The sequence below is a fragment of the Zalophus californianus genome, chromosome 9, assembly GCF_009762305.2.
Source record: "Zalophus californianus isolate mZalCal1 chromosome 9, mZalCal1.pri.v2, whole genome shotgun sequence".
In the NCBI taxonomy this organism is placed as follows: Eukaryota; Metazoa; Chordata; class Mammalia; order Carnivora; family Otariidae; genus Zalophus; species Zalophus californianus.
In genome coordinates this window covers 135,157,341-135,301,519 of record NC_045603.1, presented here as the reverse complement: position 1 = coordinate 135,301,519, position 144,179 = coordinate 135,157,341, and the positions used below count along the sequence as shown (strand labels likewise).

Below are 144,179 nucleotides of genomic sequence, written 5' to 3'. Positions count from 1 at the left end.
TTGTGTCTTCCTCAGTTTAGTTCATAAATGTCATAATTTTCAGTATACAGGTCTTTCACCTCCTTAGTTCAATTTATTCCTTAGTATTGTATTCTTTTTGATGGAATTGTAAATGGGATTGTTTTCTTAAGTTCTTTTTCTGATAGTTTGTTATTAGTGTATAGAAATGTAATAGATCTTTGTATATTGATTTTGTATCTTGCAACCCTACTGAATTTATTCTGACTGGTTTTTTTGGTAGAATCTTTAGGATATAATATGTCATCTGCAAATAGTGACAGTTTCCTCTCTTTCCAATTTGGGTGCCTTTACTTTTCTTGCCTGATTGTTCTGGCTAGAACTTTCAATACTATGTTGAATAAAAGTGGCAAGAGTAGGCATACTTATCTTCTTTCTGATCTTAGAGAAAAAGCTTTCAGCTTTTCACTATTGAGTGTGATGTTAGCTGTAGCCTTGTCACATGTGGCCTTCATTATGTTGAGGTATGTTCCTCCTATACTCACTTCATTACAAGTTTACAATGATCTTTCAAATCTATTTTAAGAATAGCTATGATATTAATTAAAAGTTCTATTAGCAAACATTTACTGATTACCTAATTTAAGGTAGGCAATTTTTAAACTAACCATTATATTTTTTAAATAAATATCATTTTATAAGATCATAATTTTTTTAATCTGATAAGACAGCTATTTGGAAAACAGTATATTAGGGACTCCCACACATCATGAACTGAGAGGTCTTAAAGAGTTAGATTGCCTGCCAGATAACTTTCTATGAATGGGCAATTAAATCAGTAAATAAAATAGCATGATAACATGGACTGTAAGAGAACTTCCCAGAAACAGATTTACTTACATGATGGAACCTGGTGTTCAATAGAAGAAGTATCCGTGGGAAAGAGGAACTCATTTAATAAATTATATTGAATCAAATGTCTATGTGAAGAAAGATTATTAAAATTTACTTCCTGCCTCACAACACACACAAAAATTAATTCCAGATGGATTAAAGATCCAAGTATAAAAAACAAAAATGTAACTATAACATAGAAGAAAACTGTCATAACATCAGGATAGGGAGGAATTTCTTAAGACACAAAAAGGACAAAGCATAAAGGAAAATATTGGTCAATTTACACTAAAATAAAAAGCTTTTGTATGACAGAAGACCCCATAAACAAGCGGAGAAGATAAACCACAAATAGAAAGAAGATAGTTGCAATCCATATAGTCAACAAAAGATTGATCTCTGGTATAATATGATGAAGTTCTACAAATGTGTGAGAAAAAGATAAACCAATAGAAAGAAAGTAAGCAAAGTGTATGTATGGGCAATTCACAGAGAAAGAAAATAAAACCTTTGATATGCCAGTGGGATGTCATTTTATATCCATTAGATTGGCAAAAAGTTTAAAGTCTGACAATAGGAAGGTTGGTGACAATGTGACAAAATATGAACTGTTACACATAACTAGTAGCAGGGCAAAATGACCTCACCACTTTAACTAAGCCTAGTAAATTCGAAGATGCATATACCTAAGGCTTATTTGGGAAACTCATGGTTTCAGCCTCTTGTCCCAGGATAGTTATTAGTAAGACTTCCTTTCATCTCCCAAGTGTTTTGGGGTCACACAATAAATTATATGGTCATTCTATATATACCATACATATACCTATACATATACCATGATGGTGCACTTCTGCCTCTCTCCCAAGCATGCTTAAGAGATGTGCAGAAATCTTCATGTGCACTGTTTGCAAGAGAAAAGTACAGAACCATCTAATTGTAATGTAAGAGAATGAATCAATTGTGTTATTTTATAAGGAAACAAACTACACTTACGTGTATCAACCTGAATAGATAACAAAAATATTTTTATTTTAAGAATTTATTTTTAATCTCTACACTCAACATGGGGCTCAACCTCACAAGCCTGAGATTAAGAGCCACAGGCTTTACTGACTGAGCCAGCCACAGACCCCAAAATTGTTTTTAAATTTTGAGACTAGAAAGGGGCAAGAGAATATTTGCAATATGATGCCATTGTATAAAACCATACTTTCATGTATGCCCCAAAAGAACAAGAATATGCAGAGGAATGATGACCCCTCCATTTCAAGATAATGTTTCCCCAGGGGAGAGGGGGAGTACTTTGTAAAATTTTAGTTCTAAGAAAGGAGGATTTTATTATATCTTAAATATAACAAAATATTAGCATCTGTTTAATCTTCATAAGTACATAAATGTCTATTATTTGTATTTTTGTATGTTTGAAATATTGCACAATTAAAAATAAACATCCTTTTCCCCAATTCTCACAAGAAACCTGCAAAGAACACTGAATGAAATGTTTTTAAATGCCATAAAAATAGAAAGTATAAAATGAAGTATTGACGTAAGTCCAGGCCAAACATATCTGTCCTATTAATAGTTAGAGGTCAAATTACTCAGATTCCAAAACAAAAGAAAAAGAAAAAAAACTGAGAGATTAAATCTAGAAAATATACTAAATAAATGATTGTTTTAACACATTATTAGCTGTAGAAAGCAAAGCAAAACAAAACAAAAACCACACACACACACACAAAAAAAACCCATCACAAATCGTAAAGCCAAAACAGACTGTGGTGTTGTGTTTGCTACTGAATCAAACATGGATTGATTTTTTACTATGTGCTAGATGCTTTACACATGCTGCTATTAATGCTCATAAAACCCTACATGGCAGGATTCTTACCTGTTGACTTTCCCAAGGTCACACATGGTAGGTGTCAGGCTGTGATTATAGCCTGGGTTGGTCTGGGTCCAAAGCCCTCACTGGGGTTTTTCCTATGAAGCTTCATTGAAGAGGTAACAAAATCAGTCAACTATAACATACACCAGACTATTCCCACCTCAGAATCACAGACATGCAAAATAAAACAAGAATGAACACATTTTTTATCCTAATGGAGGATAATTTAATCCTAATTAGTTTATTTCCTAATATTAAGTGAGAATATTTAATATTAAGTAAAAATTGAGGGAAACCTATTATGAAACCATAACTTTACAGTTCTGCTGGCAAATGTGTGAATTAGGAAACTTTTTTTTTTCTTTTAAGTAGGCTCCACGCCCAATGTGGGGCTTGAACTCACAACCAGGAGATCAAGCGTCACATGCTCTACCAACTGAGCCAGCCAGATGCCCTAAATTAGGAGACTTTTAAAAATTAACTTGGCATTACATATCAAGACAGTCTTTAGAAACCTCACACCCATTGTCTGATATCTGTCTGGGAGTCTATTAAAAAATAGTGAGTATAAAATAAATAAGATATTCACTATAGGATTATTAATTATAGTGAAAGTTGTAACATTTAAACAAAGTAATGGGTAAATGGTTAAGTGAATTATATATCTTTCAGAACACTAAGGGGTCTTTAAAAATGTTTGGAGCCAATATAAAATAACTTGAAAAATTATAAGGTTAGGTCAAAAAATCAAAACTAAAAATATGAAGATAATATGATTACACCTATATTTTTGAGTACTAGGTTCTAGGGGGAAAAAATCTCAGAAGTAAATAAACCAGACTATTAACAGTAATGGGTGAGGTAAGTTTTTTGAGGGGTTGATAGGTGTTCTTCCTACTGTCTCTGCTTTTCATGTTAACTATAAAACATACTATCTTCATGATTTTTAAAACCCATAACAGAGATTTTAAGTTTTATAACTCAGTAGGGTAAATCTACCTTTTCCTTTTTAAAATGTTAGCTCTCTTGTTCACTTATTCTTCCAAATGGGTAAGAGCTAGGGGTTTAGGGTAAGTAGTAAGATGATGGTGTCACCCAGGAAAAGGAGCACCCATATAAGCAAAGTTTACACCATGTCAGCTTGAGGCATCAGAGAGCCCCTGACAAAGATTGAAGGAGTGATTTTGCCTCCCTTTTTGCATAAGCAATAGAAACAAAAGCAGAGTAAAATGGATGTCAACGTGGCAGTCACGTAATGCTTTCAAAGACTCCTGCTTTAGGATGCCAAGGACAGGAATGATTTCATCCTTCTGAATTTATTTTTCTTAAGATTTTATTTATTTATTTATTTGATAGAGGGAGAGAGAGTGCACACGTGCATATGAGCAGGTGGGATTGGGACAGAGAGAGAGAGAGACAAGCAGACTCCCTGCTAAACGTGGAGCCTGATGTGGGGCTGGATCCCAGGACCCCGGGATCATGACCTGAGCCGAAGGCAAATGCTTAACTGACTGAGCCACCCAGGTACCACTCATCCTTCTGAATTTATCCTGATTCATCTTAGCTTGAAGCCTTATCTTCATGTTTTTGATGAATAAACATATACATCTTTTGATGAATAAACTTACATATACAATAAACATCTGATAACTCTCTACCGTCAAAAAGGGAGAACATGGGCGCCTGGGTGGCTCAGTTAGTTAAGTGTCTGTCTTCTGCTCAGGTCCTGATCCCAGGGTCCTGGGATTGAGCCCCTCATCAGGCTCCTTGCTCAGTGGGGAGCCTGCTTCTCCCTCTCCTGCTCCCCCTGCTTGTGCTCTCTCTCTCTCTCTCTCTCTCTGACAAATAAACAAAATCTTTAAAAAAAAGTAGAACATGCTCATGAAAGACAGCCATTAATTATTCATTTACTCAACAAATTCCTTTTGAGAGTCTTCTCAGAGCCAAATGCCATTCTCAAGGCTAAAGTACAAAACAGAGAAATCCCCGGTGGTCACAAAAGAGGAACTTCTCTCAGAAGTAAGGGCAAGAAACAGGGCAAAAGGGTGGGTTGCATTCTAAATGCGATGGGAAGGCTATGCAGGGTATTGAGCAAAAGAGTCTTTTGAAGACCAGGGGGTATTTTTATTGTATTTTCTCTCTGTAAATGGAAATACGACATATCTACCACATAGGCATGATTGATTGATAAGCATGCAAGATTGTAAAGTCTTGGCAATCTGGAAACTGTTCAAAATTCCTCCATTCAGACCAGTGTCTCCTTTTTACAGACAAAGAAACCAAGGCTCAGAGAACTTTTATGGCCCCCAAACCTCTCTTTGGACTAATGGGGAATCATATCTATGGTCACCTTTCTTTCCCATCATCACCAGGTTTTGTTTTTTCTGTGTTGGAAGTGGTAGGGTTGGGTTTGCTATTTATTTTCTATTTTCCCCCCATTAATTCTTTTTTCCTCTTTTCTTGCCTTCTTCTGGGTCAAAGACCTTCAAAAAAAATTCCATTTTGCCTCCTTTATTGATTTATTTTCCATACCTCCTTGCTTTATTTTTTGGAAGTTGCTCTAGGGTTTACATAATAATGTACAATAGACTTAAGACAGTCTCCCTGCAAAATATATTATAGCACTTTATAATTTAAGAAACCCGCAATAATATGCCACATTTTCTCCACACCCACCCTTTGCACTATACTCAAGTACTTTCCTTCTACGTGTGCTTTAAACCATGATACATTGTTAATTTTTTCTTAAACAATTTTTTAATGATAGCTTTATTGAGATATAATTTATACACCATAAAATTCATCTTTATAAAGTGTACAGTTTTCTTAGCATATGCAGATTTGTGAAACCATTAACATCCTCTAAGAATATTTTAATCACCCGAAGAAAAACTTGCTACCCATTAGCAGTCACTCCCCATTCCCACCCTAATCCCAGCACTGAGAATCTACTAAAGTACTTTCTATAGATTTGCCTACTCTTCAAATTGCACAGAAATGGAACTATAGAATATGTCTTCTGTGACTGGCATCTTTTGCTTAGAATAATGTTTTAAGTTTTTATTTTAATTCCAGTTAACATGCAGTGTCAAATTAGTTTCAGGTATACAGTATAGTGATTCAGCAATTCCATACATCACCCAGTGCTCATCACAACAGGTGCACTCCTTCATCCCCATCACCTGTTTTACCCATCACCCACCCACCTCCCCTTTGGTAACCAACAGTTTGTTCTCTATAGTTAAGAATATTATATGTATATAAAACACTTCTTTATCTATACATCCATACATCAGTCAATGGACCCTTGGGCTGTTTCCATAATTTGGATATTATAGATAATGCTGCTGTAAACATAGGGGTGCATGTATCCCTTTGAATTAGTATTTTGTATTCTTTGAGTAAATACCTAGTAGTATGATTACTGGATCATAGGGTAGTTCTATTTTTAACTTTTGAGGAACCTCCATACTGTTTTCCAGAGTGGTTGCACCAGTTTGCATTCCTACCAACAATGCACAGGATTCCTCCTTCTCCAGATCCTTGCCAACACCAGTTGTTTCTTGTGTTATTGATTTTAACCATTCTGACAGGTACGAGGTGATATCTCATTGTAGTTTTGATTTGCATTTACCTGATAATGAGTGATGCTGAACATTTTTTCATGTGTCTGTTGGCCATCTGGATGTCTTCTTTGAAGAAATGTCTGCTCATGTCTTCTGCCCATTTTCTAATTGGATTATCTGGGGTTTTTGGATTTTGAGTTGTATAAGGTCTTTATAGATTATGGACATAAACCCTTTATCAGATATGTCATTTGCAAATATCCTCTCCCATTCATAGTTTGTCTTTCAGGTTTTTTTTATTGTTTCCTTTGTTGTGCAGAAGCTTTTATTTCAATGGAGTCCCAAGAGTATATTTTTGCTTTTATTTACCTTGCCTCAGGAGACATTTCTAGAAACATGCTGCTACCACCAATGTCTGAGAAATTACTGCCTGTGCTGTCTTCTAGGACTTTTATGGTTTCAGGTCTCACACTTAGGTCTTTAATCTATTTTGAGTTTATTTTTGTGTATGGTATAAGAAAGTGGTCCAGTTTCATTCTTTTGCATGTAGCTGTCCAGTTTTCCCAGCACCATTTGAAGAGACTTTTTCCCATTGCTTATTCTTGCCTCCTTTATCAAAGAAAAACTGACTATATAACCATGGGCTTATTTCTGGGCTTATTCTGTTCCATTGATTTTTGTGCCAGGACCATTCTGCTTTGATTACTACAGCATTTTTTTTTAAGATTTTATTTATTTATTGGAGAGAGAGAGAGAGAGAGAAAGAGGAGGAGTAGGGAAGAGAGGGAAAAGCAGGCTCCCTGCTCAACACAGGGCTTGATCCCAGGACCCCAGGGTCATGACCTGAGCCAAAGGCAGATGGCCAACCAACTGAGTCATGCAGGCACCTTGCTTTTCTTTTTTAAGATTGCTTTGACTATTCCAGGTCATTTGAGGTTCCATACAAATTTTAGGATTATTTGTTCTAGTTCTATGAAAAATGCTGTTGGTATTTTGATAGGCATTACATTAAATCAGGAGATTTCTTTGGGTAGTAAGGACTTTTTAACGATATTGGTTCTCCCAATCCATAAGCATGGAATGTCTTTCCATTTGTTTGGGTCATCTTCAATTTCTTTCATCAGTGTTTTATAGTTTTCAGAGTACAGGTCTTTCACCTCTTTGGTTAAGTTTATTCCAGGGTATTTTATTATTTTTGGTGCATAGTAAATGGGAATGTGTTCTTAATTTCTCTTTCTGCAGCTTCATTATTACTGTATAGAAATGCAATGGATTTCTGTACATTGATTTTGTATTCTGGGACCTTACGGAATTCATTGATCAGTTCTAGTAGTTTTTTGGTGGAGTCTTTATGGCTTTCTACATATAGTATCATGTTATCTGAAAGTAGAGAAAGTTTTACCTCTTCCTTACCAATTTGGATGCCTTTATTCCTTTTTGTTGTCTGGTGTGGCTAGGACTTCCAATACTTTGTTGAATACAAGTGGTGAGAGTGGACATCCTTGTCTTGTTCCTGTTCTTGGGGAAAAGCTCTCAGTTTTTCACCATTTTGAGTATGATGTTACCTGTGGTGTATGTTCCCTCTAAATGTACTTTGTTGAGGGTTTTTGCCCTGTATGGATGTTGTACTTTGTCAAATGCTTTTCTGCATCTACTGAGATGATCGTATGGTTTTTATCCTTTCTCTTATTGATATGATTTATCACATTGATTAATTTGATTATACGAGCCACCCTTGCAGCCCAGGAATAAATCCCATTTGATCATGGCTAATGATTTTTTTAATGTATTGTTGGATTCAGTTTGCTAATGTATTTTGATTATTTTTGCATCTGTGTTCACCAGAGATACTGGCCTATAGTTCTCTCTCTCTCTCTCTCTCTCTCTCTCTGTCTTTTTGCTTTGTAGTGCCTTTATCAGGTTCTGGTATCAGGGTAATGCTGGCCTTGTAGAATGAATTTGGAAGCTTTTCTCCCTCTTCAATTTTTTGGAATATTTTGAGAAGAATAGGTATTAACTCTCCTTTAAATGTTTGGTAGAATTTACCTGTGAAGGCATCTGGTCCTGGACTTTTGTTTGTTGGGAGTTTTTTGATTACTGATTCAATTTCATTGGTGGTAATCAGTCTGTTCAAATTTTCTATTTCTTCCTGATTCAGTTTGGAGAGATTATATGTTTCTAGGAATCTATCCACTTTTTCTAGGGGCTTTTTTGGTATTTATTTTCTTATTAAGTTTTTAAATTCCAGGATAGTGAACATACAGTGTTATATTAGTTTCAGGTGTACAATATAGTGATTCAACAATTCTATATATTACTCAGTGCTCATCATGATAAGTGTATTCTCTAATACCCATCACCTATTTCACCCATCCCCCCACCCACATTTCTTCTAGGTTATCCAATTGGTTGGCATATAATTTTTCATAATATTCTCTTACAATCCTTTGTATCTGTGGTGTCAGTTGTAATTTCTCCTCTTTCATTTCTGATTTTGTTTATTCGAGTCCTCTCTTTTTCTTTCTTTTTGATGAGTCTGGCTAAAGTTTTACTAATTTTGTTGATCTTTTCAAAGCACCATTTCCTGGCTTTAATGATCTGTTCTATTGTAGAGTTTTGTTGTTTTTTTTGTTGTTGTTGTTTTTTATTCGTTTGTTTGTTTTTAGTTTCTATTTTGTTTCTACTCTAATCTTTATTGTTTCCTTCCTTCTCCTGGTTTGGGGTTTTGTTTGTTCTTATTTTTCCAGCTCCATTAGGTTTAAGATTTTGTTGTTTATTTGAAATTTTTCTTGCTTTTTTGAGGTAGGCCTATATTGCTATCAACTTCCCTCTTAGAACAGCTTTTGCTGCATTTCAACGATTTTGGACCATGTGTTTTCATTTTTATTTATCTCCATGTTAGACAAATATCCTGGAGAATGTTCTATGTGCACTAGAAAATAATGTGTATTCTGCTGCTTTAGGATGGAATGTTTTGAATATATCTGTTAGGGCCATCTGATTCAATGTGTCGTTCAAAGCCACTGTTCATTCTTGATTTTCTGTTTGGATGATCTGTCCATTGATGTAAGTGGGATGTTAAAACTCCCTTACTCTTATTATATTACTGTAGATTAGTTCCTTTATGTTTGTTATTAGCTGCTTCATGGATTTGGGTTCTCTGATGTTGGGTGCATAAATATTTACAATCCTTATATCTTCTTGTTGGATTGTTCCCTTTATGATTATATAGTCTCCCCCTTTTCCCCTTCTTATAGTCTTTGTTTTAAAGACTATTTTGTCTGATAGAAATATTGCTATCCCATATTTCTTTTCACATCCATTACATGATAAATGTTTCTCCATGCCTTCCCTTTCAATCTGCATGGGTCTTTAGGTCTAAAATGAGTCTCCTATAGGCAACATATAAATGCATCTTGCTTTTTATCCATTCTATCACCCTATGTCTTTTGATTGGAACATTTAGTCCATTTACAGTCAAAGTAATTATTGATAGGTATGTATTTATTGCCATTTTGTTACTTGTTTTGTGGTTGTTTTTGTAGTTCTTCTCTGTTAATTTCTTCTCTTGCTCTTTTCTCTCAGTTTGCTGGCTTTTATAAGTGATATACTTGGATTTCTTTCTCTTTATTCTTTGCTTATCTATTACCAGTTTTTGATTTGTAGTTACCACTAGGCTTACATATAACATCTTATGTATATAACAGTCTATATTAAGTTGAAAGTCATATTAAGTTGAACCCATTCTAAAAGTACTAAATTTTTACTTCTCTCCTCCCACATTTTAGGTATTTGGTGTCCTATTTTACATTTTATTTTGTGAATCCCTTGACTGACTTTTACAGATATACTTAATTTTGCTGCTTTTGTGCTTCCTACTTTTCTTACTCCTGCTTATAGTCTTTCCTTTCCACTCAAAGAGTCCCCTTAATCATTTCTTAAAGGTTGGGTTAGTGGTGAGGAACTTCTTTAACTTCTGTTTATCTGGGAAACTTTATCTCTGCCCCTATTCTAAGTGAAAGCCTTGCTGAATAGAGTAATCCTGGCTGCAGTTTTTTTCCCTTTCGGCACTTTGAATATATCGTGCAGCTTCCTTCTGGCGTGCAAAGTTTCTGCTGAAAAATCTGCTTATAGCCTTGTGCAGTTTCCCTTTTATGTAACTGTTTTCTTTTCTCTTGCTTTTTTTTTTAATTCTCTCCTTATCACTACTTTTTTGCCATTTTAATTACTTGTGTCTTGGTATAGACCTCCTTGGGTTGATTTTGTTGGGGGCTCCCTGTGCTTTTGGATCTGGATTTCTATTTCCTTCCCTAGATTGGGAAAGTTTTCAGCTATTCAAATAAAGTAGCTGCCTCCTTTCTTTCTTCCTCTTCTCGTATCCCCATAATGCTAATATGATTACACTTAATGGTGTCACTGAGTTCTCTTAATCTGTTTTCATTTTTAACTTTTCTTTTTTCTCTCTCCTGTTTAGCTTGATTACTTCCCATTAGTCTGTCTTCCAGGTCACTGGTCCATTCTTCTGTCCCTCTAGCACCTGTTCTGAGATTAGTAAACAAATCTCCCTCCTATATACCCCAGGGGGTTTTCAAACTGCTCTTTCTATGCTGTATCTCAGCAAGGCTATTTGTCGTGCTGTCTCTTTAAGGACAGGGACCCAGTTTCCTATCACTCTCTGGCTCTCTCAGAGTTGAGCCCACTGATTTTTAAAATTCCAGGTGTTAAGCCCCACTCATTCTAAGAACTCATGAAGTTAGGCCCTTTTGGTTTTCAAAGCCAAATATTAGGGGAATTCATCTTTCCAGTGCAGGTCCCCCATGCCTGGGGTCCCTGGTGTGGAGTCTGTTCCTCTCCCCTCTGTGCCCATGCTATCTCTCCTTCCTAAAGATAGTCAGGTGGGTCAATTTGGCTCCCAATTGCGTCCACCCTTCCTACCCTCTTTTATGTAGCCTCTTCTCTACATTTATCTGTGTAGAGTCTGTTCTTCCAGTGTTTGGGTCATTTTCTGGGTTATTTACACTGATGTGGGTGTTATCCAGGTGTACCCATGGGAGCAGATGAGCTTAGGATCCTTCTAACTGGCCATCTTCTGCATATAGCATCTTAAATTGACAGTTTTCAATTTCACTACTTTAAGGATATTCTTATGTTGTTTTATGACTTGAGTTATTCCTAATGAAATGTCATTTGCTATTATTATTTTTTCTAAGTATCAGATTTTTCCTTTTTTCTCTCTGGCTGCTTTTAAGATTTTCTCCTTATCATTGGTTTCTAACAACTTCATTGATGTGCCTGGATACGCTTTTGTTTGTAATTATCCTTTTTAGGATTGTTTTCAAACTTTGTGGGGCTATGGGTTTATATTTTTCATTAAATTTGAAAATGTTTTAACTGTTGTTTCCTTAAATATGTTCTACTCTCTCCTTTTTTCTAGAATTCTAATTATACATATTTTAGACTGATGAATATTTCACAAGACACTGGAATCTTATTTTTTTAGACTTTTTCTCTCTGTACTTAAATGTAGTTTCCATTACTATGTCTTTCATGTTCACTGATTTTTTTCTTCTACAATGTATAATCTTCTGTTAATTCCATCTAGTGAATTTTTCATCTTAGATATCAATTTTTTCAGTTCTAGAACTTCCACTTGGTTTCTAACATAGTGCCCCGTTCTCGTATTTCATGTTTTCTTTAATTTTTGAACATATTTATAGCAGCGGTTTAAAACTATCTGCCAAAGCCAATGTCTCTGTCATTTCTGAATGTTTCTATTGACTGATTTCTTTCTCCTCATTATAGGACACACTGTTTCTGCTCTGTTCTATGTCCAGTGGTTAGTGAAGGCAGAATATTATGACTTTTACATCATTGAGTGTTTGGGTTGTATTATTTTCAAAGAACATTGAATTTTGTTCCAGCAGGCAGTTAGTTTACTTGCAGATCAGTTTGATTCATTCACGTCTCCTCTTAACTTTGTTAGGACTTGTCTGCAGTACCTTTCCTTTAGGGATAGTTTATCCCTACTAAAGCATGGCTTTTATTAATTTCTATGGGATGCCCCTGGTGTTCAACAAGGTCTTTCCACTCTGGTGGATCAGAACTCAATGTTTCCCAAGCTTGTGTGAGCTCTGGTACTTGGTAGTTTTCTTTTTTTTTCTTTCTTTCTTTTTTTTAAGATTGATTTATTTATTTGAGAGAGTGAGGGGAGGGGCAAAAGGAGGGGAAGAGAGAGAATATCATGCAGACTACCTACTAAGGGCAGAGCCTGATGTGGGTCTCCATCCCAGGACCCTGAGATCATGACCTGAGCCAAAATCAAAAGTCAGCCAGTTAACAACTGAGCCACCCAGCCACCCCTGGTGCTTGGTAGTTCTATAGCTCCCATTAGTCTTTCTCTGGAAGTTGTTCTTCTCCTGACCTCTTAGACTCTTTCCCTATCTATGTGCAGTTTAGTATGCTGTCAGAGACGCAAAGGAATCCCTATAAAGATTTCTGGAATTCTCTGAGTACTTTCTCCTCCTGTGTGCTGTCCCCAAAATTCAAACCATGTTAGCCTCTTGAAGCTGAAATTTGTTTCCTCGGTTCAAGAATACCATAATTCTATGTGAGGTTCTCCTTCATGTCCAGGGTGCAATAAATGTATTCATTCAGAAAACGAGAACAATTATAGGACTCGCATTGTTCACTTTTTTCAGGAATTGAAGTCTTGAACGGTCTGTTGTCCAAAGTCTGAAATAGTTGTTTATTCATATATTTTCCCCAGTTTTCCAGAATTTTATAGTAGGAAGACTATACTGGTACCATTACTCCATCATAGTCAGAAAGAAAAATGCTGCTGTTGGTATTTTTAGCTTTAACTAGTATTAATGCACTGCTAAACTTGTTTTGTCTATAATTTGCCAATTCCTTATGCCACTGGATTATTTTGAAGCAAACACAAAGCAATATATTTAATCTTTAAATATTTTAGGACATATCTCTGAAATACAAGGAATTTTAAAATATAAACCCAATGCCATTATCCTCATCTAAAATATGTTAATTCTTTCATATTAAAACTCTAATTAGTATTCTAGTTTTCTATATTGTCTCCAAAAAATGTTTTACTATTTGTTTTAAGTGGAAAGTTAACAAGGTCAGTTACATTGCTGACATACTACTTAAGTCTCTCTTGAACTAGGTTTCCTCATCTTATTTTCCTTTTTGTAATGTACTTTAAAAAGAAACTAGTCCTTTTAACTATAGAATTTTCCACATTCTAGATTTTGCTGCTTACGTCTCTGTGGTGTCATTTAACAGGTTCCTCTGTTCTTTGTAGTTCCTATACACTGGAAGCTGGATCTATACTTCAGGTGTTCAGTTAGATCAGGTCTTTTGGTATGAATACTTCACAGATTGGAAAATTCCTATTGCATTAAATCAGGAAGTTTCTAATGTATGCATTTTCCTCTTTGTATGATAATTAATTTGATCAGTTGGTCTAGGAGTTTTCAGCCCGATCCATCCATTAAAATAAATAAAGAAAAAAAAACTTCTTTACCATATACCAACTGGTATGCTAAGAAATTAAATACACAATCATATTTGATTATTATATTACCTCTATGAGGTAGGTTCTCATACTATCTCCATTTCATAAATAAGAATACTTAAGGGGCGCCTGAGTGGCTCAGTGGGTTAAGTGTCTGCCTTTGGCTCAGGATCGAGCCTCACATCAGGCTCCCTGCTGGGAAGGGAGCCTGCTTCTCCCTCTCCCTCTGCCTGCTGCTCCCCCTGCTTGTACTCTCTCTGTCAAATAAATAAAATCTTAAATAAAAAAAAAAGAATACTTAAGCATAGAGAGCTTAAACTATCTGCTCAGCTGGTGAGTGCCAGAATTGAAACTTGAACTTAGCTAGTCTGTCTCCAGAGCTTTCACTAGGTTCACTAGGTTTGCTTCATTCTCACCAAGTCTTGGCAAAGGCTGACAATTTTTTTGTGTAAAAAGTCAGATGGTAAATACTTTAGGCTTTCTGAGATAATTACCATTGCAAAAACAACCCTGCTCTTGAAGTACAAAGGCATCCATACTCAATACAAAAACAAATGTGTGTAATGGAGTCCCAACAAAATTTTATTTTAAAAGGTAGCAAGCTAGATTTGGCCTGTGCACATAGTTTGCCAACTCCCACTTTATGACAGTAATTCTACTCTTTATAAATGCCATCTATGTTCTCATTTCATCTTTAGCCCTTAAAAGTTTTGCTCTTTCTTTTGATATTATAGCGTGTGCTCTTTTGGCTCAAATTGCTTTTGTATTGCTCTTGTTAATAAAAATCAATTTTAGTGCTCTTAAATTGGTTTGATGTTCTTATACTGGTTTGGAGTCATTACTATTGATAACAGGGTAGTGTCTCATCAAATCTTAACTGCAACAGAAACACCTGAAATGCCAATAAGAAAGATCAGTTCCTGAGTCTTACCTAGTTAAAAATAAGTACCCCAGAGTTGGGGTCCAGCATTTGCATTTCTTTCTCTATTTTTTTAAAGATTTTATTTATTTTAGAGAGAGAGAGCATGCAAGCAGGAGAAGGAGTAGAGGGAGAGGGAGAGAGAGAGAATCTCCAGCAGACTCCATGCTAAGCCCAGTTCATGGCTCGATCCCAGGACCCTGAGATTATGACCTGGCCTGAAACCAAGAGTCAGATGCTTAACTGACTAAGCCACCCAGGTGCCCCAGCAGCATTTGCATTTCTAATAAGCTCCACAAGTGTACTGTTTGGGTTCTCTGGGAAGCAGATTCTAAAATTAGTTAGGATTAGGAGTCTAAAATGTTTATTGAAGAGTGTTCCAGTTTGGGTCCTCTACAAAGCAGATACCAAGATGGGATAAATGTTCAAGAGAGTAGGGAAAATTCCATAAAAGATAAATGGGGTGAGCACAGGGATAGGCAGGGAGAACCTACAGATGTAGCTATAATTATGTCTAATAACTGAAAAAAAGATAAGGAAGATTTTAATATAAGGATTCTCAGGCAGCAGCTCAGGCCTGAAAAAGTCTTGGCCAGGCTGATGGAGAGTCCCTGAGCAAAAGTTACCCACTGTAAGAATCAGGTAGAAATGGGCCGGCACTAGTAACCCTGATGTACTCTGTAACTATCTGGGAGCATCCTGGAGGAAGCTTGAATGCCATGATGGGGTCCAATGGGTTGGCAGTTGGAGTCTATGAGCCAACTATGCTTCTACAGCAGGTTCTCTTGAAGGAGATCACTTCTATTGCTACCACAGTCTAACCCTTGCACCACACAGATCCATTTCTCAACACATATTTGGGGATCAGTTCCTCCATTGTTATCAGGGGTCGCTCAAGGGGAACTTAGAAAATTTATAGGATACACTGCAACCTCTGTCTGTGCAGTTAGTCTCATCTTTTTCCTCCTCCACTATCCCTTTTAAATGTCTGTCATCCTTCACTGTCCGCTATCATCTCAATAGGTCGTTATGGCTCCTTTGGTGATGTGACTCAAACCTTGATTCTTGAGTGGTCTGCATCCATAGTAATCATTTCATACATTGTTGAATTGCTGTGTTTGTTCATTCACAGTTATAATGGGGCATGGGAGGACCAAAACACACCCAATTGGCTCCTGGAGTAAAAGGTATTCCTGTGTGTAAAAACAGCCCTACCCCCTCCTGCTGATCAGTGTCAATTGCCACTGTCAAGATAATGACTCTTCTTCTCACCTGCTGTTCTCTGGCTATAAGAGGCCAAAATGTCGTGGTGGCAGCTTTAGCTTGCAATGTAGAGGGCACATGTTGAATCTCCTAATAGGAGTGTGCCTCTTTGGGGAGAGACAAGGAGATGGCAGAGTAAGAAGACCCTAGGCTCACCGCGTCTGATGAATACAACTAGATAACTATCAAACAATCCTAAATACCCCAGAAATCATCCGGAAGACTAGAAGAACAAACTCCACAACTAAAGAGAGAGAAGAGACCACATCAAAAAAGGTAGGAAGTATGGCAATGAGGCTTGGGAGAGAAAAGGATTCCTGGCTGCTGCAGAGGGAAGGGAGCCATGATTGCAGAGAACAGTGAGAGAGAGAGTGGAACACACAGGGGAATGCACAGAACATTTCCCCATAACCATTGGCTTGGAAAATGAGAAAGGCCAAATTTCATGAGTGAGGCTTAAAGCCTGGAGTTCTAAAGGTCAGCAAGCTTGGTGGGGCACAGATCCCAGAGGGTACTGTGATGCTCCTGGAGAGAAGGCAGGCAAACAACGCAGGGGCAGACAATGTGGAAACAGCAATCTGAAGAGCGCCCAGGGCACACAGCAGGGAGAGTATTTGTTCTTCTCTGAGCATGTACCTGAGAACAAAGAGAGACCCTCCTGGGAACGAAGGAGCTGGCTGCCACCATTCCCTCCCCACCCCCCAGCCCCTCAACATAAACACCTGTGGGAGGGAAGCAGCGCGGCACTGACACTAGCTGTTTAACTTGCTTACACCAAGCCCCACTCCCAGTGCTCTTGTGGGACTGTCCCTCTCAAGTCAAGCTTGCCTCAGTGCCAGTGCAGCAGACCCCTCCTCCAGAAGACCAGCACAAACCCCTGCCCACACCACAACTCCTGATCAGAGAGTTTTGCAGGCCCTCAGTTCTGGTGGAGGTAGTGACACATCTAACAAGCAGACCAAAACACACCTAGTTAAAACTCACCACATTCAGGCCAGGGACCAAAACACTGCCCACCATAGGCAAGGAGAGACTCTGCAGAAGACTGGACTGAAGGACTGAGCCGCCAGAACACAACAGCCGAGTGCACACAATACACACTGGAGATATTCCCTCAAGCACCAGACACTGAATACTATATGACCTCTTCTTCATAAGGCCATTGCTTTCAAGAGCAGGAGATGTGAATGGCTTTTCTAAAACAGAGAAGGCAGAGACAGACAAAATGAAAAGACAGAGGAATTTATCCCAAATGAAAGGACAAAATAAGGCTATAGCCAGACATCTAAGCAAAATAGATATATGTATGATTATGAGGATGAAAAGGTAAGCAGAGTCAGCTCTCAAAAATCCTTCTAAAGCATACAAAATAATTCTGACTCTTGTTAGGAAAATAATCGTAAGTAATATTAAGCAACTTCTTTCAAAGTCATTTCCAAATGAGAGTAACCAAAGAAAGAATATCTAGGGGCATCTGGGTGACTCAGTCAGTTAAGCATCCGACTTTTGATTTCAGCTCAGGTCATGATCTCAGGGTCGTGAGATTGAGCCCCAGGGCAGGCTCTGTGCTCAGTGGGGAGTCTGCTTGAGATTCTCTCTCTCCCTCTCCTCTGCTCCTCCCCCACTCCCACATGCTTTCTCTCTCTAAAATCTTTTTTTAAAAAAGATTTCATTTAAGCAGAAGAGTGAGCGAGAGAGAAAGCACGAGCGGGGGGAGGGGCAGAAGGAGAGGGAAAAGCAGACTTCCCACTGAGCAGGGAGCCCGATGCAGGACTCGGTCCCAGGACCCTGGGATCATGACCTGAGCCAAAGCAGACATTTAACCAACTGAGCCACACATGTGCCCCTAAAATAAATCTTAAAAAAAAAAAATCTAATATTATTCTTTCTGCAAATGCTAATTTTCACTGTTTTTACTTTATGATTTTTTTAGTGCTACCGTGTTTTTTTTTAGTGCTACTGTTTTTAAAGGTTTTGAGCTATGAATAATACAAATATCAGTTTATACACACATATACATTTATATTTGTAAGTATATTTATGATAATATGTATATCATGTATTATATATATTTGTACTTATAAATATATGTGTGTGTATAACTTTACATCAGAAAAGTGGCGAATGTGACCAGATTTTCCATTTCCTTTTGATAGCCTGGGACTTGAGAGCAGTGTAAAAAAAGTTATACACACACTATTTGCTTAATTTCTGAGAGAATTTTTATTATTTCTATTTTACTGTTTTAGGTTTAGTTTGCTCTTCTTTTGTGAGTCTCTTAAGGTGGAAGTTAGATTATTGATTTGAGATTTTATTTCTTAATATAGGCATTTACAGGTATAAATTTCCCTCTAAGTATTTCTTTAACTGCATCCCATAGGTTTTGGCATTTAGTGTCTTAATTTTCACTCTACTCAAAATATGTCTTTTAATTCCCTTTTGATATATTCTTAAATCCATTGGCTACTTAGGAGTGTATTAATTTCCACATTTTTATAAGTTTCCTAATTTTTTTTCTGGCTATTGATTGCTAATTTCATTCCACTGTGTTCAGAGAAACACATTAAATTTAATAAGTGTTTTATGACCGAATACATTGTCTATTCTGTAGAATGTTCCACATGCACTTGAGAAGAATCTATATGCTGTTGTTGAGTGTTCTACAAAAGTTCATTAGGTCTAGTTGGCTTGTAATGTTGTTCAAGTCTTCTACTTTTGTCTTTATTTATTCTATCCATTATCAAAAGTGGAGTATTGAGGTCTCCAACTATTATTGTCTATTTCTCCCTTCATTGCTGCAATTTTGGCTTCATGTATTTTATAGTTTTGTTATTAGGTCCAAATCTATTTATATATTTTCCTTAGAGATTGACCCTTTTATCATTATAAAATTTTCCTCTTTAGTTCTAGTAACTTTTGTTTTAAAGTATATTATCTTAATACAGCCATTTCAGCTTTCTTATGGATGCTATCTTCATGATATATCTGAATCCTTTTACTTTCAAAATATTTATATCTTTAAATCCAAAGTGCATCCAGACAGCTTATAGCTGGATCATTTTTAATCCATTTTACTGATCTCTGCATTTTGACTGGATTGTTTAATCCATTCTCATGTTATTATTGATACAGCTAGACATGTCTCACATTTTATTTTTTTGTTTTCTATGTCTCATGTCTTATAAGTTCTTCTGTTCCTCCTTTACTGCTTTAATTTGCATTAAGTGAATATTTTCTATTGTATAATTTTATTTCTTTAATTTTACTTGTTTTTTTAATGGTTGCTCTAGAGTTTGCCATATATATCTTATTAGAATCAGATCAGATTTATACTAGCTTAATTCCAATGATGTGTAGAAAAGCTGTGCCTATATAGCTCTAATCCTTTCTCCCCTCTTTTGTGGTATATTGTTATTAATGTTAAAGCCCAACAGTCTATTGTTATAATTATTACCTTACTATACATTGTCATTTCCTTAGCCAAATACAGCTTTGCTCCCACCTACCTCCTTCGAGTGTTTATTAGCAGAAATAGTATATTATTTCTGCCAGTAGAAATAGTATATATATGTGTATATATATTACATTTCTATATGTTATAAACCCAATAAATCCAATATTATATGCATATTATTTCATGGCTTTTAAAATTAATTAGAATAAAGGAGAAAATATGCACTTACACTTTTTTGTAACATTACATAATTAACTTTACCAGTGTTCTCTGTTTTTTCACATGGATTCATATTACCATCTGGGGTCACTTGGTTTCAGCCTGAAGAACTTCTTCATATTTTTTGTAAGGCAGATCTGCCTACAACATATTTCAGTTTTTGTTTACCTGGGACAGTCTTTTTTTTTTTTTTAAGACTTTATTTATTTGACAGAGAGAGACACAGAGAGAGAGGGAACACAAGTAGGGGGAGTGGGAGAGGGAGGAACAGGCTTCCCGCAGAGCAGGGAGCCCAATGCGGGGCTCTATCCTGGGACCCCGGGATCATGACTTGAGCTGAAGGCAGACACTTAACCGACTGAGCCACCCAGGCACCCCAACCTGAGACAGTCTTTTATTCACCTTCATTTTGATAGATGTACTGGATATGATTCTTGATTGACAGTTTTTTCCCTTGAGCACTTTGAATATATCATCCCACTGCCTTCTAGATTCCATGATCGCTGCTAAGTAAGTTTTTAATCTTATTGGGTGTCACTTTTAAGTGGCAAGTTCTTTTTCTACTGCTGCTTTCAAAATTTTGCTCGTCTTTGAGTTTCAGCATTGTTACTATGATGTGTACGTTTGCAAATCTCTTTGAATTCATCCCACTTGGAGTCCATTGAGCTTCCTGGATGTGTATATTATTGTTGTTTTACAAATGTGGGGAGTTTTCAACCACTGTTTCTTCAAATATTTTTTAATTATTTCTTTCTCTCTACTGGTCCTCCCATCACACATATATTGATGTTCTCCCACATTTCTGTGAGGTTTAACATTTTTCTCCATTCTTTTTCTCTGTTTTTCAGCTTACATAGTGTCTATTGATCTATCTTCAAATTTACTAATTCTTCCTCCAGTTCAAATCTGTTGTTGAGCCCATCTATTGTTTTTTATTTCCGTTATTGCACTTGTCAACTCCACATTTTCTTTTTTTTAAATTTTATTTATTTATTTGTTAGAGAGAGAGCACAAGCAGGGGGAGTAGCAGAGGCAGAGGGAGAAGCAGGCTCCCTGCCGAGCAGGGAGCCCAATGTGGGACTCAATCCCAGGTCCTCAGGATCATGACCTGAGCCGAAGGCAGACGCTTAACCAACTGAGTCACCCATGCTTCCCCAACTCCACATTTGGCTCTTTTAAAATAATTTCTCTTTATTGATATTCTCTATCTGACATGACATTGTCATATCTCTTCTATCAATTTTCCTTTAGTTTGTTGAACATATTTATAATGGCTACTTGAAGTCTCTCTTAAATCCAACAGTAGTCAATCTCATAGGAGTTTCTATTTGTTTTTTTTTCTCAGTGTCTAGGTCATACTTCCCTGTTTCTTTTCACACCTCATAATTTTTGGCTGAAAACTGCTACATTTTAGATAGTAAGTTTCCTCAGTTCTGTGTATTGGTCTTTCCTCCTCCTCCCTTTGGGTCTTGTTACTATTATTTGCTTATTTGTTTAGTGACTTGCTGGATTATTTTAGTGATATCTATGTCCCCATACACACAGTGTGAAGCTTCTGTTATTCCTTCTTAGGGAGGCATAACTTTGGGTATGCCAACAGTCATCCTGGAATGACAGTCATATTGGTAGAGCTATCTTCCTCTGAAATAGATATTCTTTTTTTTTAAAAGGTTTTATTTATTTGAGTGAGAGAGTGTATGTGAGCGAGAAAGAGAGAGCATGAGCAGGGAAGAGGGGCAGAGGGAGAAGCAGACGTCCTGCTGAGTGTGGAGCCCAATGCAGACTTGATCCCAGGACCCCAGGATCATAACCTGAGCCAAAGGCAGACGCCAAACCAACTGAGCCACCCAGGTGTTCCTGAAATAGATAATCTTAATAACTCTTATATTAATAGTAAAATAAAAATTGTACTTAAAGACATTTCTATAAAAAAAAAAAAAAACACAGACCCTGATGACTTCACTGGTTAATTCTATTAAACATTTTTTGCAAGAAATATTAGCAATTTTAATCAAAGTATTTTGGATGGAATTTAAAAGAGGAAGGAACACTTATCAACTAATTCTGTAAGGCTAGAGTTAAATGATAACAAAACTAAGATATTACAAGAAAAGTAAAATCTATAGACCAATATCCCTCATGAATGTAAATGCCAAAATTCTTAACAAAATATCTGCAATTCATGTCCAGTAATATATAAAAAGGATTAAATTGGCAGGAATTCAAGGTTGACTTAACATTTGAAAATCAATTAATGTAATTCACCAAATTAATAGACTATAAAACTATATAATCTCCAATAGATGCAGACAAATTCAGCACTTATTTGTGATAAAAGCTCTCAAAAATTAGGAATAGAAGGGAAAATCCTCAACCTAAAGAAGGACCTAAAACACAAAAGCCAGCATTATACTTAATGATCAAAAACTGAATGCCTTTCCTCTAAGATCAGTGATATATAAAGATGTTTGTTCTCACTTCTTCTGTTCATCACTGCATTAGAAGTATTAATGTAATAAGGAAAATACAGATTGGAAACAAAGTATTTTTATTTGCTGTCAGTATGTTGGTTTTAGAAAATCTTTTTTTTTTTTAATGATTCTATTTATTTTGACAGAGAGAGAGACACAGCGAGAGAGGGAACACAAGCAGGGGGAGTGGGAGAGGGAGAAGCGGGCTTCCCACTGAGCAAAGAGCTCGACATGGAGCTCGATCCCAGGACCCTGGGATCATGACCTGAGCCGAAGGCAGATGCCTAACAACTGAGCCACCCAGGCGCCCTGGTCTTAGAAAATCTTAAAGAATATACCTATACACACTAATAGCTATCAGATCTAATAAGTGAGTTCAGCAAGTTGCTGGTAAAAAGCTAATATGGAAAAATCAATTTTATTTCTATGTATCAGCAACAAGCCATTGTAAATTGAATTTTCAAATACCATCAAAAATATAAAGAGATAAATATAACAATTTGCATAATACCTGTACACTTTAAGCTTTAAATATTGCCCAGAGCAATTTTAAAAGACTTAAGTAGAGATATCATGTTCATGAATTTGAAGATGGAATATTAAGATGGCATTTCTCCCCAAATTGATATATATTTTCAACAGAAGCCCAAACAAAATCCTAGCAATTTTTTAGATAGAAAATAAGTTAATTCTAAAATTCATGTGAAAATTCAAAAGACTTAGAACATCCAAAACATATATGAAAAAGAACAAAGTTGGAGGTCATGCAAATTCAAACCATAACATACTCTCCAGAGTAACAAAAAAGCGTTGCCAAAAATGTAGGGCAACTAGAATTCTCGTACGTTGCTTGTGGGAATGTAACTTGGTAAAACCAATTTGCAAAAAATTTGACATTATCTATTGAAGTTGAACTTATGTCTTTTTTACTGCCACAATAATGCTGCATAATAAACCACCTCAAATTCAGTGGCTTAGGACAACAGCATTAATTCTCATGCTCATCAGTCTTCAGGAGGTCTGACATTCTGTGAATCTAAGGTGGGTTTATGCCACAGGTTAGATTCACATCTTCTCCACATATGTTTGTTCTGAAGGTCCAGGCTGAAGGGGCACAGCTATTTGAGACATGGTCTCCTTGTGCACAGCAACTGAACTCAAGAGTCAAATGATCTACATATGAATACTTAAGATTCCTGTTCCTATCATGTCTGCTAATATTCTATCAGCCAAAAATATTCACATGACCAACCAAGAGCAGTATCAGTGGAATAGAGAAGTAAATTTGGCCAACAGCAGAAGGGGGAGAGAATAAATCATTGCTGAAACAATTCCAAATTATCATGTCCAGTGTGGTATACACCCAATAGAAATGATGCACATGTGTACCAAGAGACATGAATAAGAATGTTCAGGCAGAATTTTTGTAATAGCCAAGAACTGGCAACAATCCAAATGTCTATCAACAGTACAATGGACAGTGCCTGGCTGGCTCAGTCAGTAGAGCATGCAACTCTTTTTCTTTTTCTTTTTTTTAAGATTTTATTTATTTATTTGAGGGGGGAGGGGCAGAGGGAGAAGCAGACTCTCCACCAAGCAGAGCCTGACACAGGGCTCGATCTCAGGACCCTGGGATTATGACCTGAGCTGAAGGCAGACACTTAGCCAAAGGAGCCACCCAGGCACCCCGAGCATGCAACTCTTATTCTCAGGGTCATGAGTTCAAGGCCCATGTTGGGCATGGTACCTACATTAAAAAACAAAAACAAACAAACAAAAAACATAGAATGGATAAAGAAAATGTGCTATAGTCACATCTACATATACAGCAATGAAAATGAAAAAGTACCCATGAAAACATGTCTCACTAACAATGTTACTCCAAAGAAACTAGGCACAAAATTATTCAATTTATATGAAATTCAAACCACAAGCAAAACTAAATGGTGAAGTTTAGGGATGCATGTTTAGGCAGCAAACCTAGTAAGAAAGTTAAGGGAGAGATTACCAAGGAAGTTAGATTTGTGGTTAGGTATCAGGGTAGGGAAAGTGGGTAGGTACTGATTGGGAGTTGACACACTTCTGGAGTTTTGGCAATGTTCTATTTCTTGACCATGGTAGTCATTTCGTGAATATTTGCTTTGTGATAAACCAGGGAGTTGTACATTTTGCTTTTGCGTGCTTCAAAAATAAGTAATATTTTGTTGTTTCTACACCCAACCCTCTTCAGTTTTTGAACACACCTAGTTTCACTTCTAGGGACTTTGCATTTGCTTTGCCTTCTGCTTGGAAAGCTCTTCCTCCACATCTTCCAAGGACTGGTTTGGTCTGCTTTTACTATTGAGATTTGACTTCAAATGTCCCTTATTCAGTGAGATCTGGCAGCTCTGTCTCTTTTGCCCCTGGCCTCCATCCTCCAACCCCATTCTCCAGCATTTCCAGCTTGCTTTTACAGCTGTATTGTTAAATGAAATTCTATTTTTATTGTCGTGGTGGTTTACTTGTTAGTGTTTGGTACCCATTTCTAGAGTAAGTTCTATTACATGCAGGGGGCTTGTCTGGCTTGTTCACAACTGTAACCCTACTGCTTACTTTAGTAGCTAGCCAGGGGAAACAGTAAAAGGTGCTACCGAATGAATAAATCCTCCATTCCCAGCATGTGGTACATGCGCGGTTCATGGTAAGTGTATGCAATACTTAATCTCTCATTTGTAGAATTAATGCCATATGTGGTCCCTTAGCTCTCTCTGCATAGATTGTAAATTTCTGGAGGTGTTTTCCTAGGGAATGAACACTTAAATACACGTATGAAAATGGAAAAAAAAAAATCAAAATGGAGTCAAGAAGCAGTGAAGGGTGCTCAGTAAGCACCAGTCCTGGAAGCTTACCTTATATACCCCGGCAGGAAGATTTTTCTCCTTGCTGGCAATAACCCAGCCAATGAGAAGCCACCACAACCCTAGACTCTGGCTCTCCTCCAGTGAATTTTCACAACCTCTCCCAACTTCCTCCTTTGTTCTATAAAAGGACACTTTGCCCCTCTTTAATTTGGGCTTGCCTGTGGATCAGTATACTCTGCACGTCTTGAACTACAGTTCCTCTGTTTATAAGCAAGCCTGGTAACATTACTAGCAGTTCTATTTTTAAGGTTAACACTCTTTTATTTTTAAAGAATTCACTAAAAAGATTTTATTAATGTCACTTTGGGCAAGACAAGTGTCACCACCGCACCTTCAGGAGATATAATGGGAGATAAACACCACAGCCCCGAGCGAGCCAGCTGCTAGAACCAACGCAGACACGTCACGGCAGCCGGACATCTTCCCCTGCACGTCTTCCGCATCCGGCCACGCACGAACCCCTGGAGACCCAGGCTTTACTTCGCCCCGCCCTCAGCTGAGCAAGCCAGACTCCATCCTCCAATCCCCGGGCGCGCTGCAGTCTTGCGCCTGCGCACAGGAGAGAAACGAGCGCCGCGTGGACGCCGGCCGCACTCCGCGCCGGCGCATTGGCTTCTCCTCAGTGATTGGCTCCCGCCGTTCGCCACGGTTCAGTTTTCACTTTCTCTTTCCCCCCCCGCCCCCCAACCTCTCCTTTTCCCGAGGCCAGAGGTTTTACTTCCGGTTTTCTGCCGCCGTACCTCAGATAATCGACATGTTCTCTCAGGCCGGGGCGCGTCTTGCGGAACGTTCCTTCCTATGACCCTGCGGGAGAAGAACGACTTTTGGCTTACAGGCGCGGTGGTGCCTGCGGGCTGGGAGCCTGGGCGCCAGGCCCGCGTGCCCAGCACCGGCGTCTCGGGGCCGCCGGGCACTGCCCGGGGGGCGCTGCGGGCGCTGCCGGCACCAGGGCGGAGAGGAAGCCCAGGCTGCGACGTGGAGTGTCCTGCGCGTCCCTGAAGAGTCGGTGCAGACAGCGCCGAGGGCTCCCGCTGGAGAGCCCGGGAGCGAAGAGTCGCGAAGGCGCCTCGAGGGCTCCCTGGTCCGGGAGAGGGCGGAGCGCGGCGGGTGACTACTAGGGTCCGGACGTACCTGTCACGTTTGGCCGCGGGGACCGAGAGGGAGGAAGTGCATGTGGGGAGAAGCGGACGCCCATAAGCATGAGGAAGAAATTGAACAGTAACCTCAAATCCTCGGGGGCGGCGGCCGCCCGGGAGACAGGTAAACCTTCCCCGCGGTGGGCGCTACTGCTTGTGCACCTGGAGGGAGGAAAGGAGCCGCCCCCGCCTCCGAGGCTGAGGGCGCGGCGTAGCTGCTTGGGCTTTTGTTGTCGTCTGCTGGGGGCTGCGCTGCTGTCATGCACCACATTGCTTAAGTTCCGAAGGACATTGCCTGCTTTCCTTGGATGGGGCGTGACTCACGCTCTCTTGCCTGTTCGCTGTGCTCTCGGGTGAAGGGGCGGGAGGGGGGCGGTGGTTTGCAGAGTCGTTTTTGCCGTGCTGCTGTTTGGATGAGTCGGCCTGTTTTTTTTTTTTTTTTTTAAAGATTTTATTTATTTATTTGAGAAGGAGAGAATGAGAGACAGAGAGCACAAGAGGGAAGAGGGTCAGAGGGAGAAGCAGGCCCCCCGCCGAGCAGGGAGCCCGATGCGGGACTCGGTCCCGGGACTCCAGGACCATGACCTGAGCCGAAGGCAGTCGCTTAACCAACTGAGCCACCCAGGCGCCCGAGTCGGCCTGTTTTAACCGGTGGCCATTCTCGGCGGTGCTAACGCTCCCCCCCGCCTTGATTTTGACACGTCCGTGTAGAGCCTCGGAACCCATCCTTGCCCCCCGAGGCAGGACGTCCAGAACTGTTGAGGCGTTGCCTTTGAGTTGCTTGTCAGAGCACAGCTTCACGCTCACGCAAGCCACAATGCGTACTTCCAGCGCTGCTCATGTGCGTCGGACTGGCTGTTAAGTAGCGTGTAAAGGCTTCTGTATGAAGTCTGCACCTCGGGGCTCCCGGTCGTGAATCGACGGCGGTGCGCGGCCTTTTCTCTTCTAAAGGAGTTCTGGAAGGAAAGGGTCTATCCCTGGGGAGGGTCATGTAGCAGAAAGCTCAAGTGGTGCCCAAGGAATGTCGTAGTTACGTTGGTCCATGCAGCCCAGCAGTTTATCTGAAGGTGGCACCCAGCAGCAGGTTGTAGGGGAACAGGGCAGGTTAGCCTCAAAACTTGAGGAAGACAGCTTCGAAAATCCTCTAGTTTCATTTAGTACTTGTCTATTTGAAATCCAAAAATGTAAATACACCTGTCTTACCTTTGTTTTCCCTGTAAGGCAGTTAGAAGTGGTAGGGTTTATGAGAGGATATTTATTGTAAACTGAAGTGTTGAGCGAGTGTATGATGTTACTCTAACATTAGCGATCAGAGGGCCCACGGTGTTTTCCTGAAGAAGCTTTAGAAGGGAAAAAGGGTGTGATACGTAAATTTATAGGATCCGAGATTGGTAGTGAGCCTACTCAGGAGATTTATTACAAAGCGGATACTCTTTTACAGTGTAAGAATATTTTCTGTTGAAAAACTGTCTTCCAGAACTGGAGAGCGCCATGCAGTGTGTTCAGCACAGCAGTAAATAACCCAGACGAGAGAGAAGTAAAAAGTGACAGAGTGTACATAATTCTTTTAGGGAAGACCAAGAACAGTGTTTAAAATGTGAGGTTTTCAGGACATTGACTCAAATGTAACCAGCTCTCTTTAAAAAGAACTGTATTATACTCCAAACATAGTTGCTTAAATGAATTAAAATCCCCAAAGTGCCTAAAAACTTGCCTGAGACAGTGTTTAACAAATGTAGTATGATATCTGCTTAGTATGATTAAGTAGGTACGGTATCTTTATCAAATGAGTCTTTCATTTTTGCTGGAAATTTATTTTCAAGTTTTCCCCTATAACAATGATAGTATTCCTGCAGAGTTGATTCTCTATGAGAATGCTGGATAATAATGCTGTGAAATTGTCCTCAAATATCATACCCTTTAATAAAATCCACTCTCAGACGGTATGCTTTATCTGCCTGTTAGCCAGCACTGGATGATAACAGTATTTCTTTAACATCTTACTAATTTTTCTAATAACTGAAAGTAACTTCTCATTTTAATTTTTATCTCCTGGGTGATAAAAAAAAAAAAAATCTTGGCTGGGTCATATCCTTTGCTTTTTTTTTTTTTAATTGGGTTCTGAACTCTTCTTTGACCCATTTACCTATTACCACACCGTTTTAATTATTGTACCTTTATAATATATCTTGTTACTTTCTTTTGAAAAAAGCTTTGGGCATTTTTTGCATTTTTCTTCCAGATGATGTTTAGAACCATCTTTCCAAGTTCTATAGAAAATCATGTTGGGATATTGTTTGTGATTGCATTGAATTTATAGATTAATTTGAGAAGAGACATTCTTTTGAGTTTTTCCTTCTAGGATAGTAGGTATGTCCCTTTGTTTCTTCTATTAAAGTTTTTGTTGTGAAGTATACCATTTATATGTACTGTTGTTGTTATGTTGTTGTTGTTGTTTTCAGTGTATCTGTGTACCTGGCTTAAAAGGACATCTAAGTACCTTAGAAGCTTTATTGTGTCCTCTCCCCAGAAGCAGTGTATTGCCGCCACCATCACCATGGTCATCCTGAATTTTGTGTTAATTATTCCCTTACCTTTCTGTATAGTTTTATCACATATATATATTTTTTAATCAACCCGTTTGTTTACTTTCACCTGTTTTTGAGCTTTATCTGTGAGTTACTTAAACATTATGTTTCTGAGATTCATCATTGTTGAAGCATGTGCCTGTAGTTCAGCATCTCAGAAACTGGTCTCATGACTCCCTTTATGATTTTAAAAACTACTGAGGACCCTAAAGATCTTTTGTTTATGGGAATTATGTCATTAGATACTAAAACTGATTCATTTAAAGTATGTTAGGTATGGCATTTATTGGTGTATTTATTGGTACCTCTAAAAAATAACGTGTTACATCTTAATATAAATAACATTTTAATGAAAAAACTTTTCCAAAAAAATTATTGACAAGGGGCATTGTTTTTACATTTTCACAAATATCTTTAATGACTCAGTTTCATGTCTGCTTCTTCAGTGTGTTGCAATATGTTGTTGGGTTGAAAGTATATGAAGAAAATCCGGACTCATCTGTGTATTTAGAAAAGGGAGGAATGTTTTTATAAACTTTTAAGATAGGTTTTGATGAATATCAAAGAAAAATAAAACTAACAGTTTTTTTTTTTATTTTTTAAAGATTTTACTTATTTATTTAATTGACAGAGGGAGAGACAGCAAGAGAGGGAACACAAGCAGGGGGAGTGGGAGAGGGAGAAGCGGGCTTCCTGCCGAGCAGGGAGCCCGATGCAGGGCTCGATCCCAGGACCCTGGGATCATGACCTGAGCCGAAGGCAGTCGCTTAACCAACTGAGCCAACCAGGCGCCCAAAACTAACAGTTTCTTTAAAGGTTAACTGCAGTGTAAAATTTGAAGCCATGTCAGTGAACTTCTCAAATTCTGTGACGTGAGAACCCATTGGTCTATCTTGCATTTTGAAGGGATCTTTCATCCACACATTGGTCATGCCGTAGATATTAATTCTCTGAGTTCTCTAGATCTCTCAGATGATGACACATTTCAGTAGAGATAAAAACTCACCTAAGCACCATCACCACTTGGGGAATCACTGCTATAATTCATTCATTTTCATTGAAGTATAATGGTCTACTCTAAGAATATATTATAATTGGATTATATAATTAGCTGTTTTATTCTTTATGAACAAACATCCTGGTTATTTCCAAGACGGGGCTGTTATAATTAGTGCTGCCAAAATGTTCTTGTTCATCCTCAAGTGCATATATATGATACTCTTGCTTGGGCATATTAGTAGTAGAATTGCTGGATCCATTGGGAAGATATGTGCATGTTCGATTTCATTAGATAATGTATAACTTTTCCCAGATGGTAGTTGTGATTTATACACCACTAATTTTGAATGAAACCTCTCATTGTCTCACATTCTCTCCATGTATGGCATTGTTCAGCTTTTTACTTTTTGCTGGTCTGGTGGAAATGATATGTGGCTTTCACCTGCATTTCTGTGATTACATAAAAGAAGTAAAACGTTTATTTTCTTCTGTGTAATGTTGAGTCATGTTTTTGCCACTTTTTCTGTTGGGTACTTGTTTTATTTATATGTATGAATTTTTAAAAAGTGTTATATATACAAGTTGAACTCTTCCTGTTGCTTAAAAAAATTACTAGAATAATTTATTTAAACAATTAAAAAATGTGCAAAGACCATACAAAGAAAAATCTTTTCTTTCCTGTATGTATCCAACTCATTCCCCAGTGTTTGTTTTTATATTCCTCTTAATCTGATTTGTGCTATGCTACGTTTTTTTCTCCATTTATCAGTATATCCAGGAATCAGTATATGCACACATATACATACATACAAATACAAATCAATATAAAGGTAGCATGCTTATTCTACAGCATAGGAAAACAATTTCTCATTGTGTGGCTGTACCAGTTTATTTAACTAGTCTGTAGTAGATAATTAGTTTCTGGTCTTTTGCTGTTAAAAATAATGGTGCATGGAGTAATTTTGTAGAGTTGTCATTTTGTATGTGAGCAGGTATTTCTAGTACTATTAATTCTAGAACTCTGATTACTGGGTTAAAGGTTAAATGCCTTTGAAATTTTGAGAAATATTGCCAAACTGCTTTTTCTTGGGATTTTGCATGGTTACTTGCAATATACTGCAGTGACTGTTTTCCTAAAGCCCCCCTCACAGTATGCATTGCTCAACTTGTGTGCTTTGGTAGTTTGATAAATCAGTTTACAGATAATTATGACTGAGTTTGAGCATCTTTTCGTATGTTTAGAGGCCTTTTTTTCTCCCTTTGTACTGTTCATATCCTTTGTCCATTTTTGTTCTTTATTGGGTTGTTGGACTGTAGGATTTTTTTTTTTAAGATTTTATTTATTTATTTGTCAGAGAGAGAGAACAAGCAGGGGGAAGAGCAGGCAGAGGGAGAAGCAGACTCCCTGCTGAGCGAGGAGCCTGATGCAGGACGCTGGGACTATGACCTGAGCCGAAGGCAGATGTTTAACCGACTGAGCCACCCAGGTGTTCCTGGACTGTAGGACTTCTTTACACACTCTGGGTACTAATCTTTTGATAGTTAAATGGGTTGCAAATACCTTTTCTCTCTCTCCATGGTGTTTTTTAATGAACAGAAGTTGTTAATTTTAAAGATTTTTCATTTCGTGTCTGTATATTTGGAATTGTTAATTATGGGTAGTTTGGAGCATAGATATAATTTAACTTTATTCTCATGTAGATAACCAGTTGCAGAGAATTTACCAGTGAATCCACTTAGGTCTGGAGTTTTTTTTGGTGGCAAATTTTTACTAGTGATTTAATCTTTTTTAGTGGTTACATGATTTAATCAAGATTTGAAAAAAAAATTGTCAGTATTGCTTAGATTTTTCTAGATCTCTGTTTTGTCTGAATTTTTAATAGTTATGGTTAACAGTGCCCTCTTGCTATCTTTAATGTGTGAAGCATGTGTAGTTGTCTTTTTTTCAGTTTTGATATTGAATATTTCTCCCTTCTATATTGTTAATTCATCTTGCTTATAGTTCATCAGTTATGGTTTGTGATTTTTATAATACATTTCTTTTTGTGTTTTTTAAATTCATTTATTTTGAAATAGCTGTAGACTCATGCACTTGTATGTTTTAGATGTCTCTTTTAAAGAGCATCTGTAGGAATTTTTTAATGCAGTTTTAAAGCATTTCAGCTGGGACATTTAGCCTGTTTACACTCACTGTAATTACTCTTATTTTGTGCTTTCTGTTTCCCCTGGCTATCTTATATTTCTTTCTGCTCCTGTTATTTTTTATTAATTTTTGTTTTTTAATTTTTTTTTAAGATTTTATTTGTTTATTTATCAGAGAGAACGTGAGCGCACAAACAGAGGGAGCGGCAGGCAGGGGGGTAGCAGGCTCCCTGCTGAGCAAGGAGCCTGATGTGGGACTGGATCCCAGGCCCCTGGGATCATGGCCTGAGCCAAAAGCAGACGCTTAACTGACTGAGCCACCCAAGCATCCCCCTTCTGTTATTTTTTTAAGTATTGATTTAATATCTTTATCATTCCATTTTCCCCATGTACTAATTTGGAAAATATGCTTTTTTCCCCCTTTTTTATAATTCTCTTAGAAATATGCATCCTTGACTTTTCAAAATCTAAAACAAACAAAAAACCCAATAGTTTCACCTTCCTCTTAGATGGTACAAGACCCTTAGAGGGACGCCTGGGTGGCTCAGTCACTAAGTGTCTGCTTTCGGCTCAGGTCATGATCCCAGGGTACTGGGATCGAGTCCCACATCCGGCTCCTTGCTCAGTGAGGAGCCTGCTTCTCCCTCTCCCTCTGCTGCTCCCCCTGCTTGTGCTCCCTCTCTCTCTCTCTCTCTCTGACAAATAAATAAAAATCTTTAAAAAAAAAGACCCTTAGAAGTTTAACCTCATTCAGTCCCTGCATGACTTGTATGTTATATGGTTTAATATTTTTAAATAATATTCTTACTGGACAGAAGGGGACCTGTTTAGAATTATTGTTGTGTTTTACAGTCAGTGCTTATTTACATTTCCCACATTTTTACTACTTTTCTCTATTGCTTTTATCTTTTAGAACATCAGACTAGGGCCATCTTCCTTCTGCTCAAAGCATGTCCTTTGGGATGGCTTTTTTGTTGTTGAAGGATTGCTTGATGATGAACTCTTTCCATTTTTGTTTACCTGAAAATATCTTTGTTTTACTGTCATTTATGGAAGATGTTTTGCTAAATATAGCAGTTTAGGTTGGCAGTTGTTGAGCACATTGCAGATCTCATCCCTCATTCCTTTGTCTTTTTCCATTGCCACTAAGAGGTCAACTGTGTCTCAGTTCTTTTTTCTCGGACTACTTTGGTATCTTTCTCTCTGTCTTTCGCTCTGTGCTTTTTCAATGCAGTGTATCTTTATCTTGCTGGGGATTGTTTGGCTTCTTAAATCTATAAACTGGAGGTATTGTGAAATGTGTTTATTAGCTGTTCATCAATCTTGAACTGTGAATTTCCATTTCTATTGATCTATCCATCTTAATGTTTAAATCAGTCTTTTATCATCTACGTAGTATGTATTTTTTCCTGTTTTTCTTTTTCTTTTTTTTTTTTTTGCTTTTCCCCTCACTTTGTTTCCCACAGCTCCACCAACAGATTGCGTTGCCAAACTTGTGGATTTGTGATAATCTGATTAAGTGAGAAGTGAAATTTGACAATAAAACTCTGGAACTAGTCTTTTGGGAGAAGGGGTAGGACTGTGACTGCTCTTTCAGTTTTTTTCATCATAATTGGTTTATTTAGATGTTTCTTCTGTTTAGATCAGTGTTGGCAATTTATATTTTTATAGTATTCAAATTAATTGGTATAAGTTGTGTATGATGTTTTATAATTTTAGGAATGTCTTCCCTGTATTTGTGGTTATAGTCTCCTTTTTGTTCTTTTTTTTTTTAAGATTTTATTTATTTATTTGACAGAGAGATGCAGCAAGAGAGGGAACACAAGCAGAGGGAGTGGGAGAGGGAGAAGCAGGCTTCCCGCGGAGCAGGGAGCCTGATGCGGGGCTCGATCCCAGGATTCTGGGATCGTGACCTGAGCCGAAGGCAGACACTTAACGACTGAGCCACCAAGGCGCCCCTTGTTCTGCTTTTTAATTTTTCTTTTTTGAATATATTTGCTAAAAGTTTATTTCATTCTAAAAGTAACAGGTTTTATTTTTATTGATTAACTCCATTGGCCTTTTGTTTTTGTTTTAAGTTTGGCTTCTCTTTTTAACACTACTTTTATCATAAGAAATGTGTCTGGAGCATACTTTGTTTTCCCTTAATAAGAGAAGGAGAATTGCAGAATTAAATCCGTTGCTTATATTCTGTATAAAGACTCACTACCTTCCTTAGCATGGTGAAATAGACCCTGTTTAGAACCTTTGAGTACATCTGCTCCCTCCCTGGTTAGAAGAATATTCAAGACCCTAACTTCTCAGATTAATTTGACCAGTTGAAGTACCTGCTTTACCCTGTGGTTATCCCCTACTTCTCTGTAAGCCACTGTTAGTGAACAGGCCTGTTCTTTTGCCCAGGACTTTCGGGATGGGATATTTCTAGGGGTGTGAGTGGTAAAAAAAAAAAAAAAAAAAAGTCACCTTTGTTATGGCATGGATTAGCTCACTTTCTCTTTCATCATCTGTAATCAAAATAATCCGAAGCAGGTTTTAAAATGTAATTGTCCCTGAGAAAAATTTATTCTTAGGATTTTCTTTTAAGAGGTACAAAACTACTTAACAGTGTCGTTGTAATAAAATACAGTAGTGAGTTTAATGCAGCCATCTCATTGCAGGCTGATAGTTTAATTTAAAGCACAAATTAGGGGTGCCTGGGTTGCTCATTTGGTTGAGGGTCTGCCTTCTGCTCAGGTCATGATCTCAGGGTCCTGGGATCAAGCCCCATGTCAGGCTCCCTACTTGGTGGGGAGTCTGCTTCTCCCTTTCCCTCTCCCTTTCCCCAGCTTGTGCTCCCTCTCTCCCTCTTTCTCTCTCAAATAAATAAAATCTTTTTAAAAAAGTAAAACACAAATTAGTAAATCCAGTTTGATAAAGAGCCAAAAAAAGGTCAGTTACTTTAATGACACCATATAAACTTTGAAATGGTTCCAATAAAGGGTGCATAACTTGAACATGGAAAGTATGGCCTCCAAAGAATTTATATAGCATAACAAGAGAAAATTTGGTAGATATAAGATTATAAGCATCTATTTGATATACAAAAATACTTTTTACTGTCAGGTTGGATTCTGAGGATGTTAAAACAATCTTCAGAAATTGAATATTAAATCCAGAAGTAAGTATGCCACAGTTAAATGAAAAAGTCATAGTACATGGGTATATCTCATTTTACATAATGGATATAATCCTCCAGAAATGTTTTTTAAAAAAGCAATTTCTCTCTCTTTGGATATACTAAACACTCAAAGTGAGTTTGCTATTTTAAATAGTTCATAATCAATTTACATGATTCTTTATGAATTTAAGTGAATTTTGTGAGTTAAGATTTTCCTGTATGTTTTCTATATGTACAACACAATAGTGGTAATGATTCTCTAGGATCTCCTGAGTAGGTTTTCCTCTAGCAAACGCAAATATGTTCAGGAAATGCAGGTGCATGTCTTCAGTAACTTCGTTAAAGCATGAGCCAAAAGTAAAGATGTCCTTGGGTCAGGCCAAATACTTCATGGCCCCCCAAAGTTTTATTTTTGGTAGGTTTTGTTAGGGCTGCCTGGCTTAGTGGGTGAGCACCCCCATCCTGACCACAGGTGCTGATAACAGCATCTCCTGGGGATCTATGGAGCACTCAAAATCATATTCAGTAGACCTTCTATTTTTGTAAATTATACAACAGAGCCCCATGAAACTGTAGCTGGTGAATTTATATGGATGATAATGGTAAAGCTTTATAGGGGCACTGATTTAGAATAATCGGGGATCATTGTAGTGAAAAGACGTGGATTTCAGATTACGTCTGGGATTTGCAATCAGTCATCATTACAGCATTACTGAGAGCCTGTGGGCAAGATCCTTGAAGAAATTGAAGCTTGGAGCACTCACTGTAAAATAACAAACACCTGAGGGGGAGGGTATTGGGATACATCAGAGAAAGGGGAAGACCAAGGGCACTCTGCTTGTTCCACCAGCCCTCAAACCAGGTTGCAGCTCCCACGAACCCCGTACCGGGTTCTGTGGCTGGGGTTCTGGGGTCTGCGCCTGCTCTCCGCCGGCTCGCGGTTGGCGGCCCTCGTTGACTTTTAAAAGGTGCCGCCCCGCGCAACCCTGGCCACCGCACTGGCCTTCGCTGGCGGGAGGGGGCCGACGGGCCGGCTGGGCAGAGGTGCAGCCCCCTCCCCCATGCACCATGAGGTGAGGAGGGAGGGGCTGGCCGCCACCCGCAGCTCTGCTCCCCACTGCTGCCAGGGCGCCCCACCTGGCCAGCGGGCTGTCTTCCTTAGCGCCGGGTGCAGACGAGACTGGGAGAAGGGACAGATTAGGTGTCTAACCTTCAGAGCACTTCAGAGAGTGAGACTTCAGTGGGGCCACCAAGACAGGTTGGATGGTACTTACAGGTTTACCGAACTCCTGTGCTCCTAACTCCTCACCGGATTCTCTGAGTACGGTAGTGAGGAAACCCTTGCAAAACTTCTAGAGAGAGGGCATCGCTTCTTACAACTCTACCGTGTGTACAGATTTATAGGTCACCTTTTGAAATGTAAAACAGTGAGTACACATGTTTTGCCCTTATAGCAAAGGTCCTTTGGTTTTTATTCCTTCTGTGTATGATTATCTGGGCATTAGAAAACATTTAAACTCTTGTACATGGCAAACTTCTTTACATTTTTAAAAAATTTTATGAAAATCATATCTTATTCTATAGTATTTTCTCTTTTTAACAGGGATTCTTTGTTTCATGGGTCTCTATTGTTTTGCCTCATGAGAAATGTTATTTCCATTTGTTTTCTCTGCTTTGTCTTCATATTTAAAAACTAGCTTGCTGCTATTTAGGGCTATGGGAGATCCTTTTTTCCAAAAAGTTAGAAAAGATAAAAAATACCTATACTTGACCCACCTAAAGATAACTTCGTATTGAGTATTTCCTGTGGTGCTAGGAGCTCTGCTGGACCCTGGGGAACTTTGGTGAACAAGTATGTGCCTCTATGGATCTGACATCCTGGTGGGGAAGATGCTCCCCCCAAAAAGTAAATTGATAAAATAATTGCATGTCGTTGTAAGGAGTGCTTTAAAAGAGAACACCTACTTTAGGTGGGGTGGTCAGAGGTTTATCTGAGGGAATAACTTGTAGATTTCACTAAAGGAAGAGTGGGAGCTAAGCCATGGACAGAATAGGAGAAAGAACATTCTAGTCAGAAATAACAGCAGGTGCAAAGGTCTGAAAAGGGGAAAGAGCCTGAATCAGAAAGATCATTGTAGCTGGAACTTAGTGTTAAGTCAGGGGAAGGTGGATCAAGGTGAATAGAAAAATGATCTGGAAAACAATTTTTTATTTATTCATTACATAAATGTTTATTGAAAACTAACTGTGTACCAGGCACTGTTCTAGGCATTGGGGATACAGCATGGAAAAGGACAAAGTTTCTGTAATTGCTAAGCTAATAAACTAGTGGTGGGAGGATAACCAAATAAACAAGAAAGATACTGGATATTTTGATAAGTGTTAGGCAGAAGAGGACCATTGTTTGAACTGTGGTGTGTTCTTAGTGACTTTATATAGATACATATGTTTCTCTTTTGTGGATCTACCTTTCTTTCCCCTAAACAATTTATGATAGGACTTTTTTATTGTTATGTTAATCACCATACATTACATCATTAGTTTTGGATGTAGTGTTTCATGATTCATTGTTTGTGCATAACACCCGGTGCTCCACGCAGAACGTGCCCTCTTTAATACCCATCACCAGGCTAACCCATCCCCCCGCCCCTCCTCTCTAGAACCCTCAGTTTGTTTTTCAGAGTCCATTGTCTCTCATGGTTCGTCTCCCCCTCAGACTTACTCCTCTTCATTCTTCCCCTCCTGCTATCTTCTTTTTCTTTTTTCTTAACATATGTTGCATTATTTGTTTCAGAAGTACAGATCTGTGATTCAACAGTCTTGCACAATTCACAGCGCTCACCATAGCACATACCCTCCCCAAGGTCTATCACCCAGCCACCCAAACCCTCCCACCCCCCCACCACTCCAGCAACCCTCGGTTTGTTTCCTGAGATTAAGAATTCCTCATATCAGTGAGGTCATATGATACATGTCTTTCTCTGATTGACTTATTTCACTCAGCATAACACCCTCCAGTTCCATCCACGTCGTTGCAAATGGCAAGATCTCATTCCTTTTGATGGCTGCATAATATTCCATTGTGTATATATACCACATCTTTATCCATTCATCTGGGTAGGACTTTTTTTTTCTTCTTTTTTCTTTTTTTTGACGTTTCTGCATATACCATGTATTACAGATTTGTTATATTTTTATGTAATAATTTTAACTCTCAATTTTTAAATATCAAGAGCTAAATTAAATGAATAATTTGCACTGTGTCTTGAGTTGGAGGTACAAGTCACATAAAGTTAAGTTACCTAATTTTTTTAATGTTATTATAAAAATCTTTTTTTTCTTTCAAAATTTTTATTTAAATTCTAGTTAGTTAACATATAGTATAACAGTGCTTTCAGGAATAGAACTTAGTGATTCATCACTTATATATAACACCCAGTGCTCATCATAAGTGCCCTCCTTAATACCCACCTCCTACCCACCTCCCTCCATCAATTCAGTTTGTTCTTTATCCTTAAGAGTCTCTTATGGTTTGCTTCCCTCTCCCTCTTTTCCCCCTTCCTATATGTTCATGTTTTGTTTCCTAAATTCCACATGTGAATGAAATCATATGGTATTTATCTCTCTGACTTATTTTACTTAGCGTAATATAAACAGCTTCATCTACGTCATTGCAAATGGCAAGATTTCATTTTTTGATGGCGGAGTAATATTCCATTGTACAAATATACCACAACTTCTTTATCTGTTCATCAGTCGATGGACACTTGGGCTCTTTCCATAATTTGGCTATTGCTGATAATGCTGCTATAAACATAGGGTGTGCCCCTTCGGATCTGTGTTTTTTGTATCCTTTGGGTAAGTACCTAGCAGTATAATTACTGGATTATAGGGTAGTTCTATTTTTAACTTTTTGAGGAACCTCCATACTGTTTTCCAGAGTGGCTGCACCAATTTGTATTCCCACCAGCAGTGTAAGAGTGTTCCCCTTTCTCCACATTCTCACCAACACCTGTTGTTTCCTGTGTTGCTAATTTTAGCCATTCTGACAGGTGTGAGGTGGTACCTCTTTGTTTGTTTGTTTGTTTTTAAGATTTTATATATTTAAGAGAGCGGGAGGGAGGGAGCACAAGCGGGAGGAGGAGAGGGAGAGGAAGAAGCAGACTCTCTGCTGAACAGGGAGCCTGACATGGGGTTTGATCCCAGGACCTTGAGATCATGACCTGAACTGAAAGCAGATGCTTAACCGACTGAGCCACCCAGGCGTCCTTCTCATGGTGGTTTTGATTTGCATTTCCCTGATAATAAGTGATGTTGAGCATCTTTTTATGTCTGTTAGCCATCTGGATGGCTGCTTTGGAAAAGTGTTTATTCCTGTCTTCTGCCTATTTCATAACAGGGTTGTTTGTTTTTTGGGTGTTGAGTTATCATTTTTTTTATCAATAAACGATAAAAAAAACTCATTATTTTTTCTTTTTTTCTTTTGTTTATTTATTTGACAGAGAGAGACACAGCAAGAGAGGGAACACAAGCAGGGGGAGTGGGAGAGGGAGAAGCAGGCTTCCCCCTGAGCAGGGAGCCTGATGCTGGGCTTGATCCCAGAACCCTGGGACCATGACCTCAGCCGGAGGCAGACGCCCAACAACTGAGCCACCCAGGTGCCCCGATAAGTTCTTTATAGATTTTGGATACTAACCCTTTATCAGATATGTCATTTGCAAATATCTTCTCCTATTCCATAGGCCACCTTTTAGTTTTGTTGATTGTTTCCTTTGCTGTGCAGAAGCTTTTTATCTTGATGAAGTCCCAGTAGTTTATTTTTGCTTTTGTTTCCCTTGCCTCCAGTGACATGTCTAGTAAGAAGTTGCTCCAGCCGAGGTCAAAAATGTTCTTGTCTGTGTTCTCCTCTAGGATTTTGATGGTTTCCTGTCTCACATTTAGGCCTTTAATCCATTTTGAATTTCTTTTTGTGTATGGTGTAAGAAATCGGTCCAGTTTCATTCTTCTGCGTATGGCTGTCCAGTTTTCCCAACACCATTTGTTGAAGAGACCATCTTTTTCCCATTAGATATTCTTCCTGCTTTGTCAAGGATCAGTTGACCATATCGTTGTGGGTCCATTTCTGGGTTCTCTGTTCTGTTCTACTGATCTATGTGTCTGTTTTTGTGCCAGTGCTATACTGTCTTGATGATGACAGCTTTGTAATATAGCTTAAAGTCCAGAATCATGATGCCTCCAGCTTTACTTTTCTTTTTCAGGATTACTTTGGCTCGTCTGGGTCTTTTGTGGTTCCATACAAATTTTAGGGTTGGTTGTTCTAGCTCTGAAAAATGCTGTTGTTATTTTGATGGGATTGCATTAAATGTGTAGATTGCTTTCGGTAGTCTAGACATTTTAACAGTCTTTATTTTTCCAATCCATGAGCATGGAATTTTTTCCCATTTCTTTGTGTCCTCTTCAGTTTCTTTCATAAATGTTCTATAGTTTTCAGAGTACAGGTCTTTTGCCTCTTTGGTTAGGTTTATTCTTAGGTATCTTATTGGTTTTGGTGCAGTTGTCAATGGGATCAATTCCTTTATTTCTTTCTCTGCTGCTTTATTACTGGTGTATAGAAAAGCAACAAATTTCTGTACATTGCTTTTATATCCTGGACTTTGCTTAATTCATGTATTCTAACAATTTTTTGGTGGAGTCTTTGGGTTTTCTACGTAGAGTATCACGTTGTCTGCAGATAGTGAAAGTTTGACCTCTTTTTTGCTGATTTGGATGCCTTTTATTTCTTTTTGTTGTCTGATTGCTGAGGCTAAGACTTCCAGTATTATGTTAAATGGTAAAGGTGAGAGTGGACATACTTGTCTTGTTCCTGACTGTAGAGGAAAAGCTGTTTTTTCCCATTGAGGAAGATATTAGCTGTGGGTCTTTTGTATATGGCTTTTATGATGTTGAGGTATGTTCCATCTATACCTATACTTTGTGGAGGGTTTTTATCAAGAATGGATGCTGTATTTTGTCAAATGCTTTTTCTGCGTATATTGAGAGGATCATAGGGTTCTTATCCTTTTATTAATGTGGTGTATCACGCTGATTGATTTGCGACTATTGAACTGCCCCTGCAACCCAGAAATAAATCCCACTTGATCATGGTAAATAATTCTTTTAATGTACTGTTGGATTTGATTTGGTAGTATCTTGTTGAGAATCCATGTTCGTCAGGGACACTGGACTGTAATTTTCCTTTTTAATGGGGTCTTTGTCTGGTTTTGGAATCACGGTAATGCTACTGGCCTTGCAGAATGAGTTTAGAAATTTTCCTTCCATTTCTATTTTTTAGAACAGTTTGAGAAGAAGAGGTATAAAATCTTCTTTAAATGTCTGGTAAAATTCTCCCAGGAAGCCATGTGTCCCTGGACTTCTGTTTATTGGGAAATTTTTGATTTATTCAGTTTCTTTGCTGGTTATGGGTCTGTTCAAATTTTCTATTTCTTCCTGTGTCGGTTTTGGTAGTTTGTATGTTTCTAGGACTTTGTCCATTTCTTCCAGATCGCCCTGTTTGTTGGCATATAATTTTTCATAATACTCTCTTATAATTGTATTTCTGTGGTGTTGGTTGTGAACTCTCCTTTCATTTGTGAATTTATTTAATTGGGTCCTTATCCTTTTGGTAAGTCTGGCTAGGGGGTTATCAGTTTTATTAATTCTTTCAAAGAACCAGTCCTTGGTTTTGTTGATCTGTTCTATTTTTTGTTGTTGTTGTTTCTGTATCATTTATTTCTGCTCTAATCTTTATTATTTCCCTTCTTCTGCTGGCTTTAGGCTTTATTTGTTTTTCTTTTTCTCGCTTCTTAAGGTGTAAGGTTAGGTTGTGTACTTGAGACTTTTCTTGGTTCTTGAGGTAGGCCTGTATTGCAATGTATTTCCTTCTTAGGGACTGCCTTTGCTGCATCTCAAAGGTTTTGGACTGTCATCTTTTCATTTTCATTTGCTTCCATGTATTTTTTAATTTTTCTTTAATTTCCTGGTTAACCCATTCATTCTTTAGTAGGATGTTCTTTAACCTCCATGTATCTGTGGTCTTTCCAAATTTTTTCTTGTGGATGACTTCAAGTTGTGGTCTGAAAATATACATGGTATGATCTCAGTCTTTTTGTGCTTGTTGAGGGCTGATTTGTGACCTAGTATGTGATCTGTTCTGGAGAAAGTTCTTGTGCACTTGAGAAGAATGTGTATTCTGCTGCTTTAGGATGAAATGTTCTGAATATATCTGTTAAGTCCGTCTGGCCCAGTGTGTTTCAAAGCTGTTGTTTCCTTTTTGATTTTCTGCTTAGATGATCTGTCCATTACTGTAAGTGGGGTGTTACAGTCCCCTACTATTGTATTATTATCAATGAGTTTCTTTATGTTTGTTATTGATTGATTGATATATTTGGGAGCTCCCAAGTTGGGGGCATAAATATTTACAATTGTTACATCTCTTGATGGATAGACCTCTTAATTATGATATAATGCCCTTTTTCAGCTCTTGTTACAGTCTTAGTTTTAAAATCTAGTTTGTCTGATATAAGTATGGCTACTCCGGCTTTCTTTTGGTGTGGTAGAATATTTTTCTGTGTTATTAAACAGCTTTTATTTGGGGGCATCTTAATTTGTTTTTTAGATCAAGTATGGCAAAAGTAATGCATAAATTTTAAAAATACTCTGCAGCAACAAAAATTTACAAATTATAAGGCATCATAATATAAACTGGTATATAGTAACTTGTTTTGACAGTCTGACATTTGGCTTTCCTACCTTATCCCACAACCCAGCTGCCCCTCTGTGATTGTTTTACTTTCACCTATTAATGTAGTTAGTTAAATTTATGGATTTATTTATTTATTGAACCAATTCTTAACAATACTATAATGAATCTGAATTGATCTTGTGTTATAATATCCTGATAGATTCTCTTTGCCAGTGCACATAGTTTAGGATTTTAGTATCAGTGTTCATACTAGAGATAAGTCTTTAATTTCCTTTTTCATGTTTTGCCAGATTTTGGTACTGCATTTGGCTGCCTTATTAAAAAGTTGGGAAGCTTTATTCCTTTTACTGAGTTTTGGAGCAGATTAAATAGCATAAATATTATTTATTCTTTCATTTAGTTACCAAATACATGTTTACCGTATGCCAGGCATTGGGCTGGATGCTGAGTAATCAGAGGTAAACAAAACAGAAATGGTTTCTGCCCTCATAGGGTTTGGTTTATTAGGGAATTAGCCATTAATGAAGTAATTATGAATATGTAGTTAGAAATCATAACAAGTACTCTGAAAGAAAGGAACAGAGTGCTTTGAGAGAAATATCATTGAAGTTCTACTTGAGATTGTACTTTTTCTGTATTTGAGGACATGCTTATTGAGTACATATGCACTAAAAGGTAATTCTTTTTAAATGAAATATTTATTGAAGCTTTGATATGCAGTTAGGTCTGTGGTGAATAAAATGAAGTCTTCATAATTATAGAAGTTAAAATAAAAAATACTGGTAATCATAGCTACCAGAGTTAAAGGGTGTAGTCCACATTTTTTAAATGAAGAAATTAAGACTTAGTGTAAGTAGACACTTCTAGTTTAACATGTCCCTTTGTATACACCCTCTGGAAATCCCACTAAGGTGGTAGTAAAAAAATAAAGATATAAATTGGCAAAAAGAATGGAAAAGTGGAGCCAGGGGAAATCACGTTTGGGGAACTAGAAAGAAGATGGTCGAGTGATAATGACTATGGATTACGGGATGCTGAAGGCTGAAGAGCAGTAAGCTGCCAGGAAGCAAGCTGATTCCCACCAGTCAGTCTGGTAGCAGCTCAGGATTTGGAAGTTACAAGTACTTCTAAAAGCAAGATTATAGGGTGGAGTAGAAGTAGAACGATTCAGTGATGATTTTTGTGGTTTTGATGCTCTGGATTCCCTTCGCTGCTCCTTGCACCTAGACAACTGCCTAGCTATCTTCTCCTCAGACAGAGCACTGAAATTTACCTGCAGGAGATGATTACACTCAGGAGGCAGGCTCAGACAGCTGAGGCGGAGCAAACACCTACGTGAAAATGAGGATTAAGTGGAAGTCAACATACTGAACAGTGAAGCCAGAGCTGTCTTTCTGTGTGACTCTCAGAACTAATAGTCAAGCTTACGCTCCCCCTAAACAAGATATTAAAGGATTCTTTTCTGGGGAAACATCAACCTCTGGTAAAATATTTAACAGATACAGACTTTGGGAGTTCGCCTGATTAAACAGCTGCATCACCATCAGATCACGTGAGAGAGAGAGAGAGAGAGAGAGAGAGAGAGAGAGCGAGAGCTGCTGGTCAAGAGACACTGTTTATGCAACACTTCCAGTTAGCTGTAAGTGCATCACATGTAAACCTAAATGGACAGCCAAGGATCACCAGCCATTTGGTGGAAGTCTCTAACATAAACCAAACAGGAGGGGTGCCTGGGTGGCTCAGTCAGTTAAGCCTCTGCCTTTGGCTCAGGTCATGATCCCCGGGCCCTGGGATTGAGCCCCAAGTTGGGCTCCCTGCTCAGTGGAGAGTTTGCTTCTCCTTCTGCCCCTCCCCCCACTGGTGCTCGCTCTCTCTCTCTCTCTCTCTCTCTCTCTCTCTCTCTCTCTCTCTCAAATAAATAAATAAATAAACAAAAACAAAAAACAGAAAAACAACCAACAGGAATAAACGCAGGAAATAAAAGGAGCTTGGTAGAAACAGATTTACTGCATGTAACAGAAGAAACTTGAGCCAAATACAACTATGGTACCTTTAAAGAGAAAAGAAATGACATCTGTGAAAGAAGAGGTTCTATTTCTTAAAAAAGAGAAATTGTTCAGAAAACAGAAAAGGTCTCTGTGAGAGCAGAAAAAAATATATAAGGATTGGATAATAAAGCTGAAGAATTCTTCCCCAAAATAAAACAGCCACAAGAATTAGAAAATAAGAGTGAGTAAATAAGAAAAAATGGAGAACCAGTCAAGGAGGTCTTTTGTCTTATACAGTGGGAGGAAAACATCGTCTAAGTCCCAGAACTGGAAGAGTTGAGCTTCTGGTTGAACGGGTCTTCTGTCTGGTGTCCTGAAGAAGAAAACAGGAGAACAAAATCAAAAACCAAATTAGTTCTTAATCATTCTACTTCTAGAAAGAAGAATGGGGGGTGGAGGTGCAGTTCTCAAACTACAGTTTGAATGAGTGCAAGAATAAAAGTAACCCTGTCAACTTGAAATTATATGTAAGTGTTGTTGGGAAGCCCCAACAGTTCTGTGAGAAAAGGCAGAGTTATGCAGAGGGGGCGTAGCTGAGAAATCACCAGCAGCTGTTTAGTCCAGAAGCAGTCCCGTCCTAAGAGAGAATTGCTGCATACCAGGCTAAGACTGAACAGCCGTACCATGTCCACTAAGGAAAGCAGGGAGGAATTGGAAAGTGCCTGGGTGGCCCAGAGATCTTAGAATGTGCTAACAAAATACCACTGGAAGTGAGTATATGACCTTGGAAAGCAAGGGATGTGGCTCTTAGTAATAGTAGTCTTGAAGAGGAAAACAGAGCTGGAAGTATAGGCCCTCCTGAACCAGATTACACTTGCAGGTTACAAGAGGTTTGGCAACAAAGGCACCATATTATTTTTTTCAAAAATCCTTGGATGCAGGAACAGAGAAGGGGGAACTCTTACATTAAGAAACCTAAAAAACTTCTCTGATCCCTCCCCATACCCTTCTGCTGGTTCAGGATAATTCATCTTGTTCAAGTATGAAAAACAAAGAGAATATGCACAGCATCCTTACAGTGATACTGTGGTAGATTGCATTTCTTTGTTGGTTTTTTTTAACACAATATTTGTAATATTGAGATAGAATTCATTGGGTTTTAGTATATTCACAAGGTGTACAACCATCACTACCATCAATTGCATTATGAACCCCAGGGCTTTATTCCCTCCTTCCATGACTGCATTCTTCCCACTAAAGAGACAGGGTATTTTTCCCTCCCCCTTGACTTTGAGTTTGGCCATATGACTTGCTTTGGACAGTAATATCAGGTAGAAATGATGGTATGTCAGTTCAGGCCTAGTAAACCTTAAGAGGACTTGGGTATTCTCCATTTGTTCTCTGCACCTCTGCCATTTCCATGAGAAAAAAATATGCCTTCCTAACTCATTGGTTGAAGGAAGATGGGAGACACGTGGGTCAGGGCTGCCCCAGCTGAGTTAAGCCTAATTCAGCCAACATTGTAGAAATGTGAGCAGCAGTAAATGATTGTGGTTATAAGCTACTGAATTTTGAGATGGTTTGTTACTAAGCAGTAGTTAACTAATATAAATGTGTAAGAAAAGGCTAAGGTGGGGGGATATGCACCACAGTTTTCTACAGATGATAAGAAAAGCCCAAAATACTGGTACAGTGTAGATCAGGGGTGGGCAAGCTACTGCCTTATAGTCTTGCCTGTTTTTCTAAATAAAGTTTTATTAGAACATAGTCATTTCCATTCATTTACACATTGTGGCTGCTTTTATGCTTCATCAGCAGAATTGAGTCTTTCTGACAGAGACTGTATGGCTCACAATCCTAAAAATTTACTGCCTGGCTCTTTATGTAAAAGCTTGTGGATCTCTTGAAGTAGGTGAAAAGTGTAACCTAAAATTCCAACATAAACTTACAAGTAAATTAATATATCGTTTCCATAGCTACTAGGATGGCTGTAATCGGAAAGATAACAAGTGTCAGCAATGATGTGGAGAAAGTAGAACTTTGCACGCACTGCTAATGAGAATGTAAAATGGTGCAGTCACTTTGGAAAACAGAGTGGCAGTTCTCCAAATGGTTAAACATAGATTTATGATATGATCCAGTTGTTCTCTTAGGTATATATTCAGGAGAAATGAAAAAATGTCCACACAAAAACTTGTACATGAACATTCATAGCATTATTATACATAATAGCCAAAAAGTTGAAAGAGCCCAGATGTCCATCAGTTGATGATTGGATAAAAGAAAATGTGGTATATCTGTAAAATATCATTTGGCCCTAAATGAGCCAATGAAACGAAAAGTGAGTGAAGTAAACATGCTACCATATGGATGAACCTTGAAAACATGATGCTGCATGAAAGAAGCCAGTCACAGAGTACCACTTGTATGATTCCATATACATAAAATGGTTCAATATAGGCAAATCTATACGGACAGAAAGTAAATTAGTGGTTGCCTAGGCCTGGGGATAGGGAGCAGTGGAAGATGAGGGTGGTGGCCAAGGAGTACAGGGTTTCTTCTTGGGGTGATGAAGTGGCCTACAATTGACAGTAGTGATGGCTGCACAGGTCTGAATAAATTAAAACCATCAAATTGTACACTTCAAATGGGTGAATTGTATGCTATGTGAATTATATCTCAAAGTGTTAAAAAATAAAAATAAGTGAAGCACAGAAGTTATGAAGACCACAAAGCAGAATTATAAGAATTTGAGGAAGAGATAGCCAGACCACAGGAGGATGTGAAATGGGCACTAGCAGAACAGAAAAGAAAAGGAAGAAAAAGATTAAACCATTTCGGAAACAGTACATTACGAGGCACATGGGAGACTAGGTACCATGGCAAAGGACATAAAGATTAGATGTGAAATGTTATGTATTTATTTTACCATGATTTTTACTGTATAAAACAAAACCAAAGAGAACATGAGAAAAGTGAATCAAAGCAAACACCTAGATCTTTCTAAAAAGTAAATACTGAGATAGTAATATAGAAGACCCTCTTTAATTTTCCCCTCTTGACATAACCTATTTCCTTAATGAATGAATGTTACCAATATTGCTACTTTTTCTACAGAATTTTGAAGATATCCATACAGTTCTGCCTCAAATCCTTTTTGGAAAAAGGTGTACTATTATAAAACTAGACATGCTAATATTTTGTGTGAAGCATATTGAATTCTTCAAATAAAACTACTTGTGGTGCCTTATGTGTCTAACGCTTCTACCTCTGCTCCTACTGTTTCTATTGCCTAGAAAACATGCAGACTAGCTCATTCTTTTGGCTCCTTTATTATTTGAATACCTACTCAGATTTCAAGTATGGATACCTCTAAAACTTCTTGACATTTCCTTGTCTTAAGGAAATCCCTATTATGCATCCACTGCATCGTGTTCTAGATTCTCCCACACATTTATAGTACTGGTTTCTGTATAGGTTTGTCGTCGTCTTCTAGTCTAAGCTTTTATTGTAGAGATGGTTTCTCATTTGTCCAGGACATAGCATGGTACTGTATATGTAATAGGCACCACTAATAGTTTTTTTTTTTTTAAAGAATGGATGGGGCGGGGCGCCTGTGGCTCAGTTGAACCTCTGACTCTTGCCTTCGGCTTGGGTTATCTCGGGGTTGTGGGATTGAGCCTCATGTCAGGCTCCACACTCAGCAGGGGTCTGCTGGAGATTCTCTCTCCCTCTCACTCTGCCCCTCCCCCCATCTCTTTCTCTAAAATAAATCTTAAAAAAAAAAAGAATGATTGGGTCATATACTAATTCGGGGGTGGGGACAGATTTTGTTTGTGTTCTTACTTGATTTTACTTTCAACCAGTAGAACATTAAATGTGGTTCTATAACCTCTACTTTTTATCTTGAGGCAAAAGTGATTCCTATAAGCATAACTTAGTTCTGTGAACAGATTTTCTTTAGAACTTAAATATTGAAGGAAAAGCATTTCATTTTATGTTTTACTGCTTATAGAACCAATTTAGCCTTAGCTCTGGAGACTTGTCAAAGGAGGTAACATTACAGAATTGTACCTAATGTAAATTAGATGTTCAGTAGACATTTGTTTATATGGTAGGTATGCCATAAATAGAACTATTCACTTTATGATTTAATTTTTTCTTTCTCATTTTAGCATTTATGACATTAACAGAGAACAGGACTATGTCAAGAATTCTGGGGGTATACTTGGTGAAAATGAATTAAGACCACCCTCCCAGCTACATTTTCTTTTAGAGAAGACCGAGCCAGGGTTCCTATCAGAAAAGAGTGGGTATTAAACTAAATGCTATGAGTTATTACTAATGAATCCAAGTAGAACAGTACAATTGAAAATTTTTAATTTATATCATGTTAAATGAAAGGACTTTTTAAAAAATATTTACAATTTCCAGTGAGTACAAATTTCATTAATCCAAAAGAATCATTAATCCAAAATTAATAGGTGATTAAATTTTCGAATTGCACCAGAAAGGGCTCAAGGGAAATTGTCACATTTCTCTATTTGTACTTCTTTGAAATTATGATTCATTTTACTTGATTTTGAATTGAGATATTTTAAATACTAGAAGTAGTACATGCTTATGTAAGAAAAAAACCTAAGATGTAATAATATATATAAGCTAAAACGTTTAAGTTCACCTTTATCCACTTCCACTTCGATAACCATTGGTTTAGACACCATTAACAATTTGGTTTCCCATCTTTCTAGATCTTTTTCTGTAAACTTCCAAACACATAATTTTTTATATATTTTTTATCAAAATGGCATTATATAATGCATGTTATTTACTCAGTAGTAGAGTAGATATCTTTATATGTCAGTATATACAGATTTACTTGGTTTTTATGTAGTAGTTGTAAGGTGTTTCCTTATTGATGGCAATTAGGTTATCCCCATAGATGCCGGTGTGTGGAGTAGCCTTGTACATATCTCGTGTGTGCTCGTGCTAGTATTTCTGAGGAATAGATTCCCAGAAATGGAATGGTTATTAGGTATGCACATTTAAGTTTTCGTTAGATCCAAAAAAGTTGTATTTATCTGAAACTGGCAATCCCTTAATGTCTTGAAAATAAAGGTAATACATTTTAGGATTAGATGATGAGGGAATGGGCTCTTTAACAACTATCAAAGGGCCTACTTAGACTAGGTCAAATATGTAGGCATCCACAGTGTTAACGGAGGTAGGTTGCAGTCCTTCAGTAGGAAATACTAATAAGGGCCTTTAATGGTGAATACTGTTGGGTTCTGAGTGTTTCTGTCTTTGATGAGTGCTATTGTATAATGCACAAACAAGAAAAGTGGTCATGAAAGTCCCGGGGAGATGTAGAAGTGGCTAATTTATGTTAGAATTACTGAGGCACCTAAGGTGTTGGCATTAGTTCTAAATCTCATTCTTTGCTTTCAGACGAGATGCTTAGAGAATGGAAAACAGATATGTGTGCCAGAGCATCAGAGATCAGTTTGTGATTTTCTAATCCCTCTTATTTATTAGAAGTTAAAAAGAGAAACAAGTGTCCAAAAGCAGACACTCCGTATCGCTGATAGATTTTGAGAAAGGGGGAGATTATCTCAGGGCACGTTGAACAGAATCCAGCTTATGTCAAGCTTGACTTAACTTTTAAGACTGAATCCATAAATAGCAGGGAAATATGCCCAAAGCTAGGTGCTATAGGAAAGAATATTAACTCAGTTTCTAGAATTATTGTGATTGAACTTGAATTTTCCCCACTTGCTCTCTATTGGTCACTTAAGCCCTAGGGGACACTCTTTCACTTTACAGACAGGTACTTTTTAAGTTGTTTTAGTATTTCTCTGTAGAATAGCCCCCTCTTCATTCTCTTAATATTCTGATAACCTTGAATGTTTAAGTGAAGCATGTGTATTACTCAGCAAAAATGCAGCCATCCATTTATTTAGTGCTCATACTGTTTTGTACACTAGTTTAACTCTTAAATGAGAGTACATTGTGTAAGAAGAGATAATGTCAAATAATTTCTTAATAAAATGGTCATCTATCTCCTTTGTTATACAGCAGGAAACTTGTGCTTTCTTGAGTATAATTGACATCATTTTATTACGAAATCATGAAAGATTCAAGGTTTACTGTGGATTTCTAACTGTTTTGCTTTGGACATGCTTTACCTTCTGCTAATTGTAAAATGGTTACTTATATAAATATATTGCTTTTTGGAGAATGCTGACCTAAAGGGGAAGCATTTTTAACTATAAATAGTTTTAGGAATAAAAATCTGTTAGCACAAAATCATTTCCTACTGTTTATTTTATTTTTTTTTAAAGATTTTATTTATTTATTTGAGAGAGAGAATGGTAGAGAGCACGAGAGGGAAGAGGGTCAGAGGGAGAAGCAGACTCCCTGCTGAGCGGGGAGCCCAATGTGGGACTCGATCCCGGGACTCCAGGATCATGACCTGAGCCGAAGGCAGTCGCTTAACCAACTGAGCCACCCAGGTGCCCCATCCTACTGTTTATTTTAAACCATTATATCTATTCATAGCTTTATTGAGAGCAGTATTCCTCACATTGGTAAATAAAGTGTTCTCTGACCACATGTATTTGGCAAACACTGTGTAAGATGGGCTATTTTTGTTTGCTTTTCAGCTTGCACTGTTTTTTCAGTTTTTTGCTTATTATTGTGCATTGACCCTCAAAAATGTGGATATATGTAGTATTTGGGTACTTTGAAAAGTTAAAAGCCTGTGTCTTCTTATTAACATCTTGTGGAATTTAAGAGTTCATAACCATAGAATGTGCATTTCCAAAGCTCTGACAACTTTTATTTCTTTCACTGTAAGCAACCTATTTCTCAAATATTGAGCTTTAGAGTTTACTTAGATTTTTAAATATTATTTTGCCTTTTTGCAAATATTAAACACAAGGTTTCCCAAATGAGGATTTTTAGAGGAATCCTGACTTGCATTTAGCCTAGCAGTGCAGCTTATTTGTAAGACCGAGTCACACATGCTTAGGCTTCCCAGTTTGTTTTGGGCGAATGTAGCTAAAGAAAGTAATGTAGCTCAAGAAAGCCATCATTTTAACTGTCATCCCTATTGTTTCACTATTTGAACCTCTTTAGAATATCCATATTTTTTATAGCATTCATATACTGATATTGAAGGAAAAAGTGAAACTGAGAAAAAGTAAAACAACTGATATGGATCAGATGTAGGAGCTTCAGGATATTCTTAAATGTTTCATTCTCTTTTCTTTCCTTCCTTGCTGCTTAAGTCTTTGACTTTTGATGCTAGGAAGTTTAGTAACGTAATTTTAATGGATAATTGGAAGTGTTAGGACAGTTTAGTCCAAATTAACTTTACTGAAATGTTTGTTTTCATTTCTATGATAGTTTAGTTTTTTACTGTGGTTCATAAGTTAATTTTAATTAAAATGTTTGTCTTTCCTTTAGCTTTTGAACTTTAATGTAATTGGCAGAGAGTTCTGGTAAAAGTGGGAAGCCATATTAATATATTTATTTATACTGTATCACCCAAACTTCCAGTGCTCTGTATGTTATTCCATTCTCTTTATTATTTGTAAGTAGTTTGTTACCTCCCTGCCTTGACCTTGTTAAAGAACATAGAGAAGACACAAATAGGAGTAACCAAATCATAGTGAAATGTTACGAGAATTTGTTAGGAACAGTTCTTACTAAAGTAAAAACTTGTAAAACAAAAGGCACAAAGCCTCAATCCAGAGAATTATTGGGTCAAGTCAGTAATTCTCGATTAGGAAACCTGCCTCTCTCGGGAAGGTCATGTCAGAATTTCTGGGCTAGCACATGGGTGGGGTTTGAAAAAAGCACTTTCTAAAAGTAATAAAGTTTTATTTTTGTGAAATGAAAAAAATGATTTCATAATATAACCCATAAGAAGTAAAGTTCAACAGACATGTCTAGGCCATGAGGAAACCCCAAATATAGAACAATTTCTAATGTGTTTGTTGAGTGTGCAATAGTAAGCCCCTAAAAAGGAACCTAATGGGCTTACTTGGGGGGATTTGATGAGAAGACAGGAAGGGTGAAGTTTATCAAAATGTGGCATAAGTTTTAAAAAACTTCAGGATGAGAAACATTGGTCTAAGTGATTGCTGACCACTGCCTTGATGCTACCACATTTGGTCTGCTTGTCCCATCTGTGGTTACAACACACAGCTTTCAACCAAAAGGCCCAAGGACCAAGGAATCTGGCAGGGTTTATTTTACTCTTGTATTGAAAGTAATTCACCCTCAATAACTCACCTCCGTGTAGATTATGTTCTTCACATGAGAGGTCTTTTAAGGATAGTACAGATATGGAGCCAAAATACAATGTAAGTGTCTTGAGTTTTACAGGAAGGAAATAGGTGAAGTATCCAGTGATATTTAGTATGCCGCTTTTAACCCCATCCTTTGGTTATCTTAAACAGTTGCATTATTTTTGTTTGTGTTTTACAGTTTTTGAGACAGTGTCCTTGAGTTCAGACTCTCTCTTCCAGAGGGCAGTTTCAATTCTTCATACTTCTTACTTGGACTCTGCATCTGAGCATGGTTTTCAGTACAGTCAAGTGACTTTGGTGAAAAATGACATTTTCTTAAATGAGGTGAGGTGCTTGGTACACACTGTGTCTGTGTGTTAGTTTTATTTTAGTTTTAAAGAAATAGACCCATCATTTTTGGTATAAAAGCCTATCTAGTTCTTCTCAGTTGTCACTTTCAGATGAGATAAGAAATCCTTGGAAGGTAATAAGAATATATTGTAGGGAATAGAAAAATAATAAATTTTGTTAGTCCTTTAACAGGAGGAATTCAGATGATGCATTTTTTTAAAAATTAATTTGCAAGGCAAAAGAGTATGTTTATAGCATTTGATTATTCTCTTTTATACAGTACAAAACTTTTTACCAAGAAAAAAAATCAAGTAATTATACTCAGGAAGAACTTCAAGAGACTTACGGGTTTCTTCTGTTTGAAACTGAAAATCAGGTAAGGGCATTAGGTTGTAGAACATTAATTTTGTGACATTAGTGTACAAAATTAATGATATCATTAAACTTAAATATTGGTATTTCACTTCTCTAAGATTTGTAAAATTACCAGTTCTCCAGTCTTTTTTGTTGCTGAGTCTGGTGGCAGTGGGAATGATCGTGACAGCTAGTCCTGAAAGAGGTTGGATTCCTGTACCTTTTCACAGGCCCTCTTTAGTGTTCGTAAATACATTTGTCACCTCAGGGTGAGAATTGGATTAATACGGGTTTCCTAAGTATCAGTAATGCCTTTTAATGGAGTGAATGGGTATTTCTTCATTCTGGATCATTCTTCACATAGATACTTTGTTTCTTGTGGAGGTTTTTCAAGTTTCAGTTACATGGTTTTGGGCATAAGGTGAACACTTTCAGCAATTGAGTTATTTGAAATTATTTCATGCCAGTGTTTAAAGATGGAGCTTCTGTATTGTTACTTGTACCCAAATTGTGGGAGAAGGAAGCTACTGTGTGGAGCGTGTTCCCAAAGATGTATGTGGCTCCCTAGATACAGTTTTAACAATACCAGAGATTTAGAATTCAACTTAAAATAATTTCATATTTTGATTGGATTTGTGATTTTTAAAGAACAAGGGTAGGCTTGCTTAAAGAATACTTAACATTAGCATATAACATAAGGATTATATAGTAATACCAGAAGAGTTCATTTATTTACTTAATCATCTACTTACAAATAAGATACACTATGGATTCATATAAAAAGGGCATTAGAGGATAAGACATTTTCAAATTTAGTGATTCCAAAGCTATAATCAAAATCTTCAAGAGAGGACTTAATCTGGAAGCTTGTTTAATTTGGTTTTGCTGAAGACATTTTTGTTAACAGAAATGATAAAATTTCATGAACTGTTAACCAAACACAATTGCCTTACACAAGCTTGCTTTGTGCCATAAATACACACCATATACAGGTTATATATTTATCTGAAAGCTTATATATTATAGTGTTACTTCATTGTCTCTCCTAAGACTGACATGATAAGCAAAGTACTGTCTTTTATTTAAAGGCAAAGTTAGTGTGTCAACGTGGGCTGTGTGTGGGCAGCAGTGCTAGAACCACTCTCGGTGACCCAGCGAAAGGTAAGTCTGAGAAAAGGAGTCTCTTCTTTTACAAGATGAAGTGCGGTTTAGTTCATTTCATAAGATACTTACATTAAAAGCCAGTTTCATTAGTGATAAATAATAATCTTTAGAATCAGTGCTTTAAACATGTAAATGAGCTTCGAGTCTAAGACTTAAGATTTTCCAATAGGAGTTCCATGATCAAAACTTTTTCTTAAAAGTTGGACTAGAAGAGATACTGAAATTAGCTTTCAGTACCAAGCGATAAGTGCGATCATCCAGGGCTAATGAGGATGTCTTCTAAACTATCATAATGGCAGTAGGAATAGAGAATAGATGGAACTGGCCAGACTTGGCAACTGTGGAATGTGAGGAGCAAGAGAAAGGAAATACTCACATACAAGCTTGTAAGTTACACTACAGTGATGTTGTTAATAGCGAAAAGACACGGAAGGAGAGGAGATTGGTAGGGAAGCTGAGGAGTTAAAAGAGAAAGGTAATCTTACGGTTAAGAATGTGGATTAGCACTAAATTTCTTTGAGCTTCAAGTTCCTCATCTGTGAAATAGATAAAACTATCGTTTAGATCTGCTGTGAGGATCATGTGAGGCTACATGAAGTACTTAGCTCTCAGTAAATGGATGCTACTACTTTCATGAATTAAATTTGAGAAATAGTGAGGTTTTCCTAGGTGTTACCAGGAGATACCCTCCTGATGGTTTAAAAAAAAAAAAAAGCTGGAAAAAGGGATCAGAACTGGAGATGGGGGCTCAGGGTGGCAGGACTAGGTGTTAGTTGAAGCCAAAGTTCCATGGGGCATTATTGAAGGAAAAGATGACAAAGAACAGGACTGTGGGTCGCTGCAGGACCTGGGGCGGGGGGGGCAGTCCAGTGGAGGAAGAGCTGGGGAGGGAGAGGAGGATGGGTATTCAGCACTATCAGGTGCTACCACTGTGGAGGTCAGGAGTGGCTAGCTTCCTGCTGGCCTCTTCTTTTTCACAGTTCTATCAAGATAAAATTTATACAGCCTCTAATTCACCCATTTCAAGTGTGCAGTTCAACTTTTTTTGGTGTATCCATAGAATAGTGCTGCTATTAGCACAGTCCATTCTAGACTGTTTTCATCCCACCAAAAAGAAGTCCTGTGCCTATTTAGCAGTGACACCCCATTCCCTGCCACCAACGGCCGAGGCAGCCACTAACCTGCTCTTCCCCTCTCCAGGTTGGCCTCCTTCAGACATTCCACATCAACAGAATCCTATGTGATGTTTTGTGACTCCTTTTCTCAGTTTAGTGTTTTCAAGACTCATCCATGTTGTAGCTCATAGCAGTACTTTGTCTGCCTTTTGGCTGAATAATATCCCGCTGTATGGTTTTACCACATTTTCTTTATTCTTTCAGCGCTTGAGGGACCTTTTGTTGTTTGCACTTCTTGGCTGTTACGGAAATGCTGCTGTGTGCATTCATGTACAAGTTTTTGTGGAGACATGTGGTTTGCCTTCTCTTAGGTATAGACACAGCAGTGGAATTGCTGGGTTATGTGGTCACTCTGTGTAACACAAAATGCTTTAAAACTTACATTCACATCTTCTAAAGGCCATGAGAGGGAATACATTCATAACCCCGATAACATTTTACATAACACCTTTTTTTCTTCCTACTCTTTTTCACACCCCCTTCATTGTAAAACATAACTAACATAGGAAGAGAGAATGGTATAATGTACCCATCCCCTAGGTTTAACAGATCATGTTTTGCATTATTCCCTTCATTTGGTTAAAAAATGTTGTTGTTGTTGAAGAATTTGAAAGTAAATTACAAGTAAATACTTTAGCTTACATCTCCAAAATATAAGGCCCTTTTCTACGTTATTCTGATTCCTAATTATATTGTTGATGTTTAAGAGCTGGCTTCGGTGAGGTGCTGGAGTAGAAACTGCATTATTCTTAACAAATATACTTTCTTAAACACATAGTGGGGTGGGTAAGAAAATAGAACTTATAGAGTAAGTTATAATTAATTTTAATTAATTAATTTTAATTAATTAAAATAGAACGCATATATTTTATAGTTTCGGGCTCAAATAGAAATGTTTAGTTCTGTGAATGTAGTGTCTTTTAGTTTTAAAAGTTTATAGATCTTTTTAAATCTTCCTGAGGACCCTGTGGTCTATGTATCCAAGTCCCCGCCCCCACCTCAAGTGACTTGCTCCTCAGTCACGTGGTTATTAGTAGGAAGTGAATGACTTGGTGCTGCAACCCAAGCTTCTTACCACAAGTTCATTGCTCTTTCCAGGATATTCAAGGGCTCTCTCCATTGTCTCGTATTTCGAGAGATGCCTCAGTTTAGGAATCTCTGTGGGATCTGCACTTCCCTTGCCATTCCCCTGCTGCTGCCACATGGGGACCTGTCTCAGCTCTGACAGTAGCTTTCTGGTTGGTCTTGCTTCTAGCCTCTCCCCTCTGGAGACTCCACTGTCTTGTAAGTGGTAGTCTGCTGCTGAAAACCCTTGGTGGGTCTCTGCTCCTGTAGGGTGAGGTCTCCCCTGAAGAAGTCCTACAAAGATCTTTACCACCCAGTTCCAAGCTTCCCCTTCAGCCTCAGCTTCCCGTGCTTTCTTCCCTGCTCCCCATGCTGTGGCCCACCGTCCTGCACAGTTTATAATCTTCTATGCTTCCATACTTGTGTTCACTCTGTTCTCTTGAGAATTTCATTCCTCTGTTTAAAGAACTCCTTTTCTAAGAAAATATAATTGCTTATTTCCATTTCTTTGTGTCCTCAAATACATGTGTCTGACGAATAGTTAAGTACCTACTATATACTGGGCTGTGGCGTGGCTACAGTGGTGAATAGAACAAACATGACCCCTGCCTGAACTACAGATTGCACAGACTAGCAGCATAAGCTGCTTCAAGGCAGGACCTTGTCCTGTTTACTTTGGTGCCACTGCTGCCTAGCACATACCTGCCAAGTGGCAGACCTTAGTGCTTATTATTAAATAGAGTCCTTACTGAGATTTTTTGCAAAAAATAACTTGAGAATCGGATTACTACAGATAGGCCTTTTCACTGAATGATTGCCTTAAAAAAAATAAACTTAGAATTTACCAAGAATTGTGAGACTTGTATCCCTTTCTAGTTATTGTACCCAACTAGAACATTGGTTGTCCATCAGATACATCCTGTCTTGTCTTAGCTCTAATGTTTCCATACCTTTAGAATATCTTGAATAGTTTTTAAAAGGTAAGCAGTTTCAAAACAGTGTAATGTTGACTTTTATTTATTTGTCTTTTGTGTTGTCTTGTTCTGTCAAAGGTAGCCCTACATGTGAAATGTATGTGAGTAAACAATCCTTTTAAAGTGTGAATTAATCTATATCTTATACTTTTATAGGTGTGTATATTTCCAAATACTCAGACTATCTTCATGCAAGACCATGGTATCATGGGAAGTCTGGTTATGTTGTAATTTTTAACCTAATTAAGGTAAAACCCAAACGCTCTTTCATGTAATTTTTCTTTTAAAAACTAAAAGTTATCAGTCTGTGATAATGTTCTTTGTGGATCATTTGCTAAATATCATAGTCACCGAAGGTAGCTATAAATTCAGAAATTTATTGCCGTTCTTGCTTTCCTTTAAAGACAAAGATTTTGTTCATTTGATAAATGATCTATGACTATGTCTTTAAAAAACAAAACAACTCTCAAAATAACACAGAAAGTAATCAGTAAAAATCTTCCTCTCGCCCTGGCCCACAGTGCCACTTTTTAAACATTAAATAACAGAACATAAGTAGCAACCTATAAGAACAATGTGATTACAGTTATAAGAGAGGAATTAGACAGCAACTTTCGTTTTCTTTTTAAATTGTTGAAATAAGAGAGCCTTATTTCCTTTATCCCTAAAACATCCAGGCCTGTTGACAGTTTTATGTGGCATCTGTAACTGCTGATCTCAGAAATTCTTAAAACACCCTCAAATAGTTCAAGTAGTTCCTAGGAAAATTCTGACTTTAGAGATTGGTGGGCTTTGTGAGGACATACTCTGTAGTCTCATTTTGTTGTTTTTTGCTTCGGTTTTAGCTTTCTTACTATCTTGAGTTCTCTGATTATAAACCAACACTACTGATGTGTTTTTTTGAGTGTGAACTGTTCACATTCTAAGGTTTGACCCCAAGAACTGGAGGGAAGGTAGCATCACACTGGCGCGCGATCCCCACTCCTCCCTCTGCCTCCTCCTGCAGAAGAGCTACTGCAGTAGATGGCCATTGGCTCACATAACCCTCATTCTGTGTTGTACCTCTGTCAGATTGTGCTTCGCCCTGGGTTTCTTGGCTTGTAACCCCCTGTCTGGTGGATATTGCTGGTCAATTTTTACCTATATGCTCTCAGTTCTTGCTTTACTGCTCAAAAGCCAGCCATGCGTGACATCATAAACTGTTGGAGAGGGAGAAGATACAGGTTGTGATTGCTCACTGAGAACTACTATTTATATTCTTTGGCTTTTTATTAATGCCCCTGGTGGTCCTATGAATGAAGAGGCAGGACCTTAACACCCCCCCCAAAAAAATTAGATTCTTCCTGTAAGGATAAAAATTAGTTTCCTATAACCTTACCTCATTTTGGTATATATTCTGTGTATTTTTCCACATATGTCATTATATTCACAGCAGCTTTTAAAATCGTTGTATGATATTTCACGCCCCCCCCCCCCGGAAGACATGTAACCCTTGATGAAGAGAAATCTATAATCAGAAATACTATCGACTATTCAGTAATCAGGTCTGGCTAAGCACTTTACTGTCTATTTGCTTCTTGCTGATTTACTGGGTCCTGGCATAATAGAAATACTTTGATCTAAAAATTACAATTGATAACTTAATACTTCAGTTTGAAAATTCATCTTGTGAAATTTTAGATTCCATTTGTCACCTTTTATGTTACAGTCATTGACTAAGCTAATCTGTTCCAGTTGGTGGGCTGTATAATTTTTCTTTTACAGAAATGATTCTCTTAAATTTGGGGGGATTCATGTACTCCTTTCATGTTGTGGTAGAAGCTGTGATCATTTACCTCAGGAAGATGCCCAGACATACCAGATTTTTAAATACAGTGTTAAGAGGTTCATGGATTATTAAAACTATTGTTGGCCTTAAGATAATTTGCTAAGAACCATAGTTGTTAACACAATTTGAAACACATCCATATCCTTACTTATTAGGCTACTTTTAAATGAATCCTAGAGTAAGATTTTTGCCTTTTGAAGACATCTGATTAGTCTTAATATTTTTATTCTAGGGAAAAGTCAAGTTTGTGTCTGAAAATTATACCACTAACTATACTAGCCCATCTTCTGGCTATGATTGCCACGTGGCTGCAAATACTAACAAGGTTTCTCACAAGACGAGTCATTTTCGCGCATTTGAACTGAGTCAGGTATAGTCACCTGGGAATAAATCATTCCCAAGATACATTTCTGAATCTACTCTGTTAAATGTCAGGACTGGGTGGAGTTGAGATAAAGCGTTCCATGGTGCTACTCTGATAATCCTTATTTCTTTTCTTTCAGTATTACCTCTATGAACTTTCAGGTAGCTCCGTTATTGAGCGACCCAGGCAGATCTGCCCTTATGTTATTGTAGCTTTTCAGTATAGGGAGCCTAAAAGGATGGCAGCTTCAGCTCATAAAAGCATGTAAGTAATTATGCACATACTTTGTTTTACTGGATCTGTTCTGTTTGCTCTTATAAACATGCCTTTCCTTTTTCCCTAGATTTGAACTCAGTGAAAATGGTAAGAAATTATTTAATTGGTTCTTTTATGTTTTTTCAGTAAATGTTTTGCTCATAAATAATCCGTTTCTTTCTTACTCATTTCTTACAGCTCTCACCTCTTCATGGCAAGGCAAATTAATTATTCAAGGCTGTCTGCTGTGTGATATAAGTCTTTGGTCCTCTTACGGTACAGCTGTTCCAAAGCAACTGTAAGTATTGAGTTTGTGTCCTTTACTGTTTGATTTTTTTTTTTTTTTTTAATTCTCATTTTGAGGTCTTGTTTGTTGGTACTTGTGTGGAGCAAAGCAGTCATACTTGGTTTTTTATTAGAGTACTTTGGGGTAGATGTACAGAGCACAGGAAACTTAAAATTCAGGTCTAAATTCTGACCTTGGCTTTGAAATAGTTTTATAATCTTTGACAAGTCACTTTGGAAATTTTAGTGTCTAAATCCATTCATGAGAATATGACCTTGATACTAGATGTTTGACTTTCCCAAGAAATAAACTGGATTTGCCTCAATAGTAGATGCAGCAGATTATAGGTACTTAATACTATTATTGAGTCTTTATTAAGAGTTGCAGGAGCTGATTTTGTAATTTTCCCATGATTTTCCTAGACCACTATGAAGTAGAGTAGCTATTGCACGTATTTGCATTATAATGTATTATTTGTTTTTGGGGCACTGTGAAGGGCATCTCATGAAATCTTTTTATTTAGTCTGCACTTAGTTTGCACCCAAAACTGTTGAAAGATAGACCTATTTTATTGAAATATAAGCTGAAGATAGGTGTGCTGTCACAATTCATTTTCTTTCTGTTGACCTGTTTTAAGAGGGAGGATTGAGGGTTATTACAACCCAGAGAATAAAGTAAGAATTCTGTAAATAGGGGTGGGTACCTGGGAGGCTTAGTCGGCTGACCATCCGATTCTTGACTTCAGCTCAGGTCATGATCTCAGGGCCATGAGATCAAGCCCTGAGTCGGACTCTGCGCTGGCATGGAGCCTGCTTAAGATTCTCTTCCTCTCCCTCCGCCCCTTCCCCCCTACTCTCCACCCCCTGCACGTGTGTGCTCTCTCTCTCAAAACAAACAAACAAAAAAAAACGAATTCTGTAAATAAATAAATGGGAGAGCTGGGAACGTTCATTGTCACTGTGGAGTACAACTAATGAGTGTGGAGAGAAGTGGCTAGAACCATTACCTAAATGGTTAACATCACCAGCAGTGGAATAAATATCATGTGCTTCCTAATAGGATGCATAGAGAATGACACAGTGTCACTTGTGTGGTATTCCTGCCAATCTAATCAGCAGGAAACATCAGATATACCCAGATTGAGTGGCATTCTGCAAAATACATGTTCTGTATTCTTCAAAAATACCAAGGTCGTTAAAGACCAAGAAACTGTCTAGATTGAAGGTGATTAAAAAGACATAACTAAATGCAGTGTGTCATCCTGGATTGGATCGTAAAACAGAAAAAGATTTGTTTTCTTTTGTTATAAAGCCCCTTAGTGAGACAGTTGGCAAAATTTGAATAAGGTGTGTAGGTTAAATAATGGAACCATATCATTATTAATTTCTTGATTTCATTAATTGTTTTGTGGTTGCATAAGGAAATGTCCTTTTTTAAGGACACACAGAGAAGTATTTAGGGGTAAGGGGAGCATTTATAAGTCTACAAGTATTTGAAAATGAGTTTTCAAGGAGAAGTCGGGGGAAGTGGTACAAAAGTCTGGATGTGGTTCATTCAGTGGCACTGCATGGTATGCAGTCCACTATTGTCAAAAGTTGTCAACTCTCACATAGCATAATTTTTAGAAAATTCTCATTCTGGTATGCATAATTCTTTCATTCATCTAGATATTTTGCTAATCTCAAAAATACAAGCATTCAGAAAATGTTGAACATATTTGCAGACTGTGGTCTGTGGGGTCATATATTTGAAAATCTATAATATTTATAAATATGCACATTATTTGATTCAGATTTTATCAATTTCAGGACTTGCGATATTTTTGTTTGCATTTGTATTAGAAAATAAATAAGTTGTAGTTTAAATGTTTATTAAATTGCATGGTATTGTTTTGTTTTTTAGGCCACGTGAACTAGATTTTAAGTATGTAATGAAAGTGTCATCTTTGAAAAAAAGACTACCAGAAGCTGCCTTTAGAAAACAGAATTACCTGGAGCAAAAAGGTCTGTTCAGATGTAATGATACACTGCACGCCCTGGGCTTTGTCCAGTTTTTTCCATCTGTCACGCACACACTCTCACACGCTCTGTTGTGGTTTTGCCCTAAGTGATTCGCAGAAGGGCCCTTTGTAAGAGTTGTAGGGTTGCTGTGATTTATTTCCTTGGAGGCTAACTAGAAACTGAAAGGCAATTTCATCTAAGGTGGCAGAGACTCACTTTACTATAGAACATTGAGGGAGTTCAGCAGAGAGTTGCTTACAAATAGTTGGAGACTCATAACCATGCCTTTGAAAGAGAACAGAGGTTTTGTGGTGGTGGTTTTTATTTATTTATGTACTTCTAACTGAAGGAAAAAAAGCAGAAAACACGAGAAGGAAATTTCCTGGTCATTTAGATTAATTCATGGAACATTGATGTTTATGTTATTTATATAGTATATATTTGTCTTGTTAAATTCTGTAGTAGAGTCCATATTAGTGAAAGCATTGTTTCAAATACTTGACACAGTAACTTCTTATTGAGGAGTTTTATAACAAAGACCATTGAATGTTAAATTTTTTAAAGAGTATTTCTAGTTCTTTCATCTTTTTAACATACAGAGTGAAAAACTTGGTTATAAAAAAGCATAATAGCATTTTAAAATAAGAAATGTTCTGTTTTTCTGATTTTCTCCATAGTCTGTTGCCAAGATATGTGCTTCAGGATGTATGAGGTGGAACTGTCAAACAAACAAGGGGAAAAAATAGATAAACTAACAGAGTACATTAAAAATAAGCAATTGGTAAGAATCACCTTTTAAAAGATAATTATTATTTTTTTCTTTGAATTAAGAAATTGATATCTCATTATTAGTTGACTGTGCCTAGAGTGAATTATTTTAGTTTGCTGAAAGGATTTTCATTACTTAATATGTGACATATTCTTTTTTTAATTTAATTGTATTATGTTTTTTATCTCTTTTTTTATTATGTGACATATTCTTAATATTTATTGTCTAATATTTTCATTCTCCTTTGTGTCTCAGTTTACATTCGTATTTCGCTGGTCAGTTTGTACTCCTAATTTTAAGAATTAGAGGACAGTTTTCCCCAAATCTTTGTTGTTGTTGTTGTTGTTTTATGACAAGGGAATTGAGTAGATCCCTAGTGTTTCTGAGTTAATCAAAGGACCACTTGTGAGATACTTTAAAAGTGACCTGTGTTGATCTATAGGTATGTAAGGAAAAAAAAAATCAAATGCTAGTGCTCCTACTGTTTCCATATTATAGAAAGTAAGCCACAAATGAGAATTATGTAACAGTCAGAGACTTCTGTCCATTTTGTCAACCAGGGTTCCTCAGTGTGAGGAATGAGTAGAGGGTGACTTTATGAGTGAGACCTAAACATCCCAAGGGAGATGGTGTGAGTGTGGGACAGCGATCTAAACATGTGAGCGCATTAGTGGCATGCTGGACTATCCCCATCGTAGATAGCAAGAAATCAGTAAGTGAAAATAGGACCTATGTCCAAGCTGTGAAGATAAGGGGTCTTAGGGGCAGCCAGTTAAGATACTTGGAGTTACTTGTGACAGAAACCCAAGATGGCTTAAATAGTTACAGGACTGAACAGGCTTTTTTTCAGTTCTAGGTGATAAGGCCAGTTCAAGTACTGTTTGCTCAGGACTTTGTGTTTCACCTCACTCTGCTCTGTGCACTAGTTTTGTCCTGAGGCTGCCACTCGGGGCGACATGCTTCCTTTGTGCATCTGGAGAGAGCAGGCCCCTCCTCACCTTCACTTCAGTTTCATTAGACCAGTGTATGTCATCTGCACGTCCCTTGTCCAGTAACTAACAGGGAATGGGGTGCCTTGACCTGCGCAAGCCATCCTGAGCCCACCTGCCAGGACTGGGTCCAGGGTCAGTCCTGCTGAGTCTGTGGCAGTGCTCCTCAGCACAGGGGAATCGGCTGGGCAGCAGTGGATGCTAAGCAGATGGCCGTTGAGTGTCTGCTGGGGGAATGTAGGCTCTGTTGTTTTGCAGTAGCATAGTCCCTTTTCTCTTTGGAAATTAAAAGGAAGAGAGTCCAAAAATGTTTTCAGAACATTCATGAAGCGACTGTTTGTAAGTGCAAATGATATCAAAAGTAGCAGAGACCTGATGCACAAATCACATTAGGTCCTTCCTCCTTGATGTCCGTGCTTTTTCTTCTTTTTTTTTATTTTTTAAGTTTTTATTTTAATTTCAGTTGGTTAACATACAGTATTATATTAGTTTCAGGTGTACAGTACTGTGAGTCAACACTTCCATACATCACCCGGTGCTCATCACAACAGGTGCACTCCTTCATCCCCATCACCTATTTCCCCTACCCCCCATCCATCTCCCCTCTGGTACCCAGCAGTGTGTTCTCTAGCATTAAGAGTCCATTTCTTGTTTTTTCTCTCTCTCTTTTTCGCCTTTGCTTATTTGTTTTGTTTCTTAGAAATTCCACATGTTGAATGAAATCATACGGTATTTGTCTTTCTCTGACTGACTGACTTAACTTCACTTAGCATTATACTCTGTAGCTCCCATGCTTTTTTTTTCTTGCCTCATCATTGTATGAATAATTTTTACATATCTGTCTCCCCACCTAGAGATTGAGTACCTTGAGGGCAGTTATCATATCTTAAGCATCTTTGACACCTTAGTGCCCGTGCCTGGTGTATAGAGGACAAGCAATAGATGTCCCTTGAATAAAGTATATGTGGGCTTGTACCCAGAACACTGACCTTCAAGAACAGTACCAACCAAGGTCTCTTTTTAACAGGGTCTTAAGGACATGTATGGCTATATTTTCTGTGTGTAAATGGAAAAGTCTAGCAGATATGTAAAAGATTGTATGATTTCTCCCACAAAGGTTAAAATAGGAACTTTAGCCCTTTCAGTACATAATCTGAGAGACCAATAAGATATATATTTCTGTTTTATTTGTACATTTCATCTGTATCACAAAACTAAAATGCAGAATGATGTAGAGGCTAACTCTCTTGTCACTTTCACTTTTTATAGTAGTAGAAAATGAAGCCAGAATTATACCTGCAGTTTACTAGGTACCAAAGCTATGGGTATATATAACTACTGGTATATTTATTCAATAATTATTTCTTTAGTCCCTACTGTGCGCCAGAAGCATAAATACAAATACAGTCCCTGCCATCATAGAATTTGTAAGACTGGAGGAAACAAAAGCAGAAACTATCAGGTGCCCAGGGGCTATCGCAGAAGCGTGTGGAATGAGTGTTCCTGTGGATGTAATCATCGGAAGTCTTTTTCATACTTTGTTATTGAATAATTTATTGATTCCCCATTTTTGTAGGCTTACGACCTGTCAATCTTTGAAATAGAATGTTTTCTCACTTTATTCCAAAAAATGGTGTATTTTGTTTGTTTCTTTTTTAATTGAAAAATTACTATATGAACATTGTATTTTCTCTTTGTTATGGATATATAAGCTTTTGAAATGGTGACTAATGGAAAAGCTGTTATCTTTATGATTTACAATGGCAACTTTTGGATAACTTCCCCACTATCTGGGGAAAAATTTCCAGAGTTACTGGAAACATGAAAATTTCAGGATTTTTTTTTTCTTGAGCTCCAGATTCCCCTGAAGACTGTGATAGAGGGAAACAAGAGGAGGAATTTATTTTTATCTGCATCTCTTGTGCCACGGGACCTAATTATGTTATTTACTATTATTTTCTTCTCTTAGGATGCTATAGAAAGGATTATTTTATTGGATGGTATCTTCCAGTCTTGAGTTCCAGGATTCTGTGATATTTTTTGTGTAAACAGGAGCTTAAGAGGCTAATCCCAGGTCTGAGTCACCTTGAATTTGTAGTGGCTGAATGGTGACAGATTGGCTACTTAGGCAGAATGAAATGTCAAGCATCTTAATGAAAAACTGAAATGTCTTTTCTAATTGATTTGTTACATAGCTGAACACTATCCTAAAACTAACCTTGATGTTCTGGTTCTTATATGTAGGCCTCACAGGGCCAAGATTATTTGAGGACTAAGGAATTTGCAGTTTCTGATACTGGGGACAAAATTCTCCTGATTCTTAGAAACACTAACATTTCGAGAATTGTTTTATATTTATACTTTTCATAACCTCACAATTCATTGCAGAGTGTGGTAGAGGGAGAAGGAGAGAGGGACTGAATCTTCTTTCACTTTTTTTATTTTTTTTAATGTTTAAGGCAATCATCAAATGCTTAGAAGATCGGGGGTTTTTCATCTTACTTACATCATCAGCCTTAATACCAGAAACACGTAAGGACAACTTTTTTGAAAAACTATTTTTCAGTATGTTTACTTTTGTTTTATAAGATCAACAACCTAACTTTTCTTACGATTTTCATTCTCTGTAGATTTTGGAGGTGGGCAGACGGGTCTACATGGGTTACATTTATTCCATCCATCCCTTCCAGCAGGTAAGGGCACAGTGACGTCCAGTTCGTGGAGTCTGGGGGATATTTTTCAGTCTTCATCTTGACCTCTCAGCAGCACTTGACCCTCGTAACTGTTTTCTGCTCTGAAATCACTCTCCTTTAACCTCCCTGGGTGATCCCTCTTTGTCTCCTTCGCAGACCTAGACTTTCCTCTGAGCTTCACATGCCCATATTCAGCTGCCTGTTGACATGTTCACTTAGATGTCTCAGGTGTTCCTCAAATTCAGCACGCCCTGAATGGAACTCCCCGTGCTAGTGAACAGCAGTAGCTGGGGGATACGGTCATCACCATCCACCCAGCAAATAGGACTCGGGACCTTCACAGACACAGCTCCCTCTGTCTGGACTGCTCATCTCCTTCCCCTTCGTCAGGTGAAGTTGGCCCCTATGGGACCACGGATTGGCTCATGGGGACAAAAAAATATAACTCCTACAGGATATAAATAGGTGTATCTGTGGTATTAAAATTTTGGAGGGTGATCAGGAAACAAAGTCTAAAATGTCTCTGAGGCAGGGGAGATAAGGACTGAAATCAGAGAAGTACCCCTGGTGCCTGTTATAACTGCCTGTCAGGTCCACTTAATATCATGCTTTTGCTTCCGGCCACCACCCTTCCCTCCTTGGGACCTCCGGGCTTATCAGCAGTATCATTTCAGTATTTCTTTGTATAATTATTTAAGGCTTGCTTTTCTTGTATTTTACTGTATTCCTATCACCTACTGGTGCCAGGCAACTGAAAAATAACAAATGTCGGGGCCCTGGCTGACTCATTTGGAAGAGCATGTGACTCTTGATCTCAGGGTTATGAGTTTGAGCGCTGTGTTGGGTGTAGAGAGTACTAAAAAAAAAAAAAAAAACAAAACAAAAACAACTTAAATCACAGATGTTTGCTGAACAGATAAATGAATGTAAACGAGTTACTTCTTTTTATCCTATAAGGATATTTCTTTCAGATTTTATAATCACACTGTATATCTTTAAACACAAAATTATATATGGTATTTATAAAGCTACAACCAATACAAAAGTTTTTAAAGTTGATTTTTAAAAATTGTATTGAGTTACTCAAAGCAGAGAACTATACTGTCTCGGGCATCACTTTGGACGAAGCACAACATTAGCAGTTATAAGAACACAGTGGCAGTAGCTGTGTGCACTTCTCAAGCATTTGCTGAGTCCGGCATTGTGCCGGGGTGGCTGGCTTAGTGGCTCTGACAGCAAGTCTGCGTGTGAGGATCGCTTCAGAGCAGACTGACTGAGACCTGACTTAGCCCACGGTCAGATAGCAGACTCCCGAGCTGCCTTCCAGCCCCGATCCCATACTGCCTTCCTCTTCTGTGAGAGCTTGGACTTCATCGTTGTTTTTAAATGTACTTCCAGGGCGCCTGGGTGGCTCAGTTGGTTAAGCGACTGCCTTCGGCTCAGGTCATGATCATGGAGTCCCGGGATCGAGTCCCACATCGGGCTCCCTGCTCAGCGGGGAGTCTGCTTCTCCCTCTGACCCTCTTCCCTCTCGTGCTCTCTATCTCTCATTCTCTCTCTCTTGAATAAATAAATAAAATCTTAAAAAAAAAAATAAATGTACTTCCAGCTGAATGAGGAACACTGGTCCCCACACCACTCACAGTCCCACAGCACAGGGCTCCTAGCAGAGTGAACAGTGGATGGTTACACTACCGTGTTCACATCCTTCTCTGGATCCTTGAGATATTTTCTACATGGGTGCATTCAGAGGTTCAGAACTGTGGTGGTTTTAAATGCACACTTTGCTTAGCAGGCTTTAAAAGTTCCTTTTCATAAATTTATAATGATTTATTACAAATCATTCTGTTTCCACCTTTCTACCTACTTGAAATAATGAAGTCTAGAGAAATACAACTTGATTGTGAACTGTTAGTGTTATATGAGAACTTCTTTATATTTTTCCTTCACTTGTTACTTTTTTTTTAAGATTTTATTTATTTGAGAGAAAGCACGAGTGGGGGAGGAGGGGAGGGGAGAGGCGGACTACCCAGTAAGCAGGGAGCCCGATGTAGGACTCGATCCCAGGACCCTGGGATCATGAGCTGAAGGCAGACGCTTAACCGACTGAGCCACCCAGGCATCCCACTTGTTACTTTTTAAATGATGAACTGCTCAAAGAAAGGAATTTTTATTTTAATGTTTAGTCACATTTTCCTGTTTATCCATGTTTGCTCTTTTCCTTTTTGTAATACCGGCTCAAGGGCAAGTGTATTCAGCTAGGACTAACTTGGTGTTTCTTAATTTTGCAGTTACTTTTTCTTTAAAAAGAGTGGCATGACTCAGTTCAGTTCAGTAGACACCAGAGGCCGTTGTCATCTGTGGGTTGTGTTTTGGTTTTTTTTTTTTTAAGATTTTATGTATTTATTTGACAGAGAGCACAAGTAGGCAGAGTGGCAGGGAGAAGCAGACTCCCTGCTGAGCAGGGAGTCCGATGTGGGGCTTGATCCCAGGACCCGGGGATCATGACCTGAGCCGAAAGCAGATGCTTAGCTGACTGAGCCACCCAGGCGCCCCATCTGTGGGGTTTTTTATCTAAGAGTTACTGATGCCTTACATTTTCTAGGACTTTATTACCCACTTCTCAGTGACCTGACCTTTTCTCTTTTTTCCCCCTCTTACTATTTTCCTTTATGTTATTGATTTGCTGAAAAATTAGCATTTCATTCAAAGAGTGAGCCAAGGAGAGAGAGTGGAACACAAGACTAGTTGGTTTAGTTACTTACTTTTTAAAAAATGTTTATTTAGTTTTTTAAAAGATTTTTATTTATTTGAGAGAGAGAACATGAGAGGGGAGAGGGTCAGAGGGAGAAGCAGACTCCCCGCCGAGCAGGGAGCCCGATGTGGGACTCGATCCTGGGACTTCAGGGTCATGACCTGAGCCGAAGGCAGTCGCTTAACCAACTGAGCCACCCAGGCGCCCCCAAAAAATGTTCATTTCATTTTAACACCAGTAGTTACCATGAGATTTAGGGGTTACTTAAAGGTTTTACTTTCTGCAGGTCATTTAGTTTGCATTGTTAACTTCTTTAAAAGAACTTGAAGTAAGTTAAATAAGGTACAGATAAGACCGATTTTTAAAAGCAAGAAATGAGCATTGAAAATACTTGAAAGCAAATCTGCGATGGTACCTGAGCTCATGCTGGGCTCCTGGTCAGATGAGGTGGAGTTGCCTTCCTCATTCTAACCCAGTGATTGCACTGGAATCACTCGTTTTTGGTTTGCGTGTGTGTGTGTGTGAGTGATTTCATGTAAATAGAGATATATATATTCATTAAAGGTACCCATAGGTCTTCTATTAATTGCCAGTTAGATTCCCATATGAAACACTACCATATTTAACCATCCCATGGTTTTGTAAACTACAGGATTTTCTTCCTGCATGTTTTTGTAGAATTAAAAAAAAAAAGATAAAACTTGAAGTTTGAATGTATGTGTATATGTTTTAGGGCTGAAAGAATTGAAAGGTGAAGATGACATCTCATCGAAGGTGACACCTATTTTACCTGCCCTTAATTGTGCCCTGCTAGAAGCAAAGAAGTCATTTACTGAAGAAGGAGTGTGTCCAAACACATTAGTAAAGCATGGTTTCCAAGAACTGTACAAGGTAGACCAAGGCCCTTCACTGACTGCCGCTTCCCAAGATGGGATTCAAGAGACTGCATTCTTTGGCCAACTGTCCGATGGCTTTGACTTGGTTCCTCCAGCAGAAAAGTGCCCTTCACAGTCTTTAACTCAGTTGAAGTCTTATTTTTCAGACCCTAGTGGGTATGTTTTGGAGGTGTCTACTGCGTTAGATTTATTGGCAGACCGTCCTCAGTCCCCTTGTATCTCAGATGGAATTTGTGACGCTGCATTTTCTTTAGTTATGACTCCAGATCCTGAATTTCTTGACTCAGAGGTAGAAGTAAGAAAAGAAACTGAAACCGAAAAGAATCCTGAAGAAATGTTTAAAGCCAGGCAGGGAGCTCTGGTTCCGTTAAGCGCAGCATCAAATCTGAGAGTTCAGCCTAAGAGAAAGGCAAGCATACCACCCGCCATGCAGAGTAAAAGGGTGAACTTGTGCCGCTCCTTCCCCAAAAGAAATCCTGCCGGAGCAAGCAAGGGTTCAGACTCTCCAGCAACTCTCAAATTAGTTAAAGGACCGTTCCCTCAGAAAAGAAAAAGAGGTAAGTACGATTTCTGTGGAGTATGAAATGAGCATTAGTAGTAGCTGTGGTACTGATTGTCGTGCCCCGAGCTGGGCAGTATCAGGTAGAAGTTTGCTAGAAATGCCAGTGTTTCTCTCCGGGTGATTTGTCTATGTGCTAAAATTTGAGAAACACCGATCTAGATAGCAGATGAATATCAAGAAATAGGAAAAACTGTAAGATACTTCAAAAGCCCGCTCACCAAAGACTCGTAGTTCATTGGTAAAGTGCTTCCAACAGTCAGTCACTTGTTTACACTCCATTCTAAGCAATGGTGACTCAGGTGACCCAGTTTCTGAGCTATCCTTGGACACATAAGGGTGGAAGAAGAGGGTCTTCTAAAACCAGGCTCACCAGTAGCAGCAGGAAATGATAATCAATAGTGTGAACGTGTATAAAGAGGGAACTAAATCCCTGAACTCTCCAAACTTAAAGCAGTCTGGGGCAAAATTTCCCATCCTTTGTGTGTATCAAGAGTTTTTAAAAATAGTCACCTGGATCCTGCCGTAGACCTGTTCAAACAATGTCCAGTGGCCTAGAGACCTGTATATTGGAATGGTTCTACAGTTGGCCTTGTTGCCCCCTGTAAATTAAATGGGAATCAGTCTGGAGCCCATTAGTGCGTAGGCACATGCGCTGTGGCAAACAGCACTGCACACAGCGTCATTTTGGCTTAGAGTCACCTTAGTTGTGTGGCGTGCACTTTGCTTAAAGGTAGGGAATCATATGCTCCGTGACCCCTTACAGAAGAGGTCAACCAACTGTGGCCAAAGGGTCCCTCAAGCACTTACCAGTTGTCTCTGGCTACTTCACACCTTGCTGGCAGAGGTGAGCAGCTGTGACTGAGGTCATGTGACCTTCAAAGCTAAAAATATGTCCTGGCATCCCGTCCCAGAAAAGGTTTGCTAACTGTATGCATGATATTTTGAATTTAGAAATGTTGGTGCCTAAAGAGGAAAACATCAGGAATATGCAGATCCTCAGGATTCTAGATAATTAAGGCTTCACCCTGTGGCTTAACAGATAGTTATTTCTGGCTTATTATAGTTTGAGAAAAGCGATGTGTGTGTGCACACGCACATGCGTGTGAGAAGGATGGAAAGTGTGGCAGTATAAAGCAGTGAATCAGACTATACAACTACTTACAAATACATTCCAGGCCAACCGTGTTGGGTTTCTTCTATATATGAACCAGTTTACTTCAAGCTGTTAAATAATCTGTAATTCAACATACATGTTGTCACTGTTTCTCAGTGTTTTTCATTTCATCCACTTTAAGAAATGCTTTATGTTATATTGTCCAGTGCATGCAAACATATACATGACTGAAACAAAAATTTCAAAAAACATTTACCTTAACTATACAATCTAGTATTTTCTATTCTGTTTCATTTAAGAAAGGATTCTGGTTGCAACTCATTAAATTTATTTTACAGTCTACCAGTGAATTGTGCCTACAACTTTAACATGGCATTGAGTGATGCAGATGATCCCTGAAGGATCGCCTTGTTCTGTGTTTCTGTTTCCCTCCCAGGACCTGGGTTGTGTGCAGTCTTCCTGCCCGCCTTTGCAGCTGCTAGGAGCCTCCCCTAGCTCTTGGTCCTCTTGTCTTATTTTCTTTCTCTTCTCAATTTAGTCTGAACTTTTCCTGCTTGATTTATATTTTGCCTTTTTTGTGCTAAAAATTTTAGAAAATAGAGTAGAATGAGAAGTCTTAAAAAACAAAATGCTGTGTTGCTTTATTACTTGTAATAGTTTAGTAGGAAGGAAAATAATTAGACCCAGGGAAGCGTACCACATAAAGAGATGCAAGAGCTTTAAAAAAAAAAAAACAAAAAAAAACAACACCCCTTTCTCAGACTCCCAAAAGAATGAGATGAAATTGGTCTATTTTCTACATTTCACTAGTAGTCATCACAGTTTATTAAACTAGTATCGTGTTTCCTTTTCTCAATTAGAAATACAGTTGATCCTTGAACAACGCAGGCATCAGGGGCGCCAACTGACCCCCCACACAGTGGAAAAATCTCTATAGCTTTTGTCTCCCCAAACTTAACTCCTGATAACCTTCTATTGACCAGGAGCTTACTGATAACACAAATCACTGATTGACACATACTCTGTATGTTTTATATATTATATACTGTATTCTTACAATTATGTAAGCTGAAGAAAAGAAAGTGCTATAAGAAGATCATAAGGGGCGGTGGCCCCTGGGTGGCTCAGTCGGTTAATCATCCAACTCTTGATTTCAGTTCAGGTCGTGGTCTCAGGGTCATGAGATCAAGCCCCACTCAGCGGGGAGTCTGCTGGAGATTCTCTCTCCTTCCTCTGCCCCTCCCCCCCACTTGTGCTCGCTCTCTCTCTCTCTCTCTCTCTCTCTCTCTCTCAAATAAAATCTTAAAAAAAATCATAAGGGGGGGCGCCTGGATGGTGCAGTCGGTTATGTGTCTGACTCTTGATTTCAGCTCAGATCATGATCTCAGGGTTGTGGGATTAAACCCCACGTTGGGCTCTGCACTTAGTGCGGAGTCTGCTTAAGAAACTCTCTCCCTTTCCCTCTACCCCCCATCCCCCCACTCAAGCATGCACATGCATGCACACTCTCCCAAATAATAAATCTTTAAAAAGAAAATCAAAAGGAAGATAATACATTTATAGTAGTGTACTTAGATTTATTAAAAGAAGTCCATTCAAACGTTGTTCAAGGGTCAACTGTAGTGTTTTCTGTAAAACGTAATTGTATAATATCTGCCAACACTAATACGTGTGATATTTTTATTGATATCTTTGGTACTAAATTTTTTGGTGGAAACAGCTGAAAGTAAAAGTTTTCAAAGGGAACATTTATTAACTTTTTTTTTTTTAACTCTTAAAAGGTTGAAACGCTTTCTATTAAATTAGCAGGGTAGTCATGAGGTTTTTTTCTATGTACTTGCCTCCTAGCTGTTGCCTTCCATGTGAGAAGCAAAGCTGAGCACTTTGTATGAGACTTGTAGAAAATTACATCAGGTGGAGGCTTCTTCAGCAGACCTTCCTCTGTCTGCTCTGTAGAGACGATTTTTCCAGTGGTATTAAGACTCGTATATTTAGGAATAGTCACGTGAAACCAGAAGATGGCTCTTTATGAATACAGTCTCTTCTCTGCAGTGCGATTACAGTGTCATCTAATCACCTCATGGGAGCTGGGTTGCTTTTCCGTAATTTGCATTCTCCATCCCCCAGTGCTGTGAACTACCATTGTCAGCCTTCACCTGCCTCATCAGTCAGGAAAGATTATGGAGAATTGTTTTTTCTTTAGTTAAGTCATGCCTTGTTTTTACAAAGTTACTACTCTTGACATTCTTCTTCACCTGACAGGCTATATCCAACGCTTAGAAAGACCATGTTTTTATATTTATCTGAGACCTTTTAACTCATGCTTTGTTAAAAAAAAAAATCTTTTGATGAAATACCCCAAATTTTATATTTTCTTCCCTGTTGTTAAAGTTACCCCTCCCCCCCGCAAAGAAACAGAAGAAGTCAAAGGAGAAGCTGTCACTGGTAAATATTTGAGCCCCGCCCCTTAAAACGGTGTGTTTTCTACAGAAGGCGCTGACATGCCGGCCGCACAGTTTGTACAGACAACCACATTGCATAGGAAAGAACAAGCAGCTCCCGTTTCTAAAGATGCTCCACTGGCAACGAATACTAAAAGGGCAAGGAAACAAGAGAAATCTCCAGTCAAAACTGTTCCAAGGGCTAAGCCACCCATGAAGAAATCTCCACAAAAGCAGAGGGTAAATCTAGTAAAAGGCAATCAGAATCCCAGAATCAGAAAGCAGCCACAACCTGGTAAGAAATGCTCTTCCTGTCGACTTAAACACCACAATGCAGGCTGATTGAGATCGCAAGATAGTATATTTGAAATAATCTAAGAACAGCTGAAATTTAGCAACAATTCCTCCTATTTCCTTGACTAACAGGACTAAGTAGGTGGGTTTCCTGTTGTAAATAAATCTGTTAAGTGCAGGTTCAGACCTTCACAAAGTAGACCCTACTTTTTAGTTTGCAGAAAGCCTGAACGTGAATGGTCTACAAGAGTGTCAGTGTAGAGAGGCTTCCTTATAAATAAATGCACACAGACAGTATCTGGCAATATTTTTCTGGGCCGTAATCAGTTAAGAAAGTAGAAGGTTAGAAGTTTATTTGTCCAAAAGGAGTTAGAAAGAGATCATTGAAGACACTCAGTAGTCCAGAACCCTGTGTTTGGTTTTAGAAGGCATTAGGTTAATTTTAAAAGCAGTTTTGCTTTCCTAGTTTTGCTACAGTGAATAATAAAAGTTTAGTTACATGAACAAATGCCCAACTGCTCTAGTTCTGTATTTTCAACTGCTAGAGAGAAAGCCCCACCATCCCCACAGACTTCACCTCCCAAGCAAAGCTCACATCACGTCCACGTCCTGTCTCACTTTGCGTCCGTGTGGGGGGGGGGGGAGGGGGCTTCTTCCAGCCTGAAGAGTCTCGGACCTCTCCATCTTCCATATTGAGGCCTGTGCGGTTGCATGTGTGTTGTTTTTCTTGTTAACAAAGATGTAATGTCCTGATACCTTGTATTCTTACAGTTTTCTGTCTAATCTACCTGATTCTTTCTCCCTCACCTATTTTTAGATTTTTAAAAAACCTCATGGTTAGTGGGAATTCAGAAAATACTGCTTTATTGGGTTGATGGTATTATGGATAAGAGTGGTTTTTTTCTAAGTTTCTTTAATGTTGTTTTATGACAGAAGGGTTTTTTTGTGTGTTTTGTTTTCAGTGAGTGACGATTTTTTAAGAGCTCGTCCTGTGATTCGAAAACCCAGTGTTGCAGTTTTGAGACACATACATACCAAATGCAAACTCTGCTGGTCTCTTGGGCGGTTCCTAAGGAGGCCTTACCCCACACCTCCTCGTTTCCCTCCTGCTGTTTCTCGTTCAGCGTGTCTCTGTCCTGCCACGTACTGTGTGCTTCCCCGCACACGTCAGCCCGATTTCTGCTCTTGTGCACTTCCCCTCCATATTCTGCACAGCTAGTCCTGCCTCCCGATGCTCTCGTCCTCACTCAGCTCTCTGTTTCTTCATTTCCTCCTGGGTTTTTGAGAACACCGTAGAATCAAATTCGTACTCTTCTCTAATCATTTGATGTGTCTTGGTCCTGTCTTGAAAAATCAGCTTTCTGGGATTCTGGGTCCTGTCTTTTCCAGTGAATTTGTAAACATCATGAGCATAGATACACATATAAATGCCTTGTGTGCTGAGCTGTGTCATTTGAATTATTTGTACTGAATCGGTACAAATATTTGTAGACTAATGGATTAATGGGAGGAATGCAGTTGGGTATTGGCAGAAAAGTGCTCCCAGAAAATGAAAAGTTTCTAAAATATGTATTCAGAAATAGGCTGATTTGTATTGTAAATGTCTGTATATATTGTGCAGCCACATTCCTAGTTAAAATTTTAAGCTTGCCACCTTTTAAATGATCTCTTAATTTTTCTTTTATTTCTTAGTCCCCTATACTAATCTGTTTCATTTCTTATACTTAAAGAATTTAAGAAGGCTCATTTTTGTTACTGAAACTAGTGCTTTTCTGCCCTTTTTAAGGTTTTCAGTATAGCTTTTACTTACTGAACTCTACATTTTATATATATTTCATTTGGTGTTGTCTTATTTGTATTTTTTAAAAGAGATGATCAGTATTCTATTTTTAACTGATTGAGAACTTCCAACAAGTCAATAATTAAATGATTTAACTGAGACACATAATCTGTTAAAATGAAGCCTTTTTCTTCAGTGCAGTGTTCTTTATATTAGGCTTTACTCACAAGTGATACCCTGTGTAAGAGCCGTAATATTAATGACAATGGAATGAAATTAGTGTGAATAAACACATCAGAGATCACATAATGGATTTCGTGTTTCCAGTAGATCTGTGGGGCTGTTGACATATCTCTGCTTCGGGTCACTTTCACCTACCTAATCCCCTTGGATTTTGCTATTTTAAATAAAAAGTGGACAGTGGTTGATTACTCTTATCCTTCCCACCACACACACACACATTCTCATTCTGTTTGATGACCTCACAGGCCAGGGTTTTCTCTTGAAATGTATTAGTAGTCATTGGCCTTTACAGGAAGGTTAATAATTCATTTCACACCTGCTGCTGCTGTTATAAAGAACACAGTTGGCTTTTCTGTCCATGCACTTGCTGCAGGAAATTGTTGCCTAGTATTGTTGTGAACTCTGTCCTTCATGATAGCCGCCTCTAAGGAGGCCGGACTAACATCCTGAGAATGCACGTAGGCCACTGTAGAAGGTCGCTTTCTGCTCAAAGACAAATGGGTGGATTGGATCATCTACAGAAAGGAGAATTATCGGTAGACAAGGAGATTTGCACTTGCAGACAGAATGGAGAGGAAATGTTTTCAGTACAGAATTTAGAGTTTTAGAAGTTGATGAAATTGGTGATTCTGAATGAATAATCTATGACTCTTCTGATTTTTTTTATTTGTATCATTACATATTCTAATGAAACATCAGTAAGGTTAAAAGTGTCTAGTTTGAACTTAGGTGATTTCTCTACAAAGCACTTGTTAAGGGACATGCTTTCTAAAAGTGTGTTAACATACTATAATATACACTTCAAACTTAGAAATTCTTATGTTTTCACTAGATTGTAAGCTCTCTGAGGGCAGGACTCCTGTTTTTTATTCTTGTTTTTTTTTCCCCTCTTTGTATATTTCTTTAGCTGATCAGTATACCTTGTGTGTAGTTCGGTACATGCCTTTTGAAACGTGATTTCTTTTTAAATCAATATGCACACTCCTTAAGATTTGTTCCCATGGTAAACACATTATATTAGAACTGGCAGTTGGAAGAAACCTGACTGATAGTAAAGTTTAAATCTATAATCTATGTAACCTGTCCAGAGGTTCTTCTTGAGTATATTGACTTAACCATTGATTTTCACTAAGCCATAGTTGTAATATAGCAGAGAATTAAAATATATGGAAATCAAATGTTACATGTCTTTTTCTTTTATACTGAAGCAAAAGGAGAAACTGGTTCACAACTTCCATCAGAAATCTCATCAGTTGGTCAAGAGGATGTTATTAGCATAAATGCAACTCAGACGGAAGATATCTCGGTGGCTCAAAAAGATCTACCTGAAAACTCCATTGTCAACTGTGACTCCCAAGCCCTCAATTTGCTAGCTGACCTAGCATTAAGTGCTGCTACTTCTACCACACCACCATCTGAACCTAGGAACTTTCCCTGCGCTTCTGATCACCACAAAATGATGTTTTGCTTTCTAAAGAACATTCTGTGTGCGGTACATCTGACCATGAGTATCACAGAGGAGTTAAAAATCAAAAAGGTGGACTGTTACCTAAGCCCTCCTCTGAGAGAAGAGTAGTCCCGGCGCCCGATTCCCCCGTCAGCCAAGAGGAGGAGAGCGTGGCTCCTGTCAGTCCGGCCCCCGTGGAAGCCGCATCAGCCCTTTCCGAGGAAACACTAGAAAGTAATGATGCAAGCCAAAGCTCTTTTGTTGCCGTGGAACATTCCTATGCCCTGCTCCTTGCGGAACATTCAAAGAAGCATCTACAGCAGAGAGGAACCTCCAGCCCTGCCTTCGCCAAGAACAGCCCCAAAGGGCCCTGAGGCGGGGACCCCAGTGGGGAAAGTAATGCCATTCCGGCACCAGCAGAGCGCGTCCCCGCTGCAGAAGCTGTCCGAGGACCTGGTGCTCAAGCGCAGGAGCAGATTGCTGTCCTCCAGCCTGAAGGACTTTCACTGCTCTCATACTGTGTTCTGCTGTGACGGCTCCTTTTAAGGTCACTTTCAAATGTGACACGGAGTATGTGTTCAGCTTGGACAGCAAAATATACCAACAACCCGCTGGAGAAAACTGTAATCCGAGCACTACATGGGTAAGTAGGAGTGACACTCCATGAAAACGGACGTGACTTTTGTGTTGAGATAAGCGCAGTGGGAAGGAATCCTTGTGCCAGACTTTGGACAAAGTGAAGTCCTGTGTGTGAATCCAGTAACTTAGTAATAATAACAGGCAGTCATGTTTACTGACAACTAAGAAATGAGGCTGGGTTTTGCCCCTGTCGGTGGTCACATGGAGACCTTTTGCAAGCTGACTTTAACCCTGTGAATGGCTTTCCATTTTGAGATGCTCCTACATAAGCCTTTGTGGTCTTTGAATTACAATATTTAAATGAGATCTTAATGTAAAATCGTGAGGTAGAGAAATAATGCTTTACAGCCTGAATTCCGGAAGAAACATTTCAAGAATTACTTCTAGCTTGTTAAGCTGGTCAGATTGTTCTGTGTGAGCAGGTTTACATGGGGTTGTTCTGTAAATCTTTAAGGGGCAAAGGCAGTAACAGCAGAGGGACTGAAGGCACAGGCTTTGGAGTATGGGCTGACCCAGGTTTTTAACGTAGGTTCTCCCACTTAACTAGCTTCTGTAACCTAGAAGAGGTTCCTGTTCTTTGGGGTAGTGCTTCTCAATCTTTACTGTCTGACAGCTTATTTAGAGATTTCATTCAAGTGCAGATTGTGACTCAAGTCTCTTTGGGATGGGCCTCTGGGCCTCCGAGTCTACATTTCTAACAGATTTCCAGGTGAAGCCAGTGGAGCATGGCAGTCTGTGGGGAACCCTTTGAAGGATGGGTTAGTGATAGCTATAAGTGAGGTTGCTGTGTACTGGAGGGTTTTGCGCAGTGACTGGCACATACTAGTAAGTGGTAACCATTACTATTCCCAACGAGCGCTCACTGTAGGGAATGGCACTCAGCTTCCTCTTCGTGGAGTGTTTCACCTAGGAGCGACTCAATTGTGTCAGACTTTTCTCCGTGCTCCGGTTACAAGCTTGCACTAATGGGAGTGTCGACCTAACGTTTGCATCTACTCAGGACGGTCATTTCCATAGCCTTCATCCTGCTTACCTGAAGCCCAGCTCTGCAGCCCCTCTGACTCTTCACACTGCCACTCTCTGCTTTACTTTTGCCGGGCAAATGGCCTGAAAATGTTTCCTCCCCTGTGTGGTTTCAGATTTTCCAGGACTGTAATCTGAAAATAGTGTAGTTCTGCCAGAGATATTTTAATCTTCAGACTTTCCCAACTATTAGAAGAAACAGACAAAAATAGAAATGAGTTGGCCATACTTGGCAAAAATGAGGATTTGGGTGGTTGCTGGAGCCATTATTCACATAATAGGTATATTGTGTCCAGAGAGAGTTGGAGTGGAGTAAAAGAAAAATCCTAGACCAGGACCCCGGAGACCTCTGTTCGAGTCATGGCTCTACCGCGTAAGGGTTTCGTGATCTAAAAGAAATTACTTTTCAAAGCTCTGATTTTCAGTTCCCTCTTCTGCCTCTGTTAAGTGAGGGGATTAGATTCATTGTTATTTTTTGTTACATTAACTTCATTTTTATCTTATTCATTGTTTCAAGTTTGTGTATTTTTAATATAAAAATGAGCACATTTAAAACTAAGATTAGAATCACCAATTTCAGTGATTTTTTTCGCATGTTTTTTCTTTAAAATCTCAGGCCCTGGAACACTGACTTACCTGATAACGTGGAAGAAGTGAAGCTTTTACTTCATATGTGGGTAGCTCTGTTTTACAGCAATCAGAACAAAGTCATACGGTCATCCCGAAAAGTGGTAGAACACAGCAACCCAGCAAAATATGTGTCTATAAATAGCACATTAGAATCTTTTGAATTCAGTGAAATTGAGGAGTCCTCCAGTGTGGAAAGATGTTCTGTAGACCCTCTGTTGGAGACCAGTGAAACTCCCACAGGTCATGCTGCCGACATGTCCTTCCCTGACACTAACTCCTTGCTTCCCTTCATGAAACCACCACCCACAGGAGGCTTGGAATTCTGGGTACAGAATGAACAGAAAGAAATTTTTGCAGAAGAGGGTCATCCAGTTACCCCAGAAAGCCAGAATTTCATTTATTCTTGTAATAATGAGGTAAGTAAAGCTGAATACTGTATGTGCTGACATTTTTGAAGAAATTTCTTTTTTTTTCTTGATATGTAAAATCACATTCAAAACAATGTCATTGGTTTCTTTAGGAAGATGGATTCTCTGTGTAAAGGATTAATAATACCAAACACTTAGTCTCTCATTCTCTCTCTCAAATAAATAAAATCTTTAAAAAATTAAAAAAAAAAAGAAAAAATATAGTTTAGAAGACTTTGATTACTACCTGATAAAGTATTTTTTGTTTTAATCTGTAATCACCATCATCATTACTAATTCTAGGAATGGTGTTTTTGCAAATGTGAAACAGTATTAAGAAGTAGAAAGAGTATTAAAATTAATTTCTATAGCATATACTTAAGTTTTTTTCCATCATCTCCTTGGCTACTGTGCCCATACTTTAAAGGTGTGTGCACATGGACTATCCCCTGCTGCCTTCCCCACGTGGGCAAATAGATGTGACGAGAACTCCAGCACCATAGGCATTAGAAACCATTGGCATGTTGCTCTTAGTCATGTGTTTAAATTTGTGGGTTAATGAACTAAATAAGAAAAAAATAAAATAAGTTCTTTTTAAGTACCAGACTTTATGTTAAACATACTGCACTTCGCCAGTAGTAAAAAATATCCATCAATATAAACATAGGAAGTTGATGACAATTTGCATTTCACGAAGTCCACAGGCCTGGTGAGATTAGCAGCCACAGCATGATTGAAGGGTCACAGGAAAGTTTTCAGAATGACTCTTACCATCAAGACTTTTCTGTGCTTTGTGTCTGGCCAGTCATGTCCTCTTAAAACTCTTGAGTCTCCTCTCTACCCTGCCATTTATGTGGATCAGTGTCTTTCTTTGTTTAAGACAGAAGTCTTTTTAACAGATTTGAAACCCAGGTCCTGACTTTGAGTATGATCGCCTCAAGACGTGGCAGGAAATCTGTGACCATAATGTTCCAAATATTAACAGGTGTATGGTCAGTGATGGTCAGTCCATTTTACCATATTCTGGACAAGACCATGCTTCAGCCTTAAAACAGGCTGTTTATGAGGTCATCAGAATGTCCAGAGGTATTCCGCTAGTGTCTGGCCTATGTCCTTCCTGCTTTGAAGCAATCCTTTTGGTTCGGCTTATTAATGCAAACTGCACTGTGTTTTCTGTTGTTCTTTTGAAAAGGAGGTACTATAATGAAAGAGTTACAAGCAAAGAAGATAGCTAAGGAGTGAGGGATCTTTACCGGAATGGAGATTGACGCGTTGGTGGTATAGTGGTGAGCATAGCTGCCTTCCAGAATGGAGATTGACACCCTCGAAAAACTGCTCATCAGTCATACTACAAGAGATCATAATTTACTCTTTCCTCATGGGAGTTCCAGATGACAGTGTATTTGTGGTCTGATTGAAAGCTGGTGTTTAAAATAAGTTATTCTTTGCTTTAAAAACTATCTTTTAATCTTACTGAAAAACACTTAAAACTGAGTCCTTTTTTCTCTAGTACTGCATTTCTGCATTAGGTGATGCTAGTTAGCAAACAGGCTGCATTTTCAGGTCTTTGCATTGTCACTGGTCTAGCCACTTTTCTTCCCAAAAGTCAATTAAAAAAAAAAAAAATAGACTGTGCAGTTAAAGGCTTGAAACTCTCATTTGTGTGTATATTTAAAGAAAAATTCCTATTTTGGGCTGGGTTGTAAGTCTGCCTAAAAAGAGAGGGATTTGCTTGATTTCTACCCTGTGATATTCTTAAAGATTAAAAGATTCAAAAGAACAGACATTGATTCTTGTCCACTCTGTTCTTCACCATAAGTGATGTGAAAAAACTCTGTTTGACTCTTGATTTTTCTTTTTGTCATTTCAGATAATGGGGGGTAAAGCCAAACAAGACCCATCAGATAAACTAGAGACTTCTAATCTTGGAAGTACCCAAACTAATGGACCTTCTATTCCTGGTGAAGATAAAACCTTTGAGCCACTTGATAGCACAAGAGTGACTCACAATGATACTATCACACAAACCACATTCAGCAAGACTTACGATGGGCTCAGCCGTCAGTCGGTGACTTGTCAGAAGTCTGTGTACAGCACCCTTGAAAGCAAAGTTGATATTTTTCATGCAGCAGTGCAAACAAAAACTAGTGCTTTACAGGGCCTCATCCAGCAGAGCAGCCCCATGAGCAAAGAAGGTCAGCCTTCGTTGGAGAGTAAGGATGATACAGAGTATGTGATGATTAATCTGGAACCAGTTACATTCACTTTTGAAAAAAACACCTATGTACCAATACAGACAGAAGGTTGCAAATAGAAGCGATGAACCTACAACCTTTAATACGGAGTTGATTAAGCAAGTGTCACCTGCTCCGAGTCTTAGACATCCTGTGTCATTTGAAAAGGCACAAACACAAGGCCTTAGGGATGTTCCCTCTCCAGCAATGTCCAAACAAAAAGGCACTAAGTACCGTTGTGCCTCCTCAGTCAGTAAAGAGACACTTGCAAAAGAAATGTGTTCGTGTTCGCTACAGAAAGAGATTCCTGCTCCAAGCTTATCATCACCATCTGATAATTCGAGGGTAGCTGAGGCGTTGTCATTAGTTAAAAGTTCTAATTATTCATCACCCAGGGAAGAAATGAAACTCACTCAAGAATTTTTCCTGCAGACTCAGAGTCTCCTTGGCATATCTTCGGAAGAAATCATAGAGCCATCCCAGGTTGAAGAAGTGGTCTCGGCATCTGCCTCCACCACTTTGGGAAGAAATGCCTCACATAACTGCATTCCGCCAAAGGGCGATACGGCAGGTAGCTCCTCGGAACCAGTGAGTGACAGGAGTGCTCTAAAGAGTGAACATAGGAATTTTGAACCCTTTGATTCAGCTTTTACCAAGCAAACCAGCCTCTCTGTGAGTAGAGAGGAGGCCAGCCTGGAGTTCTCCGAGGACGATTCTGACATTGACCTCACTCTCACAATATCGCCACCCACCAGCCCCAGAGAAGAGATGCCTGCGGGGGGACTAGAGCTGAGGCAAGAGGCCCCCGTGTCGAATCTGGAACTTCAGGATGCGACGGAAGAGATAATCAGGCCAGAAGAGGTGACTCTCCTAGAAAACCCAGAAGTGGATTCTGCTGATTTTACATCCGTATTCCCTACAGTGCCAGAGAAATCGTTAGAAAGTAAGGAGAGAAAAGGTGATAATTTACAAACAGTTACCTTAATACTTTCTAAAGAAACTTGCGCCCTTGAGATTGCAGAGGAAGTGAACGTTACCTCAGACTTTCCCTTTGCCTCTTTAATTGAAGAAGTGTCACCAGCTTCCAGTCCTGACCCTCAGGATCCGGTCGAAGCAGCACAGCCATCTCAGGCCTTGTCTCTGTGTAGTTTACAACTGGCCGATACACAGCGGGAGACAAATGCCAGATTCTCCCGGATCGAGTCGGTAGATTCGGCCTTCACGGAGAAAGGAAATTCTTTTGTTGGTCCTATCCATCCAGTGGGACAAGATAACCTAACTAGAGTCCAGCAAATGCAGCTTTCTGCTGAAATGCCACTAGTAGGAAGTAAGCATCCAGAAAGAAAAGATGGCCATTTGACCCTTCCTGGTAAAGTAACTGAGGAAATTGTCCCAGGGGAGCACGGTGAGGGTGAGGGTTTGTCTTTCTCAGAAAAGGTGCCATGCTGTGATACGGAGCTGGGCCAGCCTGCCCCAGCTGCCAAACACGGAGAGGACATCAAGCCTTCTCTAGAAAAATTGGCGACATCGGGAAATCCACTGCAGCCAGTTAGCGTACAGAACAGGAATTTAAGTCCTCTTGTCTTGGAGACCGGTGAACCTCCATTTAGTCCTAGAAAAATGACTGAAAATAAGTTTTTGGCAGACACATTTGTTTCTACAACTGCTCCAAGTGGTACAGTGAATGTGTTACTAAGACAGCCGACCAGCCCTAAAAGTATTAAAAATCTCTTTAGCAGTGATGTGAAGACAGATGAAGGCGTTTACGTGCAAGCTCAGTCCTTGAGCTCTGGCTCAGTTGGTGGAGCTGATACACGGACACACGGACACTCAGAGATCCCCAGACTTGCTTTTCCCTCAGATGGTGCTGCCTTACCCCACTGTCCCAGACCCACGAACACAGAAACCGGGTTCCAGACACAGGAAGTCTCAGTAGTGGCCAGTTTGCTGAAGAATAGTGACACTGAGGCCAAATTCCATGAAGAAATCACAGATCTAGGAAGTGTTGACTCCCAGTCAAGCACCACATCTCCAAAAGGCAAACAAAAAACAATTCATGGACTGCAAGATAGGGCAGTGTGTGAAACAAAAGATCTGCTGAACGCTGGGCTTTTCCCCATGTGTGTACCTGGGGATTCATACCATGAAACAGCCATCACCGGTGAAAATACCAGTAGAGAGCCCTGTGCTTCCGTCATTCCCCAGTCTTGTGCCCCTCTTGTTTGTGGAGTCTCTGAAGAGCAGACAGCAAATAAGGGCTCTGGTGAGGGGCTTAGAGCCGAGGAGGACTCGGGGACCGTGGGTGGAGACGTGGATGTCTGTGTGAATTCTGACATCCATTATGAGCCACTTTCTGGAGAGTCCGATCTAGACTCTTGGGACTGTAGAAATCCCAAATCAGAGGTAGAGGGTTCCTGCACTTTGAGGTATAGTCAAACCAAGAAAGAAGAAGATGCTTCAAAAGATGATTATGACTCTTTCCTGAGCCTAAATAACAGTGATAATGAAGAGTGGGGCTACTCTGCCCATGCCCCAGGGCTGGAGACGGGCATTGCTCCCAGACACTGGCTCGTTGGATTCAAGAAAGAAGACAGGTGTGTGCCATCTTATATCCAGATCCAAGACCTCCGTGGCATCCCCAGGACTTACGCTAATTTCACCGTAACTAGAGAGCTCACAGATACCACGAGAACTTTGCACAGCCTGAAGAGGCACCCCAATTTCACTGCAAAATGTGGCTTGCTCAGCTCCTGGACAAATACCTGGCAGGTGGCAGATGACCTCACCCAGAACACTTTAGATCTGGAGTATCTGCGTTTTGCACATAAGCTAAAACAAATTGTAAAGAAGGGCGATTCTCATCATTCTGCCTCCTCCACCAATGTCTTTCCAAAGGAGCCCCCTCTAACTGGTGCTGGAGCCTTCCCTCTGACAACAGTGCCCGAGTCCCCGGCTCTGCACCTTGCATCCCGCAGCAGAAGCCCCCTTGTGGTAACAGTGGTGCACTCAGGCTCCCGGCAGCAGGGCCCGCGCAGGACAGGCCACGCGCTCGGCAGTTTGGACAGTTCTTCCTTTTGGAAGGAGAGCTGTGGTCACAATAGAAATCATCTTGCAAATTCCGAAAGAAATCAGACTGTTTCATTCCACCTCAACAAACTGAAATATAACACTACTTTAAAAGAATCCCGGAACGATATTTCACTTATTCTCAATGAGTACGCTGAATTCAACAAGGTGATGATGAATAGCAACCCGGTCGTTTTCCCAGAGAAAGAGTCCACCATGGCTTCTGGAGAAGCCTCCTCCCGAGAGCTGTATTCCTCTTTCCCACGGGCAGCCTCCTATGAAGACATGATCACAGACCTGTGCACCAGTTTGCACGTCAAACTGAAGAGTGTGGTCCAAGAGGCCTGTAAGAGCCCCTTCCTGTTCTACGTCCTGGAGACCGAAGACCAGTCATTCTTTGTGAGAACAAAGGTACAGTGCCAGCTTACCCCTAGAACTTGCATGGTTCCGGTCGCTGTCTGACTTTGTCTTAGAGCTCGTACATTTAGCGTTCACGGCTTCAGAGAGAAATCCTGACAGGAAGTGGCCTTTGAGTCTGACAGCTCCGACTTTATCTGCATATAAGTGTTCTGCGGAAATCCCAGACCCCATCGTTGGTCCCGCGTCATGTGTCACCTCTGCTTGTCGTGTCTATTTCCATCAGTCTGGAGTAGTTCCTCTGTCATGTGTCATTTTTGGTAACCTTGACAGTATTGAAGGATGCAGGCCAGTTATGTGAGTTTCCTTCAGTTTATGTGCATCTCCTGTTTCCTCATGATTTCGGCATTTTAGATGAAAATACCCACATGCGATGTTCTCCTCTTAGCGCACCGCGTCAACTTGTCCCACTGTCTGTATTAATTTCTTTCCCGTGAAGATGGTTTCTGCCAGGTTCCTCCACCTCCAGTGTAAAGTTAATAAATGTGCTGCAATTATTAATGAGTGGGGAGGGAGACTGGGATATGTAAAAATACCCTGTTCTGCGTCAGACTTTCACCCGCCCGAGTGACTCTCCGTTGACGGTTGCCTGAAGCAGCTACTAATATGATAGTTGCTTGCGGGGGGGGGGGGGGGGGGGGCGGTTTCGATTCCATCCTTCCTTGTACGTTTATTAGTGGGTGTTCTGCAGGGTAGAGCTTTCCCTTCCCCCGCATACGCTTATTTATACCCCATGGGCCCCCATTCCATATAATTTTACTCAGAGTTACCATCCAGTCCCTCATCATTTTTTGTTCATTCTAAGTGTACTCCTGAACCCCCACCTCCCTCCCCTTTCCCTCCAGTGACCAGCAGTGTGTTCTGTGTGGTTCAGAGTCTGTTTCCTGGGTTTTCTCTCTCTCTTTTTCCCTTTGTTCTGTTTCTTCAACTCCACATATGAGTGAGATCCTGTGGTCTTTGTCCTTCTCTGACTGACATTTCACTCAGCATGGCTCTATCCATGTCATTGAAAATGGCAAGAGTTCATTCTTTTTTATGGCTGAGTAATATTCCCGTGTGTGTGTGTGTGTACACGTACGTACATACATGTGTACACACACATCTTCTTTATCCATTCAGCAGTCAATGGATGCTTGGGCTGCTTCCGTAATTTATTATAGATAATGCTGCAATAAACATAGGAGTACATATACCCCTTTGAATTAGTGTTTTTGTATTCTTTGAGTAGATACCCAGTAGTGGGATTGCTGGATCGTAGGGTAGTTCTATTTTTAACTTTCTAAGGAACTGCCATACTGTTTGCAAAGTGGCCGCACCAGCTTGCATTCCCACCAACAGTGCACAGGGTTCCTTTTTCTCCACATCCTTGCCAGCACTTATTTCTTGTGGGGGTTTTTTAAAGGTTTTTTTTTTATTATTTAATTAATCTCCAGCACCCTATGTGGGGTTCAAACTCACAACCCCAAGATCAAGAATTGCGCAATCCTCCAACTGAGCCAGCCAGGCGCTCTTTTTGTGTTGTTGAGTTTAGCCATTCTGACAGGTGCAAGGTGGTATCTCATTATAGTTTTGATTTGCATTTCCCTGATGATCAGTGATGTTGAGCATCTTTTCATGTGTCTGTTAGCCATCTGTGTGTCTTTGGAGAAATGGCTGTTCATACCTTCGGCCTATTTTGTAATTGGATTATTTGTTTTTGGGGGTATTGAGTTTGATGAGTTCTTTATATATTTTGGATACTAACCCTTTATCAGAGATGTTATTTGCAAATATCTTCTCCCATTCAGTAGGTTGCCTTTTGGTTTTGTTGATTGTTTCCTTCATTGTGCAGAAGCTGTTTATTTTGATGTTGTCCCAATAGTTCACGTTTGCTTCTGTTTCCCTTGCCTCAGGAGACATGTCTAGTAAGAAGTTGTTATGGCCGATGTGAAAGAGGTTACTGCCTGTGCTCTGTGCTAGGATTTTTATGGTTTCAAAAGGTCTCACATTTAGGTCTTTCATCCACTTTGAATTTGTTTTTGTGTGTGGTGTAAGAAAGTGGTGCAGTTTTGTTCTTCTGCATATGGATGTCCAGTTTTCCCAAACCATTTGCTGAAGAGTCTTTTTCCCATTAGATATTCTTTTCTGTTTTGTCGAAGATTGATTATATAGTCGTGGGTTTATTTCCGGGTTTTCTGTTCTATTCCTTGTTCTATGTGTCTGTTTTTGTTTTTGTTTTTTTTTTTAAAGATTTTATTTATTTATTTGACAGAGAGCGAGCGAGAGCGGGAACACAAGCAGGGGGAGAGGGAGAGGGAGAGGGAGAAGCAGGCTTTCCGCGGAGCAGGGAGCCCGATGCGGGGCTCGATCCCAGGACCCTGGGATCGCGACCCGAGCCGAAGGCAGACGCCCAACGACTGAGCCACCCAGGCGCCCCCTGTGTGTCTGTTTTTGTGCCAGTACTGTGTTGTTTTAGTCATTACTGTTTTGTAATATAACTTGAAATCTGGAAATGTGATGCCTCCGGTTTTGTTTTTCCTTTTCAAGATTGCTTTGGCTGTTCAGGGTCTCTTGTGTTTCCATAGATTCTTTGTTGTGGTTCTGTGAAAAATGCGGTTGGTATTTTGATAGGGATTGAATGAAATGTGTAGATTGCTTTGGGTCGTATGGACATTTCAGCAATATTTGTCTTGGTCCTTCATTATTTATGGTAATGCTCAGATTGTTCCAGACCCAGCCAGTGGGAGTCCTTCTGACAAGTCCCCATAACTGTTTGGATCCTTATCTCTCCCTTTGTGGTACAACTCCATGTTCTAGATTTATCTCCTATATTCCTTGACCCAGCCTTGTAGTCTGCCATTTCTCTAAGGAGCACTGATTCTTTAAGGGAAGAATAGCACTTGGAGTCAGTATCTGGGCGTTGGTTGAACTCCATGCCACTGGGTGTCACTGCCTCTTGGCCGTCGCAGCAGAGCCAGGACGTCTACGGATATGTCTGTAAACCTGGAGTGGGTGCACATGCATCCCCAGGTCCGGTCCGGCACCAGGAGGCTTGTCCTTTGCCAGAGGAGCAGCGCTCCCCCCCCCCCCGACCCCCCGACCCCCCGTCGCCCCAGTGTGTCAGAAAGCCGGCTCCCATCATCCCAAATGCCTCCGCCAGCCCGAGGAAGTCCCACTCCTGGCCTACAGCTCAGCCCTCGCCCAGCCCCCTCTTCACGGCCTGGGGCACCGACCCAGAGCTGGTCCCCAAACACGCCGCCTCCCTCAACCCTCTACACTCCCAGCAGGAGCCGGTTCAAAGGAGGCGGTCCTTAATATACGTTGGAGAGTCCCAGCGTGTAAGGGGAGGGGAAATGGTGCCTCTCCGTCACGTGGTGATCCTTCCAGCTAATGGGACAAGCAAAACACTCATAAAAGCACACAAATCAGTGTCAAATCGACAGGCCATGTAGCGGCGCGGGTGTTTGGACCTTGTTTTGAGGGCGGCAGGCCTCGTCAGGAAGGTCAGGGCCTTTTTCTTAAGGAAGCGATGCTGGCCTCTTGTGCAAGGTGTGCACAGCTAGACTAATACGTGTGTCGGTTCTTGGTGCTCGTCTAGATTTGTTCCAGAGTTCCCTATGTCAGCACTTCCAGGAAGTCCAGAGTGTCTGTCACGTGATGTCACTTGGCAAAGCCACGAGTGTTGAATTACTAAGAGTAAACATGGGAAGAGGTTTGTGGCCGCCATCATGGCAGAGCGCGGTGGCGGAAGCCAGTTCTGCAAGTGTGAGGCCTCGGGGTGGGCGGGCGGCTGGGAGCACGCAGCGGGGTGGGGGGGGGGGGGTGGGAGGCGCAGGGAGCGCATCTGGAGGTGTGGACAGGGGACAGGTCCCCCTGAGGCCTGAGGCCTAGCCTGAGGTAGCGGGGAGGCCCTGAACACTACTTCTGAAAGATAAATAACATCGTGTTTGTGTTTGAGAGCAAACTCTTGGGCTTACGGTGTGGGGAATGGACTGGAAACGTGATGGCTAACAGGCTGGCGTGTGAGGCTGGAGTCAAACACATATTCTTCTCTAAGATCGCTGATGGCTCCTATTTTGTACCCTTTAAATATGATTTTAGATGATTTACAGTAACAGATTTTTATTCCCCATCAAGGATCCTTTGGTTTTCCAAGGTTTTCATAAACGGTTGCCAGGTCTGGCCCCCTAGCCGTGCCACCATCGTCTTTCCATTGCCACTTTGGTAAGCAGTGGAGTCGGAAAAAATGAAGCATTTTTTTAGGTGCTTGGCCTCCAAAAGTGACCTAAAAATTAATTTTTTTTTTTTTTACCTTGAAGTTAATTTTGTTTGGCTGATTACATATAGCGTACCTTGAGTGGTACTGAAATAAGTCTGGGGTCGATGTAGTAGCATCAAAGCCACAGTGAGCAAAATACCCTCTTTCTGTTTGCCTCCATCTTCTCAGAAGCGACTGCACCAATCACACCCTTGGCGGAGCGCGGGGGATGCGGGTTTGTGTGCAGGAGGGAGAGCGGAGTAGCAGCGCTCAGTCCCTCGCAGCTGGAGAACCTGGAGACACCGCGCGGCGTCCAGGAGCGCACCTGTGTCTCATGATCCTTATTTATCATGTGGCCACTGTTTACGACAGAAAATAATAAATTTTGTGCAAAGATAAAACTAATCTTCAAGTGAGAAGGTGAACACGGTATAAAATCAGCTTCAGAATAAAGTACCATCAAGATAACCTAGAGCAAAATGTTTTCAAAACCTCAGAAAGCTACCCCGGACAAGCTTTCTGTCCTGGAGAGTCCTGAGGCATTCGGGGGAGATGGGACGTCAGGCCCCGTTTCTCTGTAAGACGAGGAAGCTCTGGGAGGTCCTTCCCTTCGTCCCTGCGGAAATTCAGAGTGTACAACAGAAAAGCCCCGACCCCACGGCATGTGGCGACAGTGTTGACGTCTCAGAAAATGTGTTCATTCAGGTGGTTTATTAGTAAATTAAGTCAGAGCTAAAGATTTATATTTAAATGTCTTAGTGGGCTCTTTGTTAAAACAGTTCTTCTCTGGAGGTGTTTCTTTGAAGATCCATTGCCGTGCATTTTGAGCGAAGAATTGAAATAAGCTTGGAGTTGTTTTGAGATCCAGGGGAGGTGGACACTGTACTTTTACAAAGGAAATAGCAAGTACTGGTCAGACATGGTGTTGCTGGCGCAAGGAGCAACATCAAGGTGTGCGCTGGAAACCTCCAGAAACCCTTCAGACAGAAGCCGTGTCTGCATCACGAAGGGGGACGGAGCGAAGGAACGTCTTCTCGTGACGCACTGCAGCGGCCGGTCGGGCCTGTGCCGGGGGGGCCTGTCCCGCAGGCAGCACAGGGCCGGCCGGCCGCCTCTCCCTGCCGCGCCGGGGGCGCGTCCCGCAGCTCTCGTGACACTCCACGGGACGCGCAGGTATCATCTCCAAAAGCTCTAGAAACATTTTCACTGGAGGTGGCATTTTTAGAGGGAATATCTGCATCCCCAAGGTAACTGCCTCAGATCGGGTGAGAGTCCCGTGTCTGTGAGTTGGTCTGCTGCCGGCCACTGTCTGGACATAAAGCGTCGGTTATGAAGTGCTTCGCCTTTGCACACGAGTCTCTAAGTCCCGCTGTTCGCGACGGCCCCGAGCCATCACTGTGAGCCGCGAAAGCTCATTCAGAAGTAGGACTGCCTGCCGTTGATGGTGCCTGGTCCGGGTAGTTCGGGGACTGGGGTGCGCTTCTTGCTGTGCTCAGTGGACTGGGAGGCGTTCTGGGCAGACGCCCTTCCTGTAGTAATGCTTATTTCTAAATCTTCCAGAGTGTCCTGAGGAAAGGAGGCCATACGGAAATTGACCTGCAGCATTTCTGTCAAGGCTTTCACAGAGAGAATGACACGCTGCTAGTCGTCATCAGAAATGAAGATATAGCGTCACACCTGCATCAAGTACGTCTGCCCCTCTGTTTCTTACCAAGAAAGGTGTCCCGGGCATTTTCGGGGGTGTCCCGAGGGGGTCGTGGGGTACGAGCCACGAACGGGGGGGGGGGGGGGGCGCGGCATGGGGACATTTCCTCAGCCAAGATCGAAACCTTCATCTCTTAATGCCGACAGTAGTCGTAAATCTTGCTTTAAGAGGACTTGTGAACGTTTCCTTGAGTCTTTGTTTCGCCGTTTCTGTTGAATAAAAGGAGTTGCCTGCCCCGCCGCCCAGGCTGGGCTGCAGGGCTGCCCTGGGGCAGGGGCGGAGCCGGAGATGAACGGCCGTGTGAGCCTGTCGCCTGCTTCGCCACGTTAGGGGCCCCCACAGCTGAGTGGTGCTCTTCCCTCGCCCACGGTCTCCAGCCTGTGCGGTTCAGAGACCACTTTGTAACGGACGAGTGCGGAGGAGTTTGCAGCGTGTGTGGTGAACGGAGTCTGTGTTCCTCATGCAAAACGCTGGGGGGCTTTTGATAGGCGTTGCAGAATTCCCAGTCATCAAGGTTAAGTGTATTTTCAGCTTCCCTGAATCTTGAAACCCTTGGATAAAAGTGACCCCACCAACCTCTCTTTCCCGGGGATCCTTTTGTGTTCACTAGATTCCCTCTTTGCTGAAGCTGAAGCACTTCCCCAGCGTCCTCTTCGCTGGAGTGGACGGCCCTGAAGACGTGCTCGAGTACACCTACCAAGAGCTATTTCAGACGGGAGGCTTTGTGGTCTCGGATGACAAGATCCTGGAAACCGTCACGTTAGGTCAGTCTTCTGTTTTCCTTCCTTGTTCTGTCTTTGAAATCTAGTCAAATCCATTTCTCTTTACCCAGTGACCCAAATACTACTACGTCGAAAAGAAATTAACTCCAAGTAATATCAACCCCCACCTTTTGAGGCCTTTGTTTTTGCCACGTGCTCGGCTAAGCAGTTTTCCCGTGGATTGCTGTCGTTCTCGTTCCCAGGGCACGTGCCCTGGGCCTCCCGGGTGTCACCTGGTTATCTTCAGCACCCACCCCGCTTCTCCGTTCCTTGTCTCCCACACTTGCCCAGCAGCCCTCTCTTCTCTGTGTCTCTTGTCATCACCCCTGCCCTCTCGATGATGTTCTAGAAATCAGAAACATAGCTCTCAAAAGCCTTCTCAATTATGTGCTGAACACTCCTAATTCCCTTCTCTCTGGGCAGTGATTAGACGGAGAAGGATGTTAGAACAGCACTGGGCGGGAGCTAATGAGCAGAAACTTCCCCCCGCTGATGTCGCGTTAGAGCTCACTGTAGATGCCACTCCTGGCTCAGAAAAGGGGGGGAACCCCCACAAGTGTGAGTTCTATGTGGAGACTGGAGTTGAGAGGAGTTGCAAGCTAGACCAGTGTTTTCTTGTCGCCACTGGACTTCCCGTTTGTCGCCTGCACGTGATGGGTGTTGGCGGCGGGGGGGGGGGGGGGGAGGGCAGGACGGGCAGCAGGCCTGGGTGTGCAGCGGGCGGGGGACAGGGCGCGCCGGCCGGTGTCTGCCTCCCCACGGGTCACAGTTCCCAGCCTCCGACTAGACCTTCTCTTCTGTCTGTAGCTCAGCTGAAGGACATGGTCAGGACCCTGGAGAAGCTGAACAGAAACGGGAGGTGGAAATGGCTGCTTCACCACAGGGAAAACAAAAAGCTAAGACAGGACGTCAGGTGAGGCCTCGGGGCGCGGGGAGCACGGCTGCAGGTGCACGGGTCGGTTCTGGGGTTCTGTGCGGCCGGCGCAGGGCGGGGGAAGGCAGGGAAGGCAGGCGGGCTGGAACCGCCACCGCGAGTTTGAGGACCAGATTCCGAGTAGCACTCGAGGCCGATGGAAGTGAGTTGCGGGAGTCCCGAAATGTCCACTTAGTGAAGTTCAGGCTCTACTACCATGAACCACGGGCGTGGGTTTGCGGCACCCGTATCCGCACCCGGATTCACACGTTTGTTCAGGTATCAAGTTGTCACAGTTACAAGGATGGAAACATTGAGACCAGAATGTTTTACTCCTCAACAGCGGACTCTAAATAGGCAAGGGGACTATAAAGAGGCAACGTCCAGTTGGGATGTTCTGAAGTATTTCTTTTAATCGATTCCCTGGCTCGAGGGACCCGGGGTGTGTGGGTGCCCCCAGCTGCGGTGAGGCCGGGACGGCAGTGGACACGGTGTGGGGCCGCGAGGAGACTCAAAAGGCCTCCCCCCCCCCCCCCCCCCCGCCTCCTACAGAGGAGACAGACAGTAAAGACCCACTTTTATGATGTGGAAGTTGAAGCATGGGGACGACAGACCTGATCCAGGTCAGACAAGGAGTTGTGACGCTGGGCTTCAAGCCCAGAATGTTCACCTCTGATACGACTGCTCTCTCCTGTTGTCTCACCGCACTCCTGTCTCCCAAGGACCAGCGTAGGCCTGAGCACGAGATCTTGAAAGGGAGGTGGCCAAGAGCACAGGTCCCCGGGAGAGGCTGTACCTAGAACTAGTGCAGGAGGAAAAGTGAGCCAAGAGGTCTGAGTGGACCCCGGAGCTGACGCTGTCAGGTCCGGGAGGGATTTCCCTGGGGCGGGTGGGAGGACGCAGAGCTCAGCAGAAGCCAAGTGGGAGTTCCTGGGGAGGTGGCTGGCCAGGCGCTTTAGAGGAAAGGTTCAGGGTCCAGAGTAATTAAAGCCCCGAGGCCCCACAGCACACCTATAAAACTGTGGCAAGCACCTGTTAATTTCACAGAGGGTTTGGGGTGAACAAAGACATATGCCGCTGCTGCCCTGGGGTAGGCCCTTCAGATGGCGCCAGTCTCCTGTTCGAGAGCAGGCGTAGCGGGGACTCGTCCGGAACATTCATACATACCCTGTGGCCTCTGGAGACATTTACCTGAAACTATAAAAAAAAAACCCTAGCTTTTAAAAACTGCTGTTTCTACAAAGAGGTTTATAGCAGTGGGTGGTTGTATCAGTAACTACAAAACCAGCCTCAGAGCCATCTCCAGGCAAATATGACAGATTATATGGATTCCATACATATAATTTTTAAAACATACAAAATAAGGAATACACATATAAAAGCATGCAGTGTGATGCCAGCCACATCAATCTGTGTACAAAGGGGAAAGCCGGGAAGGAAACGCAGCCCCGTGACCCGGACAGTGCTCGCCCCTGGAGACACGGGGGCCTGGGGCAGTTTGCTTTCCTCCAGCAGGCGGGAGAGAGAGGCTGACAGGGCCGGGAGAGCAGGTGGAGGGACGCCGCCAGGCTAAACCTCTTCCACTGAAGTGGGAAGAAGAAAGGGAGGCAGTTACAGGAGTCTAAGGGAGGTCATGGGGCACCCGGGTGGCTCAGTCCGTTAAACGTCGAACTCGAACTCAGCTCTGGTCATGATCTCAGGGTCATGAGATTGAGCCCCACGTCGGGGTCGGCGCCGTGCACGGGAGCTGCTGAAGTTTCTCCCTCCTGCCGCCCCTTGCGCCAGTGCACGTGTGTACACTCTCTCAAAAGAAATCTTAAGATTTTAAGGGAGGTGAGAAATGACAATTATGTAGTAGTGGGAATTTCCTTTAAAGAAGCTGTTGATCTGATTAAAAAGCGTGGGGACTATAGAACGGGGTTTGGAAGCCTTGCTGTAGGATAAAGCACGAGAGGCCCACTAGAAATGACCAAAGCCTGGCCGAGCAGCGTTGTTACATGAACTTGTCGATGTCCCTCTTGCTTGGAACGAGGCCTGGACTTTGTAAAAACCTGTATTGACGGAGTCAGCAAGCGTGTAATGTTTTGAGGGAATGGGATGGGCTGACAGTGACGTCTAGAAGGCCAAGTGCATCATGGGAAAGAACAGAGAAGGGAAAAGGCATCTCAGGAGTTCTGAATGTTTTAACAAGAGGTCAGACTGTTAAGTATTGTGAAGGCAAGAAGTATAGGAATAAAACAGCTAAAAATTAAGATACAGTGAAAAGTAAACCTGCAAATTGATACTGAATCTAAATTTGGTTCACATTTCCGTCTCTACTCCAGAGTGGATTCAGTTGCACGTAAGAAGAACTTAATACTGAAATCCTATCAGAGTGCAAATCTCATCGAACTGCTTCCTTATCACCAGTGTGACTCTCGAGCACCATCAAAAGCAGAACATTTAAAATGTCTGCTAAACCTGCAAATTCAGCACATCCACGCCAGGTTTGCGGTGTTCCTAACAGGTAAACCCACATCCTTCGTTCTGGCTACTCTAGAAATGTCCAAGGGCAGACATCAGATGCCGGAGATCTATGCGGATGTCCACCCGGTGTTTGCCTGCCGTGTCTCATAAACACACGGAAGGCCCAGGGCACGGGGTCTCGTGGGTTCGGTCTAGCAAGCCGTCCCCTGATGCACTGCTGTTAATCACCGCCTACACGTACTTAAGTGTTTCAGGTGAATGCTAACCCAGCTTTTTAAAACTCTGTAAGCAAGGACCGGTTGTCACTGGTGTTCAGCATCCCCAGCCCCACCCCTGGGGGCTGCTCCCAAAGCTCCACACCTTTCCTCTCTGGAACCTCTCCTCCCATCCGTGGGATTAAGCAGTTCCTTAAAGTTACAGTGTGTGTGTGTGTGTGTGTGTGTGTGGTGTGTGTGTGTGTGTGTGTGTGTGTGTGTGTGTGTTTAAATAAAAGGGGTTCTGATGCTTTAAAAGTATACATCAATAAATTTTTCACCAAAAAGCTATTTTTTTCTTTTTACAGAAAAGCCCACCGTCTCCAGAGAAGTCTTTGAAAATAGTGGCATCCTTGTTACAGATGTAAATAACTTCATTGAAAATATACCAAAAATAGCAGCTCCGTTTAGGAGTAGCTATTGGTAAGGACACTTTCCAGAACTCTCCTGTGTGAACGGGACAGCACAGATACTGACATTCGTATTTGTGTCCATGAGGACACCAGTTGTTGGCAAACTCTATTCTTTACCTTCTACATCATGCTGTGAATTTTAAATCTGTGCTAGGGGTGGAATCACTGTTGGTTTGGCTCAAGTGGGAATTTCTGAAGGATCCACCTACTTCAGAGTAACCCATTTCATCTGACACCAGTTGTCACCTGCAGTTCATCTTGTTCCCAGGACAGAAGATGCATAGAAGTCCCCGTTCGACAGTCTCCTGTTTCTAAAACATTTCTTGGTTGTTCTAAGATGAAATTATCAATTTTGTGTTTATCCAGGTGATCAGCTGGCCGAGACGGCAATGCCACCACAACCAATTCCTAGTTTCCTTTTACTTTGAAAACTTTTTAGATAAAACAGTTTTCTCATATTTGAAAAATCAATATTCTACAACTTGAGAGTTTTCCTTCATTTCTTTACACTTTGCTATAAAATCTTGGCCTTCATTCACAGTGGGATGTCAGCTGTCCACTAGCTTTGGGTTGCAGTGTTCAGTATTATTGTTTTAAATTATTTTCATTTTATACAGAGAGCCTTCAAAGCTATTAATTAAGCTCAATGTTAAAAAGATTTTTACAAACACGTTTACTTAGTTGTAGCAAAAATAAGTATTTTAACGGAGAGCTTTGTTTTTGCATGTTCCTCTCTGAAAAGCGTTCTGTAGTGCATGTTATGCTCAGTTGTAAAGGCTTTACCACCCTCGTGAAAGCTAGGATTGTATGTGGTTTGTTTGCTGTTATTCTGGCAACACTACAGTAAGTTCTGTGTTACAGATTTATAAACTGTCAGTTCCCACTTACTCAGTTTTTGTAAATACTGCACTACAAAATCAACCCTCTGAGGAAGAAAATCATTTATTTATGGTATTAGAAATAATTTCTACCGTAATCTTTAAACTCAAAACCAAGCAAAAAATGTTTGTAGATACACAGTATCTATTTGGAACAAGTTTTTGTAACTGATTTGTTTCATTTTTTTTTAATAAAGACAACTGAAAAAATCAACTTTCTGGGATTTCTTTATAGCAAAATTTGAATTTGTGGGCATGTCGTGGCAGTTTTTAGGCCATCTGACGGAAATGACTTTGCTTCCACGTCCGTCACCGGCCCCACCGCCCTGCCCCGTGCTTGGCCTCCCGAAACCGGGCATGCCGAGCAGGGCGGACAGGCTTTCACAAGCCTTCTGGTGCCTCTCTACTTGCTACCCGAACAGTCCCGACGTGACACGGTCTCTGGCTTGGAAGCCCAGGCACGTGACATGACAAGAGGACGGTGGCTGCATGAGGCGCGCTGAATCGGAAATGACTTGACGAGCGACTGAACTCCGGCCGCTTGCTCCTCTCTCAGATCGTGCCTCAGGTCTGACCCCCCCCCCGCCCCGCGAAGATCCCTCCCATGACCCACAAGTCTCGCTCTGTGTCCACAGCCGCTTTTCTAGAACTGCTTCTACACGTAACCAAGCCACGGAGTAGCGCACGGTCCACTCCTCCAGGCCGCCCTCGCCGTTCCACACTGGCCGGGCACCCGTGTTATTACAGGTGTTCAATATGCACTTTAAGTGAAGACTCTGAAAAGCTCCTGATATTCTATGTATTTCTAGCCCAGCGTGCGCCTCTGCCCGCATCACTAGTTGAAGAACTAGGGGAAGGAAAGGCTTGCTAGGATTTTAGATCCTCTCACCGTGTAGACAGCAGTGGTTTCTCAACTAGGGTCGCTCTGTGCCTCAGGAGAGGTGTCAAGAACGTCACGTGGGGGCTACTCACAGCGAAGCCAGACGAAAGGGATGTGTGGATCCGTCCAGATAAGGATGGAGCGCACCCTTCTACGCGGCATCGGTCAGCTGCACGGGAGGGAGCGAGCCGCTGTGCCGGCGCCAGGACGGCACGCACGAGCTCTTAACACCAGGACACAAACACACCAATCGAGAAGGACCTGGTTTCCAGAGTCTGGCTTTATTTTGCAGTACAGAAATCATGTGGAGCCATTCGAGACAGACATCACTGAAGTGCAGGCTCTGTCAAATCAATACTGCGTCGCAGCGTGGTCCGGTCAAGAAGCCACACCTGGGATACAAAAGAAGCTTCTACGTTTACCTGCTTTACCACAGGTTTCTTTCCCCCTTGCTCTCATCAATTTTATCAGGTTAGAACACCGCACACAGGCTTCCTCCAAAATGACTCTCAGGTCTGCAGTTGGGTTAGAACTATAGGCCCACGGAACCCCAATGTGTGGCTGTGTTCCGTGGGCACGGTCGTTAACAGCTGACAGGACACACGAAATGTCCCAAGTCGTGGAATATTCAGTTGGAATCTCAACGCCAAGGGGAGAGACGGCACGCGAATGGTGCCACTCCGGCCGCGGAGGTGACACTAATTAAAAGATACAAATACTGTATCGGGTGCTCCGTATCAGGACCACAGGATTTTCTTAAAACTGATCCTTCACTGGGGAAAAAAAGCCAGTATCGGTTACACTGAACAGAATGTGGTGACCTGCCCGTTCTGAAGAGCCGCTCCACGGAAACGAGTTACTACATGATAGGAGAGGGGAGGAGTAGTTACTGGGACAGTGCTCTGCAATCTCAGCTGGGGCTGCGAAGCAGGCCTTACGACAGTGACTGCACACAGTACACGGCATTGGCCAGAGTGAAGTCTGTCCTAACGAGACGAGCGCGCGCACTGCAGTTTAGTCTTCCCCGTAGATGTCGTTCTTCTTGCGCTTCATTTCCTCAAAGTCAAACTCGGACCCGGTCATCCTCTTGTAGATGTCTTTGATGTCGTCACAGGTGGTCTCAAAGTGAGTGGTAGCATCGTATGTGCGGGAAATAAAGATCTGGAATGAAATCACAAAGATTTGAGGCGGGACGTCTCGCGACGACGCCTGCGCCCCATGCCCTCCCAGGACCGCCGCGCTCACCTGGCTTTCTGTTCCCAGGTCTTTTGGTACGAGGAGGTCACTGATGCTAACAAATCTGGAGGGAAAAGAATGAAGTCGGCAGGTGAGCTGACCCCAAGGCCACACTCAGAGCTTTGCCGCAATTCCAAGCCCGCGGCGTGAGGCGGGCGGGCACGAGGCCCGCACGGCCGGCTCCCAGCGCTCACCCCGCCACGAAGTCAGACCTCGTCTTGCATTTGAGCTCAGCTACATGAACACGGCACTCACTTCTGTTCAATTGGTTCCAAAAGCTCCAAAGCTGGTCTGATTTCTTTCTCCGGCTCCTTGGTCTCCACAGTGGTGCTGACTATGGCGATGTACTTCCCCTGTGCGGCCACGTTGTGCGCGGAGGAGATCATGCAGACGTAGATATCTGCAAACGAGGAGTGTCATCTCACTGCCCAGGCTCACGAACCTTCCACCCGGATCGCGTCGAAGTGTGACTTAAAGTCGCTGGCAACAGACCCAGTCTTCTAAGCTTCAGTTCTAAATGGAGGCAGCCCAAGTCCTCCATAAAGCGTGCCCGAGTCCAGCGACTGCTGGCCTGCTGGAGACTACGGGCCTCTGTAGCCGGGAGCCGCTGGACTTGGGCACATGCCCCTTCCCAGCTCTCTGACCGCTACCCAGACACCGGACAAACCTAACTGCTCCGGAGTCCTCTTCCTCTGCCAGCCCAGCATTTAGGAAGGCTTTCCAACAGCTAAGAAAGGATTTAAGTACCAAGTTTCGCATTTATTACAGTAACAAAGCTGCCCATCCGCATAAGCTGTTCTTCCGTTAGTCTAAGAAGCCCGTCCGATGCCCTGGGTTCTCCCGTCTGCGTGCCACTCAGTAAGTGCATCGTCTCCCAAAGGGAAGGTTATTACTGAGCTCCTTCACTCTTCTGAGGCCTTCACCAACCCCGGGGTCTGCTTGGGAGCCCCTGACCGCCCCTCTGCTACGGTCCTCATCTTCCGTGATTCCGGGTTCTTACATAGACAAATAAACACAGACAGCTCTGTTTCAAAGCGGATAATCCCTTTTAAAGTTGAACTTTCAATAAACAAAAGAGCAGGCTTCGACCGGAAAGGATGGTGGGAAAAGGTGGGGGGGTGAAAACGACCTCTCCACACAAAGAGATGAGGAATTACAGCTTTAGCCGTCAGTCCTGACCCTCACCACGGAAAGCTGTTTTCCAGCACCCTGCCAAAAGCAAATGTGCATGTGAACTTGACAAATAATGACACAAAAGCACTGTCACTGGCTCAAAACCACAGTGGGTCACCTCGTAAGCATGAAACCCCTGCAGGCCACACCGTTCGAGCCAGGAGACAGCGCGACCACTCAGCTAGCCCAGCCTCTCCATTCCTCCTCCTAGAACGAGAGAGAGAATGGAGGTCCCAAGCGCAGGACCAGCAGGAGGGCGAGGCACGGCTCTGGGACTAATGTGTGCCTTCCGAGGTGAGGGTGAGGGTCTCTCTGAGCTAAAGCCACCACATCCCCTTTCCCATAGGTGACCTAGAGTTTCTTCACTGTAACAGCAAACAAAAATTTGGGATGAAACACAGCAAACTCTTAACAAAATTCCACAAACATCTGCTGATCTTCAAAACTCACCTGACTTCCGATTGACCTGGTTCTGGGGAATGATGATCTGGCAGGAGTTGGCATCATTGGTGCTCTTGATGGGGTGGCTGAGGATGCAGATAACTCTGATCACCTGGCCCACTTTTTCTACCCGGTCTTTGACGTAGCTGGGATCACAGATGAGCTGCTTACAGCGAGCAACCTGTCCCAAAACATTTAAGTCACATTTATAACAATCACTGTCCACAAAGTTTTTCGACAGACTACTGATGCCACTGCCCCTTTAATATCATCTGTTACCTTCATTAGGTTAACTGTAAGTTATTACTGAACTACAGATAAAACTAGTTTTGCCAACAATCCCAACAAATTCTCCTGGAAAAGACCCATGAATTCTAAGTCCTATTCAAATATTTGGGAACCTGGTGCACAGTGTTTAGAAGTTACACATTTTAGCATCGGGCAGGCAGGTCTCAAATCCTGGCCGTACCCAACATCAAACGGTCGTTGCTGGGATTAAATGAAATACTGTATTTAAGGGCCATCTTTTGTGACTGTGCCCGGTAAGAAGTGAATGTTCTGTGATCTCCTGGGAGGAAGAAGCCGTGGGAAACAAAATGAGAGGGCACGAGAGGACACTGCACTGAAAAGGACTCTGAGGGACGGATGAACTCCTCCCCGTTTGTCCCTCTTCCGTAAAACCCACTCTGCTAGAAGCACTAGGCAGATACGAGGATCTACAGTAATAAAGGTTCGTTCAGGTGGCCAACCAGCGGCTGTAGGTTACACGGACCTAACCCATGGAATGCCATCAGGAGCACCAACTATTTTTCTATCCTTAGCTTTTGAGTTCTACCTATCTGTAAGAGTTGTTATTTTATAAACACGAATGAGCTGATTGGCAGACCCACAGCATCAGCCTCACCCGAGAGCTCACAAGGAACTGCAGACCTACTGATTCCGAATAAACACGGTAACCAGGTTAACACAGACATATATTCAATTCGAATTTGAGAAACACTACTGGGAACTCCACCTAGCGAGCTGCACAGCTAAAAGCCAAATTAAATAGTAAAATGCTCAGTATTCCCCAAGCCCAAATTCAACCAATAAATTGTAAATGGTATAAATAAAGCTAAATTTAAATGAAAATTCAGGAGACAGGCACCAACCTACACTATGTAAACACAGAACACGCACCACTAAGACTTCATCCATAATGTGTATCTCGGTCTTAAGCAATAATCAACAAGTAGTAAGATTTTTTTTTAAATGAAGCACAGAATCTTTAGCTAGTCCTTAGTCATTACGGATACCAACTTGCCATAAACAAACCATATAATCTGAAATCCAGCATCAATGCCCAAACCACGGTACGTGAGGCAACATTTTCTTCACAAGAACATACTATTTTCAAACTGTAAAAGCTACTTACCTCTCCTTCAGATTTCACACCAATCACTTTTCCATTCTGCACAATGATTTCTTCAATGGGTTTGTTGAGCATGTAGGTACCACCATAAATAGCACTTAGCCTAAAAAAATTTTTGAGATGACAATAATTTATAATTGTGTCAACTACTAAAGTCTTTCTTAGATCTTGAGTTACAGGCAATGTATATTTGCTCAATTTCCTTCTAGAAGGCATTAGTTTAAAAGTCATTAAAGCTCCAATGATAGAGTCAAAACCATGAAACGAAGTCTCACATTCGCAGTTCTGAATACCAAGTCAAAAAAAGCACGGACGAGTGATGGGCGAACAGTTTATGTTGGTCTAATTCTCCTGCATATAAATAAAACTGAACTAAAAAAATAAATAAATAATAAAAATACCTAATCCGGAGGCCCTGCAGAGTGACTAAGAGCAGACACCGGAGAAGAGACCTGAAGGAACGAAATGAGCTGTGTGTGCGGCTTCCACGGCCCGCCCCCTGAAGAAACCACCTCCCTGGTCCTTGTAACAGGAGCCCCTCGAACAGAAGCAGCCAGCCTGCAGTCTTGTTGGTTCAAGGAGCCAGAGGACAGAACTTGGGGCTGTCAAAGGAGATGAAACCTGGGGGGGGGGAGGTGCTACAAAAAGGGGAGCCACCAAAATTATAAAGTCTCTTCAAATCCTTAACGAGCTCCAGGAAGGGCTCGTACCCGAGAGAGATTCCAAGCAATCCAGCAAAAAGCAACGGCTAAAAGGTGCCAGGAGGTGAGCAGAGGTTAGAGCCGAGGCCCTTAGGGACAAACGGGTCCGAAACTGCTGCATTACACAGCCTGGTACACACCTTGAGCTTTCCCCAGAAGCCCCAGGAGCGTCTCACCTCACCGGACCAGGACTAAAGATTCAGCCAAAAACAAAAACCGCCCTCCCCACCCAGTAAAAGGGTAAAGTCAAACCTCCAAAAGTTCCAGGTGAGTGGCCAATGATTTGCCGACTCCAACAAAAATCACCCCCCAGAGAAAAAACCCAGCATCTCTACAATGTACCAATAAACGTGTCCTGTACACAGTCAAATATTACTAGGCATGCAAAGAAACAAGAAATGTGATTCAAAGTAAAGATTCGGGAAAAGCAATCAATACAAACAGGTACCCTGATTACCAATGTTATAAATCGCAGGGGGCTAAAGCCAGCTGTTATAGAGAGATTTGAGGACAGACATCCTCATTCAAACACAGATGTTCAAGAACATATTATTATAAATATATTCAGTGGGGTCAAAATGAGTAAACCCATCTCAAAAAAAAACTGTATTTAAAAAACTGGGGGCGCCTGGGTGGCTCAGTCGTTCAGCGTCTGCCTTCGGCTCAGGTCATGGTCCCAGGGTCCTGGGATCGAGTCCGCATCAGGCTCCCTGCTCCGCGGGAAGCCTGCCTCTCCCTCTCCCACTCCCCCTGCTCATGCTCTCTCAAATAAGTAAAAAAAAAATCTTTAAAAAAATAAAATAAAATAAAAAATTAAAAACTGGAAGTTCTACATGTAGAAAGTACAGTACCAGAAAAAAAAGTTAAAACTCACTGAACGGGATTAAGAGCCTTTTGGGAATAGAAAAAGGAGTCCATGAACTTGAAGACAAATCAATAGGCATTATCCAATATAGAAGCATGGAGAGACCAAAAGACAAAAAAAAGTGAAAAGAGCCTCAGTGACTACGGAATAATACCCAGCATCCAACAGGCGCAGAACTGTCCCAGAGGGAGGACAGAGAAAATGGGATGAAACCTCTGAAGAGGATAATGATTTTAAAATTCCCAATTTGACATGAATAATTAACTTACACATCCAAGCAGTTCAGTGAAGCCCAAGCAAAACCACACTGAGGCAAATCCTAGTGAGACTGCCCAAAACCAAAGAGAATCTTGAAAGCAGCCAGAGGGGGGAAAAAAAAGAGCCACTCCGCACGCGGGGCCGGCTGTGACTGCATGCCGGCTCACTTGTCCTCGGCAACAAGGCAGACACAGGGAGGGGACAGCAGCTGGAAAGCGCTGCATGAAAACATCTCAAGCCAACAAAAGTCCTTTAAAAACAAAGCTGACAGAACCCGTCACCAGCAGATCCAGAACTACAAGAACGCCACGGGAGAGCTGAAGAGAAATGTCACCAGATGGAAACAAGGATTTATAAGAAAGAAGAGCAACTAACACGGTACCGTGGGAAAATGGTTACTTTTCCTTCTCTGTTCTCTTCAGTTCACTGAACTGATTGTTCAGTGCAGAATTAGGACACTGCACTGTGGAGCTGATTAAAGTACAGAGATGTAAAACAGGAACAGCACAAAGGAGAATGAGAAATGTAAAGAAAATGTTGCAGAGTGCTGCTTATATATGTAAAGTATTTAGCGCATTAACTCCAAACAAATCGATAAAGGATGCATACTACAATTTGCAGAGCACTAGAAAATTAAAAACAGAAAGGCATGGCTGCCAAGCCACTAGAGGAATTAGTCTGGAATCGAAAAAAATATTTGATTAATCCGAAAAGAGAAAGGAGGAACAGAAGGGGAAGAGAAACGGGGGGGGGGGCGGGGGGGGGCGGGGGGGGGCGGGGGAACAAACAACAAAACAACAGATCTAATCCCAACCGTATCAATAATTATACTAAATCTGTATGAGCTAAATACTCCCATTAAAGGCCAAGGTTGTCACACTGGATAAAAAAGCAAAATTCAACCATATGCTGTCTACAAAAGACCCACTTAAATATAAAAGCAAGCATTTGAAAGTGAAAGCATGGAAACAAATACGAAAGAGTAAGCAAGCTGGTAAGGTGGTACTTACTATCAAACAAAGAAAGCAGAAAGGAGTATCACCTGGTAAAAGAGCTTTAAATTGGGAAGTACACACTGAGAAACTGGGGTTTCTGAGAAACTGGTAACTCCACACTCTTGGTGGAAGATGCTCCCTCAGTAACGGAACTGGAAAAAGAATCTGTACGAACACACACATGAACAACCCTATCAGCTCCCTTTATAGAGCGCTGCACCCAACACATGCAGGATGTATGTTCTCTGCGAGGGCACAGTCATTCACTAAAACAGACCCTTGATTTGACCATAAACTATGGGGCCCCTGGGTGGCTCAGTCTGTTAAGTTTCTGACTCTTGGTTTTGGCGCAGGTCGTGATCTCAGGGTTGTGAGACTGAGCCCTGCGGAAGGCTCCATACTCAGTGGGGAGTCTGCCTGAGTCCCCTCTACCCCTCTCTGCCCCTCCCCCCACCTTCGTGTGCGTTCTCGAAAATAATCTTTAGGGGCGCCTGGGTGGCTCAGTCATTAAGCGTCTGCCTTCGGCTCAGGTCATGATCCCAGGGTCCTGGGATCGAGCCCCACATCGGGCTCCCTGCTCCGTGGGAAGCCTGCTTCTCCCTCTGCCTGCCCCTCCCCCTGCTTGTGTTCCCTCTCTCGCTGTCTCTCTGTCAAATAAATAAAATCTTTAAAAAAAATAAAAATAAAAAAATCTTTAAAAAAAATAAAAATAAAATATTAGACCATAAATTATGCCTTAATTTCAAAGATTAAAATCTTACAAGTTTGTTCTCTGATCATCATGGAATCAAATATCAGTAACAATAGGATATTTAGGAACATCTCCAAATGTTTAGCAATTAAGCACTACACCTTCAAAAAAACCCAAGGATTAAAGAAGAAAAAAAAAAAAAACCCAGAAGACACAGGATACCATAGTGAATGATACATATTTAGAGAGAAATTTTAAACCATTTAAGTCCCATGTTAGAGACAGAAAGTAAAATCAATGAGCTGTTTCACCTTTAGAAACTTAGAAGAAGGGGCGCCTGGGTGGCTGTCGTTAAGCGTCTGCCTTCGGCTCAGGTCATGATCCTGAAGTCCCAGGATCGAGCCCCACATCGGGCTCCCCGCTCAGCGGGAAGCCCGCTTCTCCCTCTCCCACTCCCCCTGCTTGTGTTCCCTCTTTCTGTCAAATGGATAATTAAAATCTTTAAAAAAAAAAAAAAACCTAGAAGAAAACTAAACCCATGTAGGAAGAAGAAATTAAGAAAGAACAAAATCGATAAACTAGAAAATAAGCTACAGAGGAAATAAAACTAAGAATTTGGTACTTTGAAAAGATTAATAAAACTGATAAAATCCTACCAAAAAAAGAGAAAATATGAAATGACCAATCACAACAATGAAGGTAGGAGCTTCACTACAGATCCTAGACACTGAAAGGATAATAAAACAAAATATTATGGGGCGCCTGGGTGGCTCAGTCAGTTAAGTGTCTGCCTTCGGCTCAGGGGTCGTTATGATCCAGGGGTCCTGGGATCAAGTCCCAGTCGGGCTCCTTGCTCAGTGGGGAGCCTGCTTCTCCCTCTGCCCCCCGCCCCCACCTATGTGCTCTCTCTCTCTCAAATAAATAAAATCTTTTAAAATATATATATATATATATTATGGACAACTTGATTATCAGAAGATTCAAGAACTTATGTGAAATGGTCAAATTTCTTGTAAAACACAACAGACGAAAATAAATGGAACATCTGAGTAGCCTGATTTCTAATTCATGTGTGTGTACACGCGCACATGCAAATTACATCCAACAATAAAATAAAAGGAAAATACATCATAAGTGTTGTTTACCCTGGGAATGCAAGGCCAGTTTAATATCCAAAAATCAATCTATAGTTCACCATAGCAATAGCATAAAGAAGAAAATCTGCGTTATTAATTCAATGTCAACACCCATTCGTAAGAAAACTCCCAGCAAGCCAAGAAGGAATTCATTCCAACAAAGCCATCTACAAAAACTCTATTAAAAAACGTTTAGTAATAAATCAAGAATGTCCATGCTCAACAGCAGACAACTTTACAATAAAGTTGAGACAGTTTCATTAACAGCAACATCTAAATAACATAAAACACTTGTGAATAAACGTGAATTGGTGCTGGAGCCGTACAATGAAAGCGTCGGGGCACTAAGACAACACCCAAGTCCATGGAGAGAACAGCATGTCCACAGAACTATTTCCACGGAAATAGTTTTCCACGGAAAACTATTACTGAGAGACTTCTCCCCCAGACTGATCTACACATGTAAACTCACTCAATCCCGGTCAAAATCCCAGCTTTTGTCCTAGAAATTGACAAGCTGTTCTAAAATGTATATGGATATAGAAATGCAAAGGACCTAGAAGAGCCAAAACAATTTTGAAAAAGAACAAAACTGGAGCTGTCTTTCATTACTTGATTTCAAGACACAATGTAAAACTAGAATAAAACCTGACTGGCTCAGTCAGTGCAGCACCTGACTCCTGATCTGGGGGTTTGGAGTTTGAACCCCATGCTGGGTGCAGAGATTACTTAAAAATTAAGAAAAAAAGTACTTGGGGCGCCTGGGTGGCACAGTTGGTTAAGCGACTGCCTTCGGCTCAGGTCATGATCCTGGAGTCCCGGGATCGAGTCCCACATCGGGCTCCCTGCTCTCTGACCCTCTTCCCTCTCGTGCTCTCTATCTCTCATTCTCTCCCTCTCAAATAAATAAATAAAATCTTTAAAAAAAATAAAAAATAAGTCCTGAAGGGGCACCTGGGTGGCTCAGTCAGTGAAGCATCTGCCTTCGGCTCAGGTAATGGTCCTGGGATCGAGCCCCGCATCGGGCTCCCTGCTCCACAGGAGGCCTGCTTCTCCCTCTCCCACTACCCCTGCTTGTGTTCCCCTCTCGCTGTCAAATAAATAAATGAAATCTTTGAAAAAAAACAAAAAACAAAACCAGAATATTCGAGATGCTAGGGTAATGGCATAAGAAAAATAAACTAATGGAACAAAACAGATACATATCTATGGCCAACTGATTTGCCACAAAGGCACCAACACAACTGGAAAATAAAGTCTTTTCAGCAATGGTGCCAGAAGAACTAAATCTGGGCACAGAAAAAAAGAACTTCAAGCCCTACCTCACCTCACACACAAACATTATTTCACAATGAATTGCAAATTTAAACACAAAGCCAAAACTGAAGTTTCTAGAAAAAGACACTGGAGGCTATCTTTGTGCTCTTGAGGCATGCAAAGCTTTCTTAGATAGGACCCAAAAAGCACTAAACATAACTAAAAAACTTGATATATTATCAAAATTTAAAACTTCCACTGATCAGGAGACAAGGCACACACTGGGAGAAAACATCTATAATACATACATCTGACAAAAGACCTGCCACCAGCATTCAAGATCTCCTACAAATCCAAACCAGAAAAGATAACCCAATCTTTAAAAACGTGTAAAGACATCAACAATCACATCACAAAATCATACAAATGGCCAAAAAGCTCATGGAAAGGTGATCAACCTGAGTTCTCAGGACTTGCAAGGTCAAGCCAGAGTGAGAGAGCATGTCACACCTCCTCGGGTGATGAGAATCAGGAAGACGGACAGCACTGCGACAAGGCGGGGGGAGCAGCCCACGGAGCAGTGGGGACCACCCCCCAGCCCCCTGACCGCAGCAGGGCCGGCAGGCGGCACCACCGCCCCGCAGGGCCGCTTGGCGGGGTCTCCTGAGCACACACGTCTATCCTCCGTAGCAACCAGCGGTCCTGGCCCTGCATATTTACCGGGCCACAGAGACGTTCAGTACTTGCACTCCCAGCGGCCCAACCTGGAAACCGCCCGGATGTCCAGCAACAGGAAACTGTGGTCCATGTGCAAAGGGAAAACCACTCCATATTTTTAAAATGAACCACAGTATATGCAGCCACATAAATGAATCTCAAACATATCGTTAAACAAAAGCCAGCCACAAATGAGTCCACTTCGTCTTATTCCTTTTATATGAACTTCCAGAACATGCACGAGGAATCTACGGTGAAAGAAGTCACAGATGGAGCTGCGGGGGGGGGGGGTGATCATGAGGTGACACAGGGGGCTTCCCGGACTAAACAATTTCTTCTCTTGATTGCAGCATTGGTTACACAGGTCTGTACACTTATGAAACTGAACTTTTTACTGTAGATCTGTGGTTTCATCATATATAAAGTTTATTTCAATAAAAAGAAAAGCACCTCACGGCTCACAGACCTCCCACCATTCCCAGCCCCGTGGCCTGTACTCCCACGGAAGGAGACCAGGTTAGTGACAGGCACTGACCTCGCAAATCCCTGTGGCAGCTCTCCGAGGCCGTAGAGTGGGTAAAGGTATGGGCTTTTGCCGTATCTTGCCAGAGACTCACTGTAAAGCTTAATCCTGTTAATGGTTTCACAACATGGCTGATCTAGATAGCTAAAATAAAGGAAATAAATATTAGAAAATAAATATTTAAAATGTTTTTCTAAAAAGATTTTATTTCACTACTTTCACATATTACCTAAAAGGTTCTAACACTAATTTACAGCTGGAACCTTTCATAATATAACATGGTTATCTACTTGTTTTGTTAGAACTTCCATTCTGGAGAACTGAGAAATTTGGTGACAGTTCCAAGAAAAATATAAATCTAAAACCCAAAACACTTACTCATCGGTTCTGTAAAGTGCCAGGGCATGGCCAGTAAAATCTATGACATCTTGTCCCAAGTCAAATTTCTTGTACACCTCTCGCATTGCAGTCTTCTTAGGATCGATGCCCTCAAAAGTTCTGGGATCTTTCTCATCAAAGTTGGCAACATACACTAGGAATTTTCTGAAGCGACGTTTTTCAAACAGTCCCATTAAGCCTAAAGAATTTGTCAAAAAGCAAACATTCACACTAGGACACTGTGGAAAAGACAGTGTGAGAGGCAAGGTTAAATGTGCCACATTATGATCTGAGGCTTCTCTAAGGAAGTGTGCGGCGTTAAGACAGGGGCTTGTACACAGTATGGCTTCCACCTTCACTACGCTTTCTGATAAACCAACATAATTACAACAGATCAGTTATTAAGTCTTCAATTCTACAATCTCAAGTAATTATAACCAGTACTTAATTAAATGGAATATGTTTAATTATGTCTCTTATTAGGAACAAGGCAAATATGACTATGAAAAAACTATTATTCACAACAGCATCCACCTGAATGTTCTTCTTTTGACAACTCTGATCTATACTCAGCCAACTGCCTAAAATTCTGAATGCTCCTCCTTTCTCTGTGTGCTAACATTCACTCCAGCATTTCACAGAAAAGATGATTATGCTGCTGGACACTTACTTTAATAAAGTCCTAGATAATCAGTTAACCACTTTTTATACTAAAAAAAAAAGCTAGGGAGACAGGTATAAACTACTTCATAAACCCTCAGCTCTCTTACTGGTCAGCAGTCCTACTTGAGTATACAGCTGCTAGGAAGACAAGACCAAAGGGAAAAAATGTTCTGGCTCTATCCCCTTTCCTAAACTATGTGACTACTTTAAAAACAACAAACTCTCGTGAACAGTGTAATGGTTTAATATTTTGAATATTATTTCCCCCGAGACTATAGTTGAAATCAACAAAACTGAAAATTAAAACGATCATGAGGCCACTAATGATATCTGACTACACTTAACGTGTTTAAATTATATTTACAACCTAGCTTTAAAAAAAATGGACGGGGGCACCTGGCTGGTGCAGTTGGTAGAGCCTGGGACTCTTGATCTCAGGGTCATGAGTTCAAGCCCACATTGGGCATGGAGCTTACTTTAAAAGCTTACTTTAAAAGGATGAATGAATGCATGCATGCATGAAAAAATAATTTTTAAAACATTAAAAAATAAAAAAATGGGACAGAAAGTACAAGGCTAAAAAAAAATATTCTATGACCACACAAGCACCAACTTACGTTTAGTTGTCAGGAGTGAAAATAAGACCACCAATATAATACAGTTCAATTTTCCCTCTGACAATGCCTGATTGCCCTATTTAAAACTGTGCCCCCCACGTCCCTTCACCTCTCCTCACAGCATTATCACCATCTCATGTCCTCTTCCGTATTTATAGCCTGTCTCCCACTAATTTAAGCTCGAGAAAAAAAAGCATTTTTTGTTTACTTTCCCCCTCTGCTGAACCTGCCCTACCCTGAACCTAGAAGGGTACATGACACGTAACGACATACTCCATGTTCAATTCACATACTGTCTGATGCAAGCAAATATAAGAGAAGTTATCCACATACCGGATTTACAATACAGAAAGAAAAACGTTCAACTATATGATAAAAGAGTCAGAAAAAAATCTTTTTCCAAATTACTCAGTTTTCTGAGTAGTATCTTCACATCATTTCAAATGTTGTTTTACTTTCCTTCCTTCACTTGCACACTGAGGTTTATTTACCAAAAAAAATACTTAGGTCAAGACATTTAAAACATTGAAAGTTACAAAATCCAGAGCAGTTTCATGAAGAAAATGAAAGCTTTCAACAGATACAATATTTGACCATGGAGAACGGGAAGAATACTGTTAAAATGTCCATACTTACCCAAAGATTCATTGTGGTCCCTATCAAAATACCAACAGCATTTTTCACAGAACTAGAATAATACTAAAATTTGTGCCAAACCACAAAAGACCCTGAAAAGCCAGAGCAACCTTGAGAAAGAATAGCGCTAACGGTATCACCATGCCAGATTTTAAGACTTATGACAAAACTGTACTGATCAAAACAGTCTGGTACTGGCACAAAGAAAGACCCACGGATCAGTGCAGCAGGACAGAGCCTCACGTCCATGAGCAACTGATCTACGACAAAGGAAGCACGGCCATCCAGTGGGGGAAAGACAGTTTCTTCGACAAATGGCACTGGGAACACTGGGCAGCCACATGCACACCACACACCATACACAAAAATAAACTCACAGTGGATTAAAGATCTAAATGTAGACAGGAAACCATAAAACACCTAGAAGACAAGACGGGCAGTGATTTCTCTGACATCGGCCACAGCAACTGTCTTCTACATGTTGGACTATACCAAAATAAACAGCTTTTGCCCAGGAAAGGAAACCATCAATGAAACAAAAAGGTAGCCTATGGAATGGGAGAAAATATTTGCATATGATACATCTGATAACGGGCTAAATCCAAAATACATAAAGAACTTAACTTATACAACCCAATATCAAAAAAAAAAAAGTCTGATGAAAAAAATGGGCAGAGCAACTTAATAGAACTTTTTCTATTTCTGAGGATAACCAGACACAAGAGAAGATGCCCCAAATCACTTATCATCAGGGAAATGCAAATCAAAACTGCAATGAGATCTTGCCATTTGTGACAACATGGATGGACCTAGAGGGTATTATGCTAAGTGAAATAAGAAAAAAAAAACACCATACGATTTCACTTACAAGTAGACTATAAAAACACAATAAATGAATAAACAAACTTACAAAAAGCAGAAACAGACCCATAAATACAGAAAACAAACTGATGGATGTCAGGAGTGGAGGGATGGGAGGCTGGGCAGAATGGGTGAAGGGGAGAGGGAGGCCCGGGCCTCCAGTCCCGGCACGAATACGTCACAGGGATGAAAGGTCAGCACAGGGAGTATAGTCAGAGGGCTGTACCAGCGCTGTGTAGTGACAGACGGCATCTACACGTGGCAGCGAGCAGGGCACAGACTTGATGAACCACCATGTTGAACACCCGAAACTAATGGAACATTGTGGGAACCATACTTCAATTTAAAAAAAAAAAATCTGACCACAGCATTAAAAAAAAAAGTGAGAGTGGAAATCAGTGTCAAAAAACACTCCTGAAGTACGGTACCCAGTACACAACCTGCCAGTGGACCTAACTGACCTAATTCCGGCTGCTGCAGGCCGCCCCGGCCTGGAGGTCACTCAGCTCTGCACCGGGAAAGGTGATTCGCTGCTGGCAAAGGTGCGCAACATAAACAGGGCTCCACGCAGTTAAGAGTGAGAATAAATAAACAAGCTAGAGATTTAAATTAAGACAGAAGAATTTGCTGGACACATTTCAAAGCCATTCATGAAAACTTCTCGAAACAATTCTGGACATATCCATGTTCAACATGACTTTAGGGGGTCAAAGATACTTCTGATGTGATTAAAATAACGCTTGACCAATCACCAAATATTTACTGGAACCTTGAGGTTTCACATGAACTGCCACAAGAACCAACAGTGAGGTCCTAAAAAAGCCAGTGTAACCTTAGGCCATGTGAACAGAAATATACTGTCCTAGAAAAGTTCTAGTCTCACTGAGACTGAGTGAGCAGACAACGCTTGGAGTACTTTGTCTAGGTTGGCTGCTGGCTCCCACGGTATTGTACACTGGATAATCTGGACAAATCAGAATTCCCAGAGAAAAGTGGCAAAGAGTGGCATATTATGTAAGAAACAACTATGGGATGGAAGCTAGAAATGTTTAGTATTAAAAAAAAAAAAGAACTAGAAGGTAGAGGAGAGTTGTTAAAATAGCTTTTAAAAATCTGTATTTTCAAAACAAATTATGTAATATATGGTGATTAACATAACAATAAAAAATTTAAAAAAATCTGTATTTTTATACTATATAATTATAGGTTACGAGTACAGGGTTCTAGAGTCAAACAAATCTGGCCTCAGACCAGTTCTATCAGTCATGAGCTTTGCTACTTTGGGCTTTGCTTTTCTACTTGTATACTTCAGTTTTCCCATCTGTAAACTAAAGATGCTAGTACCCACATCTCAGAGAGGCAGCAAAGGGTGGAGAAAACCCATAAAGGCCTTAGTACATACACGCCTACACATAATGTCCAAAAAATGTCAGCTATTATTAAAATTATAAAATAATTGTTCTTGTTCGTCCTTCTGAACTTCTCCACTTCTACACCTTTCCTTACACGTTCATTCTGCCGAGGATTTTCCTGCCTGCCATTCTGACTTCAAGATCTTATTCGTTAACAGAAAACCAGTTGCCAAGAAGACAGGGATCTGGTAAAAATTCATACAACTGCATACTAAAACAGGTAAATTCTACTGTATGTAAGTCATACCTTTCAACATTTTGTCCCCTGATAGCAAGAAGGAAATAAATGGAGTTAGAGAAGTTGCCAAAGTAATTCAAATTAGGTTTTTAGGTGAGAGAAGTTTCCCACACTCAAGCCAAAATAATCCCTGAGAATTTACTGGCACTTCTCCCAATCCAAACAGCTCCCTCCCCTAAACTCCGGGAGCGTTTACTATAGAAAATTCATCCACCCATTAGCTATCCAAATTCTCCTTTCTCAAACTGCTCTGTGCAACAACTCAAACACGTCTTTTTTAGGGATGTTTGCTATTGAAAAGATGTAGGAATAGAAAATGTTAACCAGGAACCTCTGGTTGAGCCGAGAGAGGAAATAATTTTGAGAAAAGAATAAAATCACTCCATACTCACTGGGAATTCCTAAAAACAGATTTCAGAGAATGACAATAACAACAATTAGAAGATTAGTTTCACCAGAACAAAGTTCTTTCTTTTTTGGCAGGTTGGCTAAGACGCAGGTGGTCAGCTCAGTACAGTGATGGAAGTACACACGCGCTGGAGTAATATTACCAGAGGTTCGACTAATCTTCCCACTTACGTAACTAGGGGATTTCAGGCCTGAGTTCCCTCTTCTGTAACATGGAAACCCTACCCTGTGAAGGTGTTTCAAAAGTCAAATAACAAAATGAATGTGAAGTGTTCAGCACAGTGCCTAGCACACAGGAAACACCCAAAAAAACAGTAACTCTTATGAATTATCATTAGGATGAAAAGAGCATCAGCTGACCCACACCAGCACCAAGTTCCACTTAACCCTCTCTGAGCTTCGGAGGTAGGGGTTTTTGAACATTCTCTTCAATGATGTACTCTCAACTGCCCAGAACAGACATTCAATAAATACTGTTAACTGGATGAGTGGACAGATGGCTGTCAAGACAGGGGACATTAAATGTGATCTCTAAGATTCCTTTCCTTTGTAAAATCTCAATGTTCTGAGAAAATAAAATAAAATTACTTACTAGATGCCAGGGCTTCTGCTTCAGTGGAAGGAACCTTGTAGATTTTTCCTCCCTTATAGACAAAGCTCCCTTCAGTCACTTTGAAATCCAGATAGCGAGTGACCTCTGTATAAAGCAGCATCTTAACCAGCTGACCTAAAAAAGTCCCAAAATTCAAACTGTAACTTAAGTCTTACTACCTTCAAAAACCAGCAGAAATAAAAGTACATTTATTGTTGGCTTATAATAATGGCTTCCCAGTTTTTTCTAACATCATCCAACAACCCCTACCAAAAAGTCTCGAATGCCATGTTCTAAACGGGACAATCAGAATGCATACCTATTGCTGAGCATATTTAGAAGTATGTTTTTAATGTTACAACTTCAAGATTAATAACTTCATCAACTTGGTTTTGTAAAATCTATATGCATAATTATTAGAGGTATGAAGTTTAGAATTATAGTTCTACTGCGAATAGGTTTGAATTTCCTGTAAGTTCCTATTATAAAGAGAGGCAACTAAAAGGCAAAAATTTTCAAGAATTTGTGTTATGTTTATATTATTCAATCTTCACTAATTAAATGAATATTAATTTCATGGGCGCCTGGGTGACTCAGTCAGTGGAGCATCCGACTCTTCATTTCCGCTCAGGTCACGATCTCAGAGTCATGAGATCAGAGCCCCGCCCCGGGCTCCAGGCTGTGCATGGTGCCTGCTTGGGATTCTCTTTCCCTCTCCCCTGTCCCTCTCTAAAATAAATAAATAAATCTTCAAAAAAATAAATAAAAAATATAATGAACATTGATTTCAGATAGAGAATAAAACCAGGCATACAATTAAAAATATCATCTGTCTATACACCAAAGAAATTTAGTCTCAAACAGGATAACAAATAAATTAACTTATAAGGTAAAATAGGTGAATTTATTTTTATAATGAAAAAATTAAACTATAAAACCATTAATAGCAAATATTAGTATTTTTATAACCTTGAGGTAAAGAGTAAAATTTTAAGCATACCCTTCCAAATCAAAAATAAAAAGAAAAATCAATCTATATAGCTACATGAAAAGTAAAAGCTTATGTACGAAAGAAAAATAGAACACAGCTACATGCAAACCAATCACAGATTGGAAAAGATACCTTCAAATACACTAGGAGTACTTATTCCATGGTCTTTATAAAGAGCTCTTTCACATCAATAAGGAAAAATTTAAAAACCTCAAAAGAAAAACGTACAAAGCCTAAGGCTGGCCAATATGAAAGTCAATAAACATCTAGAAATCATTTCACTCTCTAACAAATAGATACTTTTAAAAAATCCATGGGGCGCCTGGCTGGCTCAATGTGGAAAGCATGCAACTCTTGATCTTGGGGTCATGAATTCAAAGCCCCAAGTTGAGCGTGAAGCCAACTTAAAATAAATAATCGATCCATTATTTTGCCTTTAGGTATGACAAAGTGACAAAAATTTAAATGAAGATGGGGCGCCTGGGTGGCTCAGTAGGTTAAGCATCTGAGTCTTGGTTTCGGCTCTGGTCATGATCCCAGAGTCGTGATATCGAGCCTTGACTGCAGCTCTGTGCTCAGCGGGGGGAGAGGGAGGTCTACTTCAGATTCTCTCTCCCTCTTCCTCTCCTTCTGCCCCTCTCCCAGCTTGTGCACAGGCACTCTCAGTCTCTAATAAAGAAATAAAATTTTTTTAAAAAAATTAAAATAAAGAATACTCAGGCTTAGTAAAGGTACTGGGAAAGGGTCAGTCCCACAGGCATCAGATCAGGCAATATAAAATAAAAGCCTTAAAAAAATCATTGTCTCTATCAAAAACTAATGATGTAATGTATGGTGATTAACATAATAAAATGAAATTTAAAAAAAATCATTGTCTCTTTCCCCACACTACGTGTCTAGGGGCGTATGGTGAGATTCAACACACACGCGCGCGCACACACACACACAGCCTGGCAGGTTATACACCAAAATATTAACCATGATTATCGATGGTGAGATTCTGGTTACATAAATTTTATTTCCTCTCTACTTATCTGTGTTTTCTAATTTTAACGAAATAACTTTACTACTCATATGATAAAAAAAAGTGCTTACAATTTATTTCAAAAGAATTTTAGGTAGGTAACTTTAAATTTCAGAGAAGGTGTCTGGGTGGTTCAGTCCGTTAAGCATCTGCCTTTGGCTCAAGTCATGATCCCAGGGTCCTGGGCTCCCTGCTCAGAGGGGAGTCTGCTTCTCCCTCTGCCTGCCACTCCCCCTGCTTGTACTCTCTCTCTCTCTCAAATAAATAAAATCTTCTTAAATAAATTTCAGCGAAAATTCAAATAAGATCTTTCCACTAAAAGAAACTATAGAATATAAACTCAAAACCAAAAAAAAAAAAAAAAAAAAAAAACCAAAACAGGAAAGGGCAGCTCATACTTTAATTCATGGGACATAGACTTCATACCAACAACCTAGTTTTTAATGTCATTTCAGAAAAAGGCACTAATATCATAGCAGTTTAGCTCTCCTAATTAAAAATATGAGAAAAATGTGAAAAATAATTTTAAAAGCCTCCAAACTAGGAAAAAAACTGCTTCTAAAGGTCCAGTTACCTGAGACTGTCACAGACGCTTCCGGTTTTCACACGCACTGTGTCGTGTCCTAACCTTACGTCTCCAGAACCAGTCAGGAAGGGGTCACCCCCTCCTCCATTCTGACTGACTCCAGGTGCCTCTAACGGCCCACCGTCTACTCACCAAACTGCTGCCATGAACAAAATCTATTTTCACATACCTGGAGGAACACTCTCTGTCAAGAGCTAGAGTCTACTTTTAAATCGGATTCAATGTACCGCCAAAAGTGTCAGAATGCTTTACCATTGGCCATGAGAAACTTAGGGATTAAGTCCACGTTCCAGTCTCTTCCTCTCCCCATCGATGCTGGTGGTGCTCCTGGTATTTTAAATCTTTTGTATAACTGAAACCAAAACAAAAATCAACCCATAATGGAACAAAATTTACTTGTCATTATGCTATTCTTCCACGACGGGGTTTTGGTATCATAACTGACCACCGGCAGATGAGATAAAGTCTAACAACGGCATTTCATTTTTTATCGGATAAAATTTTTAGAGAAATTCCAATACACATCTAAGTTAAATACACCACTCATGAATGCTAAAATAAGTATTACAGAGGTAGTATTTTTTACTAGCAGAAAAGCAAGAACACAAAACAATTTGTCAATGACACACTAGCTCTGCAGATACACCATTTGTAGAAATCATTTAAACTCATTCTCTCCTGAATAAAAAGCTAACAAAAAGGCTTAATTTTGTTTCCATAGTTATGGAAGGAATCAAAAATAAATTCTGGATTCTTCAAATCAAAAAAGACAATTAAAGTTAGTTCCAGCTAATTTATATCTTATGTGAGTTGAGTAGGAGCTCTAGATAAAAAGAAGCTTATGGTCTGAAATTTGGGAATATTCATTTTATTGCTAATGTGGAAGCGAATAAACAAAGCTGGTATATTTACTAAGAAAAAATCCCCAAGTCCTTGAGTATATTCACTGGGGAGGGGGAAAAAGACAGCTCACCTTACTGAAGACTAGTACGCGTACGCAGGGTGGAAGGAATGATGCCAACATATCACTCTACAGATTATTAACAATGAAGAGATCTGGTGGTCATTGCTTTACCTCGGGTCAGAGTTGGCATATGAAGTCACTCGAGTTCAGACATTCTATGCCTCCTGACGTGATGCAATACGAACTACACAACAATGCTTTCTTATTATAAGCTAGCTTGGACTTTTCAAAAGAAAAAAAAGCGGGGAGATTTCTGCAGACTAAAAGAATAAAGAGAAACAACACCAAAAGCAATGTTTAAAGTAGTTAAAAAAAAAAAAACAAAACACTGCCACCACACACAACATATGACATTCCTGGCATCACTGGGAAATCTGACTGTGGTCTGGATATCACTGTTAATTTCCTTAAATGTGATAATGAAGGATATTATGATCACGTTGGAGAATGTTATTTTTAGCCAGAGAATGCTGAAATTTTTAGGTCAAGTATCATGATGTCTCTTACTTTCAAAGATTCAAACCAGTAACAAAAAAACACATAAAGCAAATACTGCAAAATGTTAACTGCTAAATCCAGATGGAAGGTTGATCCACTGGTATTATTCTTTCAACTTTTCTGTAGGCCTGAATACAGAAAAAAAATTCTGATAAAAATATGAAGTCTATTTCATCAGTCCTGATGGATAGTAACTGGTTAACTGTGTATCTCCAGAAACACGCAGTATGGCTCGAACCCACGTGTGCGGATGCTGAACAAACCTCACAGAGAAATATTCAGCAAAACACACTTCGGAAATGCTTCGTGTGCCCACAGTCTTAAAAAAGCAGGAAGCAGGGGAGTAGAGTAAAAGGAGTCTAAAGCTCTGGAGTCTTACAACCTAGGTTCACAATCCTTCTCTGTGATTTTAATAACACAGACTACTTTGTCATCTGAAAAATGGGGATAAAAATCCCTCTGAGTAACTGGAGGGACACGTAAGACCATGTGGAAAGCTGTGGCACTGTGCTCGGCGTGTATTAAATCCCCATCAGAAGTCCATACCCTGCCCTTCAGGAGATAACCGGTAACTGCCACCGACGGCAGTGAGGCCCCAACTGATGCATCGGCAAGCCCTAAAACTAGCCGGCCCTGAGCCAACGGGAGGCTACACAGTCTAGCTAAGAAAACCGACCCTATCCCTGAGGAGTGAGGCTGAGGCGCACGAGTACGAGTTTCAGAGAAGAAAAGGCGCACAAAAGTGCTCCAATGCTTACGTCGTCCAGGGGTGTTATAGATGCACTTTCTCCTCCGTAATATGGGTTTCTGTCCATGTGAAGAACTTTCTTCCCATTCACTGACATTATACCTGACAGGATACATTCCTACAGGGAAAGCATAAGTTATCTTCAAAAGAAGTGAAGTGTTACCACATGTTTCAAACAGACACATTCTCCCCCCAGCTACTTTTTTTTTTTTAAAGCCCCTCATTAGGGGCCCCTGGGTGGCTCAGTCGGTTGAGCATCTGACTCTTGGTTTTGGCTTGAGTCGTGATCTCAGGGTCCGGGGATCAAGCCCTACATCGAGCTCCGTGCTCAGCCAGGAGTCTGCTTCTCTCCCCCGCCTCACCACTCATGCTTGCGTGTGCTCTCTCTCAAATAATCTTTAAAAAATAAAATAAAAGCCCCTCATTAAACACTCTTATAGTAACTAATACTTACGTATGTACAATATGTGACATAACTTAAGGACAAAGCCCTAAAGCGACTAGGGTTCCAAGTGTGGTCTGTGGAACCCCATGGGCCTCAAGGTTAAGACTATTTTCATAACACTAAGACATTATTCACTATTTTTTCACTGTGTTGACATTAGCACCGATGGTGCAAGACCAATGGTAGAGAAAAATTAGGGCAGTAGCTCCACACTGTGCTAGTCATCATACTGTACACCACCCAGGCGCTCAGTTTAAAAAAAAACAAAAAACAAAAAAACAAGGCTAATTTCACTTAAGAATGTCCTTGATGAAGCATTAAAAATTTCCTCTGTTAATGTACACCCTTGAATGCCCACCTCTTTAATACTCTGTGTAACAAAATGGAAAGTCCACATAAAGTAACTCTGGCTCAAGGAAAACCTTTTGTACAACTGATTTGTTAAGCTGAACCAGCGACTTTTTTTCACGGATCATCATTTTTATTTGAAAGAACAACTGATCAATTTATTCAGACTTAGGTATTTGGCAGGTGTAGTTACAGATTTCATACTGTTATTAATCGTTTAAAAAAACCTGCCATTTATGTTTTGGTATAAATCAAAGAATATCCACAACGATGTGAAAGGCTCTCCTCCCTATTCCAACTACACATCAGTATGAGGCTTGATTTTCTTCATATACTTCAGCTAGGGCATTATCTCACAAAAGTCTGAACACCACAGCAGATGAGAATCCAGCTATATTTCAAGCCAGACATTAAAGAGATGTGCAGAAAATGTAAAACAGGGGCACCTGGGTGGTGCAGCTGGTTGAGCAACAGACTCTTGGTTTTGCCTCATGTTGTGAGATTGAGCCCCACGGCAGGGTCCACGCTCAGCAAGGAGTCTGCTTAAGACTCTCCCTCTCTCTACCCACGCCCACTTGCCCATGCCCACTCTCTAAAATAAATAAAATCTTGAAAAATAAATAAATCTCTTAAAAAATGTAAAACAATGATACTCTTCTCACTTTTGTTTTGGAAGATATAGTTACATTTCGTAAAACATATTCATGTTAACATGTAATGGGTTTATCATTAAGTGAATTAATATTTTTTAAAATTTCTCAGTGTTGATTTCTAATGATAAATATTGATAGATATAACCCTTATAAACAAAACTCTTCAGGATCCTTAATTTTTAAGAGTGTAAATAGATCCCAAAGCCAAAGAGTTTGAGAACTGGAGCTCTAAAGGAAGCATCCAGGATAACAAATAAATGGGCAATAATTATAAATGTCCAGTCTCATACTAAGATACACCCTATCAAGATAGAGGGGGGGGAAAAATCAAGAAAGAATATGATTAATGAATTAATGAGAAGAAACACAGAGATGGGATACACATTCACTCAAAACTCTTAAACCAGGGTTTTGGTGATCAAGGCTTTACTTTTTTTTTTTTTTTTAAGAAAAGGGAAATTCCATGTATCTTCATTAATCCTTAGAGCTTTTCAGATTTATCCCAAAGACCCTAGGTAGCAGAGAACAATCTCACTCCCCTAGAAGTCTTTGATACCTTTATTTTGAAAATTCATATGTATTTCTAATTTTACTCCATAATGTATCTATTCATTTTAGTATTTTTAAAGGTTTTTAACTACTGTCTGGTTCAATTTTTATTCTAGGGAGATGCATCATTTCTTATTTAGATCAAGACACAAAACACTATGAGTGCTCCAGGCCACTTCATGCCCTATTCCAGTCCTAACTACAACCCCACACCCTCATGATTTCTAAGAGTGCAGATGGAATCAGGCAGTATATCCTTTTTGTATATACCTTTTGTTCAGCATTATGTTTACAAGATTCGTCCAAATTATGTTTTGTGTGTTCTTAAAATGTACTTATTCCCACTGCTACAGAGCAGGGGGTCCCCAAAGTACAGGAGCCAAGTCCAGTCTGCACACAATTTTCATAAGTAAAGATTTATTGGTAAACACCCATTCCCATGCATTTACAGATTGTCTACACCTGTCTTCTCTGTACCACAGTAGAAGTGTAGTTGTGACAGAGACTGTATAGCCTGCGTAACCTATTTCCTACATAGACCTTTACAGAAGGTCTGCCTAACCCTGCAAGCAGTGGATGGATCTCAAAGGGTGCTTCCCAACTCAGTACCACCTGTAAATGTGTTCGAAATGTAAATTCTAAGCAGGTTTTCAAACTTCACTTTGCATCTGCATCACATGGAGGTCTCGTTAAAACAGGCTGTGGGACTCCCATCCACAGAAGTGGGTTGGGGCTGAGAATTTGCCTGTCACATGAGTTCCCAGGTAATGTTAATGAGGCTGGTCCAGGACCAATTTCGAGAACCATTACTAAAGCAGTGCTGCTCCAACTTGAATAAGCATAAGAATCAACTGGGGATCATGCTAGGGATACGTGGTTGGCCCAGTCAGTAGAGCATGGGACTCTAGATCACTGGATCACGTGAGTTCAAGCCCCACTTTGGGCTTAGAGCCTACTTAAAACAAAAAACTGGGGATCATGCTAAACTGTAGATTTTGATTCGGTATACTCGGCGTGAGGCCTAACCTTCTGCAGTTCTAGTAAGTTCTCAGGTGTTGCAGAAGCAGTTGATCCAAGGACCACAGTTTGGGTAACAAGGCAGCAGAGGCTTTAGTTGAATGAATATGCCACATAAATATACGACAATTTATTTATCCATTCTACTATTAATGGGCATCTGGACAGATGCCAGTTTTGACTCTTATAAATAATGCTCTACAAATATTCTCAACATGTTTTTATTATGCATTTGTCAGATATATATCAAGGAAAGCACAACTATGTTCAACTTCAGCAGATAACTCCCAACAACTTTCCAAAATGGTTATACTAATTTACACTTTTGTCACAGCAGTGTATGAAAGTTCCGTTGTTTCAAATCCTTGCCCAACACTTGTGTCTTTTTAATTTTAGCCATTCTATAGTTAGGATGTGGTTTAATTTGCATTTCCTGACAACTAATGCGGTTGAGCACTTTTTAAATTTTTTTATAGTTCACTGATAATTACGGTATCTTCTTTTGATAAGTGCCTATTCAAATTATTTGCTCTTTTTAAAAATGGGTTTCTTTTTCTTACTGCTATATAAAAGTTCTTTTTATATTTTGGATAGATAAAAGTGCCTTACTGGTTCTATGCACTGCAAACCTTCCATTCTGTGGCTTGCCTTTCCACTTCAATGATGTCTTGATAAAGAGAACTGAAGGCATTTCACAACTACAAAAATCAACCCTAATCTTATCAAAAGCAATTCACTTGTCCAAAAAACAAAATCCAAGGAAGCACTAACATATATGGTTCAACATATTACACGAAAGTAAAATAAAATTTATATTCACAGAAACAGGTTATGACATAAACAGAGGAAGATGAAACAGTCCTATTTCTAGCCGACAAAGGCAGTCTCCAGAGCTCAATTTTTGGAAGCAAAATCACAGCAAGCAACTCTGAGTGTTGCATATCTTCTATATATATCTTTTCACACTCCCCTGCAAATAAGCATGATCCACTCACTGGACCATGGCTCTAAAGCAAGCACTAAAGATGGAGGCTAAATAAAGGGCTCAATAATTTAAGGATTCATTGAAGTCCAAAGAGCTGGTAACAACTCTTAGAGGCCTCACTGGGAACAAATATGACAAAAGCTAGTTAAATCTTCAGGTTCATGGATTCTCCTAAGCCCCTCTATAAAAGATTGCTTTTACATTGCCAAAAGAATAAAATACATAGTAGCCTACTTTACATTTTCCTTTAAGGCATGGGATGAACTAATTCGCTGATAAAATTTGTCAATCATATCTGGGCATAGGGCATACATTAATGATCTTAAAATTTCAATCTTACAAAATTCACTCAAAATTAAAATTCAGTACTACTACCTATCTAATGAATATAGAATAACAAGCAAAGCACATTAAAGCCAGAGAAAATACTCTAATTTCCTTTTTTTGCACTAGAAAACCTGGTCCACCCATCATATATATCAACAATACTGATAACTTTTACCAGAAAAATCTATGTATTAGTGAATATTAACATACTAGTTTTAAATCTAACAGATGAGAGTACTCCACATTTAATTCAAATTCATCCACAAATGCCCTGAGCAGGGTAAGAATACAAACTCGCAAGTTACTTTATAGTAACTGAAACTATAAAACCATCTTCAGAATCCAAGTTCTTTATGATAATGGCATCTGCCACTTTGGCATTTCATGTTCTCCTACATAAAAAGAGGTAACTGATCAAATGGTTTAAAGGTCAGGGGTGAGAGAAGGGCCCTATCAGTGGTATGAAGTTCACTTCCCTTCAGCACCCTGCACGTATCACCAGAATTGCAATAATTATCCAATAACTGCAATTGGATAGTACCTAAATACATTAAGCCAAAATACCTCCAACGTCCCGAAGGGGCCTGCATGGTGTTCCTATATATGAACTGTGATCAACCTAAACAGTATTTCCTAGGTCAGTGGTACTAAAGAGTATCCTGGTGTCTTGGAAAAATTAATGACCATCCCCTTCCTGCTTAGAGAGCAAGCTTCGAAGAGAAAAGAGCCAGAGTACATTAATACTCTTTTTTTTTTTCAGAGTACATTAATATTCTGATAGATCTTCGAAGTGACCAAACTAAGCACCCACCGGAACTCTAATCCTACTGAATTTTAAAGTTGTTAACAAGGAAGGGGCGCCTGGGTGGCTCAGTCGTTAAGTGTCTGCCTTCGGCTCAGGTCATGATCCCAGGGTCCTGGGATCGAGCCCCGCATCGGGCTCCCTGCTCAGTGGGGAGCCTGCTTCTCCCTCTCCTGCTCCCCCTGCTTGTGTTCCCTCTCTCGCTGTCTCTCTGTCAAATAAATAAATAAAATCTTTAAAAAAAAAATAAAGTTGTTAACAAGGAAAAACAAAACATAAATGACAACAAAAAAACCCAAACAGAAAATAAATGCACATAAAAAGGTGATAAGGAAAACAAGATACCTAAAAATTAATACTAAAGAAAAGTGACTTTTGAAAGCTACTTACCTAGAACTATGGGGAAAATGCATTAACTAGAATATTTTTAAATCAGTTAATCTCAATATTATATGTCAGCAACATCATAGTAAAAATAATGTTTTCAGCGGAACGTTCCTTTAAATATCTGTCCCTTGAATGCATCTCATTAAATGCTGTCAAAAGATCATTTTTCTTGAAACTGGTTCTAATTATGTCTTTCCTGCTCAAAATCCTCTCCCACTGCCTAAAAGATAAGTTCAAATTTCTTAGCCTAATACATTAAACATTCTTAGTGATAGGCCCTCTCTCCAACCCAATTTCCCATTCCGCCTCTTCATACCTTCTGTTTCAGGCAAAATAAACTCCCTATTCCTTACATACATCCTGTTCTCAGTACCAATCCATCCTGCTCACTCTGCCTAGAAAATCATGCGTCCTGCTCGAAGCTTACCAGCATTTTTAAAATCCAGCTTACATACCTCCTTCTTTATGAAGGTTTTCCTGCTTCCCCTGTCTGAATTCCCACTCGAGCAGCTCTATCACAGCACTCAGCACTTCCTCATATTAACTCTTATTAGAGTCACCCTCCATATGAGAAGCTATTTGTTTATACACAGATGTGTTTACCTTTTTATTACCCATAACTGATTACAACGGTCACAGTTTAAATAACTGAAATTGGGTAAACCATTACTCCACTAAGAGTCTTCAATCAGGTACAAGGGGAAGGAAGATAGAAGGGATTGCCAATTATGGATGTGAGCCAAAACATTTAGTTAGTGGTTTTTCAAACCAAATATCTCACTACTACTTCTAGATGCTAAAATGTGTCTGATTTTACTTCTATCCTTTGGGGCGAGTATGCTTGAAACGGATTTAAAATACAGACTGTCTACAAGATATTTATACCTTCCAAAAGTAAGACATTTGTACATATTGGCTCTATGATCACTACTGCAGTGGACAGAAAGTCCTTCATCTACAAAGCTCTAACATAGCAACGGCAAGGATTTTCAAGGAGCAAATCTGAAAGGCAATTTAAAAATTTTAAATCAGATATAAACTCTCTTAAATCACAAACTTTTAATAAAGAAAAAGGATAAAATCATGTCTGGGATGTAAAATAATTTCTAAACATGTAATACTGAGAATACTGGTTAAATCTCACTGAAGTACACATTTCTATTCGTAATTCCTTACCAGAATTATTATGTAGAACAAAACAACACAAATACCTCTGAGAGCCACAAATAGCTGTGGAACTAGTTACCCTTATATACTAAGAAGATTCAAGAATTTACTGCCAACCCCAAAGTCAATTAAAAATAGCCTATTAGGTGGTCAGATGTTTTCTATTCACCCTGAAATCAAAAGTCACCAGCCTAACAGCAAAGGGAGGGAAAAAATGACAGCAGACTGAAGAACTCACAAAGGCCAGCAGTCTGAGTTAATTTAATAAGGAGCACCCAAGCTTACCAGGTTATCTTGATGGCTTCATTATGTTACAGCGTTAACACAATAATTAACCCTCATGATGGGAAATCTTAGTTATCGAGTAAATTATGTTCCTTAGTTAAAGTAGGTGTGATGTCATTTGGAAAGGCTTTTTTCAGAAAGTGGTGGTTCTTTAAAGGGATAATCCTCAATTCCTTAGAAAATTCAATTATACAAAATATTCCATTTCTCCTGGAGAATGATTTTGTTCCAAGTTTCACGTTTTATGTTTTATTTATTAAAGTTACGATCAACATTTGTGGATCACCATGACCTTCATTTTAGAAGGAACAACTGATACAAAACAGTGCCAACACTAGGCAACAGAGTAACTCTGACACTTATTTACACTTTCTTTAAAAGTAACAAGTTAATAACACTAAAAGTACTTGACATACAGCCATCACCTAAAATTCTGTACCCATAACTGATAAGAGTATATCTGTTTTTAGGTTAACTCTCTGGCACTAAACATTTATAAGCCAAAATTTAAGAAAATTAAGTTGTATCTTCACTCCAATAGTCAATTCTGATTTGAGGGTTTTTAACTTAGTGATCTCACTTAACGTTAAGTAGTCTTTGTGTCACGATGAAACGAGGGTACTGATTTACCATTACCAAATCATCCCACCATCACTACTCCTCTCAATGAAAGTAATAATGTGAATGCTCTGCATAGATATAATTCCCAAAGAACATCTCAGAAAGCAATCTAAGAAGGCTCGCAGGGATTGAAATTATCACAGCTATAAAGTGAGGGCAGAAATTGGTCTGATTTCCTGTTGTGTACCTACCACTCATCAAAAGGTCAAAATTATCCCAAATGAATACTTAAAATAAAGTGCATTATCTTAACTTGGTTGTTATCCAGTAAGACCATGCTATCTTTGACACAAAGTGATGCTTCTGTACCAGGCATGTAGAAACCCGCAGGACAGATCTGCGCTCATTTGTCCACATCCAACTGACCTAATCAAGAGCAAATCTGAAAGACCAGCAATAACCATAGAAAAAACAGAACTGGCTCTTATAACCCACTGGCAGCAACCGAGCCGTTCCAATGGGCGAAATCCTCCACAAACTACTAAACTTGGAATCCCAATTACACGCTTTAGAAATGCTAACTGAAGAAAAACAGCCCCGCGGCTGGTAGGCCTGTTCATTTAGGCATCCAACCCTTTTGCCAATTCACCACCTAAGAAATTCGACTGAATCCCTCCCATTCAAAATGACTAGTTTTCTAGGTAAGTGACCTCATCTATTTGGTACTACTTCCCAGCCAGTCGCATGTCTGCGTCGGACTGGCTGGTAGGAGAGAACCCGGCCCCCAGCAAACCATCACCGGTCCATTTCTTAGGGGAAAGCCCCCAGGAGAGACAATGGACGCAGGGGACGGACCAAACCACAGGAGATGGCAAAGGTCAGGAGAGAAAGCATCGGAGAGACAAGCTTTGAGAACACTCATTTCCAATTCTACAGATGCTCAGTAAGTGGGATGAGGGTGGTTAAAAGGAATGTGTAATGCTTCTCATCTGAAGTGGGGGGGGGGGAGGATAAAAAGCTAATTTTCTCTAAGTTCACTGAACTGCATCAGTTACAAGACGGTGATTATCCAATGACTTGTCACAAAATCTCGCGCCCAGCTCTGGTAGGCCGAGACCGACGAGCGGCGGTGGCTGAAGTCAGTCGAAGTAGGAAACGCAGCTGCGAGCGCTCCCGCCCTCCCCCACCCCGCCTGGTGCTTTTCCGTTTCCAATCGGGAGAGGCCATCAACCGTAGAGGAGGCGGAGGGGCACCCACACCCCAAGCGGGCCGTTTCGCTCGTTTCCCACCCACTTTTACTTCCCCGTCGCTCTGCATTAGGCCACCGCGCCGGGCCGGGTTCTCCCTCTCCGGGTCTGTCCTCGCACGTCTGGGGCAGCCCCGGCCCGCGCCCCGCCCCCGCCAAGCCCGCGCGGCGGCCGCCAGCCTTCGCCGCCGGGCACTGCCGCAGGCCCCCGACGCCCCGGGTCGCGTCTCCCGCCCGGTCGCTGCGGCCCCCCACGACGACGCCACCCAGCGCTCGCAGGGACGCCGTCCCGCACGGCCCGGCCCCGCGGGGTGGGCCCGGCCTCCCGCGGCGCGGGCCGCGGGGCGCGGGGCAGGGAGACTCACCGTCAGGCCGGTGCCCAGCACGATCACGTCGTACTCCTCATTCATGGCGGGGGACGGCGAGGACCGAGGCCCAGGGAGAGCACAAGGCGCGGGGACTCGAGGGGCCAGCGGCTATACGGCCACCCGGGAGCCACCGGGAAAGAGCTCAGGCCGGTGTTGGGACCCGACGGGAACGGGGAGCGAGGGCTGGAGCTGAAACGGAGCTGCAGAGGAGAGAGGCCGGCCGCCACCTCAGACGGGAAGAGAAGAGCGGGGCAGGGAGGGGAGGGAAGACGGGGAGGGCAGGGAAAGGCGGGCGGCGACCCGGGCCTCCGCAGCCGGGGCGGGGCTTAGCGACGGCGCTCGGAGGGCCGTCGATCACACCCTTCCCGCTCTCTCATTGGCTGAGCTCCCGCCGCCCAACCAACCTTCGTCCTCTCCCCCCTCTCGCGAGAGGAGGGCGGGCCGTCCCTCTGGCGGTTCCGGCTCCCCGCCCGGCCCGCTGCCACCGTGGTTGGGGGCGGAGGGGGCGGCCGGGCGCGGGCCCCCGAGGGCCTGCGGTGGGGGCCAAGCGCGCCTGTGGCCGGAGAGCGGCGGTCCGCTTCGTTACTCCCGCAGTGGCGTGGGAGCCAAGGCACGCCCAGGGCCCCGAGACCTCCCGCCGCCCTTGGACTTTGAGCCCGCGGAGGCCACGTGCGCCGGAGCCGGCGGCGCGGGGGTCTGCTGGGGACCTGCGCGGCCGCGTCGGGCGCCGCGCTCCCGCCCTCGCACCGCCGGGCTCCGCCTAGTGGCCTGGCTCCGGCTGCGGCCCGGGCGCTGTGCAGGCCTCGGCCCGGCGTGCTTGCGCGGCCGCGCCTACCCCTGTCATTGGCAGCTTGCTTTGTGTTTCCTCCCATCCGGCCTCCTTTTTCTGAATGAAAAAGCCCCCACCGTCTTGAAAGCAGTTCAGAGATCACTGGCTTTATCTTATTTCCCGCCCTGTGTCGTGCTTGCTGCGTTGCCCCATGTGCGGCTGGAGGAAAATTCATGAGAAGAAAAAAAACCCAGCTTTAAAAAAAAAAGTAGCTGTCAGCACAAATGAAGAGGAAGGCCAGATTTGATTTGGAAGCGGGTCTGCGGCTACTGAGAGCTAATGCTCGGGCCGGCTGTACAAATTGTAGCTGACCACGTGGGATTAGGGTTAGGCCATGAGTGTGGAAGAAACATTTCCTTGTGTGCCTTCCATCTGCTCTACTCCTGCCCACTCCCCAGCCCCCCAACTTTTTAGGATTCCCACTGGCATCTCCAGCTTTGGGTAAAGAGATGGGTGTAGGGAGAGGCTTGTGTTCTCAACCAAAGAGAGGAGACCCTATAGAGGCAGTCTGGACCGAGCGCTTCCCCTAAAGCCTTGGACAACCTGTGTTTACAGCCTGTGACGGGTCTGCAAACTCAGACAAAAGAGTTGGTATTTCCCTCTAGAGTTACTCTCAAACACAGCTGGAGAACTAGTCAAAGTGAGTCTTGGTAGGCAGAACTTCCCTCATGTTTAAATCATTCAGATTCCGGAAATAATGTAACTGTGTTGTACAATGTTTCTTCACCCCAGAAAGAGTTTAAGAAAGCGTGTTCTATCAGACCACGGACCTTGGGGGGATGAGGGGGGAGTTTACATTTACATACCTTAATTGGATTTATATACCTCAGTGACCAAAGGAATTTCTATGAGTAGACAAAAATCAAGTGCAAAGTTGACTACTGAAGCCCTTCTGTACCAGTGGGTGTGACTGACTTTTCTGTTGGCTTTAAGAAGGTCCTGCTGTTCTCTCCAAGTATGTGCACGTATATTTATACACACAAACGTAGAAACAACAGAAACTTCTCACAGTTCTGTAGGCTACAAAGTACAAGATCAAGATGTGTCTGGTGAGGGCCCGCTTCCGGGTTCAAGTTGTCTTTTCACTAAGTCCTCCCGTAGTTGGAGGGAAAAGGGATCTCTAGGGCTACTTTGACAATGTTAACCTGTATTTTCGAACTGACTTGAAATATTGACCCATTTTTTTATTTTTATTTTTATTTATTTTTTGTGGAGAAAAAAATTATTTACAATCTAGGGTTGTTGAGTTGACCCATTTTTTAAAAACTAGCAATAATGAGCCTGGCTGGCTCAGTCAGTAGACCATGTGACTCTTGATCTTGGGCTCACGAGTTTGAGCCCCACCTTGGGCATAGATTACTTAAAAAAAAAAAAAAATCTTCGGGGCACCTGGCTGGCTCAGTTGGTGGAGCATTCGACTCTCGATCTCAGGGTCATGAGTCCAAGGCCCACATTTGGTGTGGAGCCTACTTAAAAAAAGTGAAATAAAAAATAAAACATAAAAACTAGCAGTAACATAAAGAACCTTTCTCGTGTATTGCCATCAACCTCTAAATGTTGAGGCTTTTAAGCATATCTGCTGAAATATGTTACCATGTTTTAAGTGAAGGGCATTTCATCAATATTCAGATGGAGTTAACGAGAAACTTCAAGGCATTGGATAAGGGATCTGAATTTAAGGCTAATGAGGCTCTTCAATCTGATCCCTTACACTGAAGTTCAGTTTTGTTGGCAGTGCAAGTCCTGTGGCCCTGAGGAAGCCCCCCAAAAAACAAAACAACTGATTTAATCCAAAATTCTGTGCCTGCTCTAGGATTTTCATCACCTATTTTAGTTGCCAAGGAACTTGGTAGACAACAAATACTGTTTATGGTGAAGTGGCTTGAAAGCCACTAATTGATTCTGTGTATTAGAAGCCTCAGTTCCTAACAGAATGAAACCTTAGTTTGGGGGAAGTGGGTGATTGGTGGAGAGGAGTGGAAAATACCATCCCTCTGAAAGATATTTCAAGTCTTTGTACAAAGCAAGAGTCCAGTGTGAGTGTTACTTATATCCAGGTGCTTGGGAATCATTGCTGATCTTTTGCCCTGAGCTCCCACCTGCTCTTTATGGAGGGAGATACTGAGTCCAAGGAAAAGAAAATCAGAACGAATCTTCATCCTGGCCATCTTTCTGTCCTGAACCACTGCAACAGTTTCTCACCCAGTTTCCCCTTCTGTCTGGGCTGACCATTATCTTCCTAAAATGTAAATCGGATCATGTTCATGCTGCTGCTCATCTTTTGCATTTAGAATAAAATGCAAACCCCTTACTTTGGGCTAAAAGGATTGTTGAACCTAACCTTTGTATCTCTCACCAACTTCATCTTGTATACTTCTTGCTCACTACACTCCAAACACACTAGTCTTGCAGTTCCTAAAATCTGGTCAAACTTTTAACCACCAAGGGCCTCTGCACCCTGGTGGGTCCCATGGCTACTAACCCTCACTTCCCCTCTTACACCTCTTCTCACAGCTGACGCTTTCCACTTCTGTAAGTTACGACATGAAAACCTTCCCTTGGGGCGCCTGGGTGGCTCAGTCCATTAAGTGCCTTCCTTCAGCTCAGGTCATGATCCCAGGGTGCTGGGATCGAGCCCTGCGTTGGGCTCCCTGCTCTGCAGAGAGCCTGCTTTTCCCTCTCGCTCTGCCCCTGCTGGTGTGCTCGCTCTCTTGTTCACTCTCTCTCTCAAGAAAATAAAATCCTTAAAGAAAAGAAAACCTCCCCTGACCACGTTATCTAGTGTAGGTAGTTTCCCCTCAACTCTTATTCCCTAATCACCCCCTGCTCATTTCTTTCATCGATTTTTATCAAATTGGTAATTACATTCTTTACTTGTTTTTTGTCTGCCTACCAATCAGAATGTAAAGTCCATGAGGGCAGGGATAGTATCTATCTTGTGCAGAATTATGGCTCTAGAACAATGCCGAGTACCTGGCACATGATGGGTAAATATTTGATGAATGAATAGGAGACCTGGAAATTGATCCCTAGATCAACAAGGACTACATGTGATGAAATAGGTACCAGTTCCTCTTGATGCTTTTGAAAAGGGGAGCTTTTCCTATTGCAGAAGATACTAAGATTATTATTTTAGAGGGTTTTATAAAGAGGGTTCTATAAAATATAAATCTGTTTAACATCTGGAAATCTAATGCTGAAGATAAAACATATTAGGATATCTAGAAAAAAATTTAATTAAATCCCCAAAATAAATATTTCCTAGTTTATGATAGATTCGCTTACCCACACCCACCCAGCCCCACAAAGTGCTCATCTGCTCCCAGTCTCCATCTGAGTAAAGACTGGCTCCACCCTGGGTCCAAACCAGAATTCTAGATATCATCCTTGATCCTGTCTTCTTTCTTTCCTTCCACATCTATTCCTATTTTCCTTTGCTGTGTAACAAACCACCCCAAAACTTAGTGGCTTAACAATGTATTATTATCTCTAATGGTTCTGTGGTTGAATGGGCTCAGATATGTGGGAATTGCTTGGGTCTACAATGCAGTTGTAGTCAACGGCTGGGCTGGAAGACTGAAGACCAGACTAGACTGGACATCCAACATGGTGCACTCCCATGGCTGGCAGCTGATGCTGGCTGGCAGCTGGGAGCTTAGCTGGGGCTGTCAACAAGATCAGTTATGTAGGTGTATCCTCTCCACTTGGCTTGTGCTTCTCAAAGTATGGTAGTTGTGTTCCAAGAGTTTAAGTTCAAGAAACGAGAAATGGAAGCTGCCGGGCTCTTAAGGCCTGGGCCCACAGACTGGCACAGTGTCCCTTCTGCCATATTCTGCTTGTCAGAGCAATTACAGAACACACCCAGATTCTAAAGGAGGAGCCCTAGGCCCACTTATCAATGCAAAGACTTGCCAGTGAATGTATAGCCATCTTCACTCTGCCACAATACCCCATTATGTTCTGGCCATTCCATCTCATAAAAATCCTTCCAAACCCTCCAGAATCTCCAACCTCACTGCCTCTACACTAGTACAGACCACCATCAAGTTCTCTCCTAGATGAGTGCAAAAGCTTTCTTTTTTTTTTTTTTTTCCGAAGACTTTACTTATTTATTTGACAGAGAGAGACACAGCGAGAGAGGGAACACAAGCAGGGGGAGTGGGAGAGGGAGAAGCAGGCTTCCCGCCGAGCAGGGAGCCCGATGCGGGGCTCGATCCCAGGACCCCGGGACCACGACCCGAGCTGAAGGCAGACGCCCAACGACTGAGCCACCCAGGCGCCCTGGAGTGCAAAAGCTTTCTTAATTGGCCCTCGGTTTCAGTGTCTCAAACTTGTTCTCTATAGTATAATCCAAGTGATCTTCATCAAAATCAAAAGTGACTGAGCTGACCACATCTTTTAAATCTTTCCTAGGCTTCCACTGCTCTTAGGATCAAGTCCAAACACAGGTTATTTCCTAAGATAAGCGTCAGTGATCTGGTCCTCAATTACCCAGTGGACACATCCCTCAGCATAACCCTCCCCCACCCTCGCCATAGTTTCCTATTCATCGCCACACTAGTCAGTGTCCAGCCAGAAGAACATAGGCCACTCTAGGTATTTTACATAGAGGCACTATGCTATAGGGAATTGGATTCAAAACCTGAAAGGGCTGGAGAGGCAAAACAGAGAAGTTTCCCCGGAGGTTAGGAACAGCCTGAAACTCTGGAGCAAGAGGGAAAATGGCACTACCCAGCCTTCAGGGTCCCTGTGCCGTCAGACCGGCCCAGCGTCATGACTGCCGCTGCGGCTGCTGGAGCCCAGGAGTCCTCTTCCTGGCTGCTCCTGATGCCATGACTGCAGACACAACCAACAACAGGGGAACGTGGCTTTTCCCGCCTCCTGTCTGCCCCCAGCACTTTCCATTGGCAGAACTCACCAGAAGCCAGTTGGCCGAGGGCTCTGGGAAGGGTGGTTTGCTGACTCAGCCCCTGCAATCCAGAGAAAAGCAGGGATGGAGCTGAGGGCCGACAGATGATGAGCAGAGCTGCTCCGAACATTTTTCTGTACCGTGAGCTTGCCATGCTCCTTTCCTTCTAGACATGCCTTTCCCTCAGTCTGGAACATTCTTCCCCTATCCCTCTATGGAACTTGCTTTCTTCTGCTTGTAAGAATTCTCAGTGCAGATGTCACTTCTTCCACAAATCTTTCCTTACTTCCCACTCTGGATTAAATTCCTCTATTCTGGGTTACCAGGTACTCTCTACGACCCTTCTCTTGGCACATGGCACCTGGGTTGTAACTGGGTGCTTACCGTTTGCTGGTCCTATGGAGTTGTGTTCCTCTCAAGGGTAGAACTCTACATTTTCATCTTTTTTTCCTTACCACCTAGATCATACTAGACACTAAACAAATATTTAATGCAGGGGTTCATAACCTGGGGGATAATTATGATGGCCTCTAAGTGGTCTGTGAACCCTCAGATTTGTATGCAAAATACAGTGCACATGTGTATTTTCCAGAAAGAGGATCCACCATCAGATTCTCAGAAGGGTCAGGAACTCCTAAATGATTAAGAAATTCTATGTATGGATAAGGAATGAATTCACAATATTCCTAAGACTTGGATAAAGAAAAATATAACTTCCAGGAAGAAACTGAGTATCAAAGACCATCTCAGTGGCTTACCCTACATCGCAACTTTTATTGAATTTCTGTATATAGAGAAATGAAATCAGTACCAAGACTGATGATGTACCTACAAATACAAAGTAATATGCAAAATAGAAATCATTAGCAAGTGCAATTAGTTGCAGCTCTATGGAGTGCTTTAAATATAATGATGAGGAGTTGGTAGAATTGGGTGGGGTTTCAGATGTTGTGGCCAAGCAGGTGAGTCAGGTGTCCCAATTTCCAAAAACTTCATAAGTGTAGGGCAAGCACGTTCCAGATCCTTTCCCCTTTCAGAAAGCTTCAACTTACTCTAGCCTCTAACTGCAGAGAAGTAAGTGGGAAAATAGCCTGGCTGTCAAGGAAAAGCAATGGCCCTTGACTGAAATGATGATTTATTTGTTCCATCCTCGACTGGAATAATCTCTAAGCTGCCCAAGCCTTAATGTTTCTTAGATCACTTTAAAATCATTGACTTAAATGTTTCTTGTATTAGTTTAAGTTACTTTGGTTTCAAGTAACAAAACCCGAGTCAGGCTATCTCAAGTATAAAGGGGATTTATCAGAAGGATAGAGGAACAAAAGAGTAGTCAGGTCTCTGGAAGGAACTGGAGTCAGGAATTGGAAAACTGTCTCTAAGCCCAGCGCCTCTCTGTATGGCTTCTTCGTTATTTTCTCTGTCTACAGGCTGACAGTGCTTCCCTTGGATGTGGAGGGTGGGTGATGGCTGGCCACCCCGTTCAGCTGAGTTACACCACATCTATCCAGATGCTCATGATAGGGCAGGGTTCCTCAGCCTCACAGTGACATTTCAGGCCAGAGCACTCTTTGGTGGAGCGGGTTGGGGGCAGTCCTGGGCACTGTAGGATGTTTAGCAGCATACCCAACCTCTCCCCAGCCCCAGCTGTGACAATCAAAATGTCTCCAGACATTGCCAGTGTCCCAGTGGTGGGGTAGGGGGGTCAAAAATCACCTAGGGTGAGAACCCCTGGACTAGACTCTCCAGGTTTTCATAATTCAACATCAGACTTCCAGACAGAGGATCTGATTGGCCTAGCTTGGGGTCTTGTGTCCAACTTGATCCAATTAACTAAAGCCGGGGCATAGAGTCGCATGACAGAAATATGGCTACCAGGAGTTCACATTCATGGGGGCGGTGGCCAGGTCCCAGAAAAGAGGCATGAACAGATACTCTAGTAGGTGTCCATGACATTTCCTTCACCCTAGAAGTGAGGTGCTCTAGTCTGACTCTATATGGACTCTATTCATCGATGGTTTAGGAGAAGATTTTCCCAGAGAGATTTGTGATATCTATATACCTTTAAATTTTTAACCCCAAATCTTCCACTGTAAGGCTTTTGAAATAAAAATACCTGATTTTTTTCATTTATCTCTTCAATAATTATTTATTGTGTCTCCTCTGTGCCAGGCACTGGATTTGGCCTTAGTGAGCTAAGTAGATTGGATCCTGTTCACACATTTTAACTCCAGATTGATTTAATGGTTGCGATAGTATAATCCTACTTTGGGTTAGCTTTTTTTCATTTCAAAGCTATTTTACCTTTGTCATCTAATAACCATTTTTAATTCTAAAGTTTTTAAATCAATTATCTTCTTTATGCCAGTGTGGGGTTACCTGCCCATCAGAACTGAGTGGTAGTCTTGGTATTCTTACCAGCAATTCATGACCACATGCTCATATTTTACTAGAATAGTCAGTTTTGACCACTGAAACTCAGTTGCCCACGGCCCTAAAAAAAAAAAAAAAAAAAAAAAAAAAAAAAATTCCAAGGTTAGTCTTGACTCCTACCAGAAATAAATAACAAAGTATTAGGAAGAACATCTTGTCTTTTCTCAGATAACAGGAAAATAAGTTCTCATGTTAGCTGGCAAATAAGAATTCACTGTGCAGTGAAGGTTATATAGAATGACTCCGTTAGGTTAAAAATAAGGTTTATAGCTTTTAAGCTCTGCCCACCTCCCGAAACAGCGTGCTGACCTTCCAGTGTGTGTAGCCCGTCAGTATCTCCCGGCAGATTCTCTTCAAGGCGAGTCCCATGGTCCTGTAAGTTTGGGAAGTGCTGCCCATTATGTCCTCCTTTGGGAGAGTCACAGTGGGGATTGGTAAGGTCCCTGAGAAGTTTCCATGGCCATAGTCATTTTGGAGAGAAATCTGGCCGTACTTACTATATCTCACGTGCAAATCCTACGTCCCAGCTCTCTATTCCTGGGGACACATTGGAAAGACATTTTCTGGCAAAAAAAGCAGCACTAAAATGTTCATCCAATTCTAATACAGGGGAGCCAAGAGTGGGAGGTAAGCTCCAGCGGCAATCAGAAGGAGGCAACCTCAACGTAGCAAAGAGGAGGAGGCTGAAACTAGTTGAGACAAGAGGAGATTTCGAACCCATCCCACTGTTACACACTTTGACAACGTTACACGCCGTTCAAGTGCACTCCTGTGTGAGTGCCGGAGTGAGAGTCAAATAGCCACGGCATCCATTAGAGAGTGGGGGTCGGGCGAAGGACAGTAAAAGATGGAACTTGAGCCACAGCATGGTGTAGATTGAGCACACGCCTGTACCTTGGTTCCCACCCCAAGGTCTGCTAAAATGGCACAAAAGGAAGAAAAAGAGTCTAAAGCTTTGCATTCAGAGAGAGCAGAAAGGGAGTCTGCCGCTGCTTGACAGCGGACCCTCAACTCTACGACCTAACAGCCCAGAGGAAGCTGAACCGTCACAGAGGCAAGGCGCTGAGAAGCAAACTCACTCCAGCTAGAGGACTCCAGAAAAGACCACAGGAGTTAAGGGGGCAGGTGCCTCGAAGGCCAGGCGGGGAAGTGGGGTAAGAACAGAGCTGGTCGACGGTGCCTACAAGGAGCAGTGGGTTCCTGGATCCCCTCCTGCCCCCAGCAAAAGGTTGGGTGGTTGACTGTGGACAGCGGAGTCAGAAGGGCCCCAGTTCTGGCAGGCCCGGAAGAAAAAGCATGCCACCTCCAAGCAAACGGGATTCCGCGGCGGGAGGCCGACAATGCGGGAAGCAGGGGACATAGGGAAATCTCTGTACCTTCAGCTCGATTTTGCTGTGAACCTAAAATTTGTTCTTAAAAATAAAGTATGTTTTAGGGTGACCTGGGGGGCTCAGTTGGTTGAGCGTCCGACTCTTGGTTTCAACTCCGGTCATGATCTTGGGGTCGTGACATGGAGCCCCGCGTCCGGCTATACGCTCAGTGGGGAGTCTGCTTGAGAGTCTCTTCCCTCTTCCTCTGCCCCTCCCCCCACTCATGCTCTCTAAATAAATAAATAAATAAAATCTTTTTAAAAAATTTAAAAAAATGGGGCGCCTGGGTGGCTCAGTCGTTAAGTGTCTGCGTTCGGCTCAGGTCATGATCCCGGGGTCCTGGGATCGAGCCCCGCATCGGGCTCCCTGCTCCTCGGGAGGCCTGCTTCTCCCTCTGCCCCTCCCCCTGCCTGTGTTCCCTCTCTCACTGTGTCTCTCTCTGTCAAATAAATAAATAAAATCTTTTTTAAAAAAGTATATTTAAAGAAAAATGACCAAAAGGGGGCTCCTGGCTGGCTCCATCATTAGAGCATACGACTCTTGATTTCAGGGTCATGAGTTCGAGTCCCATGTTGGGCATAGTAATTACTTAAACAACAACAAAACGGGAACAGAAAGTTTTAAAGAAATGTTCCGGGATAGAATCTCATTTTAAGAAAATAAAATAGAGCATGTTCATTTTGAAAAATCAAAAGGAATCCACACGGCACCTAGCAGGTGAGAACACCGGGTCACAGGGAGCCTCCCTCGTCCCCACTGGACACTGCTGTTGCCGGCGCCTGACGTGGGCATCCGGCGGTGGTGGGTCTGGACCCACCTCACTGACTCCTCTGGTTCTCCAGGGCCACAGGTGGATACCTGGCTACTCAGATGAGCGTCTGGAAGCAGCAGGACCCCTCCTCTTCTGGGGGGATGAAAGCCACCCGTCTGCATCAGTCCACAGACCTGGGCTGCAGACAATTTATTCTTGCCATCCTACATGTTCAGAGGAGCGTATCGTTGTGGCTCTGTTTGAATTTTGCTTTGTCAGAAGGTGGTTGGTCTCCCAACCCTCTTGTAGGGGAGAATCGCTGGTCCCGGTTCACCTCCACCCCCTTCTTCACATCACTTAGAGCTACTGGATTCTAGAATAGACTGGAAAGGACGTTAGAAGCCTTAATCTCCCCATTTCATGGACGAGGACATCTCTGGCTGAGAAGGTTTACACAGCTCGTAACCATCATCTCTCAGTGAATTAAATTAAATTTCTCTTCCAGTGGAATCCAGCCAACATTGTATGTTTTATAGAAGCCTTGCTTTAGGCTGTGAAGATTTAAATGTAGAACCCAGAGGGGCGCCTGGGGGGCTCAGTCGGTGAAGCATCCGTCTTCAGCGCGGGTTGTGATCCCAGGGTCCTGGGCTCGAGCCCCGAGTCAGGCTCCCTGCCACCTGCTTATGCTCTGGATTCCGAAAGCACATCCTCTGGTCTCTCCTGTCCACTCTTTCCTGCGCTTTCTCTTCTTCCTCTCCTCAATTTCTCTTGCCTACTTTCTCCTGTCTTAGGTCTTTCTTCCCGAGGTACCTTTGACACCTTGCCAAACCACGGGCAGGGGAAGGTGGCAGGACATAATTGTTTCCACCCCTGGATGCACGTGGGCTGCCCGCCTCCCCCACCCTACCCTCCTAGCGCTATCAGTAGTGGGTTTCTGGGGCTCCGTTACCTCTCCAGGGCCCCCCGGTCATGCTCTCTCTCTCTCTCAAATATATAAATTAAATCTTTAAAAAAAACCCGGTAGATTCTATAGATTGTTTCATCTCTGTACATACAGATCTACATCTCACCCTTTCTAACAGTCCCATGACATCCTGTAATTCAGCCTCATTCCTATTATTTTTTAGATTATATTATAATATTAGAAAACTTTATGAAGACAGAAGGTGGAAAACAGTTTGGGGACACTCGTGTAAACACCCAAATAAAAAGTAACCTGCATCTTTTTGGCAAAGCACTGCATTCGTGGCAGGACATGGGATTTCCCCCCAAGAAGCATGCAGGGGGCTGAACGATGCCCCACAAAAACCCCATGTCCCTGGAACCTGTGAATGTGACCTTATTCGCCAAAAGGTCTTTGTATGTATAATTATGGATTTTGAGATGCGATCATCCTGGATTTAGGGTGGACCCTAGATGACCAGAGTCCTTACAGGAGAATAGCTGAGGGAGAAGCCACGTGACCATGGAGGCAGAGATGGGAGGGACGCAGCCCCAAGCCCGTGAACGCTGGAGCCCCCCGGAAGCTGGAAGGGGCAGGAGGATCTTCCCCTAGAGCCTTAGGAGGGAGCGCGGTGCTGCCGACACCTTGGTTTCAGACCCTGGCCTCCAAACCGTGAGAGATCACAGGGCTAGTTTGGTGGTCATTTGTTGAGGCAGCCCTAGGAAACTGAGTCACAGCGCTAACCTACATGTCACGAACCCTACTCATTCTGGGTCTTGGTTTCCTTCATGTCTAAAAGGGAGACGGTTGGGCCACAGGGTGTAAAGTTCCTTCATAGTGTGAACGGTTTCCAACCGCGTTCGGGATTCCCAAGGCCGTCCTCGGGGCTGCATGGTGGTGCGGCTTCTCCTTTGCCCCATACTGCTTCCCTCCCCACCCTCTCCACAGAGAGACTCCCTAATGAGCCCCCTGCCTCCCCCCCAGCCCCATCGCCATCCCAGAGGGGGGCAGGGAACTTACTGCTCATGTAACGGAACCATTAATGGGGTAGCAGCACAGAGACCCAGGAACGTCCGGGATCACGGGTTCCCCCCGAGACCTGCTCCACGCTGGCCTCCTAATGGCCTCGCGCAGAGAGAGACCAGACTTCATCGTGTCTCTGCCCACCAAGGGCAGATGTAGGAAGGGGCTCGGATTGGCCCAGTGTGGGTCAGGCCCCCGGCTCCAGACCAGGGAGGAAGCCGCATTTGGGAAACGACGGCATTTGTGTGGTGCAGGTGAAGAGTATAGCCCAATAGCCTGAGAGGCAGAGCGGGCTGCTGAGCAGGTGGACCGATGACTATTGGCCATGGGGGACCCTCACTTGCTACAGCTGAGCCCTCGCCATCGCGTCCAAGGGCCAGCAATGAGGTAGCTCTGGCAGGCTGCGACCTTGGGGGCCTGATGAGCCCTCTTGCTGCCCACCAGTGTTGACCTTTTGTTTCTTCACATGGTTTAAGGCACCTGGAGGTATAAACTGCATTCCTCACAGGGCCTGGACGGGGTCGGTGTGCCTCAGCTGGTGAGCTAGCTGAACTTACTAAAACCCATTTAGATACACTTTTCAACCCATTCTAGCCGTTCAGAACAGAGCGAATCCACCAGGACAGCAGGCCTTGAGGTTAATATGAAAAATGTAACATTAAGGGAACAAAACAAATTAAGAAGCCCTGAGCCCTAACAAAGCAGGTAGAGATGCCCAGTCCTCCCTCATGCCGTCCCCACATCCCACAACGGTCAGCTCAGAAGTCCACAAGCTCTGCGGAGACAGTAGATACCTCGAGGATTCTGCATGCCCTCTGCCCCACCCCTGCACACAACTCCCCTTCCCTCCGTCTGCCTCTGTCCCCCGCCCCTCCAGAACTGCTTGCACCTGATGCACCCGGACCTGGCCCAGGCAGTCAGTCAGATTTCCCCT

The 144,179-nt window shown here is 41.2% G+C and overlaps 2 protein-coding genes across 2 annotated transcripts; one reads left to right on the top strand and one right to left on the bottom strand.

Moving 5' to 3' along the window:
- The first annotated feature begins 35,979 nt into the window (after positions 1-35,979).
- Positions 35,980-99,975, top strand: TASOR2 (transcription activation suppressor family member 2). Its single transcript, XM_027595306.2, is given in 29 exon segments — positions 35,980-36,158; positions 48,990-49,123; positions 53,308-53,453; positions 53,740-53,835; positions 54,902-54,974; positions 58,348-58,439; positions 60,252-60,389; positions 60,523-60,647; positions 60,727-60,746; positions 60,837-60,936; positions 62,827-62,927; positions 63,602-63,705; positions 67,142-67,214; positions 67,313-67,375; positions 70,864-71,583; positions 75,193-75,438; positions 78,669-78,905; positions 78,908-79,254; positions 79,256-79,447; positions 79,449-79,499; positions 79,501-79,550; positions 81,186-81,615; positions 83,477-83,911; positions 83,913-87,317; positions 93,121-93,246; positions 93,876-94,029; positions 94,834-94,939; positions 97,264-97,445; positions 97,968-99,975. Coding segments are annotated over 29 exon segments (8,070 nt in total). The 5' UTR covers positions 35,980-36,153; the 3' UTR covers positions 98,087-99,975.
- A 117-nt stretch (positions 99,976-100,092) lies between these two features.
- GDI2 (GDP dissociation inhibitor 2) lies at positions 100,093-131,242 on the bottom strand. Its single transcript, XM_027595319.1, has 11 exons — positions 130,988-131,242; positions 121,861-121,968; positions 119,893-119,992; positions 117,040-117,174; positions 111,613-111,811; positions 111,247-111,378; positions 104,095-104,194; positions 102,690-102,861; positions 101,322-101,466; positions 101,076-101,130; positions 100,093-100,991 (listed from the first exon to the last, which is right to left on the bottom strand). The coding sequence occupies exons 1-11, from the start codon at positions 131,030-131,032 to the stop codon at positions 100,845-100,847; spliced, it is 1,338 nt and encodes a 445-aa protein (XP_027451120.1). The 5' UTR covers positions 131,033-131,242; the 3' UTR covers positions 100,093-100,844.
- Between the last annotated feature and the right edge of the window lie 12,937 nt (positions 131,243-144,179).

What these genes read in the sequence shown, in the direction of transcription:
- GDI2 (XM_027595319.1), bottom strand. Translation starts at nt 131,032, where the DNA reads ATGAATGAGGAGTACGACGTGATCGTGCTGGGCACCGGCCTGACG. An exon ending in GCACTTTACAGAACCGATGA is followed by an intron (nt 111,379 to 111,612) that starts GTAAGTGTTTTG and finishes CCTTTATTTTAG; the next exon opens with CTATCTAGATCAGCCATGTT. An exon ending in GTGTGAAATCTGAAGGAGAG is followed by an intron (nt 102,862 to 104,094) that starts GTAAGTAGCTTT and finishes GTTTTGGGACAG; the next exon opens with GTTGCTCGCTGTAAGCAGCT.